General features: G+C 56.9%; 4 protein-coding genes, 1 long non-coding RNA gene and 1 pseudogene across 15 annotated transcripts; 3 read left to right on the top strand and 3 right to left on the bottom strand.

The window, feature by feature from the left end:
* Positions 1 to 753: 753 nt before the first annotated feature.
* PLEC (plectin) lies at positions 754 to 57,285 on the bottom strand. 9 transcript variants are annotated; one of them, XM_004443023.3, is made up of 33 exons: positions 57,165 to 57,285; positions 55,676 to 55,874; positions 25,135 to 25,196; positions 24,592 to 24,681; positions 23,622 to 23,699; positions 23,449 to 23,541; positions 22,263 to 22,429; positions 21,485 to 21,600; positions 21,301 to 21,407; positions 21,102 to 21,221; positions 20,925 to 21,020; positions 20,553 to 20,680; positions 20,197 to 20,290; positions 19,457 to 19,611; positions 19,054 to 19,372; positions 18,892 to 18,969; positions 18,652 to 18,813; positions 18,351 to 18,455; positions 18,048 to 18,143; positions 17,732 to 17,857; positions 16,389 to 16,541; positions 16,127 to 16,281; positions 15,917 to 16,043; positions 15,645 to 15,828; positions 15,394 to 15,551; positions 15,092 to 15,270; positions 13,833 to 13,971; positions 13,373 to 13,729; positions 13,207 to 13,290; positions 12,914 to 13,018; positions 12,689 to 12,787; positions 8,330 to 11,710; positions 754 to 8,207 (listed from the first exon to the last, which is right to left on the bottom strand). In XM_004443023.3, exons 2-33 carry the CDS (start codon positions 55,866 to 55,868, stop codon positions 1,989 to 1,991), a joined length of 13,725 nt encoding a protein of 4,574 aa, XP_004443080.1. In that variant the 5' UTR covers positions 55,869 to 55,874; positions 57,165 to 57,285; the 3' UTR covers positions 754 to 1,988. The 9 variants fall into 9 exon arrangements, with proteins under 9 accessions (XP_004443080.1, XP_087303406.1, XP_004443083.1 ...); XM_087447280.1 differs by lacking the exon at positions 8,330 to 11,710 and having other exon boundaries at positions 57,165 to 57,283; XM_004443026.3 differs by lacking the exons at positions 55,676 to 55,874; positions 57,165 to 57,285 and adding an exon at positions 53,845 to 53,984.
* Positions 57,286 to 57,581: 296 nt separating this feature from the next.
* PARP10 (poly(ADP-ribose) polymerase family member 10) lies at positions 57,582 to 65,474 on the bottom strand. The gene is made up of 11 exons (XM_014797232.2): positions 64,927 to 65,474; positions 64,621 to 64,805; positions 64,288 to 64,542; positions 63,979 to 64,215; positions 63,269 to 63,894; positions 62,932 to 63,153; positions 62,709 to 62,805; positions 61,863 to 62,513; positions 61,631 to 61,764; positions 58,336 to 58,510; positions 57,582 to 58,260 (listed from the first exon to the last, which is right to left on the bottom strand). Exons 1-11 carry the CDS (start codon positions 65,070 to 65,072, stop codon positions 57,914 to 57,916), a joined length of 3,075 nt encoding a protein of 1,024 aa, XP_014652718.2. The 5' UTR covers positions 65,073 to 65,474; the 3' UTR covers positions 57,582 to 57,913.
* Positions 65,475 to 67,625: 2,151 nt separating this feature from the next.
* GRINA (glutamate ionotropic receptor NMDA type subunit associated protein 1) lies at positions 67,626 to 70,426 on the top strand. The gene is made up of 7 exons (XM_087447278.1): positions 67,626 to 67,766; positions 68,700 to 69,087; positions 69,166 to 69,278; positions 69,350 to 69,550; positions 69,662 to 69,790; positions 69,888 to 70,031; positions 70,115 to 70,426. The coding sequence occupies exons 2-7, from the start codon at positions 68,724 to 68,726 to the stop codon at positions 70,262 to 70,264; spliced, it is 1,101 nt and encodes a 366-aa protein (XP_087303404.1). The 5' UTR covers positions 67,626 to 67,766; positions 68,700 to 68,723; the 3' UTR covers positions 70,265 to 70,426.
* Positions 70,427 to 84,066: 13,640 nt separating this feature from the next.
* LOC101404873 (large ribosomal subunit protein eL28-like) lies at positions 84,067 to 85,121 on the top strand (annotated as a pseudogene).
* Positions 85,122 to 96,018: 10,897 nt separating this feature from the next.
* LOC147913960 (uncharacterized) lies at positions 96,019 to 104,755 on the bottom strand. Its single transcript, XR_015555938.1, has 4 exons — positions 104,704 to 104,755; positions 102,858 to 103,331; positions 98,135 to 98,339; positions 96,019 to 96,952 (listed from the first exon to the last, which is right to left on the bottom strand). It is a non-coding gene; the product is annotated as an uncharacterized LOC147913960 (long non-coding RNA).
* On the top strand, positions 98,121 to 119,874 carry SPATC1 (spermatogenesis and centriole associated 1). 3 transcript variants are annotated; one of them, XM_087447277.1, is made up of 6 exons: positions 98,121 to 98,325; positions 112,052 to 112,381; positions 112,484 to 112,684; positions 112,809 to 113,348; positions 113,478 to 113,617; positions 119,545 to 119,874. In XM_087447277.1, exons 1-6 carry the CDS (start codon positions 98,121 to 98,123, stop codon positions 119,872 to 119,874), a joined length of 1,746 nt encoding a protein of 581 aa, XP_087303403.1. The 3 variants fall into 3 exon arrangements, with proteins under 3 accessions (XP_087303403.1, XP_087303402.1, XP_004443124.1); XM_087447276.1 differs by having other exon boundaries at positions 98,121 to 98,331; positions 112,052 to 112,268; positions 112,371 to 112,684; XM_004443067.3 differs by having other exon boundaries at positions 112,052 to 112,684.
* Positions 119,875 to 121,896: the final 2,022 nt, after the last annotated feature.

Below are 121,896 nucleotides of genomic sequence, written 5' to 3'. Positions count from 1 at the left end.
CTGTTGCCACGGGGACTGTGACCACCCCCCCCACGGATGAGGGTCTGGGTCACTGCCCCCCAAGCAAAGCAGGGAGATGAGCATCAGTCATGGCCTTGTGGCCCGCAGCTCAGTGGGGCTGTGGTTTGCCCCACCCACCCTCTTCTTGTAAGTTTACCCAGAAAAGATCCTGCAGGAGGTGGAAGAAACTGAATGTGCAGCCAGTGGACCTGAGGGGAAGGGTGGACGGTGGCAGAGCTGCTGATGCTTCGCCCACCGCCCGGCTGCTCAGGCTCTCGACTGCATCCTTCTCTGGAGGGTTACCCTTGGCTAACAAAAACCAACTTATCTGGGGGTCACACTGCCCTCTGCACACAGTGGCGGGGCACAGCCAGTGACTGACTGATATGGGAGCACATAAGACCACCACCTCAGTGGTAAGCACCAGTCACGAACCCAACCTAAGGAGCTGGGCAAAGCGACATGTCACCTAGACTGACGGCAGGGGCTGGGGAACACCCGGGAAGGGCCCCAGCTGGCTCGGCCTCGCTGGGCCTCTACCTTGCCCTCCACCTCACCCTCGGCCCAGTGCCACTCAGTCTCAGTTTCTCTTGCCCAAGACGTGCAGCCTCAGGCCAGCCTCTTCACTAAGGCCCCGCTCCTCCACCCCTAACCAGGACACAGCGGCCAACCTCAGAGCCTGAGGCTGCAGTATCCACCCTATCCCAACACATACCTGACCCCAGGACAACAAAGTTAGGCAGGACCCACAGGAAAGTTGGAATTGCTTTTATTGGGGCGAGTGCCGCAGACCCGCCCATGGTCGGGTTAGGTTAGTGTTCTGCCCTCACAGAGGCAGCCGGAAGCCTGGCACCTCCACTCGCTGCCTGCCTGGGTTAGTGGAACATGCAAAGCTCAGAGGGCGGAGGTAGGGGTGGAAGCCACCAAGGCCAGGAGCTGGATGGAACAGGAAGGAGTGGCACCAGGCTGGGCTGCCTGGGTCAGCACAGACAGCCCAGCTGGTGGCCCTGGGCTCAACGAAGGGGCTGAGGCTCCCCGGCAGAGACAGGCAGGCAGCATCCCAGGGTCGGGTTCCACAGGCTCCAGGAGCTACGGGGCCCACGGGGGACAAAAGCCCAGCGGAAGGCCCAGCCAAACCCAGCCTAGCCCGGGGCTGGCATGCCCGAGAGCTGGGCCAGTGGCTAGCCTTTCACCAGGAAGGTCTGTCTCCCACCCCAGGTCTGGGTCCTTGGGGCCTGAGGTGCAAGGGAAGACACAGAAGGCACTTACTAGGGAGCTGAGGCTGGAAGGCTGAAGCCAGAGGCCTGGGGTCTCAGGAGAGTGTCAGGGGCTGGAGGCTGGGAACAGAGCCCACAGCTCTGCAGGAGCCTGGCGGGAGCTGGAAACAGGCTGGCACCTGGCCCAGACCAGCTGGTTCTGCAGACTGGACCCTCATCTTCCCGCAGAAAAGGGACTTCTCTGGGCACGCTGGAAGAGATGGCTAACTCAGGATCCCCTCCCTTCCCAGCAAGGCCCACTGGGTGAGCAAGTCAGTCCTGGAAACAGGACAAATGCCAGCCCTGAGGGCCCCACTAGGGACAGGGCTGACCCCCACTGCCTCGAGCAGCTAGGATTGCTGGTTGGCTGTTATGTGGCCTGCAGGGCTGGGGGTAACCCACTCAGACAGAAGCCTCTCTGGGGAGACGGGAGGGCTAGGGCGGGGGCCTGGCTCTGGACCCTCCAAGGCACCTGGCTGTGGTGAGTGGCAGGTAGAGAGGACTAGGGAGACCTTGAGGGTGAGGCAGTCAGTGGGGCTAGACCAGCCCCACCCCCCAAGAAACAGGCTGCCTGGACAGCAGACATATGTTACTATATTAGTCTGGTCTTTTTGGTTAGACTTTAGGCACCGCTTGGGAGGAAGACACCTTTAAACGTTAAAGAAAGACCCCAGCGCCTGGGCAGGGAGCCTGGCCACATGCAGAGCAGGAGGGCAGGGTGCGGGTAGGGGGTCAGGCCACAGCAGACTCAGGGCCCCCCAGGGAGGACGTGGGCCCGGAGGCATAGCGGCGGCCATAGCCTGAGGAAGAGTAAGAGGAGGAAGAGAAGGTCATGGAGAAGCCAGAGCCAGTGGCATCAAAGCTGCCACGGCGGGAGCCCGCCCGGGAGCCAGTGCGCGAGCCGGTACGTGAGCCGGCCGTGGAGCCTGAGCCGCTGACGCTGTAAGGGCTGTAGTAGCCCTTGCTGGACTGGGCGGCGGCCTCCAGCAGCCGCAGCCCCGTGCCCTCCTCCACCATGCTGCGGTCCAGTGCGTCCTTGTAGGAGATCTTGAGCTTGGTCTTGGGGCAGGTGAGGTACTTGGAGTGCGCACCAACGTCTCGCAGCTTCTGGGCAGTGCGGGCGTCCACCGTGCCACGCTGCAGGGCCTCGTCGAGAGGCACGCGGCCTGGCACGTCGGGCTCAATCAGGCCGCCTGTCAGGTACTGCACCTCCAGGAAGCGCTGGCCTGCCTCATAGTAGAGCCAGCCCTTCTTAAGGGCCTGGGCGGCCGACATCTTGGTCTTGGTGCGTGGGTCCTCGAAGCCACAGAAGGCCTTCTGGGCCAGGTTGATGCGGTCCACCATGATCTTGTCCACCAGGCCCTTGTTGACGGCGTCGGTGACGGGGAAGCGCTCACCAGTGTTGGGGTCAATGATGCCCCCGGTGCAGGCCTGTGCCTCCAGCAACCGCTGCCCGGTGATATTGTCCACCAGGTTGCGGTGCATGGCCTCTGTGATGGACACCTTCTCCAGTGTCTCCGTGTCCAGGATGCCGGCCACAGGGCCCGTTTCCTCGGTGGGGTCGGACCAGGAGGCCAGCTGGGTTCTGGAGACAGCAGGGCTGATGGGGTAGGAGGAGGAGGACCCCACAGACGAAGAGCGGGAGCGGAATCCGCTGGCGTTGCCCGAGAGCATGTCGGCAAACTCGGTGATAGAGAGTGTGCCGGCGCGGTACTGGTCCAGCGCTGATCGGTCGATGAGGTTCTTGGCAATGGCCTCGTCGATGTCATACTGGCGGCCCGAGCGGCGGTCGATGATCATGGACTTGACCACGCCGTCTGAGGAGGAGATGGTGATCTCCTCCCACTCACACTCCTGCTCAGACAGCTCCAGGTATGTCTGGTGGTCAATGAGGCCCTTGCGGTAGGCCTCGTACACCGACATCTCCTTGCCTGTCTCGGGGTCCACAATCACCACGCGGCGCTTGCGCACCGAAGACTTGGAGGACGTCTTCCGTTCCCGCTTCTTCTCCTTCAGTGGCAAGAGGCACAGGCCCGTCTGAGGGTCCGTGATGCAGCGCTCCATCAGCTGCAGGTAGGTGAGGTTCTCCTCTGTGTTGGGGTCGAAGAAGCCTTTGGTGTCATCCGAGGGGTCAGTCAGGATCTCGTTCATCTCCTCGTCAAAGAGGCCGCGCTTGTAGGCCACCTCCACGGGCAGCCGGTGGCTCTCCTCAGGGTCGATGATGCCGCCCGTCGCGATCTGGGCCTCCAGCAGGCGGATGCCGTGGTCCTTCAGGATCAGGCCCTTCTTCATGGCCTGGAAGAGGGAGATGAGCTTCCCGGAGTAGGGGTCCTTATAGCCAGTGACGGCGCGCTCGGCTGACAGCAGCTTGTCCTTGAACTCAGGGCCCACAATGCCCATGCGCACGGCCTCTTCCACAGTCAACTTGAGCCCTTTAATGGGGTCGATGACATAACCGGTGGCTGCCTGTGCCTCCAGGAGCTCAAAGGCTGTGCCGGGGCGGATAATGCCCTTCTTCATGGCCTGGTACACCGACAACCGCTCCTTGGTGGCATCAACAAAGACACCAGCGATGCAGCTAGTGCCCTCGAGGAACTTCTGTAGGCTCTTGGAGACCTCCTCGATGGAGGTCAGGCCCTCCTGCAGCTGCAGCGCTGTGGCCTCATCCATGACCTGAGAACGCACCAGCTCCTCCACTGTGATTTGCTTGCGCAGGCCGCGAAAAGTCAGCTTGCGGGCGTCTGAGAGCGGCAGGAGCAGCTGGCCGCTGTTCTCGTCGTGGCGGCACCGCCTGAGCAGCTGTGTGTAGCTGAGGCGCTCGTCTGTGGAAGGATCCAGATAGCTGCGCACCTCGCTGGGCTCCGATAGCTGGTCGTGTGTGTCCTTGTTGAGGTAGCCGCGCTGGTAGGCCACCTCCAGCGGGAGATGGAAGCCCAGGCGTGGGTCCACAATGCCGCCCGTGGCCAGCTGGGCATCCAGCAGCCGCAGGGCCTCCTCAGCAGGAATCAGATCCTTTTTCATGGCCTGGAAGAGCGAGATAGTCTGCTCCGTGTAGGGGTCGCGGTAGCCAGTCACAGCGCGCTCAGCTGAGAGCAGCCGGTCGTGCAGCTCAGGGCCCACAAGGCCCTTCCGCACAGCCTCATCTACAGTCAGCCGCTCGCCCTTCACCGGGTCCAGCAGGAAGCCTGTGGCTGCCTGTGCCTCCAGCAGTAAGCGGGCCACCTCGGCACTCAGCAGCCCCTTCTTGAGAGCCTGGTAGACGGTCAGCGTCTGCCTAGAGCCAGGCAGGTAGACGCCGGCCACACAGCCTGTGCCGTAGAGGTAACGCCAGGCCGACTCTGCCTCGAGCACCTCGCGGAGGTTCTTGGTGCCCTCCCGGAGCAGGTTATAGGTCTCTCGGGAGATGACCCGGGCCTCGTACAGGTCCTCAGCAGTGAGGCGGCGGCGGATATAATCGTAGGAAGCCAGGTTCTGCTGGCGAATGATCTCAGTCTTCTCGATGATCTCGATGATGATGATGATCATGCGCTCCTTGGTCACCCGGCCAGCCTGGAAGTCGGCCATCAGCCGGGCCCGCTGCTCCTCAGGGATCAGGTCCGATTGCATCACCTCCCACAGGGACATAGTGGAGCCGCCGTGGCTGTCACTACCAGGGATGTCAATCCGCGTCTCCTCGAACGCCCTCCGGGTCTCCTCCTCAGTGTACACCTGCGTGGTCTCCACCACCTCCACCTTCTCTGCTCCTTTCAGTGGCAGGAGGCGCAGGCCTGTCTCGGGGTCCTCCACGCAGCGCTCCAGCAGCTGCACGTAGGTGAGGTTCTCGTGGGTGTTGGGGTCGAAGAAGCCCTTGGTGTCGTCGCTCGGGTCCGCCAGGACACGGTTCATCTCCTCGTCGAAGTAGCCGCGCTGGTAGGCCACCTCCACGGGCAGGCGATGGCTGTGCACGGGGTCGATGATGCCGCCCGTGGCGATCTGGGCCTCCAGCAGGCGGATGCCGTGGTCCCTGACGATGAGGCCCTTCTTCATGGCCTGGAAAAGAGAGATGGTGGTGCCTGAGTAGGGGTCCTTGTAGCCCGTCACAGCTTTCTCAGCTGACAGCAGCTTCTCATGCAGCTCGGGGCCCACGACGCCAGCCTTCACGGCCTCATGGACGTACAGGCGCTGGTTCCGCACGGGGTCCACCAGAAAGCCAGTAGCTGCCTGGGCTTCAAGCAGGAGAGTGGCCGTGCTGGGCCTCAGCAGGCCCCGCCGCATGGCCTCATAGATGGTCACCTTCTCCTTAGAGTCCTCCAGGTAGATGCCAGCAAGACAGCCACTGCCCTGCAGGAGTGTCCGCACGGAGTCCACCTCTGACAGTTCCTTGACTGATGTCTTGCCATCTTTGAGCTGCTCAAACTGGGCCTTGCTAAGGACCCCAGAGGCCAGGAGCTCGCTAGCCGGCACCGGGGCACGGAGGCCGCTGAAAGAGAGCCTCTCCTGCCGCACGGTCTCCACCTCCTCGACAATGGTGATGAGGATCTTGATGATCTTCTCCACGGTGACCTTGCCCGTGCGGAACTGCCGCAGCAGCTCCCGCCTCTGCTCCTCCGTGAAGTACTCGGAGCTGATGAGCTCCCACACCGTCACTGTCCTGCCCTTGAAGCTGCCCATGGGGACCTCGACGGTGGCCTTCTGAAAGGTCTCACGGGCCTGGAGCTCAGAGTAGAGCTCCTCCTGCCGGGCCCGGGCAGCCTTCTCCGAGAGTGGCAGCAGCCTCAGCTCCGTCAGCTGGTCAGGCCGGCACTGCTGCTGGAGCTGGCTGTAGGTGACTGGTTCCCGCGAACAGGGGTCGTAGTAGGTTCTGGCATCATCCCTGGGCGCCGACAAGGCTTTGCTGGTCTCCTCGTCCAAGTAGCCCCGGGCACAAGCGACGTCCAGGGGCACACGGTGGCTCTTGCTGGGGTCCACGATGCCACCAGTGGACAGCTGGGCGTCCAGCAGACGCAGGCCCTGCTCCTTGGGGATGAGGCCCTTCTTCAGGGCCTGGAACAGGGAGACACTCTGCCCTGAGTAGGGGTCCTTGTAGCCCGTCACAGCCTTCTCAGCTGACAGCAGCTTCTCATGCAGCTCAGGCCCCACCAGGCCGGCACGCACTGCCTCATCCACAGTCAGCCGGGCGCTTGTGGCAGGGTCGATGATGTGCCCGGTGCCGGCCTGGGCCTCCAGTAGGGCCACAGCCACCTCTGGTTGTAGGAGGTCTTTCTTCAGGGCCTCATAGATACTCAGCTTCTGCCCCGTCTCCTCCAGCCACACGCCCGCGATGACGTTGGCACCTCGCAGGGCCTGCCGCACAGTATCCACCTCGGCTACCTCTCGCACTGAGCACTTACCCTGCTGCAGCTGGCAGTAGATGTCGTGGTCAATGACCCTGCTCTCGAGCAGCTCAGCAGCGGGTACCAGGGCACGCAGGCCCTCAAAGCAGAGCTGGCCCTTCTGCTCATGCTCCTCGACCACCGTGATGACGATCTTGATGATCTTCTCCACGGTCACCTTGCCCGTGCGGAATTGCCGCAGCAGGTCTCGCCGCTGCTCCACTGTGAAGTATTCAGAGTTGATGAGCTCCCAGATGGTCACCATCTTGCCCTGGAACTTGCCAAATGGCGCAGACACAGTGGCTTTCTCAAACACATCCCGGGCCTCTGAGTCAGTGTAGACCAGCTCACCGCCCTTGGCAGCCTGATCTGTGAGCGGCAGGAGGCGCAGGCCCGTCTCGGGATCCTCCACGCAGCGCTCCAGCAGCTGCAGGTAGGTGAGGTTCTCGTGCGTGTTGGGGTCGAAGAAGCCCTTGGTGTCGTCGCTCGGGTCCGCCAGGACGCGGTTCATCTCCTGGTCAAAGTAGCCGCACTGGTAGGCCACCTCCACGGGCACACGGTGACTGTGCACGGGGTCGATGATGCCGCCCGTGGCAATCTGGGCCTCCAGCAGGCGGATGCCGTGGTCCCTGACGATGAGGTCCTTCTTCATGGCCTGAAAGAGAGAGATCTGCTCCCCAGTGTAGGGGTCTTTATAGCCGGTGACGGCGCGCTCGGCCGACAGCAGCTTGTGATGCAGCTCAGGGCCCACAACGCCCTCCTTCACGGCCTCATTGACAGTCAGCCGCCGGTTCTGCACAGGATCCAGGAGGAAGCCCGAGGCCGCCTGGGCCTCGAGCAGGATGAGGGCTGTGCCCGGGCTCAGTAGCTGCCTCCGCAGGGCCGTGTAGACACTCAGCTTCTCATTGGTGGGCTTCACCAGCAGCCCAGCGATACTGCTGCGGCCCTGCAGGTAGCGGCGCACATCCTCCCGCTGTGCAAGCTCGGCCACTGTGGTGCGGCCTTGCGTCAGCCGCTGCAGCTCCTCCGCACTCAGGATGCCCACCTCCTGCAGCCGCTGGGCCGGCACCTTCTGCCGCAGGCCGTCAAAGGCATGCTCAGGCTCTGCCTCTGTGGCCGGGCCATCGGGTGCATCCCGGCCATTGGGGAGCACTTTGACAGCCACGGCCTGCAAAGCGGCAATCTCCTCTGAATGCGCCAGTGCAGCCCGGTGCTCCTCCTCCAGGCGCTGCAGCCGCTCACGCAGCCTCTGGTTCTCCTCAGCCAGCAGCTTCTCCTGCTGCTGTCGTTGCTGGTCCAGGCGCTGCAGCTCCTCTTGCTTGCGCCGCACACCCTCCTCAGCCTCACGCTGCCGCCGCCGGGCTTCCTCCATGCTGGCCACCAGCTGCTGCTTCTCCCGCTCCATCTGCTCCTGCTGCCGCTGCTGCTCTGCACGCAACTTCTGCGCCTTGGCCACCTCGTCCTGGAAGAGCTGCTCCAACTTGGCCTTCTCCTGCTCGATGAAGCGCTCCCGCTGTAGCAGGCTGTCCTTCTCGGAGAGGAAGCTCTGTTGTAGGGCCTGTGTCTCCTGCAGCAGCTGCTCCTGCTGTACCGTCTGCATCTGTGAAGGGGGCAGGGAGCAGTCAGGGACATCAGGGACCCCAGGAACCCCTGCCACCCCATGTGATAGCGGCAACCCCCACCCTGAGCCTGCCCGCTTGCGTGTGGAGAGAGAGCCGGTACCTCCTCGGACTTGAGCTGCAGCAACTTGGCCTCCTGCTTAAGCTTCTCCTTCTCCCGCTCCAGCTCGGCGATGGCCTGCCGTAGGCGCTCGGCATCATGGTCACTCTGCTGCCGCTGAATCTCAAGCGTCTGCACCAGCGTCACCTTCTCCTGTGTGGCGAGCTCAGTGCGGTGCAGCTTCTCGCCTATTTCCTCCGCCTGCTTCCGGAAGCGCTGGGCGTCCTCCTCTGCGCGGGCCTGGGCCCGGCTCATCTCGGCCACACGCAGCTTGAGGCGCTCAGCCTCGGCGCTCATCTCCAGCTGCCGCTGTCGCTCTGCCTCTAGAGTCCGCTGGAAGCCCTGCGTCTCCTGCTCCAGCTGCTGTGCCATCTGCTCCTTGTCTTCCTGCAGCCGGCGGGCCTGCTCTTGCGCAAGCTCCTTCTGTTGCTGCAGCAGCTCTGCCTCAGCCTTGAGCCGTGTAGCCTCCTGCACTGCCTGCATCTTCTCTTTGAGCATCTTCTCGGCCAGGGCCCGCTGCTGTGCCAGGTCCTCCTCGGCCAGCTCCCGCAGCCGCGCCGCCTCCTGGGCTGCCACACTCAAACGTGCGGCCTCCTCTGCCACGTGCTTCATCTTCTCAGCCTCCTCCTGCAGGACGCGCTGCGCGTTGTCCTTGTCCCGCAGGATGAGCGCGCGGTTCTCTGCCTCAATGCGTGCCTTGAGCTTGCCCAACTCCTCCATCTGCACGCGCACAGAGAAGAGCTCCTCTTCCACCTGGCTGCGCTGGCGGGCTGCTTCTGTCACCTCAGCCTTCAGCCGCTGCAGCTCCTCATCCAAGATGCTTTTCTGGTGGTCAGTCTCCTCTAACTGCAGCCGCAGCGTCGTCAGCTCCTGTTCCACCTGCGCCTTCTGCCGCAGTGTCTGCTCAGCGAACTTCTTGTGCTTCTCCATCTCCGCGTCGGCTGCCTGCTTCTGCCGCAGGGCCGCCTGCTCCGCCTGTGCCCGCCGCGCCGCCTCCTGCTCAGCTTCCTTGCGCAGCTTCTCTGCGGCAGCCTGCGCCTGCGCCTGTGCCTGCGCCTGCTCCTCTGCTGACTGCTTCAGCCGCTCTGCCTCCTCCACCTGGCGCCGAGACTGTGCCGCCTCCCGCTCAGCCCGCTCCCGCGCCTCCTCTGCCTCCTCAGCCGCCCGCCGTGCAGCCTCTGCCTCGCCACGCAGCCGCTCCAGCATACTTTGTTCTTGCTGCAGTGTCTGCTGCAGCTCCTGCTCCTTCTGTTGCACTGCAAAGGCGTGAGCCTTCTCCTCGGCCTGCAGCCGCTTCTGGGCAGCCTCCTGGGCCAGCTGGAGCTGCCGAGCCGACTCCTGCTCTGCTCGCTCTCGTAGGCGCCGCGCCTCCTCCACCTTGGCCTTGAGCCGCTCCACCTCCTCCAGTGCGGCCTTACGCTGCCGCGCAGCCTCCTCCTCAGCTGCCAGGCTCTTCTGCACACGTTCCTCAGCCTCGCGGCGCCGCTGCTCCTCCTCAGCTGCCAGCTGCCGCTGCCGCGTGGCCTCCAGCTCCGCCTGCTCCTTGCTGCGCAGCGTGTCCTCGGCGTTGCTGCGGATGCGCCCCAGCTCCAGTTCCAGCTCCGCCTTGCCGGCGGTTGCTTTCTCAAAGCTCGCCTTGAGAACCAGGATCTCCTCTTCCACCTGCCGCCGCTGCCGCAGCGTGTCCTCCACTAGCCCCTTCTGCCGCTCCAGCTCGCTCTCCGATGCCTTGCGCAGCTGTGCCAGCCGCTCCTCAATGTCAGCCTTGTGCTGGGCCGCCTGTTCTTCCAACCGCCGCCGCTGGAAGGCCTCATCTTCTGCCAGCCGCCGCAGGCGCTCGTTCTCCGCCTCCTTCTCCTTCAGTGCGATCTCTGCCTCAGTCTTGAGCCGCGTAGCCTCACCGATGGCGGCCAGCTTCTCGGCAAGCACCCGCTCCGCCTCTGCCCGCTGCCGTGCCGCATCCTCCTCAGCCAGCTGCCGCTGCCGCTTGGCCTCCTCGGCCAGGGCACGCAGACGAGCGGCCTCCTCGGCCAGCTCACGGAACCGGCTGGCCTCGGCTTCCAGCCTCTGCTTGGACTTCTCACTGGTGGAACGCGACTCCTCCTCAGCCCGCGCCTTGCTAGCTAGCAGCACCTCCATCTCGGCCCGCACCTTGGCCAGCTCAGCCTCCAGCTCCTGGCGCTTCTGCGTGGCTGCAGCCGCCTCACGTTGCAGCCGTGCCAGCTCCTCCTCCAGCAGCTGCCGCTGCTGCTCCCCCTGCTCAGTCTCAGCCCGCAGCCTGATCAGCTCCTGCTCTGCTGCCAGGCGCTGCTGCGCAGTGCCCTCTGCCAGCTGCCGCTGCTTCTCCAGCTCCTGCTCTGCCAGCTCTCGCTGCCGCACAGCCTGCTCCTCTGCCTTGCCACGCCGCCTTGCCTCGCGCTCCGCCTCCTCCTTCTGCTTTTCCGCCTCAGCCTGCGCCAGGCTCTTCTGCTGCGCCACCTCCTCCGCTTGCAGCCGCAGCCGCAGTGCCTCATTGGCCTTCAGCTGCCAGCGCTCCAGCTCCCGCTCAGCCTCCTCGCGGGCGCGCTCGGCCTCGGCCTGCTGCTGCGACCGCCGCTCAGCCTCCTCTCGCAGTTGTGCCACAGCCACATGCTCCTCCTGCAGGGTGCGCTCCAGCTGAGCCGTCTTCTCCGCAAAGGAGGCACGTTTGCTCTGCAGTTCAGCCTCGGCACTGCGCTGCGCCGTCTCCAGGGCCACTTGCACCTGACGTGCCCGCTCTGCCTCAGCCTGCCGCAGGCGCCGCTCTGCTTCCTCAGCCTGTAGGCGCAACTCCTCCAGCGCCTGCAGGGCCCGCTGCTTTTCCCGAGCCGCCTCGGCCTCAGCCTTCACACGCAGGGCCAGTTCCGCCTCTGCCTGCCGCTTACGCTGGGTCTCATCTTGCACCTGCCGCCGCAAGCGCTCTGCCTCCTCCTGCGCCTGCCGTTTCTGCGCCTCGGCCTCCTCTGCCCGTGCACGCAGTGCCTGCAGCTCACCCTCAGCCCCACCGCGCTGGCGCTCGGTTGCCTCCAGCTGCAAGCGCACCACACGGATCTCCTCCTCAATGCGCAGCCGGCTGCGTTCAGCCGCCTCTGCCTGCCGAGCCTTGGCCTGGATCTCTGCCTCCGAGCTCTGCCGCAGGTGCTGCAGCTCCTCCTGGATGCTGCGCTTCTGTTGCTGTGCATCCACCGCTGCCTCCTCCCGCCGCGCCACCTCCTCCTGCATGCGCCGCTGCAGCTCCTGTGCCTCCCGCTCTGCCTGTGCCTTCGCCTGGGCGTGCGCCTCGGCCAGCTGCCGCTGCTTCTCTAGCGCGGCCTCCACCTCGGCCAGTCGCTCCCGCTCCTCTGCCCGCTGCTGCTCAGCCAGCCTCTGTGGCCGCGGCAGAGAGAGGGAGAGAACCAGAGAGAGCGGTGAGCACAGAGCAGGTTGCCAGGCCTTCACATGACATGGCACCACCACAGTTCACTCCGACAGCACAGTGCAGGGGGTCAAGGGAGGACAGAGGTCACAGCCCGGCGGAAGGAGAGAGCGTGCACCCGCCCAGGGCACTCAGGGCAGTGAGCGCAGCCTGGCCCCACCGTGCTCACCAGCCCGGGGAAGGAGACCCAGGCGTCCTCCCCTCTTGCCGCAGACAGGCGACAGAGACAGACGGACAGGAAGAGAAAGAGAGACCAAAGCAGGAAGTTCGCAGTGCCTGTGAGCCGCACCCACCACACAGCCCTGCCTGAGCACCACTGAACGCCTGCTTGCCTGGTTCTGGCCATAGGGCCCCTCTCCCCGACCTGGGTCCATTCCCATAGCCCAGTGGGGTAGCAGGGTGCAGGGTGGCCAGCGTGGGACAGCGTTGCAGACCTGAACCAGCTCTGAAAAGGGACTTGCAAGCCTGTGGCTCTGAGCAGAGAGGAGGCCACAGGTAGGCCAGACAGCAGGACCACCCAGGAGGCAGGAAGAACAGGACAAGTGGGCACCCTGTCCCACTGAAGCACCTCGGGACACTCCTCCCCAGCCCCCACGACCTGACACCCCCCAGCTCTTCCAGAGCAAGTGGCCAAGAGGAAACACCAGCACAGAATCCCAAAGAAAAACGCAGACAAAAGAGCCAGTGGGGTGCCCGGTGGGGGACGTGCTAACACAGAGGAGAACGAGGAGGCACCAGCCACCGCGGGGAGAGCAGCGCAGCACCAGGCCAAGGTGGGGCAGGCCGTGTCGCACGGGAGGGATGCTGGCGGTGCCAGACAGGAGGGCAGCAGGGAGAGCTGTGCCAAGTGTTCTCAGACAGGTTCCTAGGAGCTGCGTCTGGGGCGTGGCGGGCAGCAGGACGGCCTCCCCACCCCTGGTGGGCCATACCTCCTCCTCCTCCATGCGCCGCAGAGTCTCGCTGATGAACTTGATGTACTGGCTCGTGAGTGTGGTCAGCTCGCTGTAGCGCGTACGCAGATCCACGTACTGGCGGGCAGGGGGGAGGAGGCAGGTCAGCCCTGCCCTGAACCATGGGGCCCATGAGGGCCACCCAGCCCCTCGGTCTACGTTAGGCTTGGCCCACCCCCTGCCAGCCCCGTCCCCCAGCCTTACCTCCTGGATGACGTTCTCAGACCCGGACTGGACCTTGGGCTTCTTGGCCGGGGAGGCTACTGGCTCAAGCTGCGCCTTGTATGTGACCAGCTGGAGCTCATAGTCCTGCGAGAACGCTGCGGTCAGCCCCCAGTGCCACCCTCCCCTCGCCCTGTCCCTGAACCTACCCACAGGCTTTCACTAGCATAGGCTGGGCTTAGGGAGCACCCCTGGGGTCCCAGACCCGCCTCCCAGCAAGTCTTCTCTGGGACACCAGGCCCCCGCGAGGGTGGCAGGCGGCCAGGAAGCCTCACCTTGATGGCGTTGATGTACTGTTTGGCAAACCTCTGACACTCCTCCACCTTCTCCCCATGGTGCTCGATCTCCTCCAGCAGAGCCTGAGAAGGGAGAGTGGTCAGCAGCCACAGAGTGCGCCCCCCACCCCCGCCCCACTCCCGCCCCTGCCTGGCTCATGCCCACCTTCTCCTGCCGCAGCTGCTCCCGCACAGCCTGGCTGTCGGCCAGCAGCATGGCCTGGATCCGCTCTTGCCGCTGCTTAGCGTCCTGCAGCCAGGTGCCCAGTGGGTCCGCACTCTCACGGTAGTAACGCAGCTGGCGGCCCAGCTGCTCAAGCTCACGCTGCCGCACGTCGGTCTGGGCCAGCACAGCCTGCCAGCGCTCCAGCAGCTGGGTGACCCGCTCGCGCCAGCGCTCCACCTCCACGTCCCTCTCACCGTGCCGCTGCTGCAGCCGTTCGCCCACCTCCTGCGCCCCCCGCAGCTCGTCCCGCAGGGCATCGAACACGGGCTGCTGCGCCTCTGCCTGGGCCCGTAGCTTCTGTTGGGGGCCAGAGAGGTGGGTATTGTTTCAGCTTGAGGCCCTGCCGCTGGCCCCCAGTGCCCCAGGCCCCCACAGCAAAGCACAGGCCCAGCAGCGGTACCTTCAGGGCAGCCTTGGTGGCCTCAAGCTCTGGGAGGGTGGCGGGGACGGCCTGGGCCTCCTTGAGCTGCTCCTCATGGGCCCTGAGCACCTCCTCGGCACCGTGTGTGCTACGGATCACCAGACTGATGGTCTTGAGCCTGGGGGAAGAGCAGTGCTCAGAGCTGGGGAGGGGTGTGGGCTTGGGGGAGCAGCAAGCACAATACGGTGGGACCACAGCCCTGGTGGTCAGCTGAGCCTGTGACCATAGGCTTCAGGGAGCAGAAAAGAGCCTCAGGAGAGGGTAGCCAGGGACCTCTTGGACACAGAGACACTTCAGCTCCAGCCTGAGTCCTGGAGGGAGGTTGTGCTGGCAAGGAGAACAGCAAGCTCCAAGGCCCAGAGGCAGGGAGCCCCCCAGCCAGGCGCCCCTGGGGCCTGGGAGAAGCCCTCAGCCTTCCAGCCCCAAGACTGGGTAAGGGGGACACCGTGCACCAGATACTGACGCTTCTCTCAAACAGCGTGTTAGTCTCTGTGGGGGAAGGGAAGGTAGGGCTGGACGCGTTGTTTGCAGTGTCACAAAAGACCTTGAAACAATACTCAACACTTGGAAACAAAGACTGGGCCCTTAGAGAGAGAGTCAGCGATGAGACTGACGGGAAAGGGCGGAGGAGGATTTCTCAGGAAGCTTCTAGAAGTGAATCTTTGAACCACGTGAATGTACATGCCGAAATAAACCATTAAGAAGAACAGGAGAGGCTCCTGTGGCTGAGTGGGAGATGATGGGTGATGGGCAGGCAGAAGGAAGGGGAGCCTTATGAGGACTCTGCATTTTTTAGGGGCACTGGGGTGGGAAGGGATAGTGGGGGAGGGGAGTTTGGAGACGGAGGGCAGGCCCCCCAAAAAGACCTCGGCATCGGGCCCTCTCACCACGCAGGCCCTCTGCTACCTCACCCACTGCCCCACACCTACCCCCCCGCCACAAGTCCTCACTCCTGTCCTCCACCAGGAGGCCCCTCCCCCAAGGTCACTGGTGCCCCCCATGTGGCTGAGCCCCATGTCTGAACCTCACTGGCCACTGGCCATTTCCCCTTCTGGCATCCCTCACTCTCCTGACCTCTCTGACGATGGTGCCCTGGATCCCTCAATAGACCCCATCTCCTTGCCCCCGTCCCCCTGCCCATCAACCTGTCCTCTGCCAGCACACAGCGGTCAGGCCGCCCTCTGCTCAGAACCCTCCAGTGGTCACAGCACCCCCTGGCCGCCGACAGGTGCACTCACTTCTCCAGATAAATGGCAGACAAGCTGCGGACCTGCTCCAACTTGCCCAGGGTCAGTTCCAGCTCCGAGCGCAGAGTAGGGGCAGCAGGTGACGGCTCGGGCAGGGCCAGGACCTTCTCGGCCTCGGCAGAGAGCCGGGCAACCCCTTTGCCCAGCCCTTCCACCTCAGCCTGCGCTTTCTGAGGAGAGATCAAGGAGAAAGCAAGATGACCACGGGACCAGGTGCAAAGCACCCCCTGGAGGCCAAGGTGGGGGGTGGGGAGAGGAGGGAGAGGAGTGGAACGAGACCAGACGGCGCCTGCCTGCTGCTCGGCGATGCGCTGGGCACACTCCTGCGCGGGCTCCTTGTCCAGTGGCAGCCGTAAGCGGTGCACGGTGCGCGTCTCACAGGCCTCCAGCTGCAGCCGGATGTCTTTGAGCTCCGAGATGCAGCGCTGACAGCGGGACTCCTCCTGCTCGCCTGGGGAACACGTCCCACTCACATGGCTGCTCCGCTCACACGGCTGCTCAGCCCACGGCCTACCACCCGCCCCCAGGCCTGCCCGCCACGTACCCTGCTCCAAGCTCTGCAGCAGCTGCTGGTAATGGTGGCTGCAGGAGCCATACTCGCGCTCAGCCTGCAGCCGGTCCTCGGGCCCAAAGCCGCCAGCATCCTGGCTGTCCCGAAGGAAGGCCTGGTAGTGTAGCTCCAGGCTGCGCAGGGCTTGGCGTTGCTCCTCTGGCTTCAGTGTGCGGAACTGTGGGCAGCACGCAGGACTGAGCACGGGCAGGGCAGGAAGCCGCCTCCTGTCCCCACCCCGAGGGCAGCCCAGCGGACACTCATACCGTGACTAGGGACCAGGATCGGATGAGCTGCACATCACGGCTGAGGCTCTGCCATGCCAGAAGGCTCTTCATATCCACATGCAGCTGGTGCCACAGTGCGACCAGGGCCTGGTGCTGGGCCTCCAGCCTAGCAGGTCAGGGACATAGTAAGAAGTGTCTGAGCACCGCCCACTACCACCCACTCCAGCTGCCAAACCCTGGACCACCCACCTGGTAATGGCCTCCTGGGCCTCCTGGTTGGGCGGGGGCACAAGGAAGCACACAGAGGGCACAGCGGCCTCGCTGCCAGAGCTGCTGAGCACCTTCCAGTGGCATGGCTGTGCAGGGCCCACCAGCTGGCACTCGTCACCCTTGTGCATGGTCACCTGGGGCAAACAGAACTGTCATAGCGTGCCCACACCCAGCCCCCCAGCCACGCCCCTGTATGCAAGCCCTGCCCAGCCACAACCCCGCGTGTGTGAGCCCAGCGCACCTCCACCTGCTTGTAGTCGCACACAGCTAGCAGTGGCACACGGCCCCGCACAGGGTGGGCTGGGTTGCGGGGCTTCAGCTGCACAATGGCCTTAGCCCGCTTGGCCAGGCCTGAGAGGTGTCCTCTGTACTCGTTCAGTTGGTCCTTCTCGTCCTGCAGGGGAGGGCAGCTCAGAGACCAGCGTCCCGCATCCAGACACCAAGTGCCTAAAGAAGGGTCTGTGAAGACCCATACACCGCCCCGGACAACGAGTAAGCACCCCTGGCACCCACCGCCCTGAAATCAGGGGGTCCTTCCCGCTGCCCCCAGGGTGCAGTGGGGCCGGACACTTGGAAACAGGAGGTGTGGCCAGGCAGGCCCCCAGAGCTTGGCCCCCAAAAGATCCTGCTGACCCTCCTTCCTTCCAGGCCAGGATGGAGGGCCCACCCCTGCCCCAGGTCACATACTGCGTCCTCCAGGGGAGGGGCCCCAGCTGCACTCTGGCCCCACAACGTCCTCTTCCCTCCACCCTCTCCTCCCACTGCAGAAGGTCACCCCCCCTCCTCCTCCAAGGGCCAAACCCCACCAAGGACTGTCCAAGGCTGTAGGTCAGAGGCCACCCTGAAGCTCCCTGCACCTTTCCAGTCCTCTTCCAGGCCAATGCTGCGGCTGAAGGAGCCTCTTGGAAACCCCAGCCTTTGCTGACCCCAACTGCTGATCACAGGAGCCCCCAGCCAGCAGAGCCTTGCAGCCTCCTCTCTCCTCCATCATTTCCCACCAAGCACTCCCAGGGCCCCTCCTGGGTGCCCCCCACCCCTGCCCCAGGGCACACAGGCACCACACCCAGCAGCCTCCTCTCTCCTTCTGACTGTGCCTGCCTGCCCAGACGTTAGACACAAGATGCCAGCACACCCATCTACAGTGTAAGAGCTGGCGACAGAGAGGCTAACTCAGGCTTCCACTTGCCCCAAGGGCTTCGAGGATGGAGGTGGTTCAAGGCAGCTCTGGCCAGCCACCTGCCTCCACTCTGGGACCCTGCCATTCACCTCTCAGTTCCCCCACACTCCTGCCCCACTGCACTAACCTCCAACCCCCATCCTGCCCCCCCCAAACCCTGCTGGCCCCTCTAGTCATCGCCCCTCCACCTCCAGAGGAATCTTTCCAAGGTACCAATGTGGTCTAGACACGGGCCAGCCTCTCCCTGCACTCCACCTGGCCCTCGGAACCCCCGCCAATGCTTGCCCCTGCCTATGCTGCTTCATCCCTGAATTTGGCGGCCGCCGGCCCTCATCCCTGCAGGCCACGAGTGCCCTGGGCCTTAGCATCCACCTCTCACCAGGCTGCAGAGCCCTGGCCTGGCTCACCTGGGCATCTTGAAGCAGGTCCTCGAGGCGAGTGACTGTGATGGAGCGGTCGCAGGTGTATTTTCTGCGCAGCGTCTCCTGCAGCTTCCGCAGCTGCTCCTCAGCCTCCCGTACATCTGAAAAGAACTGGGGCAGCGAGAAGGGGTCACACCAGGCCGATGGGGCAGGATTCTGATAGCTGAGTAGGACAGAGTGCAGGAATGAATTAGCCCTGTCTGCACAGACACAGGGAGGCTCCACGCATCTGCAATAGTGGTCTAGAGGCTGCTCAAGGATGCTGCAGCTGAGCCGGAGGCAAGGGTGGCCTGGTTCTCACCTGGAAGTAGGCGGTGTTCTCCTTCAGGTGTGCCTCGATGCAGCAGCACAGCTGGAGCATCCAGCTCCACTGGGTCTGCAGGGCTGCCTGGAAGGACTGCACACAGCAAGCTCCTCATCAGGACCCACCCACCACGAGGGGCTCAGGGGGTCCCCCCACAGCCCCACCCTACTCCCACCACGGGGGTCAGGGGGGAGCCCTGCAGCCCTACCTCCACCATGGGGGGTCCAGGGGATCCCCCCATAGCCCCACCCCACCCCCACCATGAGGGGTCTGTGGGGGTGCCCCGCAGCCCCAACCTACCTCCACTGTGGGCCGAGCAGGGTGGTCCTCCCGCAGCAGCCGATCCCCAGTGTTCTGGATCTCCTTGATTTTCTTTTCCTTCAGCTCCAGCTCACGCATCAGGGCCTGACATGGAGGTAGCCGGTCTCAGGGATGGTGTCAGGGCCACGTCAGAGTCCGCCAGTCTCCCCAGCAAGTGCCACCCGAGACCTGGTGCAGGCCCCATGGGGCCTGGAGCTGGACCTGACTGGCTGCCACCGAGGGGCTCCTGAGCTGGGGAAGGGGTCATGGAAGGGCCTAGAAGGCTGGGTGCCCGCCTCACCGAGTAGCTTTCCTTCTTGGTGGCCATATTGGCATTGCGCTCGCTCCAGTCAAAGCCCACCTCCTCCTCCTCCTTCTCACTCAACCACATCAGCTCCTTGGTGGCAGCGGTGACAAACCCGTGCAGGCTCTCCAGGGACCGGAGGCGGGCCTTGGAAGAGTTCTGTGGGCGGGCAGGGTGTGTGTCAGCAGGCCGCAGCCCCACCACCGGCCCCAGCCCCCAGCCCAGCTCCCCACTCACCAGCAGCTTGGCATACTGCAGGTCCAGCCGACCCAGGCATTCGCGGTAGGCGCCCCGGGTAGCCGGAGAGAGCTGGCCCTGCAGGAGACAAGGAGGGGTGAGGCCTACACTGGCCACGACCTAGCCCACCACCCACTGCCTGCCCCACAGGCACCCGCTCACCTCATCACTCCTCGCCCGCTCGATCTTGGCCCTAAACTCCTCGATGGACTGGTGCAGACCACGGTGGCTGCCCAGCTGTGCCTCCACGCTGGGCAGATCCACGCCCCACTCGGCACTGTCCAGCCGGCGCTGGTTCTCCTCCACCCAGGCCAGCAGGTCCTGCAGGTAGCGCAGAGTGGAGTCCTCGAGCTCGGGGCGCCTCTGCGTGCTCTGCAGTGTCACCTGGGTTACCTGGGTCACGGGGGTAGCTACACCCGCCTTCAGCCGAAGGTTGTACTCGGTGCGGATGGCCACCAGGCGCTCATGCAGGCGGTACACCCTGGGGGCAGTGGAGGAGTCAAGAGGAGATCAGCTGGAACCAGGCTGCCTGGACCAAGGTCCCCGAGGGTTGGGCATGGCCCACCTGCGGTACATCTGCTCGCCCTGCGGATGCCGCCCATCCTTGAGAGTCTGCACGTCATTGAACAGCAGCCGGATCATGCTGTCTGCTTTGTCCAGGTCTCGCTCCACCTCACCTGCCCGCTGTGGTGCTTTGCCTGCAGCCAGCAGCCGGACATCCTACAAGGTGGTTGCCATAACTCAGAACCTGGCCAGCCTCACCTCCCACCTGCTTGCACAGGGGCCTCGGAGCCAGGAGGCTGCCCAGCCCCGCTCATCTTCCTGACGCACACTTCTGGCTAAATTTGCCAGCTCCTAGGTCTCTGGGGGAACAGGATCAAGTCCAAAGGCCTCCACTAGATCCAAGGAGCCAGACCCTTCACGGCCTCATCCACAGGTTCCCATGCCTCATTCCTCACCATCCACCCCCAGAAACTTCTTCAACGAGCTCTTGCCCAGGCCACACAGCCCTGCCCCTGCTGGGCCTATGGGTCTGGGTCCCTCCCCACCACCCCCTCCCAATAGCAGCCATGTGGAGCAGGTCTGGGACAGGGTAGAACGGCCTCTTCTGGGTCCTGCTTAGCGCCCAGAAGTCAGCTCTGCCTAAGCCAGCGGTCCATGCTGGCCCCACCCGGAGGGAGGAGCTGGGGCTTGTCCTTCCCTGCCCGCTGGCTGGCTGGCCACAGGGTGTGGCGGGTTCCACCTCCTCCTGCCTCCTCCAGCCTCCCTCCCTGCCCAGTCCCACCCCTCGCCCCTCCCCCTCACCGACTGCAGCAGGGCGTCGGCCTGGTTCAGCTGCTCCTCGCACAGCCCGGCCTCCATCTGCAGTTTGCTCACGATGCGCTGAAGACACTCCAGCCTGCAGTCCAATGCACCCACGGGACCCGCCGTGAGTGGGGTCGGCCTGCCAGGCTCCCGGCCACAGAGCACAGCTCCCCTCCAACTCCCGGCCTCCCTGCCGGCCTGCAGCCCACTGTCACACGGGCCCGAGTATGGGTTTCCCAGCCTGAGGGGGGAATTTCCTCCCCAGGCAATGACTCACCCTCGGGTGGCTTTCCTGCCACCGCAGGGCCCCACCCGCTTGCCGGCTGGCTGCGTTCCCCCCCCCAGCGCCCGCCCACCTCTCGAACTCGCTCCGGAGCTGCTTCTCCCGCTCCAGGATAGCCACGTGCAGCTTGCCCCACTCCTTCTCCACATCCAGCGGGTGGTAGCCGGGGGGTACCTTAAGCTGGCCTGCTTGCACCGCCCCCTGTGGGCAGGGGCCAAGCTCAGGCCTAGGCCAGCAAAAGGGTGAGGGTGCCAAGCCACCCAGGCCCCCAGCCCACCAGCCCTGGAACAGTCCTGGTCCTAGAAGTTCAGTAGTAAGGCCAGGCTGAGCTCGCTGGAACAGAACCCCAGGCCTCAGGTGCCTGGACAGCCTCACCTCCAGAATACCCCTTACTCATCTCCCCTCCAGGACCTCCCACTCACTACCCTCCAGGACCCCCACTCACCTCCAGGGACTGGTAGATGCCTTTGGACCGGTTCTTATCCGCCTCCTTGGCTGGAAGCTCCGTCTCCTTAAACTTCAGGAATTGGCACCACAGGATCTGTGGGGACAAATGGTGTCAGTAGCCACACCTGGGTCCCCACAGTGGGCACAGGACCCTGGCTCGAATGGACAGGCCCACCTCGATCTCCTCAAAGCTGGAGGGGAACTTGCGTTCCTCGAAGGCGGCAGTGTGGTGCCGGATCCACTGCAGCAGCAGCAGCACCAGCTCCCGGTACTCTTGCCAGCGCAGCTGCAGCTCCTGAGCCGGCAAACAAGGGCGGTCAGAGGCCGCTGGGGCCCCCATCCTACCCCACCCGGGCCCACCGGCCACCACTCACATTGGCCTTCACCCCGTCCTGCACATCGGGCACACGTGGCATGGCATCGTACAGGGATGAGACATACGTGATGATGGACTTCTCGTCGGGCTGAGGGACGTCCACATCTACGGGGGAGGGAGGTCAGAGGGGCCCCGGCACGCAGCAGGGGAGGAGAGAGGGAGAAGGGGGCAGCAGCACATACCCTCAGGGTCCAGGAGCCGTGTCACTCCCAGGTCCCGCTCTGCCACGGAGAAGGCCTGGTCCAGGTTCTCCAGGTTGGTCTGACGATACACCTTGTTCATGTCAATGAGCATGGGCCTGCGGGCAAAGGGGCAGGTGGGGTAGGCAAGCAAGGATGCAGGAGGCAGCGAAGCCCATCAGGCAGTCAGCACAGGGATGCACACAAACAGATCCCTCCACGTATCCCTACAATCACAGAACCCCAATCTCACACTCACCATGAAAATTACACTGCCTATCCCCCTAGTACCCAACCCTGCCCATAGAGGCAGCCGTGTGCGGACGCTGCGTGCTTCGGACCCCACCTCCCACAGCTCAAGGGGCATACAGTGGGCACTGAGTAGAGGGTGCCAGTCAGCCTGGGCTCCCTCCAGCCACCCTGCTCGCCAGGCCCCAAGTCCTGGGTGGGGATTGAGGTCCCCTGGGGGCTGTCCCCACTGTGGCCCGGCCCCCCAGGCCCCTTCTGGGGTGTCCACGTGGGGCAGACGCTCATGGCCTCAAGGAAGCTGGTAGTACCTCTGGAGGGGCGGAGAGGGCAGCGGGAAGGGTGTGGGTGGGGCTGGGGCTGCTCGCCTGCACTCTCCCAGAGGGCAAGGCTGGCACTGGTCCCTGCTGGCAGCACATTCTCGGCAGCCAGTTCACCCCTTCCACACCCTCCCCGCCCCGACTTGTTGGAAGTCCCTAGCTGAGATGCTCCAGGGGCACCCTACCCACAAGTCCCTTTGCCCCCAGCTGCGTACTTGTGCCGGTGGATGATGGCGTTGAAGAGGCGGCCATCACGCCAGCTGGAGGTGAAGTTGTCACAGCGCAGGCCCTGGTAGCCCTCCACCATGCGCTGCGACCACAGCAGCAGCTTCTCCTTGGCCGTCATGTCCTCCGACTGCCCGCTCACCTGGATGTCCGAGATCTGCCCCACGCAGCGGGCAGGAGGCAGGAGCTCAGCCACAATTGCCCACGACCACTTGTCTGAGGGCAGAGGCAGCTCGGCATCCAGTCGGGGTACACAAGGACCCACCAGGCCAGCTGAGGCAGAGAGGGGCCCTCCCACATCAGGGGAGCCACTGGGACCCGCCACACCTCAACGCCACAAGCCCAAGCCGCTCCAGCCAGCAGCTTCCACAGAATGAGTCAGAGCTCTGGCCCCTGCTGCCGCCACGTGGTGGGTGCCCCAGCTCCCTTAGCTAGGGAGTGGGGGCCTGGGGCACACCCTGCACCCCTCGAGTTGGTCAGGGTGGGCGTAAAGAGAGCAGTTGTAGGCAAAGAGCTAGCCCAGAGCCCCAGACCTGGAACAGGCTGCCCGTCTGGCCGCAGGCTGGGGGTGGGGTCTCTAGGGGCTGGGCACAGTATGTCTGGCAGCCCGGCCTGGGCATGCTGGAGCCACGCACCAGCCTAGCCCTGGATTCAGTCCAATCCTTCAGGCCCAGGTCTGTTAGCCTGTCTGGCTGTCTGTACACCTGCCTGCCTGTCCCTAGCTGTTTGTCTGTCTGTCAGCCTGCCGGCCTGTGTGACTCAGCTGCCGTGCCAGCCAGGCTCTGCCTGCCCAGCTCTCAGATTTGCGGCTTCCTGTGCGGCCAGGGAAGGCAGTGGATGAGTCAGCCAGTGCAGTGGTGCAGAAGGTTCTCCAGAACCTTCCCCCAGGCGGGCGGCTGCATTGCAAGCAGAGAACGCATTCCTCTGCAGGGAGGCTCTGCGGGCCCTGCCCAGCCAGGGCCAGAGGGCACAGGATAGGCCTTGGAAAGAGGCCTGGCCCCTCAGGCCATGGAGCTAGCACAGGGCCTGGGGTGTGGGATGGGGCAGGGACTGGCAGGAAAGCTCTGAGGTGCCAGGATACCAAAGGCCCCAACTCCGGGGCCATGTACCCTGCCAGATGCCAGGCCAGCCCGGAAACTCCCAGGGGTGGCTGAGGGTCAGTGGGGGCCACTCTACCTGGAAGTGCAGGATGATGGTCCAGATTAGGCCGAGGGTCAGCTTGGGATTGCCGTCGGCGATGTCATCATTCCTGATGTTCACCAGCTTCACCTGCAAGCAAGCCACCCTCAGTCACACCCTTGGGCCAGCGGGGAGGGGCCTGGGGCCTCTGGCCAGGTGGGCAGCCTCACCTGGCGGTGCCGGAGGTAGTCCAGGGCGATCTGAACGTTCTGCAACTTGTGGAAGCGCATCCTCCCTTTCTCTCGGGGCTGTGAGAGGAGGCACGGCCAGTCAGCGAGCACAGAGCGGAGGCACAGCCTGACCTACAGCTGCAGCTCCCGGCCTGCTCTCAGAACCCCCCAGGGCATCTGTGGCGACCAGACCAAGGGTCTTCCCCAGGGAGGTAGCAGCCCCTCCCACGACCCTGGTTCACCCTCCCCAGCTGGGAAAGGGGGGCCACCAGCCCAAGGGCCAGGCCCAGCAGGGGCTTGGGAAGTCCAGCGGCCAGGCCCAGACTGTGGGAAGGAAGGAAAGGAGTGGAGAGGAGACAATAGCCAGGAAGCCGCGGGTGGAGGGAAGTGGCATTGAGGGAGGGGGTCCTCCTGCCTGGCAGTGGCAGCCCCCGCAGGTCCCAGGCCTGGCCCCAGGCAGTGCAGCAAATGGGACAGCAAGCAGCTCGACGCACGGCCATCTGCCCAGCCCGCCCAAGCACCAGGCACAGGTCAGGTAGGACTGGCCACCAGCCCTGGGTGAGCTGGGCTCCTGGTCTCAGGGAGCCCATGTGCCCCTGTGGCCAGTGGGCACAACCACTCACCAGGCGTGAGCTCCTGATTACGTCCCGCTCTCTTGGCTGCCCAGCCAGAGCAGGGCAAAGGGTAAAGGGCAGAGGTCAAGGTTCAGAGTCCAAGCAGCAGAGAAACCAAAGCAGAGCAGAGCATGAGATTATTGTGTCAGGGCTCCGACGCAGAGGGCAGCAGCGCCGTGCGCCCACGGCACAAGGGTTGGAGCCACTCCCAGGCCAGGCCCGACACTCCAAACCAGGAGGCGCAGTGGGGGGCAAGGCCAGGCTGGATGTGGAGTGGGTATGTGGAAAGGCCCCCAGGAGGGAAGACAGGCAGGGGCATCCAGGTGAGAGGCAGGTGGGGGGAGGGGCACACGTACCAGGCTGTCCCCTGAGAGCACCTCCAGCAGGGAAATGAGGTTGTGGCCATCACGGAGGTCTTCGTACAGGTCGCTGATATGTCTCTGGGCCTGTGGGGACAGAGGGGCTGAGCTGGCCACAGGTCTCCCAGAGCCACCAGCAGGCCCCGGGGGGATGGGCGTTGACCCCAGGGGGCAAGAGGCAGGGGACCCACAGAATACACGCCGCCCCAAGGAGGCACCTACCTCTGCCCTCCAGTGCTACAAGGAGAAACCAGGAGAGACGAAGAGAGACGAGGAAGAGGAGGTGGAGGAGGAGAACAGAGACAGGAGACAGCAGCACGAGGGGAGGAAGAGGACAGAAAATGACAGGTTTCAGAGATGAAAGGTGAGCTCCAGGCAGTGGGGACAGCCTCAGGCAGGAAGGGGGGCGGGTGGGGGGAAGGGCAGCCCCTGTTCTGGCTGAAGAGCCAGGTTACCCTCCTTCACCCCCACCCACAACCTCCTCAGCCCCTGTGACCACGTGTACATGCACGTACACGCATGCGCACACAGACCACCAACCTTGATGAGGTGCTTGTTGACCCACTTGGTGAAAGTCTTCTTCTGCACGCGGTCCCGCTCATCTGGGAGAGACAAGGACGGTTACCTGGGGCCTGGGAGAAGCCCTAGGAGCCCCCAGGGGGTGACCACCATGCAGATACAGTGGCTGGTGCCTGAGGAGGGTTTCAGAATCACACACTGAGACTCAGCCCCCACCTCGCCGCCCCCTCCCAAATAGACTGGCAGACCCAGATGCCCAGGCCCCAGCCAGCCCTGTCCAGGAGGTGGGCAGAGGGGGCCAGGCACATAAGGTGCCCCCTGTTCAATGCCCCTATTGTCTCCCTCCCAAAATGGGAGGGTCCAGAGCTGGCAGCCGCACCCAGAGCCCACAGCGCACAAGTCCCAGCCTGCCCCACCCCCACACACGCTGCCTCCCTGAGCCCTGAGCAAAGAGGTTCCAGGCCAGGACCCAGGACTGGTCAGGGGTGTGGCAGGGGTAGGGGAAGCTGTGTCCTCCCAGCAGGGCAATGGGCCTTTTGCAGGGCAGAGAGAGCCCTCCCCCACTCACCACAGCCCTATACCCAAGGCCCAGAGGCCACTGCCAGCCTTGCCGACACGGGCCACCCCTCTCCGTTCTGGGCACGGGCGGCTACCCACCCCCCTGCCCCCCGCCTAGCAGCTTTGGACCTGAGCTAAGACACAGCACAACGCCCAGGATCCCAACCACTGTCTCAGAGTCTGTCCCCCAAATTCTCACCCTCAGAGTCTGGGGCCCACCCCCACCTGGGGCCAGGCTTCTTGCTGTAGGAAGTGGGCCCTTCCAGCCCCACACTTGACCTGCCCAGCAGAGAGGTGCCCACTACCTTTCTTGCCCTCCGAGGCCCTGAGCACAGCCAGGTAGAGGTTGTCCTCTGAGCTGGTTCTCTTATAACCCAGGCCCCCAGGCTCAGGCACACGGAGCCGGTGCTGAGACATGGTGGCCCTTCTGCGCTCTGTCCTTCGGCCCCCAGGGGCTGCGCTCCGGTGCCCCGCGTGGCACACAGGCAGCTGAGGCTGCGGTGGCTGGGAACGCACTGGCTCACGGCGACGAGTTCAGCTCTGAGCTGAGTTGGTGTGGCCACTCCCTGCCTGCTGTACTCCCCAACGCACTGTCCCCGCCCACACAGCCCCACCCAGCCCTGCCCGCCCCCCAGAGAGGGAGTGTCCCCTCGGGAAGAAGGAAGACAGCCCCTCCCCCACGGCCACACCCTGGGCCGGACAGAAACAGGAAACCAGGGGTTTCCTCACTCACCCTGCCCGCCGCAGCCCCTGGGGGGACCCGGGGGTATGAGAGGACCTGGCACCTCGCTGCATACTGACCAGGGCCAAGACCACAAAGGACCACACATGGGTAGTCCCCATGACCACCATGAAGGACACCCCCACCACAGGGAGGGGTGCCTGAGTGTGCCTGGGCCCAGGGCGCCCGCAGGCCACGCCTCTCTTTAGAGAGCACACCATCAGGCTTCAGCCCAGGGCACCCCTCAGCCTGCCCACCCTACCTGCTGGAGGAATGCTAGGAGGGCCCCCCAAGCTGAGTGACGCCTAGCTTGGGGGAGGACCAACTGCCTGCCCTTTTCTTGCAGCCGCCTCAATCACACCTTCTCATAGACCTAACACCCTGAGCCCGTGGCCCCCGCCCCTGCTAGGCTCCACTAAGCCCCTGCTCAAGGGCTACTGTGGTCCTGTGCCGGCCTGGCCCTTCCTGAGCTGCCCACCAGCAGGTCCTGGAGCAGTGCCCCCGTGTGCAGGCAGTGCACACAGCACGCAGGAGCGGGCACATAGCTGAGCACTGACTCATCAGGCAGGACAGGCAGGACGCCCCAGCCCAGAGCTGCAGGAACCCTGCCCCACATTGTGGGGGGGCTGGGGGCAGTGGGGAGCACCCAGAGGGGGCCCAGTCAGTGAGTCAGGGCTGGGGAGGGGGCCAGGCACGCTGACTCACTGGAAAGGAAGCTGCACCTGGGGGGAGTGGGGGCAGGACAGATGAGGGGCTTGTTTGCAGTTGGTGGGCGGGACGCACTGATAGCAGCTATTCAGGATCATAAAGGTGGAAGAGAGGGGCAAAGGGCACAGGGGCACCGCCTGCCTCCCTCAGATCTCGGACAGAGCTGCCCACAGCCAGCACCAGGACTGCCCCAGCTGCCTGACCACCACGGGAAAGAACTCACCACCCCCACCACAAGAATTTTCCAGTTGGAGCATCTGGCTTGATGTGATCCAGCTGTGAGCCGCTGCCCCCTCCCGCAGTGCCTCCGGCCCGGGTTCCCAGAAAAGCTCCCCCACCCCCATCCCTGATGCCCCTCTGTGGCCACGGGAGGGCGCCCAAACCCCCAGGGGTGGGGGGTGCCCAAGCCAGGCAGAGCTGGTTATGCCCCACCACCCCCTACACCTAGGGGTACAGCCAGACCCCCAGGGCTCTGCCAAAGGTCTTACGCCTCCTCCCCACCTCTGAAGAGAGACCCCTCAGCTCCAAGCCTGGACTCTGAACCTGGCATGAGAGGCAGGGAGACCCTCCTGCTCTACACACCCACATCCTCACCTGGGCAGGGCCTGAGGCAGCTTGGCCCCGCAGGGGAGCCCCCACGACTCCACCAGACATCAGCTCTTCACCCTCCAGAAGCCCTCCAACATCCCGAATCTGACCCCACACTGGTAGCGCTCCCAGGACAGTGCACGCCTAGAACTCACACACCCACCCGGCTCCTCCCTAGGTTTGGAGCCTGGAGAAATGCCTCTTCAGAGAACCCCTCACCCTAGCAGCTGTCCAGAGTTCAAGAACCCTGTATTGAGCACCTACTGTATGCAGGCTCTGGGCTAGTCTAGCAGTAACAGGGAGGCAGGGTCCCTGCCTGCAGGGGTAGGGTGTCATTCTGGTGAGGGGCACAGACACCAGAGACTCCTGGAAGCAGGTCAGGAGGTGGGAGCAGAGAACTCCAGAAGCTGGAACCCGGAGGAGACAGCCTGACGTCCAAGACTTGTGGGAGCCCCCACTCCAGGCCCCTCCTCCAGCTTTCTCTCTGCCACGAAGGGGCCTCCAGGGATGCTGCCCCAGGTGGGGGCCTGCCTCCAGCGCCAGCACCAGCACCCTTCCTCCCGGAAGCCCTCCTGCCTCTGGTGCCTCCTTCCCCTGAGCTCCTCCCAGGGTCTCAGAGCTCATCCTCTCCCCCACCTCCACAACCCCTGGCTCCCAGCCCTGCCTGCCTGCCGGCCCCTTCCCCTCTGCTGTAGATGCTCCTCCCCTTCCATCCTGTTTAGACCCTCAAACCGACAGACCATCCCTCCCAGGCTGGCCCAGCCCGGTGGCCCCCAGCCACGCCACGCAGGCTCCTCCAACACTGCAGCGTGCTCAGCTGGCCCTCCTCAGGACACACTCGCCCCAGCACTGATGCTCCCGCACACCTGCCTGACCCCCGTGCTGCCCCAGCACCCAACCCTCTGCCACCAGCCCAGTGTCCCGGAGAGCTGCCCATGGCCTTCTGGGGGTATCATCGCCCCCTTTTACAGATGTGGAAACAGGCTAGAGCTCCCCTAGCTACGGAAGCCGCTCCTGGAGTGGGAAGCCTATAGACTGAAAAAAGTCCCCGCTGGCCAAGGAGAGCCCCATTTGCTGAAGGCCCGGAGCCCCGCCCTCAGCACCTCCCTCCCTCCTCACCGTCCTGACTGCCAACTGCCTAGTGCCCAGAATCCAAGGCCTAAAGCCCAGGCCAGCCCGCCCACCTCCCCACCCCTATCTCCAGAGAGGAAACAAATGGGGCCGAGGCGACCTCACCCCGCCTTCCTCCCCAGGTGTTTCCGGAGCAGAGCGCGGGGCGGGGCTGCACCTGGGCTGGGCACCACCTCCTTCCCGGTACAGGCGCCAGTTGTCAGCGAAGACTGGTGCCCCCTTCCGCGCCACCACCCCTCTCAGCCGCACCCACCTACGCAGCACAGCTGCCCGTAGAGGTAGCCCCTGCGGGCTCGCTCGCAGCCCCCGTCCAGCCAGCACGGCCGTTCCAGCACAACCTCCTCCTTTGCGGCGAAGGCACCTCCCGCCCCCCATGTGCCGGCCGCAGCCATGAGCCTGGCCGCCCCGGGTCGCCCACTGAGGACAGCAAGCAGGACGCGCCCTGCCTCTGCTTTCCAGCCCACGCTGCGAGGCCGCCGGCGCTGCGCTCCCCACCCTCCCCCGACGCCGGCGGCGGGCGCGCGGCCCAGACCCGGAGAACCTGCCCCTGGCGGGGCGCCCCGCCCAGCGCGGGCCAGGAAGCCACGCCCCTACTTGGAGGGAGAAGACCCCGCTCGGGAGGGACTAGGGCAGGGGTAGGCTGCCCGCGAGGAGAAAGGGGCCTGGGAACTCGCGGGTGCCCAGGCTCGCGCAGAGGGGAGCCCCGGGGGACGCCCGGGCGCCGGGAAACTCCCCTAGATTGACGTGCACCAGGAGGCCGCTCCCGGCAGGATGCGCGGGAGACGCTGCGGCGAGGGCGTGGGGGCGGGAGCAGCCGGCTGAGAACAGACGCACGGAGGGGCACCGCAGGGCAGTAGGGGCGGGGAGCAGGCCAGGACAATGGCTGAAGGGGAGCCCCTTCCCCACGTCGGGACAGGGGACAAAAGTGGGGCGAGGGAGGGAGGGCCCAAATCCAGAGGGGGAAGCCCTGGCTTATGCATTTTATTGAACGTCCCTGCAGCTGAGTCACCAGTCGCTCCCCAGCCCCCAACGCCACGCCTAAAAGCCTCATCCTAACTCAGACCTCAGGTCCAGTGGGTCTGGCACACAGGCTAAGATGAAGCAGGCCTGCCGGGGCAGCCCTGGCCACCCCCACCACAGGCGAGCCCTGCACGGGCACAGACCTGAGCACAACCTCCATGTCCTGGTTAGTCCCTCTGGCCAGAAGCCCAGTCTCCGCGGCACCACCCGGCTCCATTCACTAGAGCGGAGGCAGGCCCTACCCGGTCCTGTGCTGGGCATGGTTGCCGCCCCGGCTGTAGCCCAGAGCAGTGACTTTGAACAGGGGAGGGCAGAGCGGGCCTGGCTGCACGCCCTGTGCAGTCCTGGGCCCTGGCAGAGGGCGCTCAGGCACCTGCCTCACCTCTCACTGTGGGCGGGAGGCTCTGCCCAGGCCCAGCCCACCTCAGTGGAGGTCGAGAGCTCTCCCAAGACCTGCCCCAGGACACCCGCCCCAGGACACCCGCCTTGCACCTGCCAGCTGCAGTTTCTGTGTTGACAGTCACCTGTGCTCACCCTGTCCCTGGCAACTGGGGAGGGGCCTCCCTTTCAGAGGGGATGCCCTGGCTCTGCCCATGCTCCAGGCTGACGGAGCCACGGCGCCCCGGCCCCACCCCAGGGAAGCAGGCTGGGTCTTCAATGCAGGGTGGAAGGCAGGGGGGGCGCTGCTGCTTTCCCATCACGTGCTGGTGCTTAGCTCCGGGACACAAAGGGGAGGGCTCAGGGAAATGCAGGCGGGAGACAGGCAGCCCCTCCCTCGCCCCGCCCCCAACCCCTTGGCAGGGGCTGCGGCTGGCGACAGCTGCCCAGGCGCTTACCTTGCTCGTCCTGAGCCCGCTGGCGCCCCCTGCGCCAGTGCCACACCACAGCTAGGGTGACGACATGGCCCACGACCACCAGAGAGGGAAACAGGTTGCCCGAGGGCTCCATGGCTCTGGGGCCACACGGCTGTGGGCAGAGCAGGCAGAGCCGCCCTTCCTCCCCTCAGAACCGGCAGCGTGAGGCCTGGCAGCCCCCTCCCTTCCCTGCGTGGAGGGCAGGCGCGGGGGGGCACCCTGGGGCCAGGGACCGCCCCGCCTTCGGGGACCGCCCTACCGCACTATCTGCCTGGCGCCCTGGACTAGTCCTGTCCTATGCACCAACTGTGCTCCTGCCTGCCTCCTCTCCCTCCTCCCTCCTGGCCACTCAGCCACTCGGCGCTCCCCTCCCGCCTCCCGCAGGCGCCCAGCTCAGCTGTCCCTACGCAGAGCTATCACGCTCAAGGTTAGCTGGAGCCTTAACCCCTGCTTACCCACAGCCACACCCGCCAGGAGGAGGGGCCTGCTGCAACTTGGGGCCAAGCGCAGCACCCCCAGCACAGCTGGGTGGCCTCAGCATGAGTCCTCCCCCACTCCCGCTGCCCCCACCAAGAAGGGTGACCAAGGTGCCAGAGCACCCCATTCTGCCTCCAAGGGTGCCCTCTGGTGACAGCTGCCAGGCGCCGAGGGGGATGCATGCCAGCACCCCAGCCCTCACTGGCCCCCCAGGCTTACAGCTGACCCAACCACACTCAAAGACAAGCACCCCCCCGGACTCCCAACATCCCCCCATGTGAGACAGTGGACAGTGTCAGAGGGAGGGGCCGGAGTGATTGCCTGGGAAGCAGGCCGTGCCCAGGGAAATAAGGACAGAACCCGTTGCCCTCCAGTCCCCGGCCCCTGCCCCTCTGCCCTGGCCCCAGCTGGGCTCTCACAAGGCTTTCAAAGGCTATCCCACCTACCCGGCACGATCTTCATTGAGGACAGTGGCAGGAGCCCACAGGGCAGACAGGGAGTGGGTGCAGGGTGTGGGGAGGGTCACAGGCCCCTCGGAGGCGGCAGCAAGCCCGGCAGTGGCGGTGGCGCGGTGGGAGGAGGGCACGGCCGTGCTGCTGTCAGCAGCAGTGCCTGTGTCCATGGGGGAGGGGAGGGGCGGGCAGGGGGCCCGGGGGGATATAAATATCCAAGGAGGGCAAGCAAGGCCCGTCATTTGTCCAGACTTAGAACATGACGTGCAGAGCGAGGGCACCCGGGCCCACGGCCTTCGCTGGAGTCCAGTCTGGCTGGGAGGCGCCACCCGACACCCACCCCACCCCCAGGTTCCCACCGGTGATTCTAATAATAAGAAGCCTCCTCGGAACAAGGCCTAGCACTGGCACACGGAGCTCAGCTCAGGGGTTCCTATCCCAAGGGGTGTAGACAGCGATGGGGGTGCACTAGGGAAAGGCCACACGGGCAAGAGGGCACTGCTCTCTTCTCCCAGAGGGCCCCTCAACACAACACCTGGCCCCAAGGGATGGGACAGCCTCCCCAAGGTCATACCACCTGCCAGAGACCCAGGTGGCCCAAAATTGGGCTGGGCCACGTGAACACCAGGCCCCCAGCACAGGGGCTGTGCCTCCCTGCCCCCAGGCCACTCTTGGAGCCTGCCCTGGCCCCACCCCAGAACCCCAGCAGCCTCTGGTCTGCGGAAGTCCTGGGGCCAGAAGCCCCGTCAGCAGACAGGCCCACGCCACATCCTGGGCTGCCCTGGACCTCAGTGCCCCCAGGAAACAGGACGTGGGAGGTCACAATCCTGACCCTCTCCTCCCAGAAGCCTGGACCCTCTCAGGCCCCGGCAGCAGAGGGTTGAGGACTAAATGTAAGGATTTGTATCCCATTCTCTAGCACTTCCTGTGTGTCCAGCACCATCCTATTTAACCCTCAGAGAACGCTGTGAAGTCCTAGGCTATTGTCACACGAGGCACAGAGAGGGTGAGGAGCTTCCCCACATCACACAAGGCTGTGATTTGAGCACAGGTGGTCTCTCTGGCAAGCGTGGTCAGCCTGCAGCAAAGCACAGCAAACCACACTTGGCCTCTGAACATCAGGGCAGGGACACCCTGGTCCACGTGGGGAGACGAGGGGCAATGAGGAGAGGGGTGGAGGGCCGGGCCCAGCAGGGCCACCCAAGCCTCCTGCTCGCCAGCCTCGCAGAAACTCCCTTCTGAAGGAGACTGGCCTGCAGTGGCCAGCTCTAGCGGCGGTCGGGGCTGGGGGAAGCCTAGGGGAGCCAGGGGGAGGCATGGCTCCTGGAGGCGAGAGTGCCCCTCAAGGGCAGTGGGCAGCCCACACCCCACAGAGGCCTGGGACAGGGGCCTGCCACTTCCAGATGCCTCCTTCCCACACCAGACACAGCCCTGGGCAGCTCTGAGGGAGCCGTGCTCATCCCTGCATCCCAGAGTTCTAACTCCCAGGGGAAGGCAGGCAGCCTCAGCTCTACCAGGGCCCCAGCCACAGGCTGCCTGGGAGAGCCCAGCCCAGCCAGAGGCATAGTCCCTCCCTCCCGCATGCCCAGAGCCCCTCAACCCAGGCCCTGCCCTACCTTGGACCAGCTGAATCAGCTCCTCCATGCTGTACCTGTCCATGGCCGCGGAGCACGGGCCAGGCCGCTCCAAGAGCCGGCAGAGGGGAAGGGAGGGGAAGGCAGGAAGGAGAGAAGCGGTGGGAGGCAGAGGAAGGGCTCGCTCATGCCCCGGCCTCCCCACCCAGCTCTAGGAGCCGTGGCTCCTCCTCATGGCCACCCCTGAGTCAGCGAGCCCAGCAGAGCCGAAGCCCAGTGGGCCAACGGGTCAGACCAGCTCAGAGGGGTGCAGTGGACCAGCCTGCCCGAAATCCCTGAGCCCTCAGGCATAGCCACAGGGCCCACCAGTCTTCCCTACTGTGCCTGCCCGGTCCAGCCCAGCCCACAGGCCCCACCAGTCCTGCATTCCCCATCGCTCCTCAACACCCTCATTTCCTTAATCCCCACAGCCAGCCCCTTCCTCCGCCCACATCCCCCACAACCAGCTCCATCCCAGCCACCATGGCCTCCAGCCTGGGCTAACGTGACATCTCCTAACTGTGTCTCTGCCTCTCTGTCACTCGTCTACACATTGTCTCACACGGCCACCACAGGCCCTGGGAAAAGGCAATCTAATCCTGCCATAACCCCGCTTAAAAGACCTACCAGAGTCCTCCTAGAGATAGCCCCTCAAACACACGACCCAGACTCAAAGCTAGCGAGTGTTGCAAAACGCCTGGACCCACAGGTCCCATGCAGGGTGCTATGCGGCCATGAAAAAGAGCAGGGCAGCTATATGTGCTGCCTCCAAGTCCCCTCTGTCCCCCCTGGGGCAAGTGCCACGAGGGAGGCGTGGTGCACAGCAGGGTGGAGAGAAGCAATGTCCTCGAGGGCCACTTGCTTATGATGGATAAAATGCCTCTGAAGCAGACGTGCTGAGAGCGTTCAGGTGGTACTTTCTCTCACTAAATGTTTCAGTTCGTTCTGAATTTTGAGCCCGGCAAAGCACTAATAATGAACATAAATGAAATTCATATGTAAAACCCGTTCTACCAGCTTTCCACCACACAAAGTAAACCCAAACTCCTTGCCACAGCCACGGGCCTTCCCGCATCCTCGCCCTCCCCCCACCAGGCCTCCCTCTGTCCCTGCCTCTGCTGGGCTGCTCTTGGTGGAGCAGAGACCTCCTCATAGCTCATGGCTCAGCTCAAGGCACCTCCTCAGAGGGGCCCTCCCTGACTGCTCCTAAAGCTGCTTCCCCATCACTCGCTCCTCATCCAGTTCACCCCCGGATGCTAGGCGCTCTCCAGGCCAGGGGCTCGGTCAAGGTCAGGCCAGTATGTGGCTGAACAGGCAGGTAGACGCCTTCCCACATGAACGAACAGACCACCAGGGCACAGGGACGGAGTGGGGCTTCACGGGTGGGGACCAAGGTACAGCAGGGACACCTGACTGCCCTGCAGCATCCACAGCTCCCCAGCCAGCGCTGGACGGACAGGGGCAGCCCATTTGACCAAGGCCATTCTGGTGACCAGTGCAGTTGGCCCCACAGGCTCCTGACCTCGCCCTTCTGCCAACTGACTGGAGAGGGGCGACGTTGTGGGGAAGGAAGGGATCTGTGGTTCATTACTTGATAATTTTTAAAACTGAGAAGTCGACGGTTCTAGCCCCAGCCTGAGTGTGGAGCCATCACAATCCCTGCAGACAACGACACAGCCCCACACCACACCCGGCACCCAAGGCGCCCTGGGCATCCTCCTGGAGTGAGAGTAGCCCTTGGGTCCCGCGCTCAGCCCTGAGGGATGAGCGGAAGGAGGGGAGCCCACACCCGAAGGCCCTGACTCAGGCGGGAGCTGGAGCTCATTTCCTGTTGGAAACTCTGAGCTGCCACCGCTGCAGCTGGGAAGGGAAGACTGAGTCACCGTCAGGGCTGGGGGCGCCCTCTGCTCTGCCACTGCAGCCACACCCAGTCTCCCTCCTGGCCCTGCTGCCAACTGCCCACCCAGCCACCCAGCCTGGCCACAGACAAGGAAGGAAGGGGAGAAAAGGAGGGAGAGGCTGGCACTCACCACGCCCATGACCCAAGGGGGCGGAGAAGACTGGTCTGCCAAACCACTGAGGGTGGGCAGGGGCACCAGCAAGGGGAAGGCAGGGTAGAAGGCCCCCTGGGCCGGGACCTCGCCACTGGACGTTAGTCAGTGCTGACCAAGCGCCCAGCCAAGCACTCTGTCTCCTTGTGGGAGACACCATCACCCCCTTAACAGGAGCTTGGGAGGCCACACGACTTGCTCAAGGCCACAGCAAGAGCCCGGAGGCCGCCTCTCTACCCCAAGATGGGCTCCCATGGCGTGGCCTTCTCAGATCCAATCCAGACCAGGCCAGAACTGGGGCTCCTGCTCAGCACCTTGGGAGATGACCTCCCCGGCCTCCATTCACCTGGCAAACTCCTGCCCACCCTGCTAACCTCACCGCAGGGCCCCTTCCCAGCCCCTTAGAGAACAAGTTCCTCCCCAGGTGGTGAGACACAAAAAGCGAAGCAGGGACTAAGCCTGCCTTGTGCTGGGGGACCCAGGCCTCGCCGAGTCTGCACCAAGGCCAGCGGGCTCCAAGAGTGCATGCATGAGCCTCAGGCTGCACGGGACATGTGTCATCTGCCCACCTGGGTCTTGCCAACAGAAGTGCTTAGGGACAGAGGGATGCCACAGAGAAGGGGCATGGCAAGGGGTCGCTAGCAACCCCCGGGACAACAGGACCTGTTGCATCCTCTGGAACCCAGCTCCCACCGGGAAGGGTCTGCCTAGACCCTCAGCTGGGCACAGCACCTGCCACACCCTGGCCTCTGGCCTGCCAGCAATGCTCCTACCTGGGTTCTGCTCTTCTCCCCCCAACCCACTGCCCCCAGGGCATCACCACCCCCAAGCCGCCAAGCACTCAGTCACAGTACAGCATCAGAGCCACAAAACCACGGAGGCAGGTGTCACCAGCACTGGACAGACTCAGGGCTCAGAAAGGTCAGGCAGTTTGCTTGGACCACACTGCTGGAGAGCGGGTATACCCTGTCCTATCCCAGCACCTCCTCTGCACACCCCTGCCTCATGCAGAGAGGGCCTTGGGGCAGACAGGCCACTGGGACCGGGAGCAGGGTGAGCAAGGGCAGCGGGGGCGTATGACGAGGGCAGCACTGGGGACAGGGCTGAGCTGGTGTGGGGCAGGGCTGTGCTAACAGCTGCTCCTGCCAGTCCAGGTGCCACAAGCCCCACCCCTAGCCTCCCCACCCCTAGCCCCAGGGCGTGCCTGGGGATGGGCTGGCAGCAGCCCGCTGGCTCCTCCTTGGCCTACCCACCCCAAGGTTCTCAAGCCAGTAGGAGGAGCCACGTGGGTCCACCACCAGAGCACCCAGCACCCTCAGGCAGAGAGAGCGCCACCTGCTGGTTCCAGCAAAGCTCCCGCACACGCACTGCCCACCCCGGCCCATCAGGTGTTCCCACCCCATGGCTGGGGCCAGGATGCAGCTGACCTGTGGCTGGCGCAGGTTCTGGGCCAGGCCTCGCCAGGTTTCCTGGGGGGGTGGCGGGCAGCACTGGGGCCTCAGGTGCCCCCTCCTCAGGCTCCTTCCGGCGGTAGACCCGCCGCTCCTCACGGGCAGGGTCCTGGGCTGGCAGCGGCCCCCGCTTGGGCGGGCAGCCCAGGGGACCCTGCACAGCCTGCACGTGGGGGCTGCGGCGTGCGGGCATCACCATGGCGACAGGGCGGCGCACACGCTGCAGAGAGGCAGGCACGATCTCAGGAGGCAGGTGCAGGTACTGTCGCAGGTGGGCAATGCCCTCGTTGGTGAGGTACCAGTAAAAGTGGCGCCAGGCAAAGGTCTCCCGCACCAGGCCCCGGGCCCGCAGGGAGGCCATGGCGCGCATGACCTGCAGGTTGGTGACGCCGGGCACATGGGGGTGCAGGCTGCGGGGCCGCCGGTCCTTCTTGGCCACCATCACGCCCTCCCGGAAGAGCACCTCGTAAATGGCCCGAAGCTGGTCCAGTGGCATGAGCATGCCAGCCACCATGGCTGCCGGAGCCGGTGAGGCGAGGGCAGCGGGCGGGGCACAGACAAGAGGTGCAACGAGGTGCCCTCGGCACAGAGTGTGACAAGGGTCGGCCTGTTGGGCAGGCAGGCCGCGGCCCTGAGCTCGAGGGCGCGGGCTCCGGGGCTGTGGTGGCGCCTGGCTCGGTGCGATTCCTGCCGGCGCTGCTGCCTGCCCGAGGCCTGCGCGAGACTCCCGCCCGCCCGCCCTCCAGGACGCCCAGGCCGGCCCCCTCTGACTCAGCAGCATGGGCGGCCCCTCCCACCCACAGCCAGCGGGGCCCCTCACAGAGTGGGGGGTACCTCGGAGTCGTGGCCACCCCCACAGCACTCCCCCTCCCCTCCCAGGCCCCACGGCTCCAACGTCAGAAATTACAGCAGTTTCTAAACACTTCCTTCAAGGTTCCTAAGCCTAGAGGGAGGGTGGACAGGAGTAGCTATAGACCAACAATCTAAAGAGCGTGGCAGAACAGGCAGAAGGGAAGTGGGTAGCAAGGAGGGCAGGAGGGGTCCTCAGGCCAGGGACCCAACTCAGGATTGTGGTCTCAGGGCTTCATGGATTCACAAGGATCTAAAGAGGGGTTTGCTGGGCTGTCTGAGCCCCGGGGGCACTTGAGGCCTGAGGGTCAAAGGGGAGAGCTGGGGTCTCGGGGGGCAGAGGGCTGAGGGGAGAGCTGGGGTCTCGGGGGGGCAGAGGTCTGAGGGGAGAGCTGGGGTCTCAGGGGGGCAGAGGGCTGAGGGGAGAGCTGGGGTCTTTGGGGACAGAGGGCTGAGGAGAGAGCTGGGGTCTTTGGGGGCAGAGGGCTGAGGGGAGAGCTGGGGTCTCAGGGAGCAGAGGTCTGAGAGGAGAGCTGGGGTCTCGTGGGGGGAAGAGGGCTGAGGGGAAAGACCAGGGGCAGCTGCTTTTAGCACACGGACAGACACCACTGGCTGCTGTCCATCAAACAGGCAAAGGGACAGAGCCCCTACCTCCAAATGCCAGGCCAGAGACAGTGGCCACCCTATTTAACACTTCTGATGCCAGGCCAGATCAAGGGTGGCACAGGAACAAGCAGTCTGCTTCAAGCCCAAAGCACTCTGAGCAGGGCAGAGGGTGGGGGGCTGTGAGAGGGGCCTCCACCACTCTCCAAGCCAGCTGTCGGAGGCCAGAAAATCTCAGCTGCCACAGGGAATCAAAGTCACCAAGGCCTTGCCACCCCCTGCCTGCCGCCCCTGCCAACACGAAGACACCCTGACCCTGGGCGGTCTGAGGCACACCACACTAGGAGAGGGTTAGGGGCCGAGTGAAAGGGGAGCCAGCAGCGGGATGGCGGAAGGGGCTGCAGGCTCCACGTGGGGGCCCTGGAGCCTGGCCCAGCCACACTCATCAGTCACCCCCACGTCTCCACAACTGAGGCTCCAACCACGGATATCCTGTGCCTGCCCCATTCCACCCAATACCCCCTCTCCCACGCTGACCCACACCCGGATCCGCCCTCTCCCCCTTCCCCCAAGCCGACACACCCATTCCCACCAAGCACGGCTAACCCGGGAACCGATTATAAATAGGGCGGGGGTGGGGGATCCCACGGTGGGAGGCGCCGGAGGGCAGGCGGCCAACAAGCAGCTCATGGGGGCGGGTTTATGGGGCCGTTGCCATGGCACCGCAGAGCCGGCTCCAAACACAGCGCCCCCAACACACACACACACACACACACACACACACACACACACACACACAGTCACAAACGAGCGCGCGCTAACTCGTGGCGGAGGTGGCGGTGGAAACACTGAAGGCACAGCCAACTGTTCGTACAGCCCTGCCCGCCAGCTCACTGCGGCATCGCTGTCCCTCCCCCTGTCCCCTACAGCCAGCCAGGCAGGAAGGGGGCCAGCCTCACCAGGAGCCCGGCTCCGGCAGGGTGAGGCACTCGGCTCAGGGCAGACACACCGCAGGGGCGGGAGTGGGCAGCGGCCACGCCCCCTTAGCCCAGCAGCGCCTGCGGACCCTCCCGCTACTAGACTGTGGCTTCGGGAACCAACACCAGCTGTGGTCCAGGCCAGCACTTAGGCCAGTGGCCCGGCCCAGCCCTGTGCCCACAGAAGGCCTACTCTCCTGGCATGTCCCTCAGCCCTCCCGCGCTCCCCCCATGCGCACCCCACAGCCCCGCACACACCTCCTGCGCTCCCCCCGCCCCTGTCCACCCCATACATCCACGCCACCTTTCTGGTATGATTCCCCCACCTAATCCCCATGCCGCCCTCCCAAAATGATTCCAAGCCACATTCTAAGGCCCCTCAGACACTTGGACCTAAGGTCTCTCCTCCTTCTACACAGGCGTGCACGGGTCTTTGGCCAACCCACTCAGCCCCGGCACTCCCCATGCAATCCCCTGCAGAAGGCACCAACCTGGGCCTCCAAGAAAGCGAGCAGGGCACGCTGAGGAATCCCCCTCCCTCTCACAGCCTGGGCGCCCTCGGGGATGAGAAGGGGAGCAGGGAGCAACCTGGAGCAAGACGTTCTGGCCAGCCTCGCCTGCATCTGCACACCTCCTCCTGACCCTCGCCTTCCGCGCCTGCGTTGGGGCGCGCCCCCAGGTCCCAGGGCTGGGAGAACACCCCTCTCTGCCCTGCCCCCACCCTGCAGGAACTGCAGCCGAAGTTGCTGATTCAGCACTGGGAGAGCCAGGGCGGGCAGGCAGGGCAGGTCCCCTCCCCCCGACTCCAGGCCCCTCCAGGTTTCCAGGCAACCAGTCGGGGGCCTCGGGCAGCCCCCAGCCCCCCACCCCAGAACAAAGAGCTGCAGTGTGGACTAGCCCGGGGCCAGCCCGCCTGGCGCCTCCACACAGTGGTCCCCACGGCCCTGCCTGTCCCCTCGCACGCTGGGCAGCAGGGCTGCAGGCGGGGCGGGGATTCGGCAGAGTCCGGGAGGAGAGAAGGGGCTGACCCGCTACAATGACCAGCTCCCACCTCCGCCCCGCCCCCTGCCGCTGCCGCAGTCCGCCCCGCCCCCCCGACACTCACTGCAGGGCTGCAGGGCTGCAGGGCTGCAGGGTTGCGGCTGGAGTCAGCCCCCGCCAGCCCAGGGCAGATCCCGCACCAGGTGGAGCTCTGGCGAGGCATGGGCCTGGGGTCTCCCGCGGCTCCAGCTCCCCAACCCTAAAGGTGCCCCTGGGACAGCGGACGCTGACCGCTGCCCTGCAGGGGGATGTACCCAGCCAGAGGTCACTGCCCGGTCGGCGCCCCCCGGCTCGGGCGCTGTGCCCGGCCCGCACCTTTGAGGGAGCTGATCTCGTGCTGGATGGCTCGTGAGGGGTCCATGTCTCCACCGGTACTGAGGGCGGCGTCGCTGCCGCCACGCAGAGTCCAGCCCCGCACCGCACTGCCCAGGCCAGAGCCGCAGCCTGGGGGAGGAGCCGGGAGGCGCGGGGCGGGGCTTGCCAGCCCGGGGCGGGGCTTCGGCTGATCGATGCGCAGGGCAAGGCCGCCCCCGCGCATGCTCCCGGCTGTGCACCGCCCCCACCTCCCTGGCGCCTGACCCTGCTAACTCCAGCCGGACTGCCAGGCCAGCAGGCCTGATCCAGGAGAGCTGGGCCTGCCCACCCCACCCCACCCCACAGTCCCCAAGCCTCCGCCGATGGCCACCCTCAGAGTGCCCTCTGGGCCGCTCGTGCACGTGGCTTCCCTGGCCTCGAAGCCACGGACACCCACTTCCGACAGGAGACACTCACCGGTCTGGGCCTTGGACGACCTCCACAGCCAGCACCCTGGGTGCAGAGGGAAAGCGGATCCCACCAGAGCAGAGGTTGGAGGCCTGCCCGCGGTCGTGCCTCATGACCCTGGACCAGCCCCTTCACCACAAGGATTCAGTTCCCCACCTCCCATGCCAGGGAGGGGTTCTGCCCCTGCCCGCGGCACTCTCCCCTCCGGCCGCGTGCCCTCGTCCTCCCACATGCTCCTCTGGGCCACCTCACCCCGTCCTATGACTCAAGATGCCCGCTATACTCTGACTCCCAAGATGACATGTCCAGTGGGGCTCCACCCTGCGCCCCAGCTTCTGCCTCTCACACTCAGCAAATCCTGTCAGAGCTTGTGGTGGGATGCTCTTGTCTTCCCAGCTCTGTGGGTGCACCACCATCCACCACCCAGTGGCTCAGGCCAACCCCCTGAGGTCATCACCCCCCATAGCCAGCCCCACAGGTCCTGGCGGCTCCACCTTCCAATCTGTCCACTGGTCAACATCTCCACCACCTCCTGAGCCCAGTGGGAGGCAGGCAGGTCAGGGTGAGCCTGCAGCTTCATTTCCTTCCATGAGCTGGATCCAGGTATGTGAAGGTAGAGAGAGTCCACCCTAGTGCTCTCTCCTGTCACAGCCTCTGCTCCTCTCAGCACCTAACAAACTCCACTGACCCCCTATCAGAACCCATGCAAGAGCTCGTTAAAGTGGCCAGCTTCAAATACACTTCTAAAAGACCCAAGAGAGTTCTTTCGGGCCAGCAATAACTAGATAGAAAAACATAACGGGAAAAACCCTTCATTAGCAATGCAAGATATAAGCTACTGTGGAATTAGATAAATAAAAATCAGTCAGAACTTAAGTGCAGAAAGCCTCACATGCACAAAGAAAGAGACAGCCCCATGGGGAGACTCGTGTTCCCTAATACAGAGGCTCAACATCAAAACCAGTGCCCCCCAAGTTAACCGATGCATTTACATTAACTGCACTTCTGATCAACCCTCATGCTGTCCCCACTCAATTACTCTGTTAATAATTGCCTCCTTTACTCACTTACATAATTTTACATCAGATTGGCAAGGTTCTGTTGTTTGTTTGAAACTACAACACTGGGTGCTGGGCAGGTGTAGGGAGTGAGCCCTCTCAGGCACAAATGGGGGACATCAGCTCTCCCTCCTAGCTTGTTCCCTTCCACCCACACACACTGTGAGAATCACTGTTGGCCTCCTGTTTATTCCTCTGAAATTTCCTTATGTAAAATCAAGCAAATACAAACCTGGTTCTTGGTTTTCCCCCTTTTAACACAAAAAGCGACATCTCACATGCATCGTTCTGACCCTTGCTTTTCGGTTACCCCACACCTTGCTGGTCTCCGTGTCTGCCCGTGGAGAGCCTCCTCCAGTGAGAGCTGGCACTGAACAGGCACCCAGGACGCTGGTTCCCACTGTCCACTCTTACACGCGCACTGTGTTCTTAGATCTTACAGCTTCACCAATACAATCCAGAAATCCAGGTTTTGGATTTTTGCCAATCTGACAGGTAAAAAATGGTATCTTGGTGTAGATAAAGCTTAAATTTTGCATACTCTTTGACCCAGAAATTCTATTTCTAACAAAAGTCATAGACACGCACAATGATCCAGCTACAAAGCTGTTCACTGCAGCAGTTTCCAATACCAAAAAACAAAACAAAACAAAACAAAACAAAAATAACCTTAATGTTCTATGAGAGGGGATTACTTTAAATATGACATGGTTACCACACGAAGGAATATTTTATTGTAAATTAATGTCAAAGAGAGATGTCCATGTTGTAACATTAAGTAAAAAGAAGTTACATGTCTAAAATACTTCATAACGTTAAATTACAAAATTATAAATAGAGTATATTACAAAACACTGTGTACATTTTTTTAAAACAAGCAGCACAAAACAGAAAGATGCAGAAGTTTTACAATACATCAACCAACCACGCAGGGTGACCTGGGCGGAGAGTGTTGAATGCTGGTCCCCAAAAAGATATGTTCACAGCTAAATCCCTGGTACTTGCAACTGTGACCTTACTTGGAAATAGGATCTTTGCAGACATAATTAAGTTAAGCATCTCGAGACGAGATCATCCTGGCTTACCTGGGTGGACCCTAAATCTAATGAAGAGGGTCCTTATAAGAGACAGAAGAGGAGAGACACACAGAGGAAAAGCCATGTGAAGATGGAGGCAGAAACGGGAGTGATGCCACCACACACCACGGAATGCCAGCAGCCACCAGCAGCTAGAAGAGGCAAGGAAGATTCTTCTCTAGAGCCTTCAGAGAAAGGCTAACACCTTAATTTTGGACTTCTGGCCTCCAGAACTCTGAGAATAAATTTCTGTTGTTGTAGACCACCTGTTTGTGGTAATTTGTTATGGCAGACACTGGAAACTAATAAAGATTCTGTTACCAAGAGTGAGGTGCTGCTATGACAAATATCTAAAAGTGTGGAACTGGCTTTGGAATTGGGTAATGGAAAGAGGCTGGAGAATTTTGAGGTGCATGATAGGAAAAGCCTAGATAGCCTTGAACAGGCTGTTGGTAGAAGTATCGATGTTGAAGATGTGCCTGGTGAGGACTTAGAAGGAAATGAGGAACATATTACTGGAAAGTGGAAGAAAGGTGATCCTCATAAAACCTTAGCTGAACTGTGTTCTAGTGTGGAGTAGAAAGTAAAACTTATAAGTGATGAACTTGGATCTTTAGCTGAGGAGATTTCCAAGCCAAGTGTGGAAGATGTGACTTCTTTCTTCTTGCTGCTTACAGTAAAGTGCAGGAGGAAAGACATAAATTGTGGAAGGAACTGTTAAGCAAAAAAGGAACTAGCACTGGTGATCTGGGAAATTCACAGTCTATAGAGACTGCAGAGGATGCTCATGTTGGGACACTCACTGTTAGGAAACCATGCTCTGGAGAGAAAGCCAAGGGTGTGAGGGACAACCTTCTGCTGAAGAGATTAGATGTCTGACTCATAGGTCCACTCAACTATCTCAGCAGAAGCCAGGAATAGAGAGGGGTCATCCAGAAAAGATCTGGGGAGAATCCTCCTGTCTAATGGTGTGGACCCCTGTGATATACATGGGAGACCCACAAGGTTTATGAGAATGTTGTATCAGCAGAAACACTGCCAGCTTGGACTGAAGAGGACAGAGACAGGATAAAACTAAGGAAGCCTGTTGGAATTCTGGGATTCTATAGGCAGGAAATGGGGTGGTGGAGCTTCAAACATATGCTACCCTTCAAGAAAAAGGAAAAATTACTCTAAGCACAGAGCCTCGGGGCCCAGAGGGTGGAGCTGTGGGCACAGAGGCAGAGGCAGGCAGAGCCAGAGGTGCAGAGAGTAGAGCAACAAGGCACAGAAGAGAGTTCTCAGGCCTTCAAACCTAATGGAATTGGCCCTGCTGGATCTCAAACTTGCTTGGGACTAATGACCCCTTTCTTTCTTTCTTTGTCTCCCTTTTGGAATGGCAATGTCTATTCTATGCCTGTCCCACTATTATATTTTGGAAGTACACAACTTACTTTCTAGTTTCCCAAGTCCACAGTTGGGGAGGAATTTTGCCCCAGGGTGGACCATACCCAGAGTCTCACCTATACCTAATTTAGACAATTTAGATGAGACTTGGAACTTTTGAGCGCATGAGATTTAGATGAAATTTTAGACTTAGAGTTGACGCTGTAATGGATTGAGACTTTTGGGATGTTGGGATGGTGTGAATGTATTTTGCACGTGACAGACACGAATTTCAGGGGGCCAGAGGGCAGACTGCAGTGGGTTGAATGGTGGACCCAAGAATATATGTCCACCTCCAAATCCCTGGAATCCAGGAATGTTACCTTATTGGGGAAAAAGAGTCTTTGAAGTGATAATTAAGTTAGGAATCTTGAGATAAGCTCATCCTGGATTACTCAGGGAGGCCCTAAATCTAATAACAAGTGTCCTTACAAGAGACAGAAGAGAAGACACAGGGGACAAGGCCATGTTGAAGATGGAGGTAGACACTGGAAGGATGCAGCCAACAAGCCAAGAAATGTCAACAGCCACCAGAAGCTGGGAGAGGCAAGAAGAATCTTCCCTAAAGCGTCAGAGGGAGCACCGCCCTGCTGACACCATGACTTTGGACTTCTGGCCTCTGGAACCGTGAGAGAACAAATTTCTGTTCTTTTCGGCCACCCAGATTGTGGCAATTTGTTACGGCAGCCACAGGAACCTCATACCAGGCATGTTCTTGGGGGCTCTTTGTATTCTGGAAACAACCATGAGTTCCTGTGGTGGTAATAACAATGAAGCTCAGTTGTGTCTCTTGAGGCTTAATCCTGTACCTGTGCTATGAGCTTCCCCTGTAGCCATTCATTTAATAATAAAGGAAAAAAACCATACATTTCAAAAGTTCCAAATACACACTCATTTGAAAACAAAAAAAGAATGGAATAAAGTTCATAAAAGCCACACATCCAGAGACACCCGCCTCTTTCTGGCTTCCCACCAGCTGCCTCACCTCTGCACCCTGCAGTGCCATACTTCCAGCCCCCCAACCCTGCCTCCTGTGGAGGGTCTCCCCAATCCACACTGTCTCGGGCACCAGCGCTGCCCCAGCCTACGTGACCTACCAGCCTGCCCAAGATCTCCCAGACTCCAGACCAGCCACACAAGATGTCCTTCTAGGCCCTTCCTTCCCTGTAGCATTGGCCCTGGATCTGCCCCCACCCCAGAAACCAGAGTGGGCAGCAGAATGCCACCCCCCCATCCTCTTCCTGGTCACAGATCCCCTTTGCACAGTAAAGGTCCCTGCCAAGGGCTGACCACCCAGCTGGGACAACCTTTCCACAGCTAAACCATGACCCAAGCTCCCCCAGAGGAAAGGAAGGGAGGGAGGGAGAAGGAGAGCAGGCCCTGCAGGCTAGTGCCCCAAGTCTTCCACGCTGCATCTTGCTCCCATCACCTGAGAAGGAGTTCCAGACTCCCCCTCCACCTGGTCCACCATCACCCTTGACCACCACCAGATGACCCAGCCCACGCCCCCTCATGAGACCCTGACCTCACCACCCACCAGCAGCTCTCCGAGCCCTGCATCTCCCTGCCTCTGGGCATTGCCCTTGGCCTCATGCCACAGAGGGTCTAGGCATCTGGCCCCCACCTGCATCATCCCTCGCTGGCCTCCTTGAGTCCCTTCTCAAGATGCCCAGATCCTGGCCCCTCTGCTGCCAGCTCCCCTCAGGCTTCACTGGGGAAACTGAGGCCAGGGGGCACCATCACCCACACCTTTCCTTCCCCTGGAGCCCAACAGCCCCATCCTAGGGAAGTCTCCACCCCTCTGAACCATAGGGCCCTCGGTGGCAAGGGGCAATCACAATCCACACAGAGGCTGGGTAAATGAGAGAGGTCACTCAGCAATGCCCGTGCCCCCGATGGCCACTGATGCCCCTCTGGGCCAAGGCCACCCCTTCCCCAAAGACTTGAGGCCAGTGTTCTGCCAAGGCTGTGCTCTGCAGACAGCACAGCCTCTGGGTCACCACTCCATCCCAGAGGGTGTCCTCACTCCCACATAGCCTCGCATCTCCCTTTCCCCCCACACACACTCCTCAGCACCTCCAGTCTGACTACTCCACCAGGTCTCACCAAGGTCCCCGATGTCCCTTATCACCAAGGCCTCATCAGGCCTCACCTTGCTCAAGACCTCTCGCCCAGGCGGCCCTCTCACCCCTTCCCATTCACTGGGCTGCCAGGACCCCGCAGTATGGCTCTGCCCCTGCCCTGGCCCCCTGCTCTGCTTCCCTGTGCCCAGGCTCAGAGCACGGGCCTCTTCTCTTCCTGGTGAGGGCCCTAAAGCACTGTCCCCAGCCTGGTCTCTCCCGGCTCAGTCTGGCATTTTCCAGCATCTCCACATGTGTATCTGTCTCCTCTCCAATCGATACACACGGAGGCTAAACTCCTGTTCCTGTACCTTCCCTGTCGCAGAAATGCCATCCACCCCCAAGCTGCTCTCCACCTCACTGCCACCGCCCGGCCCTCCGCCACCACCAGGGCTCTCCTTGGCAACTTCTCTGGGGGCACCCAGGGAGTCTTCACCCCAGGCAGCATTCCCACAGGGGTCCGGCTCGGGGTCCACTTTTCCCTCTCATCCAGCCGCTAATTTTCAAGCCATGCTTGCCACAGAACAGAGGTGCAGCAGGACATGGACCCTGCCCTGAGTTTGGCAGGAGAGGAGATATTTAAAATGCTCTTTATCACCCACTAACCCATGTCTAGGCCCTGAGCATGACACCCTAGGCTCCCACATACCTCAGCCCAAAACGAACTCCAGATAGATCAAAGATGAAGACATTAGAAAACAAAAACATGCCCCAGGACTGGAAGAAACTCTCAGCAAATGTTTTTATAAAAGAAGTCCGTTCTAAGCATGACATAAAATCCAGATGTCATAAAACAAAAGACTGGCGAATTTTAAAAGTTGATATGGCTAAAGACACCACAGACAGAATTAAATGACAAATGATCAAAACTGATGCCTGGGGTCAGACGTCAGGGGAGCAACTAGCAGCACCAGGGACTGTGAAGAGGCTGGAAAGTTGCTCGTGGTATGCGCACCGGTCACAAGGCAAGTGTGAAATTTAACTCAGCTGCATACGTGTAACTTGTACACTTTTCTGTAGGAACTTTACACTTCAATAAAAAGTTTACTTTAAAAAAGTAACACACAGGGGCCGGCCCCGTGGCTTAGCGGTTAAGTGCGCACGCTCCACTACTGGCGGCCCGGGTTCAGATCCCAGGCGTGCACTGACTCACCGCTTCTCCGGCCATGCTGAGGCCGTGTCCCACATACAGCAACTAGAAGGATGTGCAACTGTGACATACAACTATCTACTGGGGCTTTGGGGAGAAAAAGGAGGAGGATTGGCAATAGATGTTAGCTCAGAGCCGGTCTTCCTCAGCAAAAAGAGGAGGATTGGCATGGATGTTAGCTCAGGGCTGATCTTCCTCACCAAAAAAAAAAAAAAAGTAACAAACAGAGAAAATTTTGAAAACATTTATAACAGACAAGGAAGTTAATTTTCATAATATGTAAAGAGCTCCTATAATTCAAAAAGAAACAAAAACACTATACAGAAATAAACAACGCTTTTGAATAGGCAACTCATAAAAGAAAAAGTGCAAATAATAACTATGAAATGATGCTTACTATAATTAATAACAAAGAATGCAAATTAAAACAAATTAGAATTGTCTTGTCAATCAATTGGCAAGAGGTTGGAGAACTAGTCTGCCTTGTATCCACTGGGCTCATCTATGCCGGAGAGCAATTGAGAAATACAATCATTTTTACCATAAGCCCAAATGTCCGTGTACGGACCAGGTAAATAAATTGTGGTACTTCCATGTAATGGAATATTTAGTACCTATCAAAAAGCACGAGGGGGTCGGCCCCGTGGCTTAGCGGTTGGGTGCGTGCGCTCCGCTGCTGGCGGCCAGGGTTCGGATCCTGGGCGCGCACCAATGCGCCGCTTCTCCAGCCGTGCTGGGGCCGCGTCCCACATGCAGCGGCTGGAGGGATGTGCAACTATGACATACAACTATCTACTGGGGCTTTGGGGGGAAAAATAAAGAAAGAAAGAAAAAAAATTAGAAAAAAAAAAAAAGCACGAGGGTGCCAAGACCATTCAATGGGGAAAGAATAAGCTTTACAACTATAATCAAAACGGTGCTGGGACAACTGGAGATCCACATGCAAAAGAATGAAGCTGGGCCTCTACCTCAGGCCATACTCAAAAATTAATTCAAACCAGATCAAAGACCTAAATGTAAGAGCTTAAACTACAAAACTCTTGGAAGAAAACGTAAGTGTAAATCTTCATGACTTTGGAATAAGCAATAGCTTCTTAGACATGACACCAAAAACACAAGCAACCAAGAAAAAAAATAGATAAATTAGACTCATCATAATTAAAAACTTTACTGCTACAAAGGACACCATCAAGACAGTAGAACAGGGACCAGCCCGGTGGCATAGCGGTTAAGTGCGCGCGCTCCGCTTTGGTGGCCTGAGCTTCATGGGTTGGGATCCCAGGCGTGGACCTACACACCACTTATCAAGCCATGCTGTGGCAGGTGTCCCACATATAAAAGTAGAGGAAAATGGGCACGGATGTTAGCCGGGGGCCAATATTTCTCAGCAAAAAGAGGAGGATTGGCAACAGATGTTAGCTCGGGGCTGATCTTCCTCACCAAAAAAAGAAAGAAAGAAAGAAAGTAGAACAACAACCCATAGAATTAGAGAAAATTTTTGCAAATCACCTATCTGATAAGGGACTTGTATCTAGAATACATAAAGAATGCTTACAGCTCAATAATAAATAGATAAAAACCCAATTTAAAAATGGACAAAGGATCTAGAGAGACATTTCTGAAAAGACATACAAACGACCAATAGGCACATGAAAAGGTGCTCAACATCATCAGCCATCAGGAAATGCAAATCAAAATCACAATGAGATGCCACTTCACACCCACTAGAACTGGGTGCCTACAATCAAAAAGGCAGATAATAATAAGTGTTGGTGAGAATGTGAAGGAACCGGAACCCTCATACACTGCTCATGGCAATGTAGAATGCTGCAGCTGCTTTGGAAAACAATCCGGCAGTTCAGAGTTAAATATAGAATTACCCATGATCCAGCAGTTCCACTCCTTGGTATATACCCAGGAGAGATGAAAACACATGTCCACACAGAAATTTGCATGCAATGTTCATAGCAGCATTATCCACAATAGCCAAATGATGGAAACCACCCAAATGTCCATTAACTGTCACCAGGATAAACAAATGTGGTCCATCCATACCATGGAATATTATTCCACCCTAAAAAGGAATGCAGTACTGACACACGCTACAACATGGATGAAGCTTGACAACACGATGCTAAGTGAAAGAAGCCAGACACAAATTTGTATGATTCCATTTATATGAAATGTCCAATAGAGGCAAATCCACAGAGACTAAAAGTAGATCAGTGTTTGCCAGGGGCTGGGTGATGTAAATGTTCTGAAGTTGATTGTGGCGATGGTTTCACAAGTCTATTAATATGCTCAAAACCATTGAATTCTTTCTCTCTCTCACACACCCACACACACATACACACAAGCTGTGGTCACCCCAGCCAGCGAGACTGGGGGCCAGAAGGGTGACATCCACCATCGTTCTCTATGTACTTCCATGGTGCTGGGTCATTTTGTTTTGGAGCACGGTTTACTTTTGACAGAAATACAGACCAAAACTCCTCTCCAAAGAGCCCCAAATAACTGCCAGCCTCCCCTCCTGCCAGCTGAGCTCTGGCCACCAAAGGAGATGCCCCACGCTATCACCTGCTCGCCCACGCAAGCACCCTGCAAACACTGGCTGAGGGCCTGGGGCAGGTACCAGGGATAACCACAGATAACCACAAGCAGAGTCTAGGACAGGAGAGGTGGGACACGTGAGCAGGGTGCCAGGCATGATGGCTCTGGGCAGGCCCAGGGCCTCCAGAGAGGTGGGGAAGCCCCTCCAGCTGAGTCTTGAAGAAAGCACAGGACGCTGCTCGGCACACGCCCTGCAGACAACCTGACACTCCCCAGGCCTCTTTGCAGCCCCACCTTCTCCCCAGAATGCAGGTCTCCCCGGTGGCTGCCTCCTGCAGGCTCCTTACCCCAGCCCCCTGCCTGGAGGCCCTGCCCCACACTCACCCACCCAGTCACCAACGGTACTCACCTCTGCCCCCTCACACCCACTGCCCCCTCCAGGACCACTGAAGCAGCCTTGTCAGCGCCCCCGAGCCCTACCCTCCACACCGTTGCCACTCCGCTCTAAGCCCTGACGGAACAACCTTGGGTCTCTACCCCGGCTGCCCAGGCCCTCCTGGCTAGCCCCACTCCCCACTCCCTGCCCTGCACCTTGTGCCCTGACCCCGCGGACAAGCCTCCAGCTCTATGCACACAGCACCACCTGGGGGGCTGGGGCTGCTCCTTTGTCACCAAACCCCCTCACCTTCATTCACCTGTATCACCTCAACTCTCCCCCCACCCCAAACCCTTCCCTGACTTCCCACACCTGACCACAGGCCTCTCCAGGCTCCCCTGGCATAGCAAGTGGTCCAGCCTCTGTGAGCTGTCGCAGGCCGGGTTCTGGGGACCCAGGAGTCAGGACACCCCCTTGCAGCTGGGCTGGCTGGCTGGCTGTAAGCCACTAGCCCATACAGCCCCTCAGCACGGGAGGCCCCTCTCATGGGGCACCCAGAGCTCTCCTGCTACAGGACCCAGTGGCCTCAGCCCCATAGGAATCTGCCCTGGAGAGAGAGCAGGGAGGATGGGGAGGGGCAACAGGCTCAGGCAGACAGGAAATTGAGAATGTTCTGGGAGGAGCAGGGAGGATTGGGGATTTCCAGGGGGAGAGCTGGGGAATGCCGTGTCCAGGGTAGGGCCTGAGGTGTTGTGGGGTTGGGGTGGGGGTGAAGGCCACTGGGGTGAGGGGCTAAGAGGCTGGACTTTAGAGAGGCAGATGGGGAAGGTGCATCTTGTAAGTAAGAGTGGGGTGAGGGTGGCTGCCAGTGTGGGAAAGAGGCCAGGAGGCAGAAGCCAGAGCCCTTCACGGTCCCAGTGATGGACTGGGAGTGGGTGTGCAGGACCCGGCAGGGGTCCCTGAGGACAGAGCCAGCTAGTGCTGTGCTGGGCCCCAAGAGAGGGGCACTCCCACTTTCTCCCCACCCTGAGGCCCCTGCAGTCACTGGCTGGCTGACATCAGGCGCCATGCCCTCCCCTCCTCACTGGGGGCAGCCCTCCATCTCCAGGGACAGGATGAGCCAGGACCTCAGGCCTCTAGGAGGTCCAAGAGGCTCACAACGGTCAGGCCTACGGTCCATAGCCTGGCTACCTCTGGCCTCCTCTAGGCCACACCTGGGCCTTGGGGGTGGCCCTGGCCTGACCACAGGTACCAGCCCAGCCCCTCACCCATTCCCTTGGCTCAAGCCAGGAGCTGAGGAGATGCAGGAGTGCCTGGTACACCCCAGAAGCTCTCCCTCCTCCAGGCCCTGCACAGGGAGCCGCCAGCACCCACTCTCCTGCCTAGCAACTCTCAGCCGCCCTCGGGCCAGGGCCACACACGAGGGGGAGCTGCACCATGGCACTGGCAAGTCCCCTTCAGGCAGGTGTCCCAGCACCCACAGGCAGGAACCAGGCAAGAGTCATTCACTGCCCTCTCACCAGCCTCCACCCGCCAAGCCCAGGAGGCAGGCATGGACCAAGCCAGCCCAGTGTCCAACACCAACCCTGGCATCCAGGGAAGCTGGGTAGAGAGGGCACTGAGACGGGAAACCCCCAGGGACCCATCAGACTCACTCCTGGGAGGTAGACCTCTCCCCAGGAAGTAGAGGGAACATAGCTCCTCAGGACAGGAAGCTTCAGCTTGATGCCAGGGATGGGCTCTGGACCCACACATGGCCCTGTGACCTGATCAGACCAAGGAGAATTCTGGAACAAAGTACTATTTATTCTGGGTAGTTGTCCCCACTTTAAACAGAGTGACCAGTTCATAAACAGTTCCATCCTGGGGTTTGCCAGGAGAGCTGTGGCCCAGGTGGGCAGCTGCTTCCCTGCACTGGACCTGTCCAGGTGGACCTTCCAAGGCCGGGCCAGCCGTGCAGAGCATAAGCAGCACGCTGGTCCTCTCCAGACGTACCCTCTCTCCCTGCGGGGGCAGTGGTCAGGCTTGGGAGCTCATTGTCACAGGAGTCTCTACCTGGCCCAAGTGAACTGGTTACAGAGGCAAAGGGAGTGACCACAGCATTGGCAAGGAGAACCAGAAAGCACATCCACCCTGCCTGGGACCCAATGAAAGCTGTAAGCGGACAACTGCCTGGCAGAGACAAGCCCTGGGCCCCAGGAAACCTCCCCATCCTGGGTGAGAGGAGTGGGTGGGGAGAGGGGCTGCCCCTCCCGGGCTCTAGGCTCCTCCCCAACAGGGCCTCTCTCCCTGAGCTGCCCTTGGGGGCAGAGCCAGCAGAACCAGCCATGTGGAGCTGGAACCTGCTCTGGTCGGTTCTGCCCAGGGCCCCCACCTCAACCCTCTCCGGCAGCTCACTCCCAGGCCCCTAAGCCTCTGTGGGCCGGGAGCCAGGGCTGCGTCCACACTCACTCAGAGCTGGGCAACCCAGGCAGCTGGGCTGCAGGGTGGCTGACAGCAGTGAGGGCCTGGGTCCAGAGGCCCCGGGGGGCATGGAGCAGGACAAGGGGACTCCTCTAAAGAGGAAGAGGAGGCTGTCCTGACTTTCCCAGCCCACAGCTGCCCTCCAGGGGACAGAGAGGGGGTGTGACGGGGGTCCGTGCCAAGGAAGGGCGGCAGCCTAGGCCTTCGCCAGTTTGGGGAGGTGAGGAGAGGCGACAACTATGCGACCCACTGCCAGGCGGTGGCAGCCGCCCCGGAACCACGGGAGAGGCACCCAGCTGAGGGGCAAGGGACAGCTCAGCCTTGACCCACGTGTCTGCTGGGCACAGACTCGGCACACTGGATACCGGCCCGGACAAGCCCCCGCCGGCGGCGCGGCCCACCCCACCTACCCGCGCCGCGGGATGCCCTATTAAGGGCATGACAGCGGGGGCTCCACCGAGCGCGCCTGCCTCTTCCCTGGGCGCCGGCGGCTGCCGGATCGGGCGAGGCAGGCGGGGAGCTGGGCTCTGTCAGGGCCGCGATCGGGACGGCCACCGCGGACCAAGTGTCAGAGGCGGGCTGTCAGGCTGGAGGACGTGCCAGGGCCCGGCCGGACGGCAGGTCGCCCGCAAGGTGGGCGGGGGCGGCGGCGCCTACCTTTGTACTTCTCCCGCACCTCCTCGTAGGCCTGGATAAAGTCCCGTTCGTCGGGCAGCGGGCCGGACGGCAGCGGCGCAGCCATGCCGGCGGGCGCGGGACACGGCGGGGCGCTGCGGCGCAGAGCCGGCCTGCAGCCCCCGGCGGCCACTCTGTCCCTGCGGCCGCGCGCGCCGCGCCGCTTAAAGGGGCCGCCCCCGCCCCGCCCCCGCACCCAGGATGCCCCACGGGCGGGGCGGGGCCGGGGTGCGGGGCCCAGGGGAGCCTGCGGCTCGGAGTCTCGGCCCCACGCGCGTCCCAACGGGCGCACACCCTTTCCCGCTCCCGACCGGGTCGCGGGCCCGCCCACCGCCTGAATTCCCCTTGCCGGGCTCCCAGCCCCGCAGCGGCCCCCTCCCTCACCAGCCCCCACCTCTCTGGCGACCCTGCCAGATCCAGCGACCACACCTGGCCGCCCCCGGCACGCCCCTTCCCTCCCTCTGGGGCCTCCGCCGCTACTTAGAATCCTCCGTTGCAACGCCAGAGTTAGAGTTGGTGTCTGCAATATAAAAAGACCCCTTGAAACACAAAAAAATTTTAACTACCTATAAAGGGCTGAAATAGAGATTTACAGGCGAAAAAAATGCTTGGTAAAAATAAAATACAAATTCTTTTCCATCCATCAGATTGGCAAAGCCCCCAACTCCCAGCGATGACAAATGTCCTCCTTTGTGGAACATCCCTGGCAATATTCTTCTCTAGCCTTAAATGCTGCAGACCCTGTGACCAGAAGCCCACTCCTAGGAATCAGTCCTAAGAAAGTTGTCAGGCGCTGGAACAAAGGCATGCCAGGGGGCGCTGGCTGCAGGTGGCTCATGGCAGTGAGAGCTGCGGACCGCCACCCAGGGCAGGGGCTGATGCTGAGGAAGGTCCAGGCCTGCGGAAGGACGTTCACGATTCACTTTCATGTGGGTAAAAAAGGACCTCGTTCCTTGTGATAGATGAATGAGACTGGCAGCTCATGCACCACCAGGATACTCGTGCCCGGGGTGGGGGCGGCCCTGCTCCTCTGCATTTTCACAAGCTTTTGCTTGTGCTTCCACCCACAAATGTCCTTGCTGACTGCAGCACCATCCTCGCTCAGCAGCTGGCTTCCAGGCCTCTCCCCACATGCCTTGGTCCACCCTCCCCACCTTCTGCAGGGGCCAGCCCTGCCCTCCAGAGGCCTAATCATCACCAGTCCTAGTGGCGTAATGGGATTGGTACTCCACAGCCTGTGCGTGGAGACCCTCAACTGGCTCCTGCCTTTCCCAGCACATCCTGCCTTATGGTCTCCAGGCCTAGGTCACCCACTTCTCAAAGGAAGGGGCCGCTGTCCAGCTGCCAGCCCTACAATGTGGAGAGCCTCTCGCTGGGCCTTTCCTGTCCTCCTCCCCAGAACAGCAGCTACTAGAGGGCAAGGCCAGACCCTGGCTCAGGAAGGGGCTGGGGCTCTCCTGTCCTGCTCCTACACGCTTCCACCCACACCCAGTGGTGGCAGCCAAGACCAGGGGGCTTGGAAGGCAGCTCTGCCCCAGGAGCCCAAGAAAGTCATCATGGCATCTGGGCACTGGACCCTTGTCATGAGGCCAATGATGGCGCAACCCCAGCAACCCCAACCTCAGGCCTCATGCAGCTGACTAGGTGGGGCCAGCAGGTGGCGCTCTGCTATCTGCACTAGAGGCCCTCTTTGACCTGCAGATCACTCTCAGGTCTCTCATCCCAGTCCTAACACCTGCACGTCACGCACAGCAGGTATTCAGTCAACAAGCAAGTGGTTATGAATTGGACAGACAAGGCCATTCAGTGTTACCTGCAATGCGGATGACTGCCCGCTCGGCAGGGTCCAAGACACTCCCATTGCCCCCAGAGCCACCTCCACTTCGCCGGCTCCACTGCGTTTTCCCCAGGTTCCAGGGCAGTGTGTCCCCAGGGCTGGGTGAGCCACTGCCTCCGTTGGAGCCATCCTCAGCCACTGCCCACACCTCGTGGTCCTCGCCTGACATGGCCTCCTGGAGAGGGAGCAGGAGGGGGGTCACACCTCTGTGGGGGGGATACTGCACACTGACCCACCCCCTTCTTAACCTAGACATTGACGTCATCCCATCCACCTTATCACCTGGACACTGACACCCATACCCCTCCTATGTCCTGCCTCATCCACATACTGACCCTCTCCCCCCATGCACAACTGGCTTCCCCCCTCCAGCTCATCCCTCAGACACCACACAGTGACCCCCACTCCCAGATACTGACCTCATTCTCTCCAGTCTATCACCAGGACATTGACTGCCCCCCCAACACTGACTGCCACTCCCCTCTCTTAGTCACCCAAACACTGACCTCTCCACACTGTCACCCAGGGGTTCACCCCCTCAGAGGACACTGACTCCACCCTCCACCGTCTACCCTGTCAAACAGGAGGAGAGGGAGCGATTATCTTCACTTGGACACTGCCGCCCCGCTCCACCCCATCACTCAGACACTGGCCTCCACCCCCTCCATCCCAAACCTGGACCCTGTCTCCTCTAATCCTTTCATCAGCAAGCCAGGCCATGAGGAAACACTGATCTCCACCCCTCTCCCCACTCGGACGTCAGAGAAGTACCCTGACCCGATCCCTGGACTCTGGCGCTCCACCTACAAGCTGTCTCAGCTTCTAGGACCCCCATCGCTCTACCCAGCTCCAGCCCTGCGCAGTCCCACCTTGCTCTCTGCAGTGAAGGCCTATAAATAGCTGGAGCCGCAGCGGCGGGGGCCGCGGGAGCTCGGCTGTGGCGAGGCTGGGAGGGAGCCTGGGCGCCCCTCCAGTAGCCCACCCTGCGTGGCACGCACACCTGCACACCCACGCGTGCACACTCCTCAGCTCTCCGTCCCCAAGAACGCTGGCATGCAGGAGGTGAATGGGGCTCTGTCCCGACGGGGGTGGGGTGGCGTGGGGGCACAATGTGGGCTCCGTGCCTCCGCCCTCAGGCTAAGGGCTGGGGAGGAGACAGCAGGCACCGAGCTGGGGGGCCACCCCACCCCGCCTCACACAGGCTCCTGCACCGGCCGCCTCCGCTCCAGCACCCCGCCGGGGGCCCTCCGGCAGCCGCGCCTCCCCAGCAGCCTTTCCTGCCCACACCCCGGGCACCGCCCGTCCAGTTCCGCAGTCTCGGGCGCGCAGAGGTGGTGCCCTCCCGAGGGAGGATGGCTGCAGCCCGCGACGCAGCCTCTAGTTCCGGGACGCCTGCGGCAGCAGCCCCCCACCGGCGGCTTCCGCACGCTGCGCGCCTCTCCGTCCCGGCCTGGGTCTTACGTGCCTGGTGGCTCAGCTCGGTTCGGCCGCCGCAGCCACACTGCCGGAGCCGGGAGAGCTGCGGGTCGACGCGGGCGGGGCGAGCACGGAGCCCCGCCCCGGCCCCAAACTGAGCGCCGCCCGTGCGATCCGGGCGCCCGTGTGCGCGCGGGCCGGGGCTCCCCAGGCGGCTGGGCTAGAGCGCGAGTGAGGCTCGGCCCGGCACTGCCCCTCTGCGCGTACAAGGCGGGCCGGTCGGCAAGAAGACGTCGTTGCGGGAGCGTGCGTGACACCATGGCGACGTGGGGTCGCTCGGGTGCGCGCTGGGTCCCGCCTCGGCCGGCTGCCCAGGGCCGCCCCAGAGGCGCAGCGGACTCTGACCCCCGGCCCCGCCCCTAGCCGCGCCAGGTCCCTCGCCCGCCAAACAGAGGTCGGACCCGGAGCTCCAGCGGGCCCCTCCGCCTGGTTTCACGTACACGTTTATTCAAACGGCGGAGTCGCGCTCCGGAGAGGTCTGGCCGAGGCGGACGGTGTCGGGCCGGCCCACCCTCTTCCTGGGCTCTGCTGACCCCTGGTGGTTGGGCCGGCCCAGGCGGGGACCCGGCCCAGGCGGGGACACGGCTCCAGCCCTCCTCGTCCGCACCGCCGGCCCCTGCGCGACAGCAGGAGGCAGGGGCGCCCCCAGGGGCACCTCAGGCGGCCGAAGGGGCAGGAAGCCTGTGCGAAGCCGGGGAAACAGGAGGCCAGAGCCTGGGCCGAGGGGGCTCTCTAGGGTTAGGTGGCTGGGGAGTGGCCCAAGAGCCCAAAGGGTTCCCCGGAGGGAGACGGGGGCACGTGCTCGCACGTGATGAGGTGGGTGGGCAGCGCCTGGGTGTCGTGGAAGATGACGAAGATGCTGGGCTGGCGGAGGCAGTCCACCGCGCTGTCGTAGCGCAGGAGCACGTGGCCAGGGGCCCGCGGAGGGGGTGCCCGCAAGTCCTGGCGGCCCTGGCCGTAGTCGCCGGTCAGTACCCGCGCCACGAACACGGCCTTGTGGCCGTCAGCGTTGGGGGGCGAGTAGCGGTCCTGCACCGACAGGGAGGCGCGCTTGGCGAAGTATACGCCCTGCCCGTAGAGCGTGCCTGCGGGCGGGACGGGCGAGGGTCAGACTCGTCCGGGTCGGCAGAGCCCACGCCCCTGCGGGGCCCAGGCCTCACCGTTGCGGCCGCAGAAGCTGCGGTTGAAGCCATGCTCGCAGATGTCCGGGACGGCCTGCGCCGATGTGCCATGGTACAAGACCTGCTCGGCTGGGCGCCGCTCGCAGTGCTGCTCCAGGCGCTCCCGGTGCAGCTCGTACTGCTGCTGCAGCAGCGGGTTCGACACTCGCTCCACCTGCGGGGAGGCAGCGTCAGGGACAGGCTATTGGAAGACCCGACCTACCCCGGACAGCCTGGACAGAGCTGAGCAGGAAATTAGGAGCCTTCTCCTGGAGGAGTTCAGGGTCTGGGGAGACCTCACAGCTCCAATCGTGCTCTGTCCAGCAGCAGACATTAGGTAGACGTTAGCCCCTCGATGGGCCCCGGAGTGGCGCTGGAGGGCTTCCAGGGAGGCCTGCCCCCTCCAGGAAATCTGATCTTTCCAGGGAGGCCTGCAGGTGGGCAAACCCAACCACTCACCAGAACTCAGCACCCACAGCCATGCCTCTGCAGAGGAAAGCTGAGCTGGGTGCCTACACAGCCCACAGGATTTCACTCCCAACATCAAGAGATGCCCCCGGGGCCCCTCAGTGCTGGGGAGACCCAGGTGACCAACCCAACAGACAGCAGTGGAGGAGCCAGCGCAGGGACTCACACAGAGCTTCCAAAGAATTCTAACTACTCTCTTCAGAGGGGTGCAAAAGAACTTTATATCCATAAAACAAGATTTGCTGCTGTGAAAAAGAAAATTAGAGAGTTCTTACAGTAAGAAGGAAATTGCTGAACTAAATCCAGAGAATAGGCCAAATAATAAGATGATGAAGATGGAGATAAGGAAGTGACTCAGAGTGCAGAGCTAAAGAAAAGAGATGGAAGCTGCGAGAGGACAGATGAGGGAGAGAGCGGCAGACAGAGGAGATCTAAGGTCTGCGGAACAGGAACTCCACGAGACGATGACAGACAGGTGACAGGAGCAAGTGAGAGCACAGCGGAAGCTGTGCCCTAAGCTGAAGGTAGCATCTCCAGATGGAAAGGATCCATAAAATGGCAAGTAGGGTGACAGGGCAACACACATCCCCGGCACCTACCTGCCGGGAAAACGTCAGCCTTCAAAGTGAAAGAAAGTATCCACACACACACCCCCCAAAGTTGACACACGAATGGAAAAAGTCTCTCATTCTCACATTGGGCTTCTCAGCACCAATAGTGGATGCTAAAAGACCATAGAGGAATTTTTTTTTTTTTAACTTTTTAAGAACATAACCTTTAAAGGGGAAAGAAAAAGAACAATGTCTTGCAAAGATCTGAAGGAAAACATATTTTGATCCTGAACACTCTTTCCAGCCAAACTATTAATGGAGAGGACAAAATGAGGACATATTTAAGATATGCAAGAACCAGCTGTGCTTATTTGAGTTCACAGAAGTGTCTTAATAAACACATAGCAACTTTTGTTTGAAAAAAAACTTTACACCAATATCAGATTATAGTTGCAAATTACCTCTAATTATAATAGGCAAAATAAATTTGAAAGTCCAACGTGTTTACTACCCACTCAAAGAGATACTTCTGCTAAACAGAAAAAGAATCCTTGCAGGAGGGTGATGACGGGGCACGAAGAGTAACCCAGCAGCCAAGTACAACACAAAAAAAATAAAGTAAAAAATTTAAGAGCTATTAGTCCTTGAATTCTAGAATCTTCTCTTTCATGCAACATGGTTTTAATAACTAGGATTTCATTTCCCTGTTTCCTTTATGGTTCAATGGTAAATATTTTTTCATTAGCATTATACATCCATCAACCTATGGCTCACACGTGGAGCTTCTGTAACGATAGTTACGGAATAGAAGACAATGTTTGTTTGTCAACCTTGATGACGTAATAAAAATAATGTCACTGACCAAACTGAGACGAAGAGGGAGGAGGAGGTGAAAGAGGGGGAAGGGATGCTCATTCTCCTCATCTTCCACGCAGGAAGGCAACAAACAGTCTCCAAAGTTGTTAAGTGAAAAAAAAAAAAAGACTCAAGTCTAAAGTCACAAAGGTGCACACTAGAAGAATCAAGTGCACATAACTAGCAGAACGAGCCAGGAGAGTAAGGGACAGGAGTGCAGCATGTCCCTCTTCTCTCAAAGCACAGAAGTGACAGCTGCTAAGACCAGAAATGGAGGCAAGTACTTTATCCAAAGTTTCAGTGACCATCTCCAGGAAAGCGGTGGTGGCAGCTGACTGGGCCAGGTCTGGGGAAGGCCAGAGGTTCTGCATTTCTGACCAGCTCCAGGTCGCTGATGCTGCTGGCCCACCCACAACTTTGTGCATCTAGAGTCAAGAGTGCCCGCCTGACCTCCCTGGCACCTCAAGCCCGGCTCTCCACTGTCCCTTCCTTCTGGCAGCCAGCCCTTTGCGATTCCTCTCTTCAGCCAAGAGCACTCAACCCTGCGCTCTGCTCCAGCTACTCCCCCCTCCTTCCTTCCATAACCCGCTCAATTTCAGACTTGTCCCTGCCCTCACCTCCCAGGCACTCTTTGTCCCCACCCTGCTCCAGCTGCAGGCACTGCCCCCAAATGCACCCGCCAGCAGAGCGGAGCAGCTTGGCAGAGCCGCCTCCTCAGTCCTTCCTTCTGGCCATGCAGACACTGTGGGCTTCACCGCCCTCCAACCTCCCCCATTGCCTCCCTGGTCCCTCTTTCTCAGCCTCTTCTTCCTTCCTGCCCCGATAGGCAGGGGCTCCTGGAGCTCCCCCCAGTTGTTCCCAGACTTTTTCTGAAACATACCCATGCTCAGAGTTGCCACATTTAGCAAGTAAAAGTGGAGGAGGAGGCTGCCGCGCAGCAGTGAGCCCTCTTTTTACTGGAGCAGACCTCATGGGAGGCAGAAGAGCCCCCAGAACAGCAAAAGGTACATATCTGTGGCATGAGCAATCTTCACAGTAGCCATGAGATGGCATCACCACCCCATGCTCCAGACGAGAAAACTGGCGTGGAGAAGGTCACACTGCCCACGGTCGGTCAGCTAGCTGTTACTGGCAAAATGGGGACCCGTGCTCAAGCCAGTCAGGTCCTGCGGCCCCCCTAACCTCTGTGCCCTCTGTCTCCCCCACCAAGACTTTGTGAATGCCCTCCGGGCAGGGAACAGGCCTGGGGAGCCCTGGGGCTTCCCTGTCCTCCGACAGCTTCCAGTCTGCCCCATGCTGGGCAGCTCCTGGCCAGCTGACTCTGACATAGGCAAGAGTGACAGGCCACAGGCTCTGCAAGGTGAAAATGGTGCCATGAGCCCAGGAGGCCATGAGGCTGGCAGCACAGAGCATGGACTCACCCGGACAATGCGGGTCCTGCTGTGGGCAGCATCCAGGGTGTCATAGAAGGCCCGCACCACCTCCTGGAACTCCTTGCTCCTCTCAGCCAGACACTCCAGCCTGCCCAAGGGCCTCTTCAGCCTCTCCTCTGGCACTGACACACAGGGAAGAAGGGGTCCAGGCCACGTCTGGGGCACTGGTCTCTAATAGCTGGCCCACCCCACCCTCCCCCAGTCGGGGATGCAGACTCACAGGTGGGGCCTGAAGCTGCCAAGGGAAGGGCCAAACTCTGATCCAGGGGGCCAGGCAGCAGTGCTGCTAAGTGGCGGGCTGCACGGGTGGGCTGGACCCCAAAGCCACGGAGAACGATACAGTCACCTCGAACAGAAACATTCACACCGTGGCACTGCTCCAGGCGGGCACGCAGCTCTGCGGGTAGCGTGTAGCCCTGGGGCCCCACCGTCTCCTCCCAGAGGTGCACCTCCAAGGCAGCCCCTAGTGCCTGCTCCAGCTCATCCATGTCCTGCTCAAAGGTCACATGCACCACCAGCTGGGCCTGGCCACCAGTCCCCCCACCCAGGAGCTCTGCTGCCTCCAACCGGGGTGGCTCCAGCAGGGAGAGGGCCAGGGCTCGCTGCAAAGCAGCAGCCTCCTCCTGCTCAGCCACCTGGCCTTGTGGCTCCAGTGACCGGTGGAGAGCCAGCTGCAGTGCGGCCTCCTCCTCCAGCTGCCCAGGAGCCCCAGTGCTGGCGGCCAGGGGCTCCTCCCCAGCCCTGGGTGCAGGCTCCTCCTCGAAGCACCCTGGAGTCGCCTCCTCATCTGGTTGCTCCTCCCCCAGCTCCAGGGGCAGCCAGTCCTCCCCCTCCAGGCCCTCCAGGGTGGCCAGCAGCTCTCGGACCTCCTCTAGGGGCAGGGAGAGGCACTGGGTCAGGGGTCAAGCCTAGCCAGGGTGGGGCTGAAAGATAGGACGAGTTTAGGAATGGGTGAAAGATGGAGAGAGGATGCAGGGTCATAAGAGAGGTGGGAGTACAGGGCAGGGCAGAGGCTGAGGTCAAGGAAGGGCCACAGGATGTGCTGCGGGTTCCCAGGGAGCCCTACCCAGGCCCACGTTCTCCTGGTCACCGCCTGTACTGTCTGGGGGCCACAGGGTGTGGGAGAGGCCAGGGAGGGCCTGGAGGGCCTCAGTGGGGTCCACCTGTCAGGAGAGAATGTCAGGGCCCACTGGGCACACACCCCTCCCAGGCCTCTGAGCAAGGGTGGAGGAGGTGCCTGGGGATGACGTGTGAGAAAGGGGAGGCGCAGGGGCGGGCTCCATCTCTACCTCTCCAGGGTCTGTGTCCAGGGTGGCCCCAGCCAGACGCTCCGTCCCAAAGACACACTGGAACTGAGCCTCCAGCCCCTGAAGCAGGTGCTGCCCCTCTGGGCCTAGCAGGAACCTGGCGCTGCCCGGGTGCTTCAGGCTCAGCACGTGACAGCTAATGCTGCCTAGCAGACTTTGCAGAAACTCCTTGGCTGCCTGGCACGGAGCCAGGGCTCCACAGAGCTGTAGTACCATGGGGGGCAGCAGGCAGATTCGTGGGTTTAGGGCACAAGAAAGGCACCCAGAGCCCCCAGTGGGAGACGAGGCCAAAGGTGAGGAATTCTCAGGAGTAACTCACCCGAAAGCCAGTCACATCTGATCCTTCGAGTGGGAAAATGGCAACATCTCCCAGACCAGCAAGAAGGTCCTCATGATAGACTTGTATGAAGCGCATTGCTCCCGGCTCCATCGACAATACCATCTCTACCAGGCTCTCCTGCCCTGGCGACCCCACAGGCCCCAGGCTCACTGACCCCACCTGCTCCGGAGACCCCATGGCGATCTCAACTGAGCCCACTGGGCCTGGAGACCCTATAGACCCCAGGCTTACCAGTCCTGCCTGCTCTGGAGGCCCCGCAGTCCCCAGGCTCATGGGCCCCTCCTGTTCTGAAGTCCCCCGGGGCCCCAAGCTGACTGGCCTGGACTGCCCCAGAGACTCTATGGGACCTGTCCTTAGAGAGGCTCCTGGTTGCCCTGGTGCCTCCTCAGAGCCCAATGTCACAGTCCCTGCACCCTTCAGTGCCCTCTCCGGCCCTCCAGCCTCTGAGAGAGCATGATCAGCGGCCCCAGACCCCAACTCGGGCAGGTGGTCCCCTTCACTGGTGTCCTCGGCAAGCTCCTCAGGGTCCAGGACGTCATAGTGGGGGACAAGGCTCAGCTCTGAGCCCTGCAGCTGGTGGTCCTGCTGCAGCACCCGCTCGGCCACTTAGAGGAAGGGAGAGGACATAAGGCCCATCAGGGCTCCGAGGGGTAGAGAGGGGTGGGCCAGGTCCATCCAGCCCCACTCACCCTGCCAGTGCTGGAAGGACACCACGGTGCCCAGGCGCCCGGGCAGGCTGCGCAGGCCCGCCAGGGGGCCCCCGCCACTGCGGCGCTCATTCTCCAGGTACAGCTCCAGCAGCAGCAGGTCTGCGGGGGCGATGCCTCCCACCACACGCACCGCTCGGGCCTGGGGCACCCGGGCCAGGGATACCTCAGCCCCCTCCAGGCTCAGGGCCCGGGCCTGCTCCTCCAGGACACAGACTTCTGTGGGGAGGGTGCATGTCAGCACAGGGCATCTCCCCCAACAGGCACATCTGCCTCTACCCCGCTTCTCACCTGCCTCAGAGAGGGGCTTGGGCAGCTGGACCAGGGCCCGATCTGGCCGGGGACTGGCCAGGGCATGGCAGGGCTGCTCCAGGTGCCCTGTGGCACGCAGCAGGGCCTGGACATGCTGCTCCAGGCGCTGGGGTGCAGTGCCAGGGGGCAGTCCTTGGAGCAGCAGGCGTGCAGGGGCGCGTGGTGGGGCTGGCCGCAGGCTCAGCCGAGCACCATCAAGTGTGTGCTCCTCCTGGGCCAAGACCCTCGCTGCATCTGTGGGCAAGAGTGGAGCAGGGTGTCAGGGTCACGGCTGGTGGGGGCCCAGGCTGTCCCCTTCCATCGGCCCCTCACCTTCAGGCTTTCGAAAGGTAAGTACACCCCCGCGGCCAAGTCTCTGCCAACTCAACACAGGTCCTCCCCCAGAGCGTCGGTGGTTCTCAAAGTAGAGCGTGAGCAGCTCATCGGGGATGTCGGGGGGCAGCCCGCTGAGCTCCACTGCCGCCCCCACCTCCACCTCTGCCATCGCCGTCGCAATGCTGGGGGCCGGACGGGGGTGGGGTTGAGGGGGGTAGAGTAGCAGCCCCACAGTCCCGCCCACCTCTCCCAGCCCCCTCTAGGCCCCTAGCACCCCCACTTCATCGTAAGTGGTGCACTCACCGGGCCATCTGGGCCACTCTAGACCAGGCCTTCAGCCAGGACTTCCGTGCCTGCTCCACAGACAGAAATTTCCTGGGACAGGAAAACAAAAGTGAAACTGTTTGAGGGAAGGAGGGAGGGAGGGGCCTGCCATGCTGGGTCTGCATGGCTGCCACTCAGGTGCTTCCCCTCCTATTCACAGGCCCCTCCTGCAGAATTTCCAACCCCACCCCCCAGCACCTCAGCCTGCAGAGCCCCCAGCTGGGTAGGAGGTGTTGGCTCGGCCTACCCCTCAGTCCAGCTAACCAGCCCCATCTGTCCTACCCTAGCCTACTGGCTGGCAGGGTGGGGGAAGTGGCCCCTGGCGGTCTTCCACTCCCACTGGCCTCTCCCTGTGAATCTCAAAATGGCCAATAACCCTCCCTACTAAAGCCACCAGGGGGCTTGAGTCATTGTCCCCCACTCAAGGACCTCATGCCTCTGTGTTCCCCTCCCCTGCAGCATGAGCAGCTGGGGTTTCCAGGCCAGCCCCTAGCTGAGGCTGGCTCTCAGCTCTCCCCAGCAACCTTCCCACACCCCGCTCGTCACCCTACATACCTAGCAGGCGACCAGGCTGTGAGTGCTGAGAGTGAGCAGCTCCTGCCCTTGACCTACAAGGGCTCTGGTCCCAGCACAGCCTTTCTCTCACCACCTCTGCTCCCTTCCTGTGGCTCTCCAATCTGTGCACCTGCCCAGTCTTCGCATCTTACATCAGCATCATTGTCTTGTCATCGTCGTCACAGCTAACCCCAGAAGCCTTGCTGCAGCGAATCCTCATCACAGAAGGGGAGACGGAGGCGCAGAGGGGCCCACAGCAGTGCTGGGCCTCACACCTTTACAGGCTGCAGCTTTACTCTCCGCACTCCCTCTTATCACCAAACACTCCCCCTTTGCCTGTGCTCCATTTGCTTCCAGCTTCTCAAAGAGCTGTGCCCACTGCTGGTCTCCATCTCCCACCTCCCATTTACCCCTCAGCCTACTGAAACCCAGCCTCCATTCCTGCTGCTTCTCCAGAGGCCTGAGAACCTGCTCAGCCTGCACCTCCAGCCGCACACCCGTCACCTTGGCTGCCCGACTCTGGGCTGAGCCTCCATCGTCTATTGCCTAGATTGCTACACTAACCTCTAACTAATCTCTTTCTGCCAGTCCCGCCTACCCCCACTGTCCACCCTCAACAGAGAGAGCAGGGTGAGCCTTGTAAAGTAGTACCAATGGCTGCCACATCTCTGGCCATGGCAAAAGCCAAAGTCACTCACAGTAAAAGCCAAAGCGCTTTGGAGGGCCTGTCAGGCTCCACCAGTCCCCTCTCTGGTCCCATCCTCACTGCACTCCTCCATGCTCAGCTGGCTCCAGCCTCTTCCTCCAGTGCGGCAGAGGACTCCCACCTCAGCACGCGTGCACTGGCCCTTCCCTCTGCCTGGACCGGCCGTTCCCACAGTGCCATCTGGCCACCCCTCCCCGTGACCCCCCTTACCCGGTTCTTAGTGGCAGATTTAATTTGAACCCACAAGTCCTTAAGGACCTTTGACTTGCACAGGCCCCTTCCAAGGCCCCAACCTTAATTTCATATTTCATTTTTAACTATTTTTCTTAAAGAGAACCCTTCAAATTGTATGAGGTTCTAGTTCTACAAAACCTGAATCCGTCCCTGTCTGCTCTATATTTTCTCCTATCCTAGCACTTATCACCTTCTAACATCTTGTATAATTTACTTATTATGCCGATACGCTGGAGCAGCTCACATCACGACCAGATTGCTAAATTTTCAGGAATTTTTGTGAGCCAGTTGTTAAACTCGTGGTAGCTTGAAATCAGCCACGATGGGAGTATTTACACCATGGGCACGTGCAAAAGGTACAGACCAGTGCTTCCCCTCGCTAAATCCAGTTGTTAAACATTGAACCAGCACACCATGGGCACAGGACAGAGCCTTTTCCGAACCACTGACAGGCCTGGGAGAGGCCAACCGTCCAAAAGCCAGGATAGCGCAGGAAGGTCCCTAGGCCCTAGGGGGAGAGGCGCAGCTGCAGGGGTGGTCCCCAGCTGTGGCAGTCAGAGCTTCCTCAGGAGGACCGCTGAAGCCAAGGGAAGAAGTTAACTTGGTCTCCAGCTCTGGGGCATCTCTAAGCCTCAGCCCCTTAGCAATGAAATAGGGCTAAGAATGCCATCCTTACAGCTTGTGAAGATGTGAGGAAGACAAGGGTAGATAAAAAAGCTAGTAAGGGCCTGGAATAGCTGGTCTCAATGACTGGTAGAGAGCATGCAGCAATTAAACGGTTAGGCCTCTTGATTTGGGATAGACTTGGATGAAAAGGGAAAGTGGTGTTTTAAGGCCAAGGAGGGATGGAGAATGCTTGGCAGCCTCAGCAAATCCCAGATTTACGAATAAATTTCTCAACGCTTTGAACCAAATTAACCAGGCTTGGCCTCTGCCTCCAGGAGTCCTCAGCGCCCATGGCCCAAGCCTACCCCTTGGCTAAGTGTGGGACGCGGGGTTCGGACTTAGGACTCGGAAAAGAGCCAAAAAGGCAGCCGCCGCTGGTAACGGCCACCCTGAACAGCCCCATATTCCCTGCGGAGCCTTGCCCGCGGCACACCCCCGCGCCGCCCCAGGCCCCGCCCCGCGCCGCCCCAGGCCCCGCCCCGCGCCGCCCCAAGGCCCCGCCCCGCCCCGTCACAAGGCCCCGCTGCGTCTCCCGAGCCGCAGGCGCAGGCCCAGGCGAGCCGGCCGCCGAGCGGGCGCGGGCACGGGCGCAGCGGCCATCAACCGTGAGGCTGCTCCGCGGACACCGTGCGCACCGTCCTGCGGCGCCCCGCGCGTGGTGAGTCCCCGGCCCAAGCCCAGCAGCGTGTCTACCCGCCCAGCCGCCCGGCCGGCCGCCCCCGCCCCGGCCCTGCGCGGCCGAGTAGCGCCGCCGTGGGTCCGTCGGTCGGTGCGGCCCGGGCGCGCGGCCCTCTCGGGGCCGGGGACGGCAGCGGGGGTGCGGGGAGCCGCAGCCTGGAGCGGAAGGGAGGGGGAGGCGCGCCGCGGCGGCGGTGGCGGCGGGACCCGCGGCCCGAACGCCCCCCGACCGGGCGAGAAGGCCCACCCCGCCCTCGGTGCGGGTTCCGTGGCCGCCGCCCCCACCCGCCTCACCCCCACGCCTGCTTCGTTCTCCCGACGCCCTCTGGTCGCTTCCATCCCCCACACACCCCCGCACCCCGCTGTTCCTGGCGTACCCCACTGGCAGGCACCCCGGCGGCCGATCCAGGCCTGCTGGCCCCACCCCGGGATGAAGGCGCGGTCGGGCCCTGCTCTCGGAGAGGGTCACAGATGGCGTGGGGATTTCCTGGGATAGAAATACCCGCCGGCTCTGGCCCCTTAAAGCTGCTTAAAGGGCGGGATGCGAAGGGGAGGGTCCGAGCACACCCCCGCACCTCCCTGACTGCGCCCCCAGCCCTGACCCTGCAGGGGTGACAAGGCCCTTCCAGGACCTTCTGCGAAAGGACCGAAACCAAAAAATCCCGAGGCTGACAGAGTCATCCCCTCATCCATCCCCTCCTCCACCTTCGTGGTTCACCTAGAGGGGCCCCTTCTGAAGCCCCACACCCAGCCACCCGGTCCTGTTCTGGCCCCAAGGCTCGGGGCTCCAGATAGGCTGGGGGAAAGGTCATGAATCCCCCTCCTTCCGTCCTGGTTCCCGGCAGCAGGTGGGGCGCCCCAGGCTGGTTCCAGGGACATGTCACCACAGGGCTGTTCTCTCTCTTTTCTCTAGGGGGAGACCACAGAACCCGAGGCCATGCCCCATGAGAAGAGTTTCTTGGTGTCTGGGGACAGCTATCCTCCCCCCAACCCTGGATATCCTGGAGGGCCCCCACCGTCCATACCTCCGTATCCTGGGGCCCCTTACCCACAGCCCCCATTCCAGCCTTCCCCCTATGGCCAGCCAGGGTATCCCCAGGGCCCCAGCTCCTACCCCCAAGGGGGCTATCCTCAAAGCCCCTACCCCCAAGGGGGCTATCCTCAGGGGCCCTATCCCCAAGGGGGCTACCCTCAGGACCCCTACTCCCAAGGGGGCTACCCTCAGGCACCATATCCGCAGAGTCCCTTTCCCCCCAACCCCTACGGACAACCGCAGGCCTTCCCAGTACAGGACCCTGACTGTGAGTAGTGGGGCAGGGGGAGGGCAGGGGCTCCGGGCGCCTGCAAGTGGCACTGACCCAGCCCGTTCTGCCCCTCAGCATCTCAGCATGGGAACTATCACGAGGAGGGACCCCCATCCTACTACGACAATCAGGACTTCCCTGCCACCAACTGGGATGACAAGAGTATCCGCCAGGCCTTCATCCGGAAGGTGGGCCGCAGGGGCTGGGGAGGGCAGGGGCAATGGCCCGGGGCGGGACTTTTAGCTGGCTCTGTCCCCAGGTGTTCCTGGTGCTGACCCTGCAGCTGTCTGTGACTCTCTCCACCGTGGCCGTGTTCACTTTCGTCCGGGAGGTGAAGGGCTTCGTCCGGCACAATGTCTGGACCTACTACGTCTCCTACGCCGTCTTCTTCATCTCCCTCATCGTCCTCAGCTGCTGTGGGGACTTCCGGCGAAAGCATCCCTGGAACCTCGTTGCACTGGTAACCCCAAAACCTGAGCCCCTGGCCCCCAGCTAGGGTCTTTGGAGCGACAGAGGGGGATGGGGGGGTGGGGAGCCAGCTCCCCATACCCAAGGCTCCGTCTCCCCACAGTCGATCCTGACCATCAGCCTGTCCTACATGGTGGGCATGATCGCCAGCTTCTACGACACCGAGGCAGTCATCATGGCCGTAGGCATTACCACGACCGTCTGCTTCACAGTGGTCATCTTCTCCATGCAGGTGAGGGGTCCCCCAAGGCAGGGCTGCCGGCCCTGGGGGCCCAGAGGGCTTCCAGGGCCTGGAACCCAGGGCCTCCTGTCTCTCCCTGCACCCTCAGACCCGCTACGACTTTACCTCGTGCATGGGCGTGCTCCTGGTGAGCATGGTGGTACTGATCATCTTCGCCATCCTCTGCATCTTCATTCGGAACCGCATCCTGGAGATCGTGTACGCCTCGCTCGGTGCTCTGCTCTTCACCTGTGTGAGTGAGGGGGGTGGGCAGCTGGGGTGGGGATGGTGGGCAGGCCAGCTTGTCCCTCAACACTGCCATGCTGTCACCCTCAGTTCCTGGCAGTGGACACCCAGCTGCTGCTGGGGAACAAGCAGCTGTCCCTGAGCCCGGAGGAATATGTGTTTGCTGCGCTGAACCTGTACACGGACATCATCAACATCTTCCTGTACATCCTCACCATCATCGGCCGCGCCAAGGAGTAGCCCGAGCCCCTGCCGAGGACCAGGCAGTTCATGCAGGGCCCCGCTCAGGTGGCGTGGCTGGTCTGGATCCTGCGCTTGGCGTGGCAGTGCCATCTGTACCTCCCCTCTCTCGTCCCTGGGCACAGCCTGGGACAGAGGGAGCCCCCCTCCAACCCTCCTGTGTGTGTACACTGCAGATAACTTCTGTTTGGACCTGCTGTGGCCAGCATGGCCCCTTCTAACTCTCCCGCCCCACCAAAGGGCAGCGGGGCCGGGTTTTCATGCCATCTCCTGCCCACTCACTGTTGCATGAGCCCTGTCTACCAGCCCACCCCAGGGTCTAGGGGGCAACACCAGGTCCCAGGGGAGAGAGATCGAGCCAAGAGGTGAGGGTGCACGTCTCCTGTCCCAACTCCCCTGCCTGGCATAGAGTATCTCCTTCCCCTCCTCACCCCTACCCCAGAGCACTGCCCTCTGGGGGGCCTGAGGGGTGAGGGTCTCGTCCCTGTGCTGAGCCCTGAGGGCAGAGAGGATGGGAATATTTCGGGGGAGGAGGATGCCTTCCTCTCATTTTGCTGTCTTTAAAATTCCAATAAAGGGGATCTTCTGCTCTCTGCGTTCTCCTCTGTCACTCTCTTTTCACGCTGCTTCTTCTGTGAGGTGGGGCGGGAGCTCCAGGCATCACCAGGTGATGGAGGGAGCAGGACCAGGCAGTGATGGTGGGGGTTAGCTTGTGGTGGAAGTTAATGACAGTAGCTAATTCTTTTCTATCCACACTTCCGCCTCCCTTGCAATCTTCCTAGCCACGTCATAACGTATGTGCCAGGACTTCCAGCTGATGGATGGGGACCGAGGCTCCTGGAGGTAAAGCGTGGTGCCTGGGTCACATGATGGTAAGCAGCCTGGCAGTACCTACCACTCACTCCTGGCAACTGCACAGTATGATGGAAGGTCCTGTGAGACCCTTACCATCTCACCCCGGGCCCGAGGGGCAGCAGGGTGACTGCTGCTGTCTCCTTGAGCAGACCTGCCCCAGAGCAGGTCTGTCACACTTTTCAGGCTCTGCAAGGCCCCCAGGGAGCCCATCAGTGGGCACGTCACATGCCGCCCAGGCCTGCCTCTGACGAAGGCCCTCCACATTCCTCCCCCCTCCCCTCGAGAAACCTGCAGACTGGAGCCCCTGGTGGAGGGCTGGACAAAGACTCCAAGGGCTCTGTCTGGCCCCTTGGCCTGCCTCTGGCACCTTCTGCTGGCCTCTCCAGGCCCCACCCTTTCCTGGGCTCTCAGCCCCAGCTTGTTCTGCATGTTCTCTCCTATGGCTCTTGCTGCCTCAACTCTGGAGCCCTCACTCACCTACCCCAGGCTCTAGGGTATATGTTCAAAGGTCAGCCAGCTGTCCGTATCCTCACCCTCCCCACAGAGGGACCCCTCCGCTGCCTGGGGCCCAGCTCTGCCTGAGGACCTCCCTGCCCTGAGCCCTCCTGAGCTCCTAACCCAAGTGGACACTCCTCACAGCGGCCTTCTCCCACAGGACCCTCCATCTGGCTTGGCTTGAGAACTGTCTCCCAGGGCTCCTCCACCTCCTCCTTGCCAGCACATCAATCCACTCCTTTAACTGGCACCAGCACCCCAGCGTCCAAGCCAGCACCCTCCCAGTGTCCACAGGCACTTCCGCTGTGGCCTGCCCAAAGCCAAGTCCATCCTCCCCCTAAACCTGCTGCTCCTGCATTATCCCCCTCAACAGTATCTGCCCCAGCCACCCAGGCCAGAAATGGGCTGTCCTCTGTCCCCTCGTTCATCCTGCCTCTCTCCCTGCTCACCTTCCCCTGCGTCCTAAGGCCTCGTGCTAACCTGTCAGCTTGCCTCCACCAACCCTCTGCCCGGCCACCAGTTGTGTTTGCCAAACACTGATCACACCACTTGCCTCCTTCAAACCCTCGATAGTTGCCGGCGGATGAAGTCCACATTACTTGTCTGGCACACAGGCCCTGCCCTCTACCTGCTGGCTGCTCCAGCTGGCCTCCCGCTGTCTCCTCGCCCCTCAACCCCCAGGCCTGACCTTACACAGCCCAAGCCACGGGGGGCCCCACTTCCCAGGCAGGGGTGCACACTGCCTTCCCCACCAACTGGGCCCCTTCCTGGAGTCCCCCTCACCCTGCACAGCAGCTGCCCACTCGGCACCACTACCCTTAGTCACTCTGCCTGTTTGCGTGCTGGGCACCGGGCAGGCGATGCGGTGCCCCCCCTCACCTCCCCTTCGGCTGCTGTCTCCTTGAGCAGGTGGTTCCTCATTCAGGGCACCCTGCCCGCCAGGGCTCTAAGCGTGCAGGAACCTGCTATGTTAGCTCACAGACCCATCAGGAGTTCACGCTGAGGAGAAAACACAGAGCATTTGCGTGGTGAAAGAGAACATCAACTGAGGCAGGAGGAGCTCAGGGATAACTGCCAAGAGAAATGTGCAAGGACAGTGTTTTCTCGAGGAGTTCAAGGAGGATGAACTTAGCTATGCTAACCCTTGGGGGAGGCTCCCTGGGGACGCTAGGGTCTGGAGGTGTGGGGCAGGGGCAGAGCAAGGGCCAGGAGGCCAGAGGATGTAGAGCAGAGGCCCCAACTGCAAGAGGGAAGGCTGGGGGCCACACAGGTCAGGACTTGGACCTGCCCTGCAGGTGAAGGGGACTTTGGCAGGAGCCACAGCTGGGTTTGTGTTTAGGAAGATGCGTCTAGCAACAGAATGTACAGGAGAAGGTGTGGGGGTGCCAACAGGTGAATAAAGCAGAGAGGCTATTGAGGATGTGCCCAAGAGGAGCTAGGAGCAGATATGGCAGGGGCCCGGAGCCAGGGGCATCAGGAGGCAGCTTGCAGTACTGCAGAGGGATCAGGCAGCCCTGTTTCCACCAAGGGAGCTTGGCCTGCTGTCTTCTGACTGGGTGGAGAGTGTGTAGAAGGTGCTCACACTGATGCACAAAGCTGATGGATCCCAGCAATTGTGAGGTCAGCCACGCTGATTTTTCAGGTGAGGAAGGAAGCAGCCCCTGACATCCGGGAGCTGGCCTGGTCCTATCAGCTAGGCCCTGATGCTGCTAGGAGCTGGCCTGGCACTCAGATATAGGCCTCGGTGTTCTCCGGTTTAGAATATAAACAATTTCACACAACAGCAGCATCAAAGGTCTCTCTGTGACTGAGATGGGTCAAGACAAGAAGATTCCTGCGTAATCATGTCTGAAGACAGACAAAACCTGGGTCTTGTCCAAGCCACAAAGAAGACCAACAGCACCCTGTTCTGCCTTATCTGAGTAGCAGCTGCCTCTTTACAATTGACAGCTTTAGCTCACCTCTAGTCTGTCCTCCTTCCAAGGAAGAGATGTTGCGATATCATCACAGAATTACTCCCCTTCCTGACAGCATCCAATCCAGAGCAAAGCCCCACTTCCTTAAGCCCTTCCCAATTCACCCAAACAAGCCAAATCCCATAGTAAGTCTTTTCTAGCACCCACTTCCTGTGACTCCTCGCAGCTCCCCATGGCGTGTGGTCTCCCTTGCCGCAATAAGCAGTAGCACCGACCTGTTCAACCACAGACGGGTCCAGTGGGCTTCTGCTGGAGAGCGTAACTAAGGCCAAAGAAGGTTAATTTATTCTTCAATCAAAAATGTTTTATTAACATAAGTAATCATTAAACCCATACTGGTTTTCAAGATTGAACGACATGAAGTGTCCATGTCTCCATCATATTCCCTACCCTGCAAAGCATCACTGTCATGGGTGCCTGTGGAAAACCACAGTGAGAGGCCAGCACAGGACCCCAGCTCGTTTAACACCCAGCACAGGTGCCCTGTGCCACCTGCTTTCTGGATAATCAGGGTTCTGGCCTGGAAGTGCCTTCAGAACAGAGACCGTAACCTGTGCGTTTTAACACACAGGCCAGCACCCAGTCCAGGGCCAGGCACACCATACATGTCAACCATGGCATGAGGGAATGAACTTTACGTGGCACGGGCCGCACAAGCCTGCCCCAGGATCAGGGAGAGAGAATGCTGCAGCCTTCTGGACTTTGGCTCAGCACTAACATTGGTGGGGAGGCACGTCAGGAGTGCGGGCAGCAAAACTAAAAGCCCAGGGGAAGGTATGGAGGCACATTTGGGGGAAGCAGGTGGAAGAAAGAGAGGCTGCATGGGGGAGCTGAGTGTGGTCGAGGGCAGTGTGGACAGCCGTTGCGGGGGGGAGTCAAGAGTCTGAACTCCATACTGCTGGCAGTGATGAACCATGGAATCTTCCAGAGAAGAGCCTGGAAGTGGCTTGAGTAAAGAAAGGCAGGAAGATCAGCAAGGACCACAGTGACGGTGCAGGCAGGAAGGGCCTGCAGTGGGGGGCAGCGGGAGGGTGTGAGGGGAGGCACTGACCGGAGCCTGCTCCCAGCGCTGCAGCACCCACGCAGCCCCTTCCCCCTTGGGGCCCAGACGCTGCATCCCAGGCAGCAGGATGGCTTGGCCCGTTCTGCCACCAAAACATCGTTTCTTTTTTTTTTGTGAGGAAGATCAGCCCTCAGCTAACATCCATGCTAATCCTCCTCCTTTTTGCTGAGGAAGACCGGCTCTGAGCTAACATCTATTGCCAATCCTCCTCCTTTCCCCCCCCCCCCCGCCCAAAGTGCCGGTAGATAGTTGTACCCCGGTAGATAGTTGTGTGTCATAGTTGCACATCCTTCTAGTTGCTGTATGTGGGACGCCGCCTCAGCAGGGCCGGAGAAGCAGTGCATAGGTGCGCGCCTGGGATCCGAACCCAGGCTGCCAGTAGCGGAGTGCATGCACTTAACTGCTAAGCCACGGGGCCGGCCCCCAAAACATTCTCTTTCTCGAATGTCTTCTTTGTCTCAGGCTTGTCAGGCATTGAAGACCTTTCACAATGCCCAAAACGCAAACAACCCTCCCACCCCTACTCCCTCACTGCAACTTCTCAACTCCCATCCTCACTACTGAAGAGTCCCTCTTCTCCCCATGGCTCCTCACTCCCCTGGACCCACTTCACATCATCCACATCTCCTCCCTTGACATTGCAACTTCCAACCTTTAAGCTCTCATGCAGCAACTTCCTCCTTTGAAACCCGTGCCCTCTACTCTCCTTCATCCCACTCCATCCTGCTTTTTGCTGTTATCCAGCAGCTTCCTGTCCCTGGGAGGACTCTAGCACCAGGCTCCAAATCCTCCTCTACCCCAGTTGCTCTCATGACCCTGGGGCATTCCAGGTTCTATCTTCTGAATGCCTCTCACATCTATGCCCTTCTCTTGAGTCAAGACCAGGATCATCTCTGCAGCAGAGCACACCGCCCACCACCCGCCCCACCATCCTCTGCACTGCAGACAGAGGTGATGTCACTCCCCTGCTTAAACTCCTTCAGAGGATTTCCAGTCAAAATGGTGACCTGAACTGACTTGGGATCTGGCTCCCACTCTTTTTTTTTTTTTTTTTTTTGTGAGGAGATCAGCCCTGTGCTAACATCCGCCAATCCTCCTCTTTTTTTGCTGAGGAAGACGGCCCTGGGCTAACATCTGTGCCCATCTTCCTCCACTTTATATGGGACGCCGCCACAGCATGGCTTGCCAAGCAGTGCGTCAGTGCGCGCCCGGGATCCGAACCAGCGAACCCCGGGCCGCCGCAGTGGAGCGGGCGCACTTAACCGCTTGCGCCACCGGGCCGGCCCCCTGGCTCCCACTCTTAACACATAAAATTGCTAGATAAAATACTTTTAAACTTAAAATATATAGCCAAGCAGGAATGCAAGAAATAAACACGAAGAGAAACCCTCAGCTGTGAGGGAAGAGTTGCAGCTATGGCATTTTAGACAGGTTGCGCTGAGGAAACAAGAATTAGCATTCAAGTCCCACCAGGGGAAGGAGCCCTGGCAAGACCCCAGCTCTGGAGGTCTCCACCTAGGAGCGTTAAGGACAGAGCCTTACCAAAATCGCAACCAGACTTGACTCAGCTCTGCCCTGATGGTCAAAGGTGGTCAGCCCCACTCTCTCTGCCTGGCAGAGAGCAGGGAGAACTCTTTCTGGAAGAAGATAACATCGTCCAGAACCTCTACAGGTGTTTTTATGCACAATATCTAGGCACTTCAAAAGATAGGATTATATGACTGAAAACCAAGAGGAAAAATAAAATGACAGAAATAGACCTAGAGGTGACTCAAAGATTGGAGATAGGAAAACAAAGACTTTAAAATAAATATGGTTAAGATGTTAAGGAAAACACAGGGGGAAATGGAGAAACATGGAAGATAATACAGAGAATTGGATTCTATAAAGAAGAATCAAACTGAGCCTCTTGAATGGAAAAATACAATTAACTGAAACTAAAACTTCAATAGATGGGTTTAAGAGCAGATTAAACAAGTCAGAAGAAAGGATTAGTGAACTGAAAGGTGAATAGAAGCTATCCAAACTCACAAAGAGAAAAAGGAATGGATAGAGAAAAAAAGCATAAGATACAAGAGGGGAAAGGTAAAAAATACACATAACTAGAGTCCCACAGGGAGAAGAAAGAATAGAAAAGTAATGTCTGAAGAGATAATGCCTGAAAATCTTCCAAAATCAATGAGACATTGTGAAAATTAATAAAAGGAAACCTCATTTAAAATAAAGTCAGGAGGCCACAAAGGAGGAGCTCTCACACAGGACCACTTGAGGTCATTTATAGGAAAGACAGTCAATTACAGGCCCCAACAGGAAGAAATGTACATTGCATCCCAAACAGAAATCAACTACCCCAGCAACTCAGCTAATGAGAAACCATCACCACTCTGAACTCTTGCTTTTCTCCAACAGAGGTTCCTTCAAAACAACCCTCCCAATTTCCTCCTTTTTCCCTATAGAATAACCTTCCTCTCCTTTGATTTTTGGACTTGCCTATGGTTTTTGCCAGACCATGTGGGTCCCAAATTGCAATTCTTTGTTTTTTCCTGAATAAACTCATTTTGCTTGTAAAATATTTGGCTGTTTTATTTTTAAGGTTGACATACGTGGTGTCCGAAGTGGGATCTGAAGGAGGCAACCCTCAAGAGACAAGGGCCCCAGAATTGAGCAAGGTGCCTGCACTGGGCCCCTTGAGTTCACTGCTTCTGTGAGTCGCGGCCTACTTTCAGTTTGGTGAGTTTCCTCTCGGATTCTGAGCTCCACTTTTCTTGTGTTTTGAGCTCTCCGACTTTATTCGGAAAGGGGAGATCGTTTTCTTCTCTCAGAGAAGGGTTAGAGTCACTTCAGGAAGAAGCTTCATCCTAGGCTCCGTCTTCATAAAGAAAGGCTTTGTCCTTTCGGGTGAAGGGTTAGAGTCTTTCCTGATGAGTACTTGTCTGTCTTCTGAGGTGTGTGGTAGCACCTTTCCTTTTGGGGATCAAGCTAGTGGGGATTTCCTTCTGGTTTTGGATTTTCTTTGATTTTGGATTCCTCCCCGAATCAGTTTGGCTTTCAGAAGATAGGAAATGGGATCCCAGTCATCTAAATGGTCTGAGGGCAGTCCTCCTTCAGGGCCCCCAGCCAGGATTAAGTTTAAGAACTTTGGGCCCCCCTACATGTGCATTTTTAACTAAGTGGGCCAAACTGACCAAGAATAGTCTGGAATTACAATGGTCATGATAGGGAACTTTCGATCTCCCCAAACTCATTTTTCTTAAAACCAAATTGGAAGCCCTTGGCTCTAAAATTAAGCAAAATGAATGGTATGTTTATTTTAATTGTACCTGCAGGCTTCCAAACATGCAGAAAACTCTAAAATCACCTCACTACAAGGTACCATATCTAAATTAGCCAAAACAACTAAAAAATTGAAGGAAGACAAAAACAGGTTCTGAGGCCTCTCTTTCCCTTCCTCTGTTTTCTTTGTCTTATGCTCAGGGCCCACCTGTGGTGCTATATCCCTCTTCCCTTCTGCACTGCCTCTAGAGCTGAAACTTTGGCCATCTGAGCAAGTAACCTTAACTTAGGTCATCTGCCAGAAACACAATTTGGATTCAACTATTCCTTTGAACTTTGTACCTGAGACATGGCTGAAATTTTTAAAACAAAAGCCAAAAGGTCCCTATGTCTTTCTATACCTTGTGTATGTCTATGTATTTATGTGATATTTTTCTACCTCCAAATAGTATTGCCAAAATTAACTTGTAAAAGAGCTCCATTTAATTGGTTTAAGGAAAATCAAGTGTTTATATAAGTTAAGTATTCCTAAAAATTCTCAGAAATATAATAGAAACTAACCAAAATGCTTTTCAGGTTCATGTGATCTGGGAAAATATTCAAAATTAAAGCTAGTTTAAGTTTGTTGGTTTAATTGAAACAGGCATGTCTTTAGGGCTATCAACATTAAATATAATACTTTTATTCTACATGAGTTTGTTGGTCAAATAAGTTCATATTATCTCTGTTGCAAAATTTGTCAACAATAAAAATTTGCTTGAGATAATGGCTGTCTAATATCTCAGAGTTTTTTGAGTAATCTAAACATAATTGTTGGGAACAATTTTTTTTTTTTTTTTGGTGAGGAAGATCAGCCCTAAACTAACATCCATGCCAATCGTTCTCTTTTTTTGCCGAGGAAGACTGGCCCTGGGCTAACATCTGTGCCCATCTCCCTCCACTTTATATGAGATGCTGCCACAGCATGGCTTGACAAAGTGGTGCATCAGTGTACACCCAGGAACTGAACCTGGGCTGCCAGCAGCAGAGTGTGCGCCCTTAACCACTACACCACGGGGCCGGCCCCAGGAACAAATTATTTTGATAGATGAAAATGGGATAAAAGTTTTTAGGTACAATAATTATGTTTTATGGTGTGTGTGCTTATAAAAATAACATCCCCAAATCTTTTTGGGTAACAAAACTTCAGAGTTTTTGCTAAGTTAAATTAAATTATGAAATTTCATTGAATATCTGGATCACTTTCCAAACAATATAAAATACTAAAACATTAATTACTGAACATAGATTTATCTACTTTTGGCTCCCTATTGCAAAGAAACTAAAGATAAATTTGAGTCTGTTAGTAATCATGTCTTGTGCCACATTTAAAGATTGTACTATTTAAAAGGGAATATGCTGGGGCTGGCCCTGTGGCGTAGTGGTTAAGTTTGGCACATTCTACTTTGGCAGCCCAGGTTCACAGGTTTGGATCTTGGGTGTGGACCTACACCACTCTACATATAAAGTGGAGGAAGACTGGCACAGATGTTAGCTCAGGGCTAATCTTCCTCAGCAAAAAAATAAAATACAAGGGAATATGCTTCTATAAATTATGAAATGTATTTATAAATGTACTAGTTTTTCACTAGGAATTAAGGATTCTAAGGGTTAAGAATTCTAATCAATATATGTAATAATAAGGAAACATCTCTGTCTGCAAGGACAGTAGGATACGTATTTTGATAAAAGAAGATATGAGGAATGGAAATGCATTTTGTTGAGGGAAAAGAAGGTAATTTTTCCTAAAGAGAGGCTAGTTATTTTGGAATTGGAAAAAGGAAAATACAGGACAAAATCTAAATGTAAAAAGAAAGTGTAGGGGGCCAGCCCCGTGGCTTGGTGGTTGAGTGCGCGCGTTCCGCTACTGGCGGCCCGGGTTCGGATCCCGGGCACACACTGACATACCACTTCTCCGGCCATGCTGAGGTGGCGTCCCATATACGGCAACTAGAAGGATGTGCAACTATGACATACAACTATCTACTGGGGCTTTGGGAAAAAAAGGAGGAGGATTGGCAATAGATGTTAGCTCAGAGCCAGTCTTCCTCAGCAAAATGAGGAGGATTGGCATGGATGTTAGCTCAGGGCTGATCTTCCTCACCAAAAAAAAAAAAAAGTGTAGAAGGTTTGCAGAAAGGACTCTTGGGAAAGGAATTATAATGTGTGATCAAGCTGGCTAAGATTAAAATGAATTTATTAAAATGATTTTTAATGTCAAAGTAAGCTGATGCAAAATTAAAATTTGGCTTTCTTTTCTGTTGAATGGACAAGGTTTTCTTGGGCTATTGGTCTGCTCTTGATAATAGATTATGAAAGCTTCTTTACCTTTAAGTAATACGCCTAGAAAACAGAGATTTTGTGTTTTATCAAAATAATTTCCTGTGTTGTTTCTATCAGGTCTTTAATTACTTAAGAGAACTGAGTCTTCTTGGTATTAAAGGAGTTAAGTTTTGCTTACAACCATATAACCTTTTGTATTTGCCTTTGAAATCTGTTATTGTTACTTTGGTGAAATAGACACTTAAGTATTATTTTATAATGATGTGTGAACCTGTTTGGTCAAGTGTCCAAACCTTTTGATATTTTTGACACGCTTCCCAAAATATTCAAATTCTAAATGAAGTATTTTTGACCTGGATATAACCTTGGGATTTTCCAGAGGGCACCTGAGACATCTCAAAAGATTTATTGCCTCTTCTTATAAAAAGGGAGATATTACACTAATTAGGCTTATTTGGTATGTCAAATTACATGAGAAGCATTGTTGAATAAATGATAATAAATCTTTTTAGGTTATATTGCATGGGCGAATGTTACTAAAAGGTATTCTAGAATCCTAAACATCCGATGTGTCCTAATATAATGTTATTACCTGTAATTCTAGTTACTATCTAAAATGTATGTCACAAAAATACCCAAATTTCCTTGTTAATTGCATTTACTCATTGCTCTTTTTAAAGTCTTTTGTCAATTATAGACAGTTATTGTTTTACTCTGATGCTTTTACAAATATGTTTCATTTTCAAAGAGACTTATGGAAAAGGCTTTGACAAGTACTCTGGAATACAGGTTTTGATAACTTTAAGATCATAACACTGAGCTGGGTGGGAATTTCTGGAACTCAAGTGGAGGAGTGATTGTTTGGATGTTTTGTTTTCTAGATGTAGAGGACCCCTTTTTCTCCTTTCCTTTAAGCTACTTATAACTTACAGCAGTCTGGTAAAGTGTATCTTTGCAATAAGGTTGAAACATTTATCTTTTTCTCTCTACCTGCTCCCTCCAGAATTCAGAAACTCTTAAGTATTCTTTTCATGACAATGTATTTATTTGCATGGGTTCAGTGAAGGTCTGTTCTCCTTGTAACCGGACATAATGGGAAATGTTGGGGCCAGCTCCGTGGCTTAGCAGTTAAGTGCACGCGCTCCGCTACTGGCAGCCTGGGTTCAGATCCCAGGCGCGCACCAATGCACTGATTCTCCGGCCATGCTGAGGCCACGTCCCACATACAGCAACTAGAAGGATGTGCAACTATGACATACAACTATCTACTGGGGCTTTGGGGGGAAAAAAAAAGGAGGAGGATTGGCAATAGATGTTAGCTCAGAGCCGGTCTTCCTCAGCAAAAAGAGGAGGATTAGCGTGGATGTTGGCTCAGGGCTGATCTTCCTCACAAAAAAAAAAAAAAAGAAAGGAAATGTTGGCTACATTACCAAGGCTTTGACTAGAATGTCATATTCAAGAAAGATGTACATAGACTCAGAAATGACCAGACAACTTTAAGGAACTGCTTGGAAAAAATCAACCTACTACCTTGCTTACAAGGTTCCAGCAAAGCAATCTTATGAGCTTATATGGTCAATCACAGTTTTTGCTGAGATTATATAAATAATCAGCCGAAGTTTAATAAAAACAAATTAGTTTTACTATAATTATCTTTAATAAAAATGAGGGTAATTGTGGAGAGAGAAATTATGTTTGCACCTTTGTAGATATTAAATTCTAGTCCTATTAATTGTCTTTAAGGTTTTGTTATACTTATAAGCTGGACTGGATCCTAAACTCTTACAGTTTCCTTAAATGTCTGGATACAATACTCCAGACTGAAGTTTCCAATTTTACTGCCCTTTAAATCTCCTTGGAAGGGGCTGTACCAGGTCCTCCTCACTACCCACATGGCAGCCAAACTTCAGAGACTCAAGCCTTGGGTGCACCTCTCACAGCTGAAGAAGGCTCCACCTGACATCTGGTCCTTCACAAACACTGGAGACTCTGGAGATCACATCGACTAGGAAGAGAAGCAGCTGATATCTGAGGCAGACAGCTTTCCCGAGATGACTGGACCAGGCCTGTACACCCTCTTACCACTGTTGTTTCTTACTTTATTTTCTCTCTCCCTTTCCTGGAGGGACAATGCCCTTGCCGCATTTCCCAATCCCTTGCAAAAGGAGGAAACTTCTTCTTTCAATTATGGCCTTTCATGAACAGCCTCATTATGATCCTGTGACACATTAATCTTTGACTTGCTTTTTCTGAAGGGTTATAAAGTTCAGCATTCACAGAAGTCTTTCTTTCATCTGTACTATTACCTGACTCTGAGTTCTTATCCAAACTCATGGTCTCTAAATTTGCAACCTTACAGGCTATATTGCTGGATAACGCTTTTGGTTCCCAAACAGTTCTTTTGAGATAACAATACTGTTTTAATATGTCTTTGAAATTTTTACTATTTTTGCAAGAGTTCATCAGCTATTGCTTCATGTTTATTCCAGCACTGTCTTCCCAATGCGCTCAGTTAATTCTTTCAGTTTGAGTGTGCTCTTACTTTATTTACCGTTCTATTTTCTCTTCATAACAAATCAGAAGCCTCTCATTGGTTCATCCCATTAAGTCTTTATTTAGTCAGTTACCTTCAGGTATGGGCTCCTAGTTTAGAATCATCATACAATTTAGATTTGTGATGTTAGTTTTAATTCTGTTTTGTATAATTATTTTAAGTTTTGTATTTTGTTGCCTGTCAAACTTTTGTAAAGATGACATTCCTAATGAGGTGATGTTAGCTCAATAATTTGAAATGATTTCCAATGCTTATGACCTTGGACAACTATAGACTTTGAATAAGAAGTGCCTGCAAGTTCTCCCTCCTAACCTTCCTTGTTTCTCAAATGTGGCCTAAATGGTTTCCAACCACTATGCACTTTCCCTCCAACGTGGATCATGACAACCAGAAAAGGTCCTTCCTCGCACCAAGGGACAAGACCACTAAATGGAAAAATGCTGACTCTTGATCAGCGATGCTTTCAGAGAAAGATCTTGATCAAAAGGGAGAAATGTGAAAATTAATAGAGGGAAACCTCATCTAAAATGGATGCTGGAGTCTGGAAGGAGGAGCTCTCACACAGGACCACTTGAGGTCAATTTCAGGAAAGACAATCAATTACAGACCCCAACAAAAAGAAGTCATCAATAGAAAGAATCATCAGTTACAGGCCCTAACAAGAAGAAACGTACATTGCATCCCAAACAGAAGTCGACTACCCCAGCAACTCAGCCAATGAGAAACCGTCACCACCCTGAACTCTTGGTTTTCTCCAATGGACTTTTGTTCAAAACAACCCCTCCCAATTTCCTCCTTTTTTCCTATAAAATAACGTTGCTCTCCTTTGATGGCTGGACTTGCCTATGGCTTTTGCATGTGGGTCTCAAATTGTAATTCTTTATCTTTTCCTGAATAAACTCATTTTGCTGGTAAAATAATAGGCTGTTTTATTTTTAAGGTTGACATCAATCCATAATCTATCGAAACTAACACAAAAAAGTTATGCTGACCTGATAAAATTCTCTAATTTACTTTATGAGCCCAGTGTTATGAGTTGAATTGTGTCCCCCCAAAATTCATATGTTGGAGTTCTAATCCCCAGTACCTCATAATGTGACCTTATTTGGAAATTAGTCACTGCAGATGTAATTAGTTAAGATAAGGTCGTATTGGAGTAAGGTGGGCCCCTAATCCAATATGACTGGTGTCCTTATAAAAAGGGGAAATTTGGACATAGATGGCTTTTCTGTTTCCAGCTGCCACAACGAGAGTAGCTGCTATCATGTCTGTGCATCTGCAATGAATGGTTGTGTGGAACAGCTCCAGCTTCCTGATCAAGAGGAACACGCAAATGTGCGGCACTGAACCCAACAATCTGAGGGCCCGCAACTCTTGCTCCAATGGGCTGATTCACCGCAAGGCTGTGGGTGTGCAGCTGTTACCAGGTGGACTCGCTGGTTTTCCCAGGTTCTTGGTTCGGCATCGCAAAAGAACTTGGGAGCGAACACAAGCAAGAAAGTTTTAAGCATGAGTTTATTAGCAAAGCGAAAGTACACTCTGAGAAAGGGAGCGGGCAGGCTCAAGGTGAGCGACTGCCCTGAGGTTTGAGTAATTGGTGGGTTATATAGGCTATGAAGGGGATTAGAGGGGGTTTGTCTAATTGACTTGTTGCCTCCTCCCTCATGTCGAGAGGGGGAGTTTTTTTCCCTTAGATGGTCCCTATCAGAACTGTCATGGTATCCATCACCCACAAGGGAGGTCAAAACCACAATGTAAATTTATTGTGATTTTAGTATAATGAGGGTAAGGTCAGGGCAGAGCATGTGGGGGCTCTATGTGCACCTGCTCTGCCGCCAGGGATTTTTAGTTTTTCACAGCTAGGATAGGTGACAGGATTTGTGGGTTTCTTTCACTCATAACTAGCTACCTGTCTGGCTGCAAAACAGGATGTTGTGGTTGTTAGGTGCTAGGTGGGCCTCTGAGAAGGCTTCTTTTATGTTGACTTGTCAGCTTTTATCCCTTCCCTTGCTCATGTCTGACTTACTACCTACCTACCTATAACAGAGCTGGCAGCCAACATCAAAGGTGTCGTGGTGATCATGAAGCGGAGATCCAGCCAGCAAAAGCTGGCCACCTCCTACATGCAGACCACCATCAACAAGAATGGCCAGGCCACCCTCAGCAGCATCCAGCACACGGTCTGCAAGAACAAGTACCACCTTGATCTGCATGTGGCCGCCATCCGCAGAGCCAGGGCCATTCTGCAAAGCCAGGAGCTTGTGGTGGTGAAGAGGAAGCAGACTGGCCCCACCAAGAGCTTCTGAGCATACCCCCACAAAGCAAAAGATGTCAACTGACTTTTCTCAAAAACAAACAAAAACACTATACTGGAGGCCCTAGCTAGTACAATAGGGCAAGACAAAAAGCCATGTTTATTTATAGAAACATGATCATGACGTTAAAAATCCTAAGAAATCTGTAAAAAACTACTAGAACTAACAAATGAATTTGACAAGGTCATAGGATACAAAGTCAACAATAAAAAATCATATAACTATATACTGCTAGGAACATGAAATTTTAAAACTATATGTACATAAAAAAAACCATAAAATGCTTAGAGATTATGGCAGAGGCTCCTAAGACCACTCCCAGGTTTGACACTTCACCAGGAGGACTCACAGGACTCAGCATATACTCCTGCTCACAGCTATGATTTATTACAGAGAAAGGATATAAAGCACAATCAGCAAAGGGAAAAGACTCATGGGGCAAAATCTGAAGGAAACCAGGTGGAAGTTTTCAATAGTCTTCTCCCTGTGGAGTCACACAGGATGGACTTAATTCCTTGAGCAATCAGTTGTGACAACACATGTGAAAAGTTGTCTTTATCAAGGAAGCTTATTAGAGACTCAAGGTTCTTATAGTGGGCTGGTCATATAGGCACCCTCTGCCTAGCATGTACCAAAATTCTAGACTCTCAGAAGGAAATCAGAAACTCAACGTAAGTCATGCTGTTTGAACAAACAGTTTAGGCACAGTGAGCCATTCTTATCAGTTTATCAGTTCTGGGAATTGTGGGAATCCTCCTGAAATCAAGTTCCAGATGACAACCAAGGGCCAACCTTGCAAGCAGACCTTTCTAACGATAGCAGTCTCAAGCCTGCTATGTTAACTCTTTTCTGCACAGTGATACATTTAACAAAACATGTACAATGCACGTCTACTGAAAACTACAAAACATTTCTGAGAGATGTTCTAAAAGACCTAAATAGAGAGATGCACCATGTTTATGGATCAGAAAACTCAATGGTGTTAAGATGTCAATTCTCTCCAAATTGATCTAGAAATTCAACATAATCCCAATCAAAATCCCAGCAGGATTTATTATAGAAATTGACAAAAATCTTAAAACTTATATGGAAATGCAAAAGATTTAGAAAAGTCAAAACAAGTTTGAAAAAGAAGAACAAAGTTGGAGGACCTACACTATCTGATTTCGTGATTTACTATAAAGCTACCATAATCAAGACAGTGTGATACTGCCATAAGGAGGGATATATAGATCAGCAGAACAGAACAGAGAGTCCAGAAATAGACCTACACATATTTCTCTAAACAAATGGTAATGGAACAACTGGATATCAATATTAAAGAAAAACAAGAACTTCAATCCTTACCTTACATCAACACAAAAATTAACTTGAATTGGATCATGGACCTAAATGTAAAAGCTAAAATTATAAAAACTTCTAGATAAAAACTTAGGTGAATATCTTCATGACCCTAGAGTAGGCATATTTCTTAGATAGGATGCGAAAAGCACAGACCATTAAAAAATCTTTGATAAACTTAAAAACGTTTGCTCTTCAGAAGACACTGTTAAGGAAATGAAAAGACAAGCCACAGCTGGGAGAAAATATTTGCAATACGTGTACTTGACAAAGGACTATACCCAGACTGTATTAGTACCTTACAAGTTCATAATTAGAAGACACTCAGCCTAATTTTTTAAAATGGGCAAAAGATTTTAGGAACCTCATAAAAGAAGATATACAAATGGCCAAGAAGCACAAGCAAATATTTTCAACATCATTAGTCATCAAGAAAACGCAAATTAAAACCACAACGAGATACCACTCTACAGTCACTAGAATAACTAGTATTAGAAGATTTATAGTAACAAATACTGGCAAGGAGGTAGAGCAAGTGGAACTCTCCTTTCCTGCTGGTAGAATGGTACAACCACTTTGGAAAACAACTTGGCAGTTTCTTATAATGTTAAACATTGATCTAGCAATTCCACTCCTAGATTTTTATCCAAAGATTGATACACAAATGTTCATAGCATCTTTATTCATAATAGCCAAAAATGGAAATGACTGAAATGTCCATCAACAGGTGAATGGATAAACCAGTTGACATATAGTCATATAATGGAATACTTCTTAGCCATAAAAAGGAAGAAACTAATAATACAACCACATGGATGAATCTCAAAAACACGATGCCGAACAAAAGAAACCAGACACACAAAAATATATACTATATGATTAAAACTCCAGAAAAGACTAATCTATTAGGATCAGGGGTGGGAAGCGAGACTTGCTAGGAAAAGGCACAAGGAAACTTTGGGGGGTATTGGAAATGTTCTATACCACATTGTAGTGGTGGTCACATGGTACATACGTTTGTCAAAACGCATCAAATTGTTCACTTAAAATGGGTACATTTTATGGCATGAGAATTATATGTCAATAAAGTTGGTTTTTAAAAAAAATTAATATGGGCAAAAGGTTAACAACATCCTTTCCTCTTCTGCTTGAGAATTTGACCTTTGGTTAAGTCTCTAGCTTTGTTCCCCTGGTAACCATGTCAAGAATGTCAATGATTAAACTAGACAACACTGCTTATGGTAACACTTAACCCCTATTGGTAAGCTGCATGTAGACAGGGAGGAACTATAAATGAACAATGAATGTCTGAGAGGAAGCCAGAACTCTGAGATTCTTGGAGGACAGTGATTCTCAAAAAGGGGCATGTCCCTTGTGGGGACCCCGGAAGCTACATCTATGGAATTGTTCCTAGACATAATGGCTCCTGCGAGGCCTAAAGTTTGGAAGCCAAGGTAACTCTCGCCCTGCGAGATGAGAGGTGGATCTCATCTCCTTGCATGTGAGCTATCACCTATGAGCTACATCCAAAGATGTTGCCCTTGATGGCTACATAAATCACTCCATGATTCCTTCAGAAAAAGAAGGTGTAAGTCCACTGCTGGCCAGCAATATTTCCTGCCCTTCTGAGCAGACGGGTGCCCAGGGCAGCCTTTGGTCATCTTGTGGGTAGGGCTGGATGTTTAGTAGATTAAGAAGACCCCCGGGTGGACACTGCAATGGGTATTTCACAGAAGAGTAAGCGCAAATGAGCATGAAACATATGACGACACGTTCAACCTCAAAAATGATTAAGGGAATGCAAGTCCAGTCCTAAAGCAGTGCCTGGCACAGGGTAAGCACTCAATAAATATTTGTTGAATGATTGAATGAAATTAAGACCACAATGAGATACCAGGTAATGTCCATTCAACTGGAAAAAATTAAATCTGACAATATTAAGTACTGGAGAAGATATACAGCAACAGGATCACTTTACACATTGCTAGTAAGCTAGTCAATTAAAAAAGCAATTTGGCATTGTGAAGTTGAAAACTTACATTTCTACAGCCCAGAATTCTACACCTTGGTATGCCCAAGATAAACTTTTGCACGTGTATGCCTGGAGACATGTATAAGAATGTTCACTGTGTCATTGTTCATATTAGCAAAAACCTATAAGCAACCCAAATGTCCGCAGACAAGACTGTGGATGTATAAATTGTGGTAAATGCACAGAATGGAAGAGTGTCCAGCAATCAAAATGAAGGATTGACAGCTACATGCAACAATATTATAATGATCTTGTTCTCTGATCACATGGTAATAAAATTAAAAATTAACAATAATAAGATAATAAAAAATACATTTGGAAACTAAAATACTCTTTGTTGGCTGTGCATCGAAGATGTCATGTTTCTCAGCAGGGTCACTCGCGTTTGGGCAAAACAAATGTGGTGCTGGCCTACGCAGCACAGCGCAGGAAGGCTGAGCATTTTGGGTACTGACACCCCACCGTCCACGTGACAGCCAAAAAATGCCCACATACCTTTCCAAATGTACAGCCTTTGGGTGAGACCCACTGCCCTGTCCCACCCCACAGCACCCAGGATAAAGTCCACACTCTCTGACACGGCCTCAAGGCCCTGCAGGATATGGCTCTGCGGAGATCCCCACTCTGCACACTTCAGCTGTCCCAAACTCCCTGCACCCTCCATGCCTTCCTTCCCTTCCACCTCCTAGGCTTCCCCAAGGCTTCAGTTTGCCCTTCCTCACGCATGAGCAGAGGGCCTGCCCCATGCCACGTGTCCCTGGGCCTTCATGCCCCTTTGTAGCCCCCTCTGACCAGCCTTTTCCACCCTGTCCTGAGACAGTCCAAGGCTAGGAGGACAGTCTCAGGGCAGGGCAGCCTGGTGTCCTCCCAGTGATGCCTCAGGGGCTTCAGCATGACCAGCCAGCCTCGCTCACCTGCTCTGCCCACTCGTCACACCTCCTCCACTCTCCCCAGTTTCAGCACCCCCTCCTCTCCCCTGCTCTCAGCACAGGGTCAAACAGTAGCTGACACCTATACAGCACTTCCTATAAGCTTACATAGCTCGTATCGCATAGACCTCCAAACCAGCCTGCTCTGCATACGTCCTGTGTACAGGCTCCTGTGCACACTGCCAGCCTCCCTCACCGACTATGCCTCTTCCCTGGCTCGAGCTCTTCCTCCATGTGACACACTGGTTCCTGCCTCAGAACTTTTGCTCTGCCCCCTCATCCCCAGCTCTCAGCCACCCTGTCCCCTCAGAGGCCCGGCGCCTGCCCTGCCCGCCTGTCCCCTCTATCCCATCACCCTGCTCTAATGCCTTTCTGGCCCTTGCCCTTGATGCAACTTTGCTGGAGCAGGCACCCCTCCTGTCTGTCCACACCATGTGCCCAGGGTTTTGACGCATCTGCACACAGCTGGGACCTGCCTGAGTCATCGGTTGCTGAATAGGCAGATAGATGGGGGAGGCACGATTACGAGTGCCATTTCACAGGTGAAGAGTCTGTGGCTCATGGAGAGTAAATAACCACCCAGAGGCACGTGGCAGGCCTGGTGGGGTCTGACCTGCACCGTAAAAAACAGAAGACTTGCAAGAAAAAGGGGGTAGAGGCACAACACTCAAAAACTTCATCAGTGATATATTTAAAAAGTGACGAGAACCTATTAAAAATGATAGCACAGTTTTACATATGTTAAATGGTTAAGAAATACTAAAATAAATATGGCATTTACCTTGAAAAAGACCTGAAGTCAGTTTGTAGAAGTGGCACTTGGCTTGGTGACCTCCTCAGGACAACCTAGTGTGTGTCCGTGGGTCTTGAGACTGTAGGGCCCCTGCACCTCTTTACGGCAGCTCCCCGTGAGCCCCGTAGATGAAGGCAGATGAAGACTTCAGTCTCAGAAGTCATCACGACCAGTATGGAGCGCCACGCGCAGGCACTGACCTCAGCCCTTAGCCTTAGATGTCCTCTGACCCTTAAGACAAACCGAGACTGGGTATTATTCTCCCCACTCCACAAATGAGCTGGCCCTGCCTGTGGTGACCTCCCATTCCCAGTCCCACCCAGCCAGTAGAAGGTGAGCTAGGATTTAAACGCCGCCCTCCAGATGTGGGCCTAAAACCAGGCCCCTCTGTTGCCTGCCACTTCCTTTTGTGTTTAAGGAGATTCCTGATGAAACTTCCTTTCGAAGGGTCTATTCTGACGGGGCTGAGCTGAGGGCTGGGGAGAGGGCTGACTCACTCAGGAACTGCCTTTGGCTGGAGGGCCAGCAAGGGTCTGACACAGAGGCACCAGGTCAAGCCCAGGTGTCCCAGAGCAGAGGGGAGGCATGAACTAGGGCCGGGGCGGCCCATGTGGCATGTGGGGTGGGCACAGCGCCCCACTTGAAGGAGATGTGAGAGGAATAGGGAAGCGTCCAGGGGAGGGGCCGGCATCCACAAAGGCATTAAGTCCATGTGAGCTGTTGAGGGTGGGGGTGCAGGAGACGAGCAGAGCAAGCAGAGAGGTCTGGACTTCACCCAGAGGCTGAGGGAGCAAGGGAAGCAGCAGGGCCGGGCAGGGTTCACGCGCTTGCTCCACAAGGATTCACCGAGAGCCTTCGAAGTGCTGGTAGTGGACTCAAAGGACCCAACAGAGACTACTATCCTGCAGCCTTGGGCCTCACAGATCATACAGTCATATGAACTGGTTGTTAAAAACCAGGACAGATCTTTAGATAAGAGTAGCTCCTTCCTCTACTTCAGAACCCTCCAAGCCTTCCCATCTCACTGGATGTAAAACCCAAAGCCCCTACTTCAGCCACAAACCCCATCCCCAGCCTCTCTGCCTTGGATCCCCCTTCTTTCTCTGTGGCTCATTCTGCTCCATCTCACAGGCCTCCTTGATGGTCTTCAAAAATGCACCAAGCCTGCTCACACGCCCCAGAGCCTTTGCACTGACTGTCCCCTCTGTCTGGAAGGCTTTGCCCCAAACATCTTCATTTCTTACTTCCTCCCTTCTTTCACGTCTCCTCCCAAGCGTTGCTGTGTCAGGGAGGCCCTCCTAACTACTCTGCCTAAAGAACATTCCCCTCTGCTCTCCCCCTCTCCTACTTTACTTCTCCCCACAGCACGCGGCACCACCACCCTATCATCCTTTTATCTGTTGCGTGCTCGTCGTCCCACCAGAATGTCAGCTCCGTGACAGCAGGGCTGATGAGAGATGGTGCTCGATGCCTGCTGTGGAGCAAATAACCAAACACACAGTCCTCACAGTAGCCACAAGACGGCATCACCACCCCATGCTGAAGAGGAGGAAACTGAGGCATGCAGAGGGTCATACAGTCCTCGGTCAGCTGGCTGTAACTGGCAGCGTGGGGAGCTTCACTCAGGCCTGTCAGATCCCAGCCCCCCTAACCTCTGTGCCCTCTGTCTCCCCTGCCTAGACTTTGTGAATGCCCTCCGGGCAGGGAACGGGGCTGGGGAGCCTGGTGCTCCCCGTCCCCTGACAGCTTCCAGCCTGCCGTGCGCTGGGCAGCTCCTGGGCGCATAAATAGAGCCAGAGACAGCAGGGGTTCCCTGCTTGTTCCCGCTGTCCTCCAGGACCCACAATGGCGCCTGGCGCCTGGCAGGCTTTCAAGACTTGTAGGCTGATGAGAACATGCATTTAGCTCTTCCTCTGTGCCAGACATTATCCTCGCTGTTTAACACACATACTTCATCTAAGCCGCACCAGGACAGGAGGAGGACGGAGCATGATTACCCCACTCAAAGATGAAGCAGCAGAGTCACAGAGGGTTGGAACCTGCCCAAGGACCATGCAACAAAGCCCGAAGCAGGGCGTGTAACTACTCTGATGCTGCTTAAGGGAGGGCCCTAGGGGCAGCTCCCAAGCTGAGGTCTGAAGAAGGAGTAGGAATCAACTGCGGGTCAGAGTTGGGGGCGACACGGGTCTGAGGTTAGGCCTTTGGAGTGTGAGGGTCTAGAACCCCAACCACACGCCTCCAGCAGCCCCGGCGCTCAGCCTATTCCCCTGTCCTGGGGCCGACCGCTCTACCCTTCACTGTTCTCAACTCCCAGCCCGCACGCCGGTCTCCCCGGCTCTCCCCCTCCTTGCTACCCTCCAAATCATGCTTTACAAAAAGCAGAGAGGAACTAACAACATGGAGAAGTTGCCAAGGCTCTAGAGCCTGACAGAGCCCTCCCGGTCTCTGCCCCAGCCTCTAGTCCCTGAGCCCTTCATGAAGGCTGACTGGATGACCCCTGGGGTTGGTGACCAAGGTCATAGTCCCAGAAGACTCTGTCTCTAGCCAAGATCTGGAGAGTCTTTACTCCGAGGCCTCTCTTCCTGGCTCTGGTTGGCAGGGCCCTGGGTAGACAAGCAGATGCCTCTGCCCTCCCTGAGCCCATCTGCCTTCCCACAGCCCTCCAGGCTCATTGAGGGGACAACTCGCTCCCTCAGAAACCCAGGGGCACATCCTCAGACACTCAGAAGGCCAATTAGCACCTGGCCTGTTTCTACGCTAGCCAACACATCTTCTCCAGCTTCATGGTGGGACTTCTCTTAGAAAAAAGAAAAACGATTGAATAAAAATGCATTCATACTTTTATTGAGCACTTACTGTGTGCCAGGGCCGGTACTGGGCTCTGGGTTGCAGTGCAGTATGCTGTGGCCCTTGTGCTCTCCTGGGACGTCACCCTGAGTCTTTTCTCTGAGCAGAGCCTCCATCCAATGGGGTGTCAGGAAGACGTCCCCTTGGCAGCTGTGCAGAGAGAGGCTGCCACAGAAGGGATGAGGCTGGAGGCAGGAAGAGCAGGCCAGAGACTAGGCTGCCTGCACCAGGCCCCAACCTTGACAGCTGGGAAAATGTAGGAAGAACAGACTGGTCGTGGGGACCTAGGGGAGAGCCCAGACACTGGACACGGCTGTGCCTCAGTGCCCTCCCCTGTTGGGAGGGCGGTATTCATACTATCTGCCTGGCGGAGGGGGTCTTAGGATTGTTACAACAGGGCCTGGCATACAGTAAGCACTCAAAAAATGTTGGCCATGGCCCTTTCACTATCTGAAGCGAAAGAGAGGGGAAGGGAGGAGTCACTGCTGACATTCAGGAGGGCACTGGCAGTCAAGTGTCAGCTGAATCTGTGGGAGTGCAGACTGGGCAAATCTCTCCCAGGAGCTCCTGGTCAGCAGCAGGATGCAACAGCATGCTAGCCGATCCTGAGGTTACAAACAGCCACATCTGGCAGGATGGAAACAATCACTTGGCTGGTATTGCTAGGATGTGCGTTGGCCACGTGCAGTATGGCTCCTTCCCAGGAGGTGCCTCCCAACACACCCCGTGTGGGGGCAAGACACTACAGCCTGTCCACATAGACAGGAGGTAGAAGGGGGTGTGGACAGAGGGCTCCTGGTTAAAGGTCCTTGTTCTTCAGCAATTTTATGCCTTGAGAAGATAGCTTTACAAGGAAGCCTGTAAAACCTACAAAAAATCCCAAGCCAAGACGAGAGCAAAGATCCCTGAAGGCATCACCAAGCTGGCATGCTGAGCTAAATCTAATGAGGCAAATTTAAATGGGCACAAACTGTGCAAAAGCCAGTGACCCAAGAGCAGAAGAGGGGAGATCTGACTCAGCATAAGCAAGTGGGAAAACTCTGAAGGTTTGTTGGCAGTGAATTCCTAATGAGCCCATGAGGAACACACACCCTGAGTAGACGCTGGGAGGTTCCTGTCACTCCTGCAGGTCCGACCTCCCTGCAGTCAGGAACCATGGGCCCTTCCAAAGTGACACTGTCCAAGAGCTCAGACAGAAGGGCTGGACAGAAGACAGCGAAGAGCAGCCTGATATCTCTCCCTCCCCAGACTCTCACCCCACAAATGCATGATCCAAATTAACGTGGATAAATTTGTGGATGAATCCCTTGCTCTCCAAACTTTTGCTACTCTCTATCCCAAACTCAAACCCAATAGATTTGGATACAAAGGACACTTGTATACATGATTTTCAAAAAAAATACGAAAATTAGAATGAAGAGGAAATAAGAGTAGAGAGAGCAGATGGAGCCCAGAAAAGAAGAATACAAAGAAAGGAGCAGGAGGCTGCAGCTCAATGTTCTGGGGGAGCCCTGGGTCTCTACTGCACACTGCAGCTCTAAGGAGAGGCTGGAGGCAGCAGAGGCATGGTGACCGGTGACCATGCAGTGGGGGTCACAGTCTGCCCTGGCACCAGACTGCAAAAGGAGGAAGGGGATGCAGAGCCTGCAGCTCCACCCACAGTCCTCTGCACAGCCAAACTTCACGGAGGAGCTGTGTGTGTCCCCATCTCCTCTTTACCTTCCCACTCAGTTCTCAGACTCATGAATCTGGCGTTGGCCAAATCACTCCACCCAAACAGCCCTCACTAAGTCATCAATGACTTCCAAGTCCCTAAAGCTGATGCACACTTTTCAGTCTTCATCTCATCTGCCCTCTCAGGAGCATTCAATGCGGTTGCTGCTCTGTAGCCTTGAAATATCCTCTGCCTGTGGCTGCACTAGCCCAGCCTTGTCAGGCTTCCTCCCGTCCCAGTGGACATTTCTCTTTTATGTCCGTTGCAGCCTTGTCCTGCTCTTCAAGGCACAGTGGCCTAAAACCTATGGTCTTTCATGCATTACTGGTTCCTGGGTGACCTCATCCACTCGCATAGCTTCATTTGCCATCTAGAAGCTGATGACTCCAAAATGTATCTTTCCAGCCCACAAAGCAGGTTCTCCCCTGGGACCCAGAGCATTAACCACTGCCTCCTTGACATAACTACTTGGAGGCCTCAGTGTCACCTGATCTCATCAGCACATCCAAACCTGATTCAGGATCTTCACTCTAAACTTGGTCTTCCCCCCTACTGGGCTGGTGTAACCAGCAGCTTCAGCACCCATACCAGAAACTGCGAGGCTATCCCTGCTCTCACCCATGCAGACCAGTCCATGTGGTACCCGCTAAACTTTTCTCAACTCTGCCCACTTCTCCCCACCTCCACAGCACCGCCCGCGTCCAATCCACCCTCACTGCTTGCTTGGATGACTGCAGTGGCCTCCTTAATACGCTCCACTCAGCAGCTCTTTCACCTCCAATCCATTCCCACACCCCCTTCCTTAAAGCTCGTCAAGGGCTTCCCAAGGCCGTTAGGATGAAGATCAACATCAGTCCCATGGCCACAAGGCTCTATCACAGCCTGGGCCCTCTGTGCTTCTCCAGCACATACGTCCACTCTCCTTCTCTATTCTATCACACAAGCCAGCCTCTTTCAGTTCCTTCAGTGGAGCACACTGCCCCCCAGCCTCTGCAAAGGCTATTCCTTCTGCTGGAAAGCTCTTCCTGCACCGGAAACCACTCCTTCACATCATCTCAATCATCACTTCCTCAAGGAAGGCTGCCCCTGAGCTGACTGGGTCTACCCCACCCACTACATCCTCTCCCAGCACCACGTGTGGCATTCATCACAGTGGTAACTGACACTTACATGGGATTATTTGATTCACAGCTGCTCTCCAGTATACTGTAAAGTCCATGAGGAAGGGACAATGTGTGATTATGATTAGCACTGAACCCACAATTCCTAACACAATGCCTGCTACACAGTTGGTGCTCAATGTATATTTTTTGGAGGAAAGAAGCACTGGTACAAAAGGAAATAGAGATGGTGTATCAGTTAGAGTTCATGCATATTAAGAGATTTATTCTAAGGAATTGGTTCATACAATTGTGGGGGCTGGCAAGTCGGAAGTCTGTAGAGCAGGCCAGCACACTGGAAACTCAGGCAGGATTTCTGGGACAGTGTTGAGGCAGAATTCCTTCTTCCGTGGAAAACCTTTCTCTCTTAAGGCCTTCAACTGACTGGATGAAGCCCACCCACACAATTGAGGATAACTTCCTTTACTCAAAGTCAACTGATTATAGAGGTTTATCACATCTGCAAAATACCTTCACAGCAGTGTCTACACTAGTGTTTGACCAAACACCTGGGCACCATAGCCTAGCCAAGCTGACACACACAATTTAATCATCACAGATGGCAAAGACCAAGGAATGGCGTCAACCCAAGGAAAGGCCAACAGTGGGGCAAGAATAAATGGTGGGAGAGGACTGAGAAAGCAGTGATAAGCTTATTTTCATGTGCTGGAGGAGAGCCAAGCAGAGGTGTTCTATAAAGAGCAGAGGGTATGGAGAGATCTGCCCCACTGAAGAGATCTCAGCCCTGGTCCCTAGGGCCAGAGTGACTCAGTCAGGGCATGAAAGGAGGGTGGGGGAAGGCCCCCATTGTGAGGTCCAGGTGGAATGCTCAACCCACACTGACCCCAGCCCTGGCTTATCTTCAATCCCATTCACATCCCCACACTCCTACCAGGTGTGCCCTCTGACTTATATCTCCTGTTTGAGAGCGGATGCCTGCAGAACCAGTGGAGGTCACAAGGACACAGCCTCCCTTGACTCCCAAGGTCAGGTCCAAAAAGTTCTCTCTGTAGATAGCTCTGAAAAAAGGAAGCACAATAAGAACTAAGAGATCTGAGTTCTTGGAACCTGATGAGAGGAATGCAGTCTTGGGTTCTTGAAGGACTAAGTCAAGAAAATTCAAGGAGGGGATGGCCCGGTGGCGTAGCGGTTAAGTTCACACACTCCACTTCAGCGGCCCAGTGTTCACAGGTTTGGATCCCAGGCATGGACCTACACACCGCTCATCAAGCCATGCTGCGGTGGCGTCCTACATACAAAATAGAGGAAGACTGGCACACATGTTAGCTCAGTGGCAATCTTCCTCAAGCAAAAAGAGGAAGATTGGCAATGGATGTTAGCTCAGGGCCGATCTTCCTCACCAAAAAAAACAAAGAAAATTCAAGGAGCTAGAGAATAGAGGTGTGGGCACAGAGGAGACGCTACCAGGGGATTTGGAATAGGGGACCTGAGTCACCAGAAATAGAAACTCCAAGCTATAGGGAGCAAGGTGCTTGGACAAGGGAGCCCTTGGCCAGCAGTCAGAGAAAGGCTCTGAGCTGGAGTTGGAAGAAAGCATGGTCCAGTATCCAGGTGTCCAAGAGAGAATGTCCCCAGGAGAAGGCTGACAGGCTAAATCCAGGTATGCCGAAGATCCCAAGGCAAGGGCACCCTGGCCAGGAAGGTGGGTGATGAGTTTTTGTTCAACAGATATTCACTGATTACCTACCTGTACTGCACCAGGCCCTTTGCTGGATGCTGGTGAGTCACACAATCCCTGCCCTCAATATAAAGTGAGCAAAACAGCTTTAAAGAGCTAACTGCACAGAGCCGGATAAGTGCTGACAGAGGAAAGGTCTGCAGGGGAGGCCTAGAGGGCAGCAATTAGCTTGCCATGGATGAGAGGAAGCTTCACAGAGGAGGCATCTCGAGAACGAAGTTGGCCAAACAGAGAAGGGACCAGTACATTCCAGGCCAAGGCAGGGCCTATGCAGAGGCCTGGAGGCATGGAGAGCTGAGCCTGTTAGAGCAGAGAGGGCAAGGAGGAGGGCACAGCCTCTGACCTCACAATACCCAGGGCCCACCAGGCCAGCCTTGCTATTTGCAAACTCTGGCGCCCTCCTCCAGCCCGGGCAAGGCCCGGGGCCCTGGGCAGCCTCCAGGTGCAGTGCCCGCCCGTGGGCTGCACCCTTCCCGCTGCCCTGGGGCATGTCTTTACTCACCAATTATGAAGGGCTTCGGCATCAGATCGAGAGGCTGGTGCGGGAAAACGAGGAACTGAAGAAGCTGGTGCGGCTTATTCGGGAGAATCATGAGCTCAAGTCGGCGATCAAGACGCAGGCGGGTGGCCTGGGCATCAGCGGGTTCACCAGCGGGGTTGGCGAGGCAGCGGCTGGCTCTTCCCAACGCCAGGGTAACTATTAGGGGCTTGAGTTCAAGGAGATCGGGGAGGGAAGGGTGAGCCTGCACCGAAGAGGAGAGACTGTGTGCTGAGGTCTTGGGAAGTCAGGCAGAGAGGGGCATAGATAGTAACAAACTTGTGAGAAGGTGGCCCCACCATGAGGGGAGGGTGAGGACACAGGACCATCAGGATGAAAGGGCAAAATGAGGCACCAGTCCCATCCACCTGATGGTAGGAGCCCCAGCCCAAAACCCTCCTCTCAGCTAAACTCCCAAGCAGCTCCATAGACTGGGAATTTCCCAGGCTCCAGAATCTAAACGTGCTGCCCTACTGGCTCCAATATGTCACTCACTCCCAGCCTCCCCACCCATCTCCTCCATCCCTTACCCTTAGCACCTCCATTACTCTCCCTCATTACTCCCCACTTAGAGACGGCCAGTAGGCTATAGACAACCCAAGTCTAGAAGCCAGTAAGAGAAACCAGGACTGAAGCATGAGGTTTGGGAATCATTAGTGTCTGACAGAGGCCTGGGGCTGGAGAAAACTTACAGAGTAGGATGAGACAGTAGAATGGGCAAAGAAGTTACAGGTGTTTGCAGAAAAGCAGGTGAAGTGAAGATCTGCAGGGTTAGGTCTGGGGCATAGGGACTGAGCCAGGAGGGCGCTCAGAGGCCAGCAGGCCAGAGAGGCTGAATGTGGTGACAGGAAAAAGGAGGTGCCAGAAGAATGGAAAGCTGTGGGCAGAAAGTGTTTGGCATTGAAGATATCAGAGGGGGAATTTCTAGGGGTGGCAAGGTCCTATGTGTGGCAATAGGAGTCAGTGGCTGTCACAGTGTGCTGGTGAAGGTTACATAGGGTGAGGAGGTGACAAATGGTGGTTGTTACATCCACATCTCTCCCGCTCTCTACAATGTCCTTCCTATCCTGAAGAAGGCTGTGTGCTCTCCTTTCCAAGGCAGACTTCTACATGCGTGCTCAGAGCCACTTACCCTTGCAGTGACCTGCCCTGTCACAGGCCCTGCACTTCGTCCTGCCTGCTGGCCACCTGCCTCTGTTCACAATCAGGCGTGAAACCATCCTCCTTCCCTGAGAGGAGGACTCCGTTCTTTCAGTCTCTGCCACGTAAGCCTCTACAGCTTGGCAGCGGACCCTGACACTCTGCTGTTCTAGAAAGGTCACAGGTGGCTTCCCAGGGGCCACATCCTTCTCAATGTCTGCACGGCATTTGGGACTGATTACCCTCCTCTTTCTGAGTTCCAAGAGCACTTTCAGCCGGGCTGTCCACTCCCTGGCTCAACTTAATTGCTGCTGCTTCCAGGCTGCCTCAGGCCCTGCCCTCTACCCCCAGCCAACCCACCTGCTATGGGCTTCAACCTTACCCTAGAAGTGGAGATGCCCTCAGAGGATCTTGCAGACCCAATGAGTCCCGGAACTTAGCTGACTCCAAACTAGACACATTTCTGATTAAGAACTGGGCCTTTCCACCAAGACACTGAACCCCCCAGGTCTGCGCTCCCGTCCCCACTACCCTACTTCCAGCTCAAAGCTGTCTTCCCTTTACTCTTGACAGCTGCCTCCCCCCACTCTCTACCCACTGGGTTCCATCCAACCTGGCTGTGGCATGGAACCTGTCTTTACAGTCCCTCCTTACTGATCACAAGCACACAGGTCCCTCTCCTTTGAAAGGTTTTATCAGTAATGACTTGGAGATAACAGACAGGGTGACAAAAATAATATGCATAGGGAGGCACAACGTTTAAGAAAGCTCACAGTTTAAGAAACCAGACTCTGGTTTCCCAGTCCAGGCTAACCAAGCAAGCCTTCTCCTTTTAGGTTTGATTCTTAAGAACGTCATTGGACCACTTCTAGTCTTCCACCTCCTGAAGGGTCAAGCTTAGGGAGTTAGGAGAGGCTTTCTGAACGAAGTGAGCCCAGACAGCGGGTGGTGAAGGGGAAGGGGCATTCCAAGAGGAGGAGCAGCAAAGCCCCGGACCTGGGGGTTGCAGGAATGAGAACTAGATCAGTGTGGTTAAAGCCCAGGCTGTGTATATGTGTGGTATGTGTGTGAGAGTGTATGGGTGTGGGTGTGAAGTGAGGTGTGTGTGAGCACGAGTGATATGAATCACCCATCTATTGTCTCAGTCATTAGCAGGGGTGTGTGTGAGCATGTGAATGCAGTGTGCAAGTGTATGTGGTCTGTGAGTGTGTATTTGGATTGTGTGGTATATGTGTAGAATGTGTGGTGTGGGTGTGCAAGTGACTGGAGTGTGCATATGTGAGAATGTATGAGAGTATGTGGCATGCATACCTCAATAGTGTGTATTGTGTGAGTGTGAGAAAAATGCGTGTGGCTGTTTGCATGAATATGTGTGGTATGAGTGTGTGAGAGTGCAGTATGTGTGATGTGTGTGAGTGTTTTGTGAGTTGCTGTGTGTGATAGTGTCTGAATGTGTGTAAGTATGTGTGGTGTGTGTGTGTGATGTTTGTATTTGAGTGTATGTGTGGGGTGCGTGTGTGTGTGTTGGGGCCAGTGAGAGGTGAACAACGCAGCTCCAGAGATCAGCATGGGTCAGATTGCCAAGGACCACAAATGACATGTTAAGGAGCCTGGACTTGCTCCTAAAGGCAATAAGCAGACACTGGTAGTTTCTAACAGGGAGTAATCGTGTTTGTGCTTCAGAAAGTTCATTCCAGCTGCTGTGGGGAAAATGGATTCAAGAGAGACAACAGTGAGGCAGGGAGATGGGTTAGACTGAGGCCCTTGCAGCCATCCAGGGGGGAGATGATGGTGTGAACTAGTGGTGGAGAGAAATCAATTCAAGTTATTTAGTAAGAAAACTAACTGCTTGGATATGAGGGATGAAAAAAAGAGAGTCCAGAATGTGTCTGCTGCTCCAGCAGAGGTGGCAAATGTCCTGAGACTGCAAACTCTCATCCCCAGGCCCAGCCAAGACGGATCCCTGTAGTTGCCTCAGAGGATCTTTCTCCAGCCACTTCCTCACCCTGCCGGTTCCCCCGCCCGTTCCTTGTGACTTGCTTTCCTTATGAAGTCAGGCTCTTATTCTTGATTTGCTCTCCTAAACTTGATCTTCAGTTCCTCTTTCTGGGCCCACCCTTCTCTTCCCTTGTACTCTTGCACACAGCACTACCTCCCTACCCGTCCAGTCCACAGCTCTGGCCCATCCCCATTTAGGAGAAACATGGGAAGAAACAAAGCTTGGGCTTGTGGGTGTTCACAAGCGTGTGTGCCAGGCCCCTCGCAGCGCAGGACCAACCCCAGGTGGGAAGAGAAGGGATGCAGGATGAGGGTCAGAGGCCAGGGGCGAGCTCTCACCAAGCCACCACATTCTGGCACAGAACTCCAGAGAGTACAAGAATCCTAAATTCGAACCTGAACTTCCAGGTTGTTATGAAGGTTCATTTGTCAGGTAAGAAGATGGAACATAACTTAACAGTTTGTTAGCTAGACTGATAACTTTTAACTATTGCAACATACGGTATGCGGGCCTCCTGTTTGTGCTCTTACCCAGGGTGAGCCTGGGAGAAGGAAATGCAGTTTTGGAGGAAGCGAATGAGTTGTATTTTGGACAATCTGACTTAAGGCATCCATATGACATCCACGTGGAACGTCCAGGAAGCAGTGGCAATATGAGCCTGAAGCTCAGAGGAGAGGTCAGGGCTAGAGAGAAAAGATTCAAGACTTGTTGATAACTGAAGCTGCAGCAAGGGATGAGACCATCTGGGAAGAGAGAATACAGTAAGAGACTGAGGGGCAAGTCCTGAGTCAGGATAGGTAGAGAAGCTGGCAAAGGAGCATCCAGAGAGTCAAGGGAAACTTCAAAAGTGTAATGTCACGGAAGCCAAGAGACAGCTTCGAAGGGAACAGAGTGTCAACAGAATAAAGACTGCCAAGAGGTCAAGCAAGAAAAGTGGTAAAACAAAAAAAAAGTGCTAATGACTTGGCATAAATGACCTCGGTTAGAGTGATTTCAACACCACCATGGGTGGGAAAGGCCCACTGAGTGAGCAGAAGAGTGAGTGAGAAAATGGAGAGAATAGATGGTGGACATTTAGTTCACAAAGTGTGGCTTTGGGTGGGGGGGTGGGCAGTAGCTGGAGAGGGGCATGGAGTTCAGAGCTTCTTTTCAAGATGGCAGAGATCTGAGTTTGTTGCTATGTGGAGGGAAGGAGCCAGGAGAACTGTTGGAAGATATGAAGGAGAAACGTGATACTTTATAGAGTGAAAGATGCCCTTAACTGAAGGAAGAGCACCTCTCCCACTGTCAGAGAAGGGAAGGAGGAAGGAAAGGGTGAGTGAGAAGGCCAGGTGGGAAGCTGAGGAAACTCCAGAACCATGGCTTCAATTTTCTCTGTAAAAATGTCATTCTCTGAAAGCAAGGGTAGAGAGAGGAAGATGGAGAAGGTCTGAAATAGAGTGAAAATGGCAGAATGAACTGAGAGGAGAACCTGGGAAGTCCGTCTGTCAGTGTAGTGGGCCCAAACGGTGCTAGCATCTGTGGATTATAAAGGCGGGAGCCACCAACCTTCTCCAGCAGCATTCGGTTGGTGGGGTGGGGAGCAGGCTTCGGGGACGCAGGCAGGCGGAGCTGCTGATGACTTGCCAAGAATTTGGGCACATCATAGAGGGAAGTGGAGACCAGGTTGGGCTGTCAGACGGGGGAAAACAAAGAGGCCAGTGCACTAGAGATCTAGAGAGGCTCAAAAACCAGGTGGCCGGAAGTGATCTTCTGAGCAAAGCAGAAAGTGCAACTTCACGGTCAGAGTGGGTATTCTGAGTGGCAAGAAATCAGTAAACGTTGGCTGTTGGCTGAATTAACTTCACAGTGAAGAAACAGACGCCAAGAGGTTTAGGTCTTGACCCAGTGAACGCGGAAGGTGGGAGGTGGAGCCAGGATGGGATTAGAACTGCAGGGCCTCCTGCTCCTGAGGGCTTGGGACTCGCTCAGAGCTCCGCACTGGGGTGTCTCAGGAGATAGAAGATGGACGGGGAGGCAGGGCTGTTGGAGTAGAGAGGAAATGAGGGCCAAACTGAGTGCGCAAGTCACTAAAACACTGACTGCTCCAAAAACTGGCTCCCGTCCCCACTGGTCAGACCTGGCTCCTCCACACAAAGGCGGTCAGGACAGGACAGGCAGTCAGGATGGGAAAAGCCATCAGGGCAGGGCGGCTGCTGACCTCTGCTGCTCTTCCCACCTGGCACCCTCCCCCACTCCCCACAGCTTCCTCACCTAAGCCCATCCTCCTCCCCAGCCCCACTGCCTGCTGCCCACTCTCCCCTCTCTCCTCTTGGGCAGGGAGCAGCCTTCTTCCTTTTTTCAGAAGGGCCTTTTACCACCCCTGCTCCCCACCACCTCCCTCCCCTCAAGGTCTGTCCACCTCCTCAGGGCCTCCTTCCTCCCCTCAGGACCCACGCCTCCCCCATCAGGACCCAACCATACCCCCTCAGAACCCTTCTCAGCCCCTCAGGACCCATCTTCCCCCAGGACCAGATGCCCCGGGGCCCAGGCCCAACCCCCACCCCTACCCTACTCCCTACAGCAGGAACCAACCCTAAGACCCCCGGAAACATCCCACACAGGACACATGCCACTCAGGACCCTGTCCCCCCCTCAGGATCCCATCCCCCGCTCAGGATCCCGTCCTTGCCCTACGACCCCATCCCCTTCCCTCAGAACCATGTCCGCCCCCTCAGGACCCCATCCCCCTCCAGGGCCCCGTCCCCCCGTCAGGATCCCGTCCTTGCCCTACGACCCCATCCCCTTCCCTCAGAACCCTGTCCGCCCCCTCAGGACCCCGTCCCCCCGCCCGGGGTCAGGACACAGTGCCCCCTCAGGACCCTGCCCGTCCCCTCTGGGCCCCATCCTCCCCCATCAGGGCCCTGTCCCCTCCCTCAGGGCCCCGTCCTCGCCCTCAGGGCCCTGTCCCCTCCCCCAGGGCCCGTTCTCCCCCAGGACCCCGTCCCTCCCCTCTAGGATCCCATCCTCCCCGACAGGACACAGTGCCCCCTCAGGGCATCCTTCCCCCAGGGCCCCGTCCGCCCCGAGGGCCCCATCCTCTCCCCAGGACCCTGTCCCCACTTCAGGGCCCCGTTCCCTCCCGCAGGACCCTGTCTGCCCCCTCAGGGCCCCATCCTGCCCCCCAGGGCCCTGTCTTCTCGCCCAGTACCCCCTCCGCCCACTCAGAGCCCCGCCCTGCCCTTCAGGGCCCCGTCCCCCCCCTCAGGGCCCCGTCCCCTCCGTCACGACCCCGATCCCTTCCTCACGACCCCGTCCCCTCTCAGGACCTGTCACCATCCCCCTCGCTCTGTCCCCGCCCCGTCCTGCAGCCCCAGCTCTCTTGGAACCCTCAGCTAGAGCCGCCTTCGCTCACCAGTCTCTCCTCGTGGGTCCAACTTCCCTCGTCGTCCTCCCGCGTCGAAAGCAACAGCGTCCCGCCCAAACCCCGCCCCGTCAGGTCCCGCCCCCACGCTCGGGCACCGCCCCGTCAGGGGGCCTTCTCGGCGCCCCGCCCTCTCTGGCCTGCTGCGGCGCCTCCCCCAACCTTGGCTGTCCCGGCCTCTGACCCCGCGTGGACTGGGGTCTCGGGGGCCGGGCCGCCCCTGTTCGCGGTGGGCCCGGTGTGGGCCTAGCGGGGCGGACGTCTGCGCCGGGGGGAGGGGTCAGAGATCGTAGAGGCCGGGAACGGGGCGCAGACTGGGGAGGGACCCCTGCGAGGGCCGCTGCACACCAGAGGGGGAGCGGGCGCGGGAGATGGGCACACAGGACAGTGTAAAGGCGCATGTCCTGATCGAGGCGATGAGCGGGGGAGACCCGAGGAGGCCGCTGCAAAGTCCCGGCCTGGCAGCGGGAAGGCTGGAGCTGCCCCTGCGAGGAGCTGGCTTGGGGAGGAAATCAGAAGTTCGGTTAAACAGTTTAAAGCATTGTAAACTGCGTTTGTAAACCTTTAACTTCAATTGTCTGGTGTAACAAACAAACCTTCCTGGACCCTAAATAATTCTTACATATAAAATATATAAACGCAGCTGTGGAAATTAACAAAAGAAACCTCAACTAAATTGGGGTCAGGAAGGCCTGTAGGGGGAGCTCTCACCCCCACCACACATCATGGATTATATCAGACAGGAAGAGACAGACACGTCTTCCATGGGAAGTAAAACTACTTTACTACTGTAGGAAGATTTCTCTCCCCGCCAGGCAACAGCCCAGCCAATGAGAAACGCCACAGCTCAGCCAATGAGAAGCCATTGCCGCCCTAACTGTTATTTTCCCCCAGTGGACTTTCCTTTAGAACAGCCCCTCCCTACTCACCCTTTTCTCTATAAAAGCAGCTTCCTTCCTTTGTTCTCTGGATTTGCCTATGGTTTGCCATAGCATCCACATCCTGAATTGCAATTCTCTTGGCTATTCCTGAATAAACTCGTTTTGAGGATAAAATTACAGGTGAATTTGCTTTTTAAGTAGACACAACGCATCTAAAGTTCTCTTTAAGGTTCTAATACTGTACATAAGCCTAGAAAGATTTCAACTCACAAATCTAAATCAATTGAACATAAATTGTAAAAAATTTAAAACAATCACTTGTACATTTTGCATTAGAATACAAGGCTGTAGGACTGAAATTTCTTCAACAGAGTCTTGGCCCTTGGCTCCTGTTAGCTCAGAACACTCGTGTTCACACCTGATGTCCTGGCACAAGTATTATTAGTGTTCCCCATCTCCCAGCCAGAGATATCGGCAAGGCTGCTCCTGAGAGTCTAATCAGTGACGCTGATGGGTTGCAAACCCTACGGACACTGTGTCCATGACTGAGGCCATTACAGTCTTGGCCCTGAGCAGTGGACACACACTTTGTGCCCATAGAGCCTGCAGTGCCACCCAGGGGTGCACTTAATTGGCCCCTGAACCATGAATGTGTCTTTCCCTAACTACCTGTGACCCCAATGAACCTTTTTTAAAATAACTTTATTGAGATATAATTCACATGCCATACAATTCACCCATTTAAAGTGTACGATTCAATGGTTTTTCATATATTCACAGATATGTACAAACATCGCCACAATCAATTTTATAACACTTTCGTCGCCCGCAAATAAACCCTTTAACCATCACATTCCTACCACCCATCTTCCTCAACCACTAATTTACTTTCTGTTTTTATGGATTTGCCTATTCCGGACATTCCATATAAATGGAATCATACATATGTGGCTTTTGTGACTGAATTCTTCCATTTAGCATAATGTTTTCAAGGTTTATCCATGTTTTAGCATGAATCAGTACTTCTAGGTAGGATTGGGGGGGGGCCTGGGGTTTTTTTATGGATGAATGGTATTCCATCAATGGATGTACCATATTTTGTTTATCCATTCATCAGTTGATAGACTTTTGTTTTCTCTTTTCAGCTATTATGAATAATGCTGCTATAAACATTCATGTACAAGTTTTTATGTAGATGTATGCTTCCACTTCTCTTGGGTATATATCTAGGATTGGAATTGCTGGGTCATATGGTAACTCTATGTTTAACCATCTGAAGAACTGCCAGATTGTTTTCCAAAGTGGCTACACTATTTTACATTCCCACCAGCAACATATGAGCCTTCCAATTTCCTCACATCCTTGCCAATTCTTATTATCTGACTTTTTAGTTGTAGCCATCCTAGTGAGCATGAAGTGGTATCTCATTGTGGTTTTGGTTTGCATTTCCCTGATGACTAATGAGGTTGAGCATATTTTCATGCACTTTATTGGCCATTTGTATATCATCTCTGGGAAATGTCTGTTCAGATCTTTTGCCCATTTTTAAACTGGGCTATTTGTCCTTTTATTATTGTATGAGTTGTACGAGTTCTTTATATATTCTGGATACAAATCCATTATCAAATATATGACTTGCAAATATTTTCTCCCATTCTGTGGGTTTTCTTTTCACTTTCTTGAGAGGGCCTTTTGAAACATAGAAGATTTTAATTTTGATGAAATCCAACTTACTTATTGTTTCTTTTGTTGCTCATGCTTTTGGTGTCACATCTAACATTCCATTGCCAAATCTAAGGTCAGGGAGATATGCCCCTATGTTTTCTTCTAAGAATTTTATAGTTTTAGCTCTTTGATCCATTTGAGTTAACTTTTGTATATGGTATGAGATAAGGGTCCAACTTCATTCTTTTGCACATGGATATCCAGTTTTCCCAGAACCATTTTTTGAAAAGATTCTTCTTTCCCTAATGAATTGTCTTGGCACTCTTGTTGAAAATCAGTTGACCATAGATGTATGGATTTATTTCTGGACTCCCTATTCTATTCCATTGATCTATATGTCTATCCTTATGCCAGTGCCACACAGTCTTGATCACTGTAGCTTGGTAGTAAGTTTTGAAATCTGGAAGTTAGCCCTCCAACTTTCTTTTTTTTCCAATATTGCTTTGGCCATTTTGGGTTCCTTGCAAATCCATATGAATTTTAGGATCAGCTTGTCAGTGTCTACAAAGAAGATAGCTTGGATTCTGATAGGGATTGCATTGAACCTGTAGATCAACCTGGAGAGTATTGCTATCTTAGCAATATTAAATCTTCCAGTCCTGGACATGAGTTGTTTTTCCATTTATTTAGATCTTCTTTAATTTCTTTCAACAATGTTTTTAGTTTTCAGAGTATAAGTTTTGCATTTCTTTTGTTAAATTTATTCCAAAATATTTTATTCTTTTTTATGCTGTTTTCTTGATTTTATTTTTGGACTATTCATTGCAAGTGTTTGGAAATACAATTGATTTTTGTAGACCCCAATGAATCTTGCACTCTTTGTAGTCTGAGGACCACACCACTCCTTCAGGTAGTAACATGTTATCTGATTCAATTTTGGATCTTATATGGCTGTCAGTGGTCACAGTATATAAGGTCATTTTATAGACACTTCCTTCTGTGGTCAGATTAAGCTTTCAGTGTTTAGGAGAACAAACTCAAGTCAAATAGACCTCAATTCCTATGCTGATCAATTTTTTTTTTCCTGAGGAAGATTTGCCCTGAGCTAACATCTGTCCCCAATCTTCCTCTTTTTGCTTGAGTAAGATTCACCCTGAGCTAACATCTGTTGTCAATCTTTCTCTATTTTGTATGTGGGTCACCGCCACAGCATGGCCACTGACAAGTGGTGTAGCTCTGCGCCCAGGAACCGAACCCAGGCCACCAAAGTGGAGCGCGCTGAACTTAACCACTAGGCCACCAGGGCCGGCCCCTGACCAATTTTTTTTAGTCATCAAGTTTCATTTCTGCTCATATACACATCATTTTCTTTATATTTACTGAACACTTTCTGTGGCCCAAGCACTGTTCTAGGCACTGGGAAACAGCAGCAACCAGACAAACCCCTGCCCTCATGGAGCTTCATTCTAGTGGAGAGAGATGGGATAAACCAATAAGTCAATGTAGAACATCTAGAGAGAGATAAGTTCTTAGTAGGAAACAGTCCAGCAAAAGGGGAAGGAACAGCTGAGGTAAAGGAAATTGGTGATTTTAGATGGAAGACCTCTCTGAGGAGGGATGGATGGAAGTGTGGGGGCTGGCTGTACACACTGGAAGAGTGTTCCAGGCAGAGAGAACAGCCAATGCAAAGGCACAGGCAAGAGTGTGCCTGGAGCATTTAAGGAACAGCAAGGAGGCCCAACGGGCTGGAGCAGAGGGTGTGAGAAGGAGATCAGAGGAACATCAAAGTCAGAGAGGTGACAGGCCAGACCACGGGGGTCCTTGAATAACCTAGCACTCAGAACTAGATGGTGAGTTGGTGGGCATTTTAAGCAGAACACTCTGGCTGATGTTTGAGGAAAAAGTCCAGCATCAGGAAACCAGCCAAGAGGCTCCTGCAATAATCCATGTGGGGTAATATTGGTGTGGACCAGGGTGGGGCGGTGCTGGTGGTCCACGTGCTTGATTCTGGATATATTTGAAGGTGTTTCAGGCAGATTGGATGCAGGGTGTGAGTGAAAGAGAAGTGTTGAGGCTCACTGCATGGAGCCTGAGCTCCTGAAAGGGCAAAGATGCCCACTGACAGTGCGCCAAGGCTGCAGAGGGAACTGAAGGAGTGCCAAACTGGAGTCCCCAGCAGAACCCCGGGGAAAAAGTGGGTCAGGCCGTTGAGGGTGTGAGTCTGGAGTCCAGCCTGAGTGCGAGCAGGGTGTGTAGCTGGTCCCCAGTGCCCAAGCTGCATCAACTCACTGAGGAAGAGCAGACTCAGGGAAAGCTTGGGGCTGCCCCTAGGAAGGCAGATGAGTTGGGACCAGCAGCACTCGGAAGAAGCCAGGTCACCAGGAACCCAGACACCAAACCAAGACAGAATTTCAATAAGGAGGAGCTCTCCACTGTGTGAATGCCACCCACCAACAAGGAAGATGGAGCCTGAAGACCGAGGGTTGGATTCTACAACGTGGGGTCACTGGTGCCTCGATGAGTGTTTGGGTGGAGGGCAAGTGAAAGCCTGGTGGGAGACGGTGTCGGAGGGAAGAAGGAAAATGAACTGAGACACTGAGTGGGGACAACACCCCAGAGACATCCCAGAGGGACAGCAAGGAGATCTGGGGTGGGGGGGGGTCAGTGAGGTGGAAACCAGATCACCAGGGCCTCAGAGACCCTGCGAGGGCCTGGTTGTGCTGTGAGTGAGGCACCACGGCACTCCTCTAGCTCCCTGGCTGTGCAGGGAAAGGTGACCTATGACTGTCTTCTCTCTCGCCATCCAGAAGATGCTGCCCAAGTGGTCTTTTCCCATATCATCCAGACCCTGGGCTCCTCTCAGAGGAAACAGAGGCCAACAAGGGCAAATGTCCCCACTTCAATCTCCATCGCCCACTTCATCCCTCTCTCTTCCCCATCAGGGCTCTTTGACGTCTTCCCCAAATCTGCCCCACCAGCTGCCCCTTCTCTTTCATGTTCTTCCTCTCCATGGGCTACTTCCCTTTGGCTCACAAGGTTTTTTGTCTCTTCGATTCTAAAGCAAAAATTTCCAAAAAGCCAAAGCAAGAAATCATAAAAAAGACTGGTTGATTTGATTACGCAATTTTAGTTTACTTGTTTGAGAGAAAAATAACAAAACTTAAAACGAAAATAAAGTGGCAGGACATCTTGCCACACATTATGCAGCATAGCGTTGGCAGAGATTTAAGTGACATGCCCAGGGACTTCCAAGGGAATGTCAGAATGTTTCTGAGAGGTCTTAAAGAAGGTAGATTTGGCAGCATGCATTAAGAACCTCTAAAATGTCTGTTTACAGGCAAAAAATCAATAACAAAGATTTATGTACTAGAATTATTTGTCATTGGGAAAACTGGAATCAATTCAAATGCCCAACAATTGGAATCGGTTCAATAAACAATGACACTTGCACAAGCTAGAAGCCTCTGCAGCCACCATAAGTGCTGTTTTCAGAGAATGCTGCTGCTGGAGGCCACCGTGCTGTGGGTCCAGGAAGAAGAGGTGGGGTACACAAGGACATGGGCGACCCGTACAGCCACCACCCATTTGTGCGTGGCCTGGGAGCTAAGAATGGATTTTACATCTTTAAATGGTTGAAAGACAATCAAAGGAAGAATACTATTTCATGACATGCAAAAGTACAGGAAATTCAAATAGTAGTGTCCATAATAAAGTGTTACTGCCACGCATCCACGTGCATTCATTTCCGTGCTGTCTGTGGCTGCTCTCGCACAAAAATGGCAGAATTGAGTAGCTGAACAGAGACGAAATGGCCAGCAAAGCTGGAAATACTTCCTACTAGCCCTTTCCAGAAAACGTTTGTCCACCCCTCGTCTATATTAATATGTGGAGAAAGTCTTCAAGGCAACACGGAGCTTTACAGCAGGACTGACCGTGGGATAAAAGGGCTCCAGTGGTTTTTCACCTTTTCTTACTTTTCTATGTTTCTATTCTTTCCCCATAATGTGCATGTACTGCTTTTATAACAAAAAAAAAAGTGGAAGTTTTCAGTTAAATTGCACGCTCACAAAAACCTCCCCTGTACCCTCCCCCAGCTGCTGTGGGCCTAGGGGCCTTCTCCCCTTAACGTGGTCATTCAAGGGCACTCTCCCAGGAGAGCCAAGGAAAACGGGCTCCCAGGCCCCCACGCAGGGCTCCAGGAGTGTGAAGCGTGCCTGGGCCGACCAGGCCCCTTGCGCCAGCATCCACTGTTCACGGAGACACCGCAGGCAGGGGCCGGGCACACCAGCGGTGCCACGTGAGGCTCTAAGCCTGTTCTAGCTCTGGCCTCCCTGAGAGTCCCCCACCTGCTGAGGCTCGGCTGTCCCCAAAAGGACATGGTCAGGAGGCCCAGGCCCACTCTTCCTCACCAGGAAACAGAGGGGTCAACTTGGGGTTCCAGCTGCCAGAAGACCCTCCTCTCCTCAGCAAGGATCAGCAGCTCATTGCAGTGGGCACATTTGAGGGGCGGGCAGCTGTGAAAGGTCCTTGTGTGGGAGAGCAAGTGTTAGCTTCCTCCGAGGACCAAGAGACGAGGGGCCTGAGCCTCTTCTGAGATCCACTGAGCTGCACAGATCTCCCTCGGAGGTAGAGAGGTCGTTGTCCGGCCCACCTAAGAGGTGAAGCTCAGAGACGGTTGGTCAGCTCAACAGAGGCAGATGGGCTACTTGGTCCAGGCCCTGCCACAGCGGGGAGAGAGCCCCCAGCCCCAAGGGGCCTGCCTGGGGTCTCAGTGCTTTCTCTGTGTCCCCCAGGTGTCTTCCTGTCCCCGTCCCCGGCAGCAGCAAACGAACCTGTCCTGGAAGAAGTGGGGATAGTGGCTCTGGCACCCCTGGCCGACATGCTAAACAGTCCACAGCCTAGCTCCGCATCTGGACCCATCGTGAGCCCCCTGATGGGCCCTCTCAACACACTGCTGCCTGGCCCAGGGCCCACGTCCCAGAGCAGCCCACTCACCAGCCTTCTGACCGGCCCCCTGAGCAGCCACCTGGCCAGCCCCAGGGCAGTGTCCCAGGCGGGCACACTGGCCAGCTCCCTGGGCCTGCCTTCCACTGGCCCCCTGACTCCAAGCAACCATCTGGCCAGCCCCGTGGCGGTGTCCCAGGTGGGCACACTGGCCAGCTCCTTGGGCCTGCCTTCCACTGGCCCCCTGACTCCAAGCAGCCCCCTGATGGCCCCTATGACAGGCACGGTGGACGTCTCTCTGAGCAGCCCCCTGCTCACCTCCACGGCGGCCCCTCTAGGTGTGTCTCAAAACCTTCTGGCCAACCCCATTAGCAATGGGGTGCTGTCAGAGGCTCCAAGGGTGCGGCTGGCAGAGCCGCTCCAAGGATGCCCCTCTGGACCCCATCCCTCAGCCGGCACGGGGCCTGCTGCCACCTCCAAAGGTAGTAGGTGCAGGGGGAGGGGCAGCAGGGGGTCCTGGGGGGAGGGGGCCCCCTGCCAGGCCAGTCCCTGGTCCTGCATTTCTCTAATCCGCCTCTTCTCTTTTCTGTCCCCCCATGTCACTAGTCCCACTCTCCACTGAGCACCCCTGGCCAACCCAGGACCCAGAGCCCCTCAGTGTGACATTTGTGGGTGTGCCCATCCAGACCTCCACCCCCATCGGTACCGGGGGCACTCCTGGCCCCATGACGGCCTTCTCCTACAGCCCCTCAGAGGCCCAGACCCAGCCTGGTGCCCCTCAGGGACAAGCGGTTCCTGCCTCTGACTCCACCTCCCCAACTGCCCCCCCCACTGTCACAGGCCTCCTCTCTGCCCCCACTCCCGCCCCCCAAGCTGCCACCAACCACACCCCCTCGAGCACCACCCACATTGCCCAGCCCATCCCCCACTGCCCCTCCCGGGAGCACCACTCCCCTACCCAGCCCTCACCCACCCCCCACTCCCCTCCACGCAACCGCCACTCCCCACCTCGAACCTCATCTTCCCCGGCTTCAGTCAACAACGCCCGGGGTCCACGTGTCACGGAAACATCTCGGAAAAGCATCCTGGAGTTGGAGCGGAAGCTGGCCCACCGAAAGGCCAGCAAGTTCCCTGACAGCTCCCGAGGTCAGTGACGCAGGGGGGTTCAGCGCGAGTCTGGTGGTCTCCCCTGCTGCCCTTGGAGACCTCCCTGGCACTCACCTGGGCTGCTGACCACAGCCACTGACCATTCCCTCCACCGCGTCTTGTCCCTAGATTCGAAGCAGCTGGCCTGGGAGAGGCTGGTGGGGGAGATCGCCTTCCAGCTGGACCGCAGGATCCTGTCCAGCATCTTCCCCGAGCGTGTGCGCCTCTACGGCTTCACCGTCTCCAACATTCCAGAGAAGATCATCCAGGTGTGTGGTGTCTGTCTCCCACTCACCGCCAGAGGGCCTGCCGCCGGCACCTGGCAGGGATGGGGAGCAGGTGATCCCTCTGTGCCCGCAGGCACTTCCTCTCAGGCTGTCTCTGTCTGTGGACTGTGGACCTGGGTGTGTGATTGGGCAGGAACGATTTTTGGTCACAGTGGGTTCGTCTGTCTCCAGGTTTGAGCTTGCCCTTTCCTTTTGTTCAGGTGTCCTTTGGTTAGGTTCTTAATTTTAATGTGGTCAGAATTATCCACGTTTTCCTTTATCGTTTGTACTTTTCATGTCTTGCTTAAGGCTGGAGCAGTGGGGGCACAGGGGCGCTGCCCAGCCCGCCTCAGGCCCCTCTCCCAGGCCCACGTGTGTGGACTCTCCCCAGCCCATACTGTCCTCATCTTGGAGGGGTGATGGAGCCTGGGGCTCTTTCTTCTTGCAGATTGCCTCAGCCCCTCTAGGCCCTTCGCTCTTCAATATGAATTTTAGGATCAGTCCCTCAAGTTCCAGGAAAAAATCTAGTTCAAATTTTTAGTTTTGTGTTGCTTTATAGATTAAACTGGGGAAGTTTCGAATCTTTACAATGTTGGCTACTCCCACGCACCCGTCATTTCTGTTGCTTGTGTCAGCAGGGCCCGCTTTGGTCATGTTTGGTTTGACGACCCTTGACTCGTGTCCAGGACCGCAGCCCCCACTGCTGTGTCACAAGTGCAGACTGACTGTGGCTATTCAAAAATCGACAGGGGCTGGCTCTATGGCATAGGGGTTAAGTGCGCGTGCCCCACTGCTGGTGGCCCAGGTTCAGATCCCGGGCGTGCACCAATGTACCACTTGTCAGGCCATGCTGTGGCGGCGTCCCATATAAAGTAGAGGAAGATGGGCATGGATGTTAGCCCAGGGCCAGTCTTCCCCAGGAAAAAGAGGAGAGTTGGCATGGATGTTAGCTCAGAGCTGATCTTCCTCCCACACACACAAAAAATCAACAAACAATTCAGTAGAAGCACAATAGTTATGCCTCTAAAATGCTGCATCTGATATCTCGTTGGCAAAGACTACATTTCATTACAAGAACAGGTCTAGTTGCCCACAGAGAACTAGATATTAAACTGTGAACAGAGGTTTCCTACTGCTTGAAGGAGCCTGTTTAACAGATGATAAACATGCATCGATCTTGGACATAGTTGCTGGCTGTGCAAGTCCTCTGGTGTCCAGGGCTCTGCTCACTCACAGGCAAGTTATTGTTTATGCAGTGGAATCCAGCAGTCACGATACTAAATGGCAGCTCTTTAGAGAAGAGGCAGGAGGAGAAAAGCAAAACGTATGTAAGGCAATTTTTTTTGGTGTTTGAGGAGGTCAAGGAGCTTGGTGTCCCCTGAGTCAGTGCCTCAGCTGCCATCTTGGTGGCCTCCGAGGAGCCTATGGCTCTCACCACAACGCTCATCTGGTCACTCTGCCCAATGGCCACTGTCACCACTTCCTGAGCCATTGCCCCCATTCACCTTCCATCAGCAATGACTGGCACTGCCAGGACCATACATTTGCTGCCCAAGCTCCTGAGGTGCGGCCCCACTGGAGCCCACCTGCACAGAAGTTGCCTTCCGGACCCCAGCGAACACTCCCTGGCTGGCCCTCTGTAGGGCCCACAGCAGGTTGACTGATGTCTGGTCGCATCTGAGGATCATAAAGATGCATCCTGGTCTTAAGGCCATCATGCCTGCTTGGCTGGACCATTCATTGGTTCCTATATGCATCTAATTCCACTTTGTCGGGCTTTTTATTTCCCTTCATCAAAATATCTTGTTTGTTTTTCTGCATGTTGAACTCCAATGTTGGTGGTTGCTAGAATCTCTAAATTCTGCCCAGACCCACTAAAGCTGGTCAAACCTGGTATTGTCCAAACTGAGGTTGTTTGTTTCATGAATGCTGTTAGCTTACAGCTGAAAAGCTTTAATAGAGCTCCGTTATTCAGTGAGGACTGGTTGACTTTTTTCATGGCACCTGGCCATCTTTTTTTTATAAGTTCAAAGTTATGCAATCTTTTAAGCCCAACTAAAAGTTGTCCCAGTGTGCATGCCTGTCACCTCTTCTACCCAATTGCAAAGATCTTCTGCTCTATGGGAGATGCTCTGAGCTCCCTTCCTTTTGGCACCCTAGTCCTAGGAGACCCGGAGTCTGGCTGCATCAGTGTGAGGGTGACTGAGGGTGGTGCCTTGTGACTGTGTCCAGCTGGGTCTGTGGTGCACTCTGATGCTCTCCAGAATCCCACTCACTGGCCTGCCTTCCAAGAATGCTTTTGTGTAATGATTTGTTATCCAGATACCCTCCCAAAGCCTCTTACTAGTTCTAATAGCCTGTATATCGTCTTGGCTTTTCTATGTAGACAACCATCTTGTATAGTATTTTTAAAAAGCGGGTAATATGGCAACCTCATCCTGTTTCTGACTTGACTAGGAACACACACTTCTAATCTTCCCGTTAAGTATGATGTGTGTTCTACACTTTTTGCCAGATCTTCTTTAGGCAAATCAGAGTTCTTGGTTGCAGATAACATAATCCCCACTAGCTGACATAAGCAGAATGGCGTTTGTTATAAATGTTTAGATGGTTGGAGAAGCTCCAGGAAGGACATGAAATTGGGCTTGTTTGCTACACAGCCAGTAAAAACGCCAGCACACCAAGGGACTTTCCTAGTGGACCACCATTGCCATGACTGCCCCAGGGACAGCATGCAGATGCCCGAAATTTGGTACAGCTGCCTCTGAAGAACCAGTGACGTGCCACTGCACAATCCAGAAAATCCACTCTCCCTTCGTGCACCGCCTCCTCTAGGTGCTCACTTTAACCTGGAAGTTCCACCCACATGCATCTGCCTTGCAGAAACCCAGGTCACAGGGATACTTAAGCCACAGGGGACTCTGGAAAAGGTGATTTTTAGCTTCCAGCCTCTTAGAGTTCAGGAAGGCACTAGCAGGCACTAACACAGAAGCCAGATAAGCCAGGTTCAGTATCTGCCCCATCAGGTTACAAAGTTTTCCCTCTTTCTCACTTGTTAAGAGGTTTTGTTTTTTTCCTTAATCATGAACAAATATTGAATTTTTTAGAATGTTTTCTGCCTCTCATTGAGATGATCACATGGTATTCTTCTCCTCCTCCTTTTCTCTTAACATATTGAGACACCCGAGCAGATATTCTGGTCATAAACCACACCCCATCCCTGGTGGTTTTTAACGCACTAGGATGCTCAGTTTGCTGTTATTTATGACTTATGCAGCTTCACTACTTTTTAGATACCGTGCCAAGCTGCTGTGACAGAAATGCAGGGGCTTCAATAAGCCAGGTCTTGATCTCTCCACAGGGCTGTCAGGCCCTGCTGGCCACCCCCTCGCCCCTGTGGCCGGGTCCCGCAGTCCCAGAGCTCGGCCCAGGGGCGGAGCTCACAGTCCTAGTCTCATCCCATTGGCTCGAACTTAGTGACGTCAGGCCTTGCTGCAGGACCGCGGGACTCGTGGTCTCGACTGGAAGTTTCATTCGTGAAAGGCAGGTGGGGACGCTTGTCCTCGTCAGTGGAGTGTGTTGACTTTGCCCAGTTTTGTCTTGCTGATCCTCTCTGTTGAGCCTTTGGATTCTATTTCCTCATTTCTGCTCTTTATTTCCTTCTCTCTTCTTCCTATAGATTTGCTTTATTTTTCTTTCTTGGGTTGAGCCCTTAAGTCATTTTATTTTACATCTCTTTTGTTTTTAAATATATACATTTAGGGCAAGGAAGTTCCCTTTAGTCAGGTAGACATTAAAAATATTTAACAACTGGCACAAGGGAACGCCAGCCAGCGTGGCTCCTGGAGCAGGACCCAGGCAGGGCACAGGGAGAGGGCTCTGTCGTCTCCCCGGGTCGGAAATGTGGCAGGCTCACAGCCTGTGCATCCACTACCACTCCAACCTGCCTGGGAGTGGCGCTCGGCTGTATCCTACAGGGTTGGACGGGTGGGCATGGGGCTGTTCAGGTAGAAATATCTCACAAACTGAACCAGATCTCCTCTCGAATCCGTGAGTCAGTTAGGAGCCACTTTCCAGTCTCCATTATCTGAGGGGCGTTTGGCTGTCTCTTTATTGTTGATTTCTAACACACTTGCCCTGTGTTCAGAGAACAAGGGCTGTACCACACTGATTCTGTGACATTTTCTGCCATTTCCCTTATCACGGAGCATGTGGTCAATGTCGTAATGTTCCAGGATGGAGAGACTGAATGACAAGCATGTGCACGCTCTCCTGGAGGTGTGTGTGTATTTGCTCACGCCTCTTCTCTCTTCCACATCCAACACCAGGTCCTGCTGCTTCTCCCTGGAAAGATTTTTCCCGCATACGTATCCACATCTACGTTCTCTTGTCCTCCACTCCTACCCCCTGGTCCAAACCGCTGTCACCGTACTGGTCCACAGCTGCCCTTGCCCCTCCATCTGTTCACTCCTGACTAATACAGAGCATTCAGTGTATGCCAAGTGCATATCAAATAGACACAGTCTTTGCCCCCAGGGAGCTCACCCTCTCCTGGGGAGACCTTCCATAAATAAGAAAAGCCATCAATATATATGCTAGAGAGGCGGGGTGACAGGTGCTACGAGGGGCAGGAGAGTTTGAGGATGGGAGCCGGGCGCTCAGAGAGTGCTGCTGCCTTGCAGTCTCCTCCCCACCCAGATCCTAGTCTCACCCTGGCAAACTTCAACATCCCAGGATGCCCCTCCCTTCTCTAGTCCTTTGAAACAAAACTCTGTTCAATGTGAGAGCCCTCTGATGTGTCCCGTGGCATAGGGATCCTCACGTGTTGGCGCTGGCTGGCACAGATACAATGCTCAGTGCCCCGTGGAGACATTTCCTTTAATCTTCAAAACAGCCCTGTCACATGGTGCTGTTTTCTCCATGTCACTGCAGGGAAACTAAGGCTCAGACCCTGTGTGGTGACAGAAGCAGCTGTTGAACCTGGCTCTCCCCATGGGCCCCTCACTCTGTGCTCTGCTTCCTGGCATCATTCATGCCATGCACGCTGTTCCTCAGCCTGGAAGTTTCTTTCCCTCTATTGTCCTGGTCCTCCAGATCTCAGCCCAGCACCCTCTCCCTCCAGGAAGCCCTCCCTGAGGCAGGCTCAGTCCTAACTTCCCAGGTCACATGCCCAGGAGGCAATGGCAGGATGGGTGGAGAGGAGGGGCTGACTTCATGGTGAGATGCTGAGGCTAGGGGGGCACAGGCGATGAAGAAGTAGGTGGAGACTGACCCAGTTGCTGCTAGTCTCCAGGTCCAGGCACCAGGAGTGGGCACCTGAGGGGCAGCAGGACCCCTAGTACTGAGACAGAAGGTGCTTAGTTCTGGGCCTGAGGTCATCAGTTCAGCATGAGGGGAGGGAAGGGGCTCTGTGCAGGGGATGTGCAGGCCTGAGTGTGCTGAGGATGCAGCCTGAGGTGACAAGAGGGACCTGGAGAGGAGGCTGAGAGGTAGCAGGGCAGGGAAACAGGAGGAGGTCTGGGCAAGCCTCTGAGGGGTGTCTCCTGGGTGGGGCAGCCCTGGGGGCATTATGAGCCCCCCTCCTCTTTCCTTCGCCTCCAGGCTCCCAGCCATGCTTTCTGTCCTCAGTTCCTTGTGGCCTCAGATCAGTGCCAAATCCCTGGTGGTGGGTGGAGCAGGCAACAGGAATGGGGTGGGTGGAGCAGGTGATGGGGCCTCAGGAACCTCTCGGCTCAGGCTCAGCCCACCGGGCTCCCCCTACCCTAGACCCCTTGGGGCCTCTCTCCCAGGACCTCCAGGACACCTCCTTCAAGCACACTCCCTCTGGTCGTGGTTTTCCTGCAACCACACCCCCTCAGCCTCACTTGCCCCTCGCCTGCCCGTGCACTGGTGTGGGGCAGGAGGGTCCCTGACGGCCACTCTCCCCTCAGGCCTCCCTGAACCCCAGCAACCGCAAGCTAGATGAGGAGCTGTGCCAGACGCTCACACAGCGCTACGTGAGCATCATGAACCGGCTGCAGAGCCTGGGCTACAATGGGCGAGTGCACCCGGCACTGACTGAGCAGCTGGTGAACGCCTATGGCATCCTGCGCGAGCGGCCTGAGCTGGCTGTGTCTGAGGGCGGCTCCTACACAGTGGATTTCCTGCAGCGCGTGCTGGTGGAGACTGTGCACCCCAGCATGCTCACTGATGCACTGCTGCTGCTCTCCTGCCTCAGCCAGTTGGCGCACGATGACGGCAAGCCCATGTTCATCTGGTGACACCACCCAGTGCCTGCTGGCCCAGGCTCACTCTGCCCCAAACCCTGCAACTGCCATTAAAGCTCCCCACAGACATTGACCGCAGAGCCTGCACCAGAACTCCTGGGTGGTGCTGCCTCATCTGGGGTGGCTCCCCAGCTTTCCCCTCCCCTGCACCCCTTTAGCCCTGCCTGCCCTGTGGGTCCATGCCCATTCTGGGGCCCTTGGCAAGAGCCCCAAGACCAAAGAGACCAGCTGTGTGGCCAAGGGAGTGTTCCTAAGGCCCTAAGGCTCCCCTTGCCCGGCAGTGGGAGCTCCTGAGACTCAAGAGGGAAGAGCAGGAAGTGGGAAAGAGCCGAGCTGGCAAGGAAGGGCTCTGGCTGTGTCACCAGCACTGGTGACACAGAGCTGAGGCCTGGGTGCAGAGCAGAAAGAGCTGAGGCCTGGGTGCAGAGCAGAAGGCAGAGGTGGGACCGAGACAGGGATGTGGTTGTGGGAGTCCCTCCTTCTGTACTGGGCAGGGACGAGGGGGGCGGGGGGGGGGGGGCGGGGGTTTCTGGACCCTCACTGAGGGCAGGAAGACAATAGAGGGAGGGGAGCCAGAAGAAAGCATCCTCACTCCAACCTGGTGGGGGGGGGCAGCCTGGGGAGATAGGGTCCCTTCCCAAGGAAGAAGAGGCTGGCTCCATAGGAGCCCAAGACCTGGGGTGGTGAGGGCTCTCCCCACCTGGTGCAGGGGCAGAGCTGAGGAGCACAGGCAGGAGGGAAAGCAGAACAGAGCAGGGCAGAGGCGGGATGGAGATAGGATGGCGCACCTGGAGGTGACCTGCAGACTCAGTGGGGAAGGGCTTGTGGATGGTGCAGGAAGCTAAGGGGTATAGGCCAGGATGGTCGTCCCTGGGAGGGCAAGTGCGAGGAGAGAAGGGCAGTGCGGGGAAGCCCACAGGGTGGCCTCCGGCCCCCCAAGGGGAAAGGAGAGGACCTGCCCGAGGATGGGGAGGAGGCTGGAACTGCGGTGGGAGGTGGCAACAAGGACCCCAGCCCAGGAGGCTTCTGGAGCAGCCAGAGTACCGCAAGGGAACGCAGGAGCCCCAGGGTCTGGGCTCAAGCAGACATAACGTGTCAGCAACCAGGAGGGGTGAGGGAAGGAGAGGGTTGTGTGTGCTGGAGCCCTCTGGCCCCAGAGCTCCCTGCCTCTCCGCCCTTCCTACTCCCAGGCCTGCTACTTCTGGGGATCCAGCCAGACCCCTGGGAAGGGCAGGGAAGGACTCTGTGTACAGATATGTAGAGATCTATAGATAGAGATTCTCTAGCTCTGTGCTGAGAACGCCTAGCAGCAAGACAAATCAGGAGCAATGAACACACCCAGCACGGGATCTTGATTTCTAAAGGGGATCAGGGACTTCTAGAGAACTGCGAAGTGGGGGCTGGGGGGGGGCGGCAGAAGCCCCTCCACTTCCCTGCCAGCTGTGTGAAGGGCAGCCCTGACCCAAACTCCAGGACAATTTAAAAGCCAACGGCAGGAGCTGTAGGAACTGGTTCACAGCTCGAATTAGAAAGGTGGGGCCCAGGCAGGCCCGCAGCGCCTGAGGGAGCGCGAGGCCGCTCGGTCCTCAGAACCAACGGAGCGGTGCGAGAGGGCTCCGCGGAGGAGGAGCCGGGTTCCATCTGGCTCGCGTGCCCCGGTGGAGCGGCTGCGCAGGGCCAAACCAACAACGGTCCCTTCCCCCCAGATTAGAAGCTCTTTGGGGTAGGGTCACAGTGCCATCACCACTGGGGGCCGGCCTTTTGGCGGTCTCTGCGGAGCGCTGAGTGGGCGGTTGGTCAATCCACTCCGAGGCCGTCTCTCATGGGAGACGTTGTCTTTGAACTCAGGCGCTAGACATCGCGGCTCCGGGGGGGATACGGGTGGGGGAGGTGGCAGATCCCGTAGTCTGGCCAGCAGGAGCATCCCGACAATTCCACGCTGACTTGCAGGAGGGAGGGAGGGAGCAGGACGCAGCGCGCACGGCATTCCCCTCACGGGCGCTGCGACTGCGCGCA

This window comes from Ceratotherium simum, chromosome 23 (assembly GCF_057802395.1).
Source record: "Ceratotherium simum simum isolate JZ-2026a chromosome 23, ASM5780239v1, whole genome shotgun sequence".
In the NCBI taxonomy this organism is placed as follows: Eukaryota; Metazoa; Chordata; class Mammalia; order Perissodactyla; family Rhinocerotidae; genus Ceratotherium; species Ceratotherium simum.
This window is presented reverse-complemented; position numbering and strand designations above follow the sequence as displayed.

Excerpts from the sequence above, each read along its gene's own strand:
- GRINA (XM_087447278.1), top strand. The coding sequence starts at position 68,724 with ATGCCCCATGAGAAGAGTTTCTTGGTGTCTGGGGACAGCTATCCTCCC. Across the intron at positions 69,088-69,165 it reads CCCAGTACAGGACCCTGACT|CATCTCAGCATGGGAACTAT; the intron begins GTGAGTAGTGGG and ends TCTGCCCCTCAG. Across the intron at positions 70,032-70,114 it reads GTGCTCTGCTCTTCACCTGT|TTCCTGGCAGTGGACACCCA; the intron begins GTGAGTGAGGGG and ends TGTCACCCTCAG.
- PLEC (XM_004443022.3), bottom strand. The coding sequence starts at position 37,251 with ATGGTGGCTGGCATGCTCATGCCACTGGACCAGCTTCGGGCCATTTAC. Across the intron at positions 21,222-21,300 it reads AGGACGGGGTGAAGGCCAAT|GAGCTGCAGCTGCGCTGGCA; the intron begins GTGAGTGGTGGC and ends TTGCCGGCTCAG. Across the intron at positions 15,271-15,393 it reads AGCGCATCGCCGAGCAGCAG|AAAGCGCAGGCTGAGGTGGA; the intron begins GCAGGCGCCGTC and ends ATCTCTCCTCAG.
- PARP10 (XM_014797232.2), bottom strand. The coding sequence starts at position 65,072 with ATGCAGACCCAGCATGGCAGGCCCCTCCCTCCCTCCTTCCCTCAAACA. Across the intron at positions 64,806-64,926 it reads AGAGTGGCCCAGATGGCCCG|CATTGCGACGGCGATGGCAG; the intron begins GTGAGTGCACCA and ends TCCGGCCCCCAG. Across the intron at positions 64,543-64,620 it reads TACCTTTCGAAAGCCTGAAG|ATGCAGCGAGGGTCTTGGCC; the intron begins GTGAGGGGCCGA and ends TCTTGCCCACAG.
- SPATC1 (XM_004443067.3), top strand. The coding sequence starts at position 98,121 with ATGTCTTTACTCACCAATTATGAAGGGCTTCGGCATCAGATCGAGAGG. Across the intron at positions 113,349-113,477 it reads GTTCCCTGACAGCTCCCGAG|ATTCGAAGCAGCTGGCCTGG; the intron begins GTCAGTGACGCA and ends TCTTGTCCCTAG. Across the intron at positions 113,618-119,544 it reads TTCCAGAGAAGATCATCCAG|GCCTCCCTGAACCCCAGCAA; the intron begins GTGTGTGGTGTC and ends CTCTCCCCTCAG.